At 44.2% G+C, this 137,469-nt stretch overlaps 16 protein-coding genes and 2 pseudogenes across 30 annotated transcripts in view; 9 read left to right on the top strand and 9 right to left on the bottom strand.

Annotated features, from left to right (window-relative positions):
- LOC133920185 (uncharacterized) overlaps positions 1–580 on the top strand; it is a 4,542-nt gene extending 3,962 nt beyond the window's left edge. The window contains exons 6-7 of the mRNA XM_062364894.1: positions 1–9; positions 121–580. The exon at positions 1–9 is cut by the window's left edge and continues 84 nt beyond it. Of these exons, the coding sequence (XP_062220878.1) occupies positions 1–9; positions 121–285 (174 nt within the window). The 3' untranslated portion in view covers positions 286–580. The remainder of the gene's footprint in view (positions 10–120) is intronic.
- Positions 581–8,175: 7,595 nt separating this feature from the next.
- Positions 8,176–9,832, top strand: LOC133920184 (protein ELC-like). Its single transcript, XM_062364893.1, has one exon. The coding sequence runs from the start codon at positions 8,360–8,362 to the stop codon at positions 9,566–9,568; it is 1,209 nt and encodes a 402-aa protein (XP_062220877.1). The 5' UTR covers positions 8,176–8,359; the 3' UTR covers positions 9,569–9,832.
- A 944-nt stretch (positions 9,833–10,776) lies between these two features.
- On the bottom strand, positions 10,777–12,387 carry LOC133920183 (probable serine/threonine-protein kinase PBL21; annotated as a pseudogene).
- Positions 12,388–14,989: 2,602 nt separating this feature from the next.
- Positions 14,990–20,572, top strand: LOC133920182 (U-box domain-containing protein 24-like). 2 transcript variants are annotated; one of them, XM_062364892.1, is made up of 4 exons: positions 14,990–15,330; positions 15,989–16,527; positions 16,615–16,939; positions 18,733–20,572. In XM_062364892.1, exons 2-4 carry the CDS (start codon positions 15,994–15,996, stop codon positions 20,376–20,378), a joined length of 2,505 nt encoding a protein of 834 aa, XP_062220876.1. In that variant the 5' UTR covers positions 14,990–15,330; positions 15,989–15,993; the 3' UTR covers positions 20,379–20,572. The 2 variants fall into 2 exon arrangements, with proteins under 2 accessions (XP_062220876.1, XP_062220874.1); XM_062364890.1 differs by having other exon boundaries at positions 14,990–15,335.
- An 8,524-nt stretch (positions 20,573–29,096) lies between these two features.
- Positions 29,097–32,198, bottom strand: LOC133920181 (metal tolerance protein C2-like). Of its 2 annotated transcripts, XM_062364888.1 has the most exons (10): positions 31,561–32,195; positions 31,328–31,436; positions 31,192–31,231; positions 30,658–30,734; positions 30,258–30,346; positions 30,071–30,140; positions 29,919–29,957; positions 29,673–29,823; positions 29,504–29,593; positions 29,097–29,425 (listed from the first exon to the last, which is right to left on the bottom strand). In XM_062364888.1, exons 1-10 carry the CDS (start codon positions 31,886–31,888, stop codon positions 29,324–29,326), a joined length of 1,095 nt encoding a protein of 364 aa, XP_062220872.1. In that variant the 5' UTR covers positions 31,889–32,195; the 3' UTR covers positions 29,097–29,323. The 2 variants fall into 2 exon arrangements, with proteins under 2 accessions (XP_062220872.1, XP_062220873.1); XM_062364889.1 differs by lacking the exon at positions 31,328–31,436 and having other exon boundaries at positions 30,658–30,738; positions 31,561–32,198.
- Positions 32,199–32,630: 432 nt separating this feature from the next.
- Positions 32,631–34,527, bottom strand: LOC133920178 (uncharacterized). The gene is made up of 2 exons (XM_062364887.1): positions 34,391–34,527; positions 32,631–34,215 (listed from the first exon to the last, which is right to left on the bottom strand). The coding sequence occupies exon 2, from the start codon at positions 34,156–34,158 to the stop codon at positions 32,986–32,988; it is 1,173 nt and encodes a 390-aa protein (XP_062220871.1). The 5' UTR covers positions 34,159–34,215; positions 34,391–34,527; the 3' UTR covers positions 32,631–32,985.
- A 744-nt stretch (positions 34,528–35,271) lies between these two features.
- Positions 35,272–51,860, bottom strand: LOC133920177 (callose synthase 3-like). Its single transcript, XM_062364886.1, has 42 exons — positions 51,678–51,860; positions 51,368–51,603; positions 51,041–51,266; positions 50,865–50,958; positions 50,545–50,655; positions 50,319–50,435; positions 50,107–50,199; positions 49,914–50,005; positions 49,694–49,820; positions 48,531–48,668; positions 48,374–48,450; positions 48,188–48,281; positions 47,503–47,625; positions 47,295–47,409; positions 46,252–46,586; positions 46,120–46,172; positions 45,985–46,045; positions 45,156–45,237; positions 45,032–45,081; positions 44,864–44,950; positions 43,480–43,608; positions 43,254–43,357; positions 43,071–43,155; positions 42,811–42,971; positions 42,576–42,699; positions 42,405–42,502; positions 41,800–41,929; positions 41,535–41,686; positions 40,679–40,788; positions 40,469–40,594; positions 40,280–40,348; positions 40,019–40,193; positions 39,103–39,247; positions 38,488–38,607; positions 38,296–38,414; positions 38,121–38,204; positions 37,715–37,827; positions 37,395–37,624; positions 36,518–37,315; positions 36,358–36,408; positions 35,885–36,070; positions 35,272–35,801 (listed from the first exon to the last, which is right to left on the bottom strand). Exons 2-42 carry the CDS (start codon positions 51,579–51,581, stop codon positions 35,553–35,555), a joined length of 5,847 nt encoding a protein of 1,948 aa, XP_062220870.1. The 5' UTR covers positions 51,582–51,603; positions 51,678–51,860; the 3' UTR covers positions 35,272–35,552.
- A 2,300-nt stretch (positions 51,861–54,160) lies between these two features.
- On the top strand, positions 54,161–54,613 carry LOC133918150 (probable E3 ubiquitin-protein ligase ATL44). The gene has a single exon (XM_062361884.1). The coding sequence runs from the start codon at positions 54,176–54,178 to the stop codon at positions 54,611–54,613; it is 438 nt and encodes a 145-aa protein (XP_062217868.1). The 5' UTR covers positions 54,161–54,175.
- A 14,744-nt stretch (positions 54,614–69,357) lies between these two features.
- LOC133918149 (calcium-dependent protein kinase 6-like) lies at positions 69,358–73,813 on the bottom strand (annotated as a pseudogene).
- Positions 73,814–74,725: 912 nt separating this feature from the next.
- LOC133920173 (protein PIN-LIKES 7-like) lies at positions 74,726–77,427 on the top strand. Of its 2 annotated transcripts, none has more exons than XM_062364881.1 (9): positions 74,726–74,940; positions 75,024–75,148; positions 75,266–75,369; positions 75,450–75,716; positions 75,808–75,930; positions 76,081–76,181; positions 76,262–76,314; positions 76,439–76,624; positions 76,795–77,427. In XM_062364881.1, exons 1-9 carry the CDS (start codon positions 74,726–74,728, stop codon positions 76,926–76,928), a joined length of 1,308 nt encoding a protein of 435 aa, XP_062220865.1. In that variant the 3' UTR covers positions 76,929–77,427. The 2 variants fall into 2 exon arrangements, with proteins under 2 accessions (XP_062220865.1, XP_062220864.1); XM_062364880.1 differs by having other exon boundaries at positions 75,239–75,369.
- LOC133920174 (homoserine kinase-like) lies at positions 76,796–79,617 on the bottom strand. Of its 2 annotated transcripts, none has more exons than XM_062364883.1 (2): positions 78,434–79,617; positions 76,796–76,913 (listed from the first exon to the last, which is right to left on the bottom strand). In XM_062364883.1, the coding sequence occupies exon 1, from the start codon at positions 79,563–79,565 to the stop codon at positions 78,438–78,440; it is 1,128 nt and encodes a 375-aa protein (XP_062220867.1). In that variant the 5' UTR covers positions 79,566–79,617; the 3' UTR covers positions 76,796–76,913; positions 78,434–78,437. The 2 variants fall into 2 exon arrangements, with proteins under 2 accessions (XP_062220867.1, XP_062220866.1); XM_062364882.1 differs by lacking the exon at positions 76,796–76,913 and adding an exon at positions 77,182–77,536.
- A 31-nt stretch (positions 79,618–79,648) lies between these two features.
- On the top strand, positions 79,649–81,428 carry LOC133920176 (probable phospholipase A2 homolog 1). The gene is made up of 3 exons (XM_062364885.1): positions 79,649–79,931; positions 80,047–80,166; positions 81,005–81,428. The coding sequence occupies exons 1-3, from the start codon at positions 79,709–79,711 to the stop codon at positions 81,181–81,183; spliced, it is 522 nt and encodes a 173-aa protein (XP_062220869.1). The 5' UTR covers positions 79,649–79,708; the 3' UTR covers positions 81,184–81,428.
- A 2,710-nt stretch (positions 81,429–84,138) lies between these two features.
- Positions 84,139–92,500, top strand: LOC133920170 (protein argonaute 1C-like). 2 transcript variants are annotated; one of them, XM_062364871.1, is made up of 23 exons: positions 84,139–84,298; positions 85,358–86,004; positions 86,091–86,299; positions 86,401–86,550; positions 86,638–86,771; positions 86,878–86,987; positions 87,734–87,840; positions 87,931–88,069; positions 88,258–88,374; positions 88,476–88,583; positions 88,766–88,837; positions 89,819–89,941; positions 90,039–90,204; positions 90,322–90,443; positions 90,528–90,665; positions 90,791–90,933; positions 91,068–91,130; positions 91,207–91,270; positions 91,354–91,489; positions 91,603–91,676; positions 91,754–91,848; positions 91,915–91,946; positions 92,036–92,500. In XM_062364871.1, the coding sequence occupies exons 2-23, from the start codon at positions 85,366–85,368 to the stop codon at positions 92,242–92,244; spliced, it is 3,150 nt and encodes a 1,049-aa protein (XP_062220855.1). In that variant the 5' UTR covers positions 84,139–84,298; positions 85,358–85,365; the 3' UTR covers positions 92,245–92,500. The 2 variants fall into 2 exon arrangements, with proteins under 2 accessions (XP_062220855.1, XP_062220856.1); XM_062364872.1 differs by lacking the exon at positions 84,139–84,298 and adding an exon at positions 84,560–84,724.
- Positions 92,501–92,726: 226 nt separating this feature from the next.
- On the bottom strand, positions 92,727–97,003 carry LOC133920171 (sucrose synthase 7-like). Of its 5 annotated transcripts, none has more exons than XM_062364876.1 (17): positions 96,867–97,003; positions 96,661–96,793; positions 96,371–96,525; positions 96,083–96,275; positions 95,878–95,996; positions 95,576–95,792; positions 95,388–95,483; positions 95,134–95,310; positions 94,925–95,041; positions 94,663–94,829; positions 94,349–94,573; positions 93,941–94,262; positions 93,609–93,853; positions 93,269–93,407; positions 93,081–93,160; positions 92,973–92,999; positions 92,728–92,899 (listed from the first exon to the last, which is right to left on the bottom strand). In XM_062364876.1, the coding sequence occupies exons 1-17, from the start codon at positions 96,965–96,967 to the stop codon at positions 92,851–92,853; spliced, it is 2,562 nt and encodes an 853-aa protein (XP_062220860.1). In that variant the 5' UTR covers positions 96,968–97,003; the 3' UTR covers positions 92,728–92,850. The 5 variants fall into 5 exon arrangements, with proteins under 5 accessions (XP_062220857.1, XP_062220860.1, XP_062220861.1 ...); XM_062364877.1 differs by having other exon boundaries at positions 92,973–92,996; XM_062364873.1 differs by having other exon boundaries at positions 92,727–92,899; positions 93,609–94,262.
- Positions 97,004–97,190: 187 nt separating this feature from the next.
- LOC133920175 (uncharacterized) lies at positions 97,191–100,059 on the top strand. Its single transcript, XM_062364884.1, has 6 exons — positions 97,191–97,329; positions 97,518–98,011; positions 98,082–98,285; positions 98,535–98,618; positions 98,716–98,838; positions 98,964–100,059. The coding sequence occupies exons 2-6, from the start codon at positions 97,781–97,783 to the stop codon at positions 99,102–99,104; spliced, it is 783 nt and encodes a 260-aa protein (XP_062220868.1). The 5' UTR covers positions 97,191–97,329; positions 97,518–97,780; the 3' UTR covers positions 99,105–100,059.
- A 173-nt stretch (positions 100,060–100,232) lies between these two features.
- LOC133920172 (uncharacterized) lies at positions 100,233–103,762 on the top strand. The gene is made up of 8 exons (XM_062364878.1): positions 100,233–101,366; positions 101,559–101,643; positions 102,470–102,566; positions 102,658–102,721; positions 102,804–102,860; positions 102,978–103,015; positions 103,135–103,216; positions 103,480–103,762. Exons 1-8 carry the CDS (start codon positions 100,335–100,337, stop codon positions 103,567–103,569), a joined length of 1,545 nt encoding a protein of 514 aa, XP_062220862.1. The 5' UTR covers positions 100,233–100,334; the 3' UTR covers positions 103,570–103,762.
- Positions 103,763–108,847: 5,085 nt separating this feature from the next.
- LOC133920169 (zinc finger CCCH domain-containing protein 19-like) lies at positions 108,848–113,147 on the bottom strand. 2 transcript variants are annotated; one of them, XM_062364868.1, is made up of 4 exons: positions 112,702–113,147; positions 112,407–112,565; positions 111,144–111,254; positions 108,848–110,993 (listed from the first exon to the last, which is right to left on the bottom strand). In XM_062364868.1, the coding sequence occupies exons 1-4, from the start codon at positions 112,795–112,797 to the stop codon at positions 109,242–109,244; spliced, it is 2,118 nt and encodes a 705-aa protein (XP_062220852.1). In that variant the 5' UTR covers positions 112,798–113,147; the 3' UTR covers positions 108,848–109,241. The 2 variants fall into 2 exon arrangements, with proteins under 2 accessions (XP_062220852.1, XP_062220853.1); XM_062364869.1 differs by lacking the exon at positions 112,407–112,565 and having other exon boundaries at positions 112,702–113,144.
- A 4,018-nt stretch (positions 113,148–117,165) lies between these two features.
- Positions 117,166–137,212, bottom strand: LOC133920168 (uncharacterized). 5 transcript variants are annotated; one of them, XM_062364863.1, is made up of 18 exons: positions 137,074–137,205; positions 136,322–136,421; positions 136,011–136,129; positions 135,796–135,841; positions 135,594–135,666; positions 135,452–135,509; positions 135,045–135,140; positions 134,800–134,917; positions 133,914–134,180; positions 133,064–133,165; positions 132,534–132,891; positions 132,330–132,443; positions 131,530–132,161; positions 130,792–130,985; positions 123,621–123,843; positions 123,245–123,364; positions 121,224–121,994; positions 117,166–120,777 (listed from the first exon to the last, which is right to left on the bottom strand). In XM_062364863.1, the coding sequence occupies exons 3-18, from the start codon at positions 136,067–136,069 to the stop codon at positions 117,700–117,702; spliced, it is 6,309 nt and encodes a 2,102-aa protein (XP_062220847.1). In that variant the 5' UTR covers positions 136,070–136,129; positions 136,322–136,421; positions 137,074–137,205; the 3' UTR covers positions 117,166–117,699. The 5 variants fall into 5 exon arrangements, with proteins under 5 accessions (XP_062220847.1, XP_062220848.1, XP_062220850.1 ...); XM_062364864.1 differs by having other exon boundaries at positions 121,224–121,991; XM_062364866.1 differs by lacking the exon at positions 135,796–135,841.
- Between the last annotated feature and the right edge of the window lie 257 nt (positions 137,213–137,469).

The raw sequence follows: 137,469 nt of genomic DNA, 5'->3' as shown, positions 1-137,469 counted from the left end.
CAGATGAAGGTTAGGAAATTTTATTGGCTTTTTTATGGCAATATAGTTCAGTTGAGTCCTGCAACTGGTTGAAGAGTGCTTGTGACTCACTGCGGGTGTGTTTTAAACTTGTGGGTGCAGACAACAGTCTCGGAGACAAGCGCGAATCAGCTAGCCAACTTGCTGTTCTGGTTGATGATCGTTGGGTACAGCATCCGCAATATTGAGGTGCGGTTCGACATGGAGAGGGTGCTGGGTGCTCCTCCCCCAAAGGTAGCGGAGCTACCACCTGGAGAGAACATATAGGCTCTGAAGAGAAGAGAAGAGAAGAGAAGAGAGGATTGTTAATTGTAGATGGAGAAGCACGCCACGGCAATTTCCTTTCCTTTGAAAAGTTGAGGAGCATGATTAGTGAGTGTATGGACGATCGGTGGTGGTTCATTGTTTTTTATTGATGGCAGGCATCGATTAGAACTTGTAGCATCTGTAATTTTGTATTGTATACACCCCCAAATTAAGACACAAGTTGGTTGGGGGCAAAGCATACACAGATAGATGATCTGTAACCTCTTTGGTCACAAATACTTGACGTTTTGGTAGCCTTCCAAGATTGCATTGGGTTATTGTTGATGAAGAATGCATGGTTGGCTCAGCAGCTTCTTTTTTTTTTTTTTTTTTTTTTTGGACGGAACTGGAGGGGTGGGAGCCCCTACAGATTATAGATTAAAAAAAAAGACAAAAGAAAGGTTCAGGTACAACAAGTTAAGGAGGAAAAACCAAAAGTACAACCAACTAAGACTGGTCATGGTCAGTAGATGCAAAACTAACTGTTCTGACTTAACCATGTTTTGATGTGTGGAAATTATTTTGCTTTCCCTATGTGGATAACCCTGGCGAATTCATGTATGAAGTCCTCTTTGCAACCATCAACAGTTGGATCAATTTGATTAAAAAACCAGTCATTTCCCGTCTTCCAAATGCACCAGGACATGAGAATATATAATAATCTCCATATAGAAAGGGACTCTCAATTTGTTCTTGAAATAATTGAAAGCACGTGCTGGCTGTAGGTGACTTGGTAAATGCAAACCAATAGAGGCCCAACATGCTCTGCACCAGAGAAACAAGTTTTGTAACATCTCTTCTCTTTGTAAAATGCAAAGCTCACAAATGTAAGAATCTAAGACTATTTTCTTTCCTCCTGAGAAGACCCCTGGTATTCAATCTATCTTTAAGAAGTAACCAGAAAAAAAAACCCTTATGCTTTGGCTGATAGGAAGACTTCCATGTCTAGTTAAAAGTTGGATGAACAACTTGATGCCCAGTAAGGACCTCATAGGCTCTAAATGGTGTATATTGCATGGTACCCCAAATATATGACCAAGCATCATCTGTGTCATTTAACTCAATATTATTTATGAGGACATGAAGTTGAACAAATTGATCATAGGCTTGGATGCATAGAGGCAAATGAAACTGATTATGAAGATGTCCCACATGGACCATAGCTGAAACTATCGTATCCTCATTTTTAGCAAAAGAATAAAGCTCTGGAAACTGATCCTTGAGAACAACATTATCCTACATATCCTTCCAAAAGAAAATTGAGGATCCATTTCCCAAGTTGGGAATAGCAATCCCTTTATAGGCATCAATTAATTTGATAATATCTCCCCCAAAAAAAGAGCCTCTTTTCATCATATCAGGGAGTTGACCATTTTAATAATAATTTTCTCATAGCAGTTTCACTCAAGGAAGATTGGCTTTTGAGAAGAATTTATGCAAATTTTTCAAGAGCACAGCATTATTTTGGGCTCTCAATCTGACTACTCCCAGGCCACCTTCCTTTTTTGGTTTACAAACCATCTTCCAAGCTGCTAAGGGAGGCTTTTTATTAGTAATATCAAATCCCGTCCAAAGATAGTGGCTTCTATATTTGTCAATTTGCTTGATAATGGTAGCTGGAATCTTCAAAGTGCACATATAAAATGTGGGTAGTGAAGACAGAACATAGTTGACCATTTTCAATTTTCCTGCCTGAGTCAGATAGATGGAAGAGGAGACTAATCTTCTCTCCACTCTTTGTGCCATGGGGCGGAAGTCCTCGACTCTTGATTTTGTTAATCCAAGAGGCAAGCCAAGGTAAGTAAAAGAAAAGCTACCGACCTGACAACCAAAAGTTCTAGCAAAGTGTTGCATCCTGTCGTTGCCTACATTGATGGGAAGCATAAAAGACTTTTCATAATTAACTTTTAAGCCTATGGAGCCAGCAAAAGTATTAAGGAGTGATTTTAACATATAAAGTTGTCTTGGACAAGCTTCCATGAAGAGCAGAGTGTCATCTGCATATTGAACTATAGGAAAATCAGAACCAGCACCCAAGAGAATAGGAAGGTTAAGAAGAACTGCAGCTAATACAAAAAGAAAAGAAGAGAGGGGATCGCCCTGCCTCACTCCTCTCCTACCATGAAAAGTTCTCCCTGGAACACCATTCAAAAGAACTAAAGAAGTTACTGAACTTAAGATTTTAGAGATCCAAAACGTCCAATTAGGTCCAAAACCCTTATGTTGCAAGATATCCAAGATGACTTGATGCTCAACTTTATCAAAAGCTTTCTCAAAGTCTAGCTTTAGAATAATCATTTTTTTCTCTAGCCTACCCCAACTTGTTTGGGACTGAAAGGCTTTGTTGTTGTTGTTGTTGTATGGTATCAGTAGAGATATTCAAAAGCCCAAGCCAAACAGTCATGAATTGCCCTTGATTTCAAGAAGCCATACTGATTCAGATGTATAACATTTGAAATGATCAGTTTAGAACCTATCTGCCATTAACTTAGTAATCAACTTGATAGTGGAGCTGAGGAGTGAAATTGGTCCGAAGTCACTTAGTGTCATGGGATTATCCTTCTTTGGAACTAGGGTGATGAAGGATCCATTTATACTTTGAATTCAAACATCATCACCATTGAAGAAGGCATCACAGAGATTATAGAAGTCTTGACGAATTATTGGCCAACATTTTTTCAGAAAATCGCCATTAAAAGCATCGGATCCAGGAGATTTATCAGAATGTAGATTAGCAATGACTCTATCAATTTCTTCATGTGTAAAGGGCATGTCTATCCATTCAAGTTTTTCATTCAGCTGGATGAGTGTAGTAAGATCAAAGTGCATAGTATGACATTCAGAAGAACATAGCCTGCCTTTGTAGGATGTCCACAAAATGGTTGCTTTTTCTTTGTGGGAAGAGAAAGTATTACCCTCGTGATCTTTCAAAAAAAATAACAGTATTTTTCCTATGCTTAATAGTGGCATTAGCATGGAAAAATTTGGTGCAGGAATCTCCATCTTTTACCTAATTAATAGTTCCTCTTTACTTCTAATAATTTTTTTATTGCAACAGTATGGAATCAAGATGTTGTTTCAAGATATTCCTAAAGTTACATTCTTCTAGTGTCAGGTCTCTCACTTCTTCAAGGATGTCAAGAAAAATAATAAGGTTTTTTACGTTTTCAATGTTAGTAGCTACTCCTTCCAGTTCATATAACCCTTCTCAAATTTTTAAACTTTGCTATAATAATTTTAGCTCTGTCTGTTTGTGGAATAGGCACATTCCAATCATACTGAACAATTGGCATAAAATTTGGGTGCCCCATCAGATAATTTTTAAATCTAAAATTCTTGAGCTTTTGGAATGTTTGTTGTGATAGGGATAACAAAGGCACATGATCGAAACCTTTCCTTGAAAAAGTAAAAGCTGAGGTTCCTAGATAAGAGACCGTCTAAGAAACAGAGAAGAAAAACCAATTGAGTCTCTCAAGGAGAAGGTTTTGTCGCATATTGGATCAAATAAAAGATTGTCATTTTAGAAGAATTTCCACTAAACCTTACTGATAACCTCATTGAATGCGAACATATCATTAACATTTACACCTGATCAGTTTCTATCATTGGGGATCTAATTAGATTAAAATCATCCACAATAAACCAGATTTCTTCCCCTGGCATATCAATGTTAGCTCAGCAGCTTGAGTAGTGGTGGCAATTATAATTTAATTTGGCAATGCAATTCCTATTCATATTCCTGGGAGGCCAAAGCTTTCTTTGTAGAGAAATTTGTTTACAGGGCACTAAAAGAGTGTTGTTTGGTCTCTAACACACCACATTCGTTGATTTTACCTGTCAGACACTACAAAAATATGGTTTGGTCTACAAGACACCACAGTGAATAAAATACTCATAAGGTGAGTGAAAAATCATTGTTGCATTTCTCCTCATTGTCATCCGCGCCGTCCTGCTCGGCCACGCTTCTCATGCGCGCCAACCCACCCGGTGCCGAGCCGAACCTGCCATGGCGCTAGGCTGCCGCTCGCACGGGCCACTCCCGCGCACAACTACCACTGTGTCGCTGCTTCGCCTACGCTGCCGCTTGCGTGCACGCTGCTGCAGAGTGTGCTGCATGCGCCGCGCCGCGCTGCTGGCCCACGCCGCCTGGGCGCACATCGTCCCGACCATGCTCGCACGTCCTTCCGCCTGTCGCTCACTGTCGGACCCCTCCTTTGGGGTCACCTCGTGTAGCTCATACCAGTCCCTGGATCAGTAGCTGGTACGCACGAACTCCCAACAGAAGTAGACATCATAGTCATACATCGGATAAATACGATAATAAGGCACAATACAGAGTTCATTACAAAAGAAGCCCGAAGGCATAATCTTACAAACTCTCAGAACACAGCGGAAATACACAAAAGCGACCCAAGCCCTACAGGCAGCTTGAGTGCGGACGAAACCGGCTTCTCTAGTCTTCAGCTCCTTCGGCGAAGTCGGGCTCGGGATCATCTGGATCCACAATTAGCAAGTATGAGTACATAAGGTACTCAGCAAATCCTACCTCAAGGGGAGAAATTAGATGCTTAAGGGGTAGTTCAAGGATAAGGCTGTAGAGTCTTTTAGTTTGCGGAAAGCTAGTTTTATTGATGCAGGGTTCATTTTGCAAAGACTAACTTTTAATAAAAACACTTTCAAGAGAAATACCTAAGTTGAGCTTATGGGGGTTGACGGCCCTGGGGGAGGTACACCCGTCCCGCCAGTTCCCACAAGACTTTGCCAGCGGACACACAGTCCAGGAGGCTTAGGGCACAAAGCCCAAAACCATTCTTTTAGAAAACACGGGCACACAGCCCACTCACACGCCAAGGAGTTACTCACGCCAAAAAGCTAATCATTGTGACCAAACCATAGCATGTCCTTGACCGAGGACACGGCTATCCGGATAGGTTTAACACTCTGCAGAGGTTGTACACTTTACCCACAAGATATGCACGGGCTCCCACCTTAGCAACTGGTGAAGCCGTCATAACGAGACGTAACGACCTCACAACGAAGCCACAATATCCACCCATGGGGCACTAAGATACCAGGGGCTTTAGAAGAATTACGGGAAAGATCACTTAGCAATCCCAAGGCTTGACTTAGCCTCAACAATATCACCAGCCGGACCTTGGGCTACACACTACCCAAGTCTTCTCCTGGTCCCCATTGCCACTACCGGCCTCCGGGTGGGTACCGCACTAAGTTAGAGGGGTTAGGTCAAGTCCTGCCCATACAGGCCATGTGGTTGTACGAGAGGATACTAGGTGAGATGTCACAGCGAACCGGTCCTTATATGACCGAGGAAAGAGTCTCCCAGCAAGAACATCACAAAGGCGAACCTTGCTCCAAGGTGGCTCCCACCTTTGTGGGGCACCTTACTCACCCTCGTCAACACTACTCTAAAGTTTTCCCAAGAACACAAGTTTTACACGCACCAAGCACCAAGCACACACCATTCATTTTGTAAAGCATGATTATTACATGTAAATAATCTAGTTCTTTCTTTTGAGCAAAGCAATCCTAAGCATACTAGTAAACAAGCGATCTTCCAAACAATCATTATAGTTGATGTTGGGAATCTTCTAGGGTTTCAACGAAATATTGGTAACAATGACAAGGCATGGGATAAACAAGCTGGGTTATAACTATTCTAGCATTTCTTTAAGAATCATAGCTATTAATCTAAACATGCATACTCCTATTATTTGAACAATGGCTCTACGGGTTGTGTTTAAAAAAACATAGGAGCAACATGGTCAACGGTTGTAGGACTTGCCTTCGTTGAAGTCCTCGCCTGCTCCTTCAAATTCCGGGTCCTCGGGGTCGTCCTCGAATGCTCCTTCCTCTAATAGCCGCAACAACGACAAAGGCACAAACAAACAATTCAATTAAAACAATGACCAAACAACTTACAAAAATTATGAAATTGACATGATTGGATAGATCTCGAATTTAGATGAATATCGGTGGAAGAATCGACGAAAACGGAGTTAGGACGGAGGAGAAACGGGCTTCGGAAGGTTTGCCGGGAGAAAAATTCAGAAAAAGAAAAGGGGAGAATATTCTCGGAATATTCGGCTGAGTCGGCTCGGACTGGACTCGGCTCAGGCTCGGCTCGGCTGCTGTCGGTGGGCTCGGTTTCTCGGCTCGCGGCTTGGCTCGGGTTTTCGGCTCGGCTCGGGCTCGGCTCGGCTCTAACTGGACCCACAAGCCAGCCACACGGGGGAAAAGGGTATAAGAGAGAGAGAGAGAGAGAGAGAGAGAGAGAGAGCAGAGAGAGGGAGGCTCGGGCACACCGAGAGATCGGGAGGGAGAGAGGGGCGGCTCGGGTGGCGGCGGCGCTGGCGCGGTGGCGGGGGCCAGCGACGGGGCGCCGACCGGAGGGCGGCGGCAGCCGGAGGGAGGCGGCAGGCCTCGCCGGCGGGGGCTGGCTGACGGGCGGCCGGCGGCCCGGCGGCTCGGGGACGGGCAGCGGAGCGGCGACCGGGAAACGGCGACGACCGGCGTCAAGGACCAGGTACGCTTCGGGGAAGGGAAGAGAGAGAGAGAGGAAGGGAGGGGAGCTCACCGGCGGCGGGGCTCTCGGAGCGAGGGCGGCGGCGGCACGGGGAGCTCGGGAGAGAGAGAGAGAGATGGCGTGAGAGAGTGAGCAAGAGATGGGGAAGAAGACACTGTTCACCGCTATATATAGCGGCCGGCGGGGCGGGAGCAGCGCGCAGGACGAGGAGAGGCGCGCGGGACGAGGAGGCTCGGGGCTCGGAGCAGCGCGGGGCGCGAGGCACGGCGCGGGGCGCGAGGCTCGGGCACGGGGCGCGAGGACTGCCGGCTCGGCGACGGGACGGCGAGCGGCGCTGCGCGCGGCGATGGGACGGCGGGTCACGGGGAGAGAGAGAAGAGAGAAGGAGAGAGAGAGAGAGAGGAGGGAGAAAAGGGGGAAGAAATTAGGGATTTGACACTCACGAATCAAGCCACCATCGGAGATCCCTCCACCCCGACCGGCTTTCCCCCTCCTCGCTTCATGCGCGCCGGTTGTGAGATCTTCGTGGCGCAAGCTCGCTGGGGTAGGCACACGAGAAGAGGGCGACGACGTTGACATCAGTGGGTCACCGTGGAGCTCGGGAAAGCGGTGAATCTGATGGAGCGGCGTCAAGGCGGCCAGGCAGCGGTGGACCCGAACGGCTATATGCAAGGGAAATCGGTCGAAGACACCGCAGATTGACGGGACAACGGAGAGGGCCGGCAGTGTTGCATGCGCATCGGCGTCGGACAAGATGCCTGGTGTCCTGTTGCAATCGAGTGGGGGCAAAAGGCGGGTGAGGCAGTGGAGATGCTCATGGCGGAAAGAGAGGGGAAATAACTTCACCGGATGCAAGAACGACCGATTACTGCGGCGGTGTTTTCCGCCGGGGACGAAAACGACGGTAATGGTGCGGCGAGGACTAGCGGCAACCTGTGATGGACACGTCGCGTAGGGCAGGGCCACCGCTCGACCCTCTCTCCACCGCGCCGCTTGACTCTGAGCCACCGCCGAGAGCCTCCCCTCCGGCTTCGCCCCTGCTACGACATCAACGAACTGAGGAGAGAGATGAGATGCTGACGAGAGAGATAAGGGCATTTGTGTCATTTTCAAGCTGTTCTCTCTCCTCATTAGCTAAAATTGAATATTTTATTCGCTGCGGTGTCCTGTAGATCAAACCACATTTTCATAGTATCTAACAGGTAAAATCAATAAGCATAATATATTAGAGACCAAATAACACTCTTTTAATACCCTATGGATAAGTGTTCCTTCTTTGAAACTCGGATGAGAGGTGAATTTGCAAGGAATTTCCCATCACAATAATATCGCGCCAATCGTCGCTGCTATCACATTTTACTGTGCGCCCAGCGGATTGGGATCCGCTTCCACCCACCCGAGCAATTCCGAGCAACCAATTCCACCAAGCCGCCACCCCCAATCCCGATCGAAAAGAAACCCTAGGCAGGCGGCTGGCCAATTGGAGATCCGATGGCTCCTTCTCCGCCTCCTCCGCCGGCGGCGAGCGGCGCGCAGTACGCACACCAGTTCCTCAACACGGCGCTCTCCCAGCGGGGCCCCTCCGCGCTGCCCTACGCCGAGGACGTCAAGTGGCTGATCCGTAACCACCTGGTGGCGCTGGCCGAGGCCTTCCCGTCCCTCCACCCCAAGGCCGCCCTCTTCACGCACAACGACGGCCGCGCCGCCCACCTCCTCCAGGCCGACGGCACCATCCCCATCCACCACACCGGCGCCTCCTACAACCTCCCCGCCGTCATCTGGCTCCCCGAGCCATACCCGCGCTCCCCGCCGCTCGTCTTCCTCTCCCCCACCCGCGACATGGTCATCAAGCCCCACCACCCACTCGTCGACCGCTCCGGCCTCGTCGCCAACGCCCCTTACCTCCGCTCATGGGTCTTCCCCTCCTCCAACCTCGTCGACCTCGTCCGATCCCTCTCCCACCTCTTCGGCCTCGACCCGCCCCTATTCACCAGGAGTCCCCTTCCCCCCGCCGCCGCGCCACCTCCTAATCCCCCTCCGCCACGGGTAGTCCCCACCCCCACCCAATCCTCTTCCTCCTCCCCCTCCCCCTCCCCCTACAGGGTTGGTGGGTTCCCCGCCTCGCCCCAGCTCGCCACGCGCCGGCCTCCCGCCGAGGACCCCGCCGAGGTCTTCAAGCGCAACGCCATCGCCAAGCTCGTCGACATGGCCTACGCAGACGCCGCCGCCCTGCGCCCCGCCCGTGAGGCCGAGGTCGACGCCCTCTTCGCCGTCCAGGCAGAGCTGCGCCACAGGGGCGACCTCGTCGCCGATGGAGTGCGCAGGATGGGGGAGGAGAAGGAGGCGCTGGAGCGCCGCCTGCAGGACGTCATGATGGCCACCGACGTGATAGAGGCCTGGGTCGTGGAGAACAGGAGAGGGGGCACCCAAACCACGGATGACGCCATCGAGCCTGCCGATGTGCTGTCCAGGCAGATGATCGAGTGCACGGCGGCCGATTTGGCACTGGAGGACACCATCTACGCCCTCGACAAGGCTGTTCAGGAAGGCTCCGTGCCGTTTGATGGCTACCTCAGGAGTGTGCGCGCTGTGGCACGCGATCAGTTTTTCCATCGTGCCCTATCGGCCAAGGTGCACGGCGCACAGCAGCAAGCTAAGATTGCTAGTATGGCGGTGCGGGCACCACGGTATGCATCATAGGGATGACGGTCAGTATACTTGCCTTCTCTACAACTGATTTTGCCCATCTCAATTGTTAAGTGTCTGTGTAAAGTCTGTACTCTGTGCGCTTACTGCGTGGAGGAGATAATACAATGTTTGCCTGTCACGATTGCTCTATAGGAGTGGATGGATAGGAAAGGATCGTGTCAATAAGAACTTTAGTTGGAATTGCATCACAGGATGTCATGTATGGTTTTTGACCTTCCAATTGCAATACATACTCCATTTCTGTTCTTTACATTATTTGATAGTCCCATCTTCATAAATCTTTATGAACATCTTCTTCCTTGGAGATGAACCCACTTATGAAATTTCAGAGGCCTGATTGTTCCTCATTTGTTGATTACAGTACGACCACGATGAAATTCAGGCATTAGCTGATTGTGATATATATGGATTCATATTTACTTTTGGAATGTTAGATTTTCATTCCTTCGTTTCTAATGGCGCCTGTGTGAAATCAGGGAATTGTTAACTTACTCGATCAGTTCTGATTTCTGACTTGTTCAAAGGTGTAGTAATGGGATACAAAAAACCGTATTATCTCTGTTAGAATTGAAGGTTGGTTGGTTTGGTTTGATCCTTTTTTCCCCTTGATAGTTGAGAGAGAGAGCTTTGGTTTGATCTATTTATCTCAAGTTTGTATAGAAACTGACTGGCCGTTCTATAAACTTCGATATCTATAGCTGAGCATAGTTCTAGTTTTGGATATGTGGGTTCCTGAAAGCAAAGGCTGCTGTTAATTTGTACTAAGTAGTAGTATATGTTACTAAATGCCCTGTGGCTTATAGGATATGTCATGCTTTATATCATTGATGAAGTATGTTTTCCTAATTCTAGACTAGTTCGGGTCTTCAATGGTATTTCCTCTTCTCTTTCACCTATACAAACAAGGATCAGGCATGGTTATTTTTGTAAACAAGTTTGAAGATTTTCAATGGAGTGTTAGCTTTCAATTTCTGTCATAGCCAAGGATTGTTTACTGAGTTATCTGTGATTTCAAATGTTGTGATACCGGAATGGAAACAAGCTTCTCTTCTTTGTTCAGTTTGTATAGAAACTGACTGGCCGTTCCGCCAGTTTCCGATTTCGTGTTGGCTTAGTTTTAAGTTATCAAGCATTGCAAGAATTGCTGCATAAGCTAGCAAGCATATCAGAGCAACCGTATCACAACAGTAGAACCGCCAGATGACAGAGACAGATACATAATCCACAGTCCACTTCAAACAGCTTCACCCCACAGGACAGGAGGGAGGAGCAGCGGCCATTTCCAGCGCGACGACGACATGATCGTCTTCGTCATTCGTGCGCGGGCAACGCAGGCATGTCTCCACAAACTAACCACTAGCAGTCTGACGACGAGGGCATCGCGCAGGTGCCAGCAGAGCCTCCTCCTTGTCGTCGTCTTCTTCTCCCCGGACGTCCCGGATCCTGATGCCTGCTGCTGCCGTCGTCCTCCCCGACCCATGGCTGTGAGGCCACGTGCTCCAGTGCCTGGGTGACGTCGCCCATGGTGGGCCGGAGGTTGGGCTTGTCGTGGAGGCACAGCGACGCGATGACGCCCACCTGGTGCATGTGGCTGCCGCCGCGCCCTTGCACCTGCAGCAGGAAGGGCCGCGCCCACACCAGGAGCCGCGTCGAAGGCCCTGCGGCCCGTGATGAGCTCCAGGAGCAGCACGTCCGACTTGACGCTCAGCCTCCCCGTCACGGCGTAGTCCGGCGGGCAGTAGCCGTAGGTGCCCATCACGCGCGTCGACACGTGGGTGTCGTCGCCCACGGGGCCCAGCTTGGGGCTCAGGTCCTCGGCCAGGAGGATGTTGGAGGACTTGAGGTCCCGGTAGATCACCGTCTTGTGCAGGTAGCGTAGCGGAGGCCCCGGGCAGTGCCAACCGCGATCTTCACGCGAGCGTTCCACTCGAGTTTGCAATCCTTGTGCTTGTCGGCGCCAGCAGCAGGGAAGAGGTGCGCGTCGAGGCTGCCGCGCGGGAGGAACTCGTAGACGAGGAGGCGCTCCTGGGCGTCGGCGCAGTAGCCGACGAGGGACACCAGGTTGGGGTGGTGCAGCATCATCAGCGTCATGCTGATGCCATCGTCGTCCTCCAAGAGGCGGAGGCGCCCTTTGTAGACCCTGCCGAAGCCGCCCTCGCCGAGCAGGTTGGACTCCCGGAAGCCGTCCGTGGCGGCCGACAGCTGCGCGAGCGTCAACTTGTGGGTGGTGCCGCCCACGACGCGGCTGGTCGAATTGGAGTTGGAGGAGTCATGACGGCGTATGCCGAGGGAGCTCTGGGCGGCGTAGCTGGAGGGGGAGGGGTCGCGGCGCCGGCGGGGGCGGGGGCTCCACGAGAAGCAGTTCATGGCGCCGTGGATCATCCACAGCACAAGGGACTGGAGGTCGCCGATAGGGCAAGAGAGGGGAGGGGAGGGGAGGCTGCCCGCACGTCCCGCTGTCCGTCTCGGTCCCGCGTTGGCGCTGGAACTGCTGCTGCTAAGAATGGGAGGGAGGAGGCTTCTGCGGTCGCCAACAAATCGGCTGGGCATAAGAATGCGTTGAAAACACAAATCACGGGTAGTAAAAACTAAATCAAAGCTTCTTCTTTTCTTTTTTTGCCTCCGTATCCGTAGCATAGTTCGATCCTCGCCAGGGGGGCTTCTTTGTTTCCTTCTTGGGTCGAGCCGGCCCATCAAGATTAAATGCTCCTCAAGCTTCCACGAGACCCCATGCATGGCAACGCCGCCACCTGCCCGATCTCCTCCTACCCTTGATCACGCCAGCCGCCGCCTTTTTCCCCTTCTGTTTCTCTAATGTTGGCCGAATGCCAAAATCCACAGGTGAGACATCTGGTACTTAAACCTCGTCAGTTGCCATCTGCGTATCGGGTCCAAAATTGTATTTTTTTACTTAACTGCCTACAGTTGTTCCTTCGATGTATATTCTACACCCCTGTGTCATTTCTAACCCTTTCGTTACATTTCTTTTGGATGCAGAAAGGAGTGTGCACAACTTACCAAACAAGATTATGGTTTCTAGTGTGCCACCAATGTTGCCAACTTTTTTCTGCTGTACAGGATTCATCTAATCTCTTTCTGCAATGCAGGTTCCTGTTGCTGCTCTTGTCATAATGATGGCTTGCGATCGACCAGACAATTTGCAGGCAACAGTTGAACCAATCCTCAAGTATGGTTCACGTCTTAATCATTCGTTTTCAAAACATTATAAGTGGGCCTTGGATGAGCTATTCATTAAACATAACTTAATTTGCTCGTGGATGAGCTGGCATTTATATACTTTCTTTGCAGGGATCAAGCATGGGACAATTATTTAAATAGTACTTTTTTTTTCTCAAACGTATATGAGAACTACGTATCATTATATTAAAAAAACTCATAAAACAAGTTCGATTACCAAGCCGACCAATGGCCGGGTTAGTTTTTAAGTGAAAGGTCGCGCTACAGACTTAAACAACGACCACGGTATAAAAGTTCGGCTCAACAAATAACACAACTGAACAACACCTCCCAAGCACCAAAGTCGGGCCTCCACGCTAATCTCCCTTAGAAGACGAGCGCTGTCAAAAATGCATCGATTGCGAAGCTTCCAAATGAATCAAGCCACCAGGATTACTAAGGAGTTCAAACCCTTGCGAACCTCCTTGGAAGCATCACACTGAGCACGCTGCCACCAGGTTTGGAAGACAGTATCAAGAGCCGTTGATGCCAACCTCTGCAAGCTTACTTGTTGAAGCACTTTGAAACAAATTTCCTTTGCGAAGACACGGTCTGTCAATAAATGTTTCACCGTTTCATATGTTTGATCGCAGAGTGGGCAACTCTATAGGTGTTGCAGCCCTCGTCGCACAAGTATGTCCGCTATCCAGCATCTGTTGAGTGTTGCCAGCCAAATAAAGAACTTGGCTCGCAATGGCGCCCACGTCTTCCAAATTCTCTTGTATGGTTCAAAGCCAATAGCACCTGTGAAGAAGCGACGATACGCTGAGCGTGTCGAGAACGTGCCAGAGGTCGCAAGAGTCCACAAGTGCTTATCCGGGCACCCAGCACGCAACTCCGTGCCTTCAAATGCATCCCAGACTTGCAAAAACTCAAGTATCGTTGGCCTGGTGAGGCTGCCGCCGATGTCCCGAATCTATGCCCGGGTTTGCAAGGCATCGTACACTATACGTTTAGCCACCGCCCTCTTCGCCACAAAAGGAAGCAAGGCTGGCGCAAAAACCTTCAATGAGCGACCGAAAAGCCATCTGTCCGACTAAAAGAGAGTTAAGTGTCTATCCCTAACCTTAGTTGTCATAGATGCCGCGAACATCACCTGCACATTGGCATGAACAGCCATGCTAAAATTCCCCCAAAACCAATCTGGTTACGTTCTCTGCAACCAAAGACATCTCATCCGGAGTGACCAGTCCAGGATCTCAAGGTTGTAGATACCGATCCCTCCAAGCTCCATCGGCCGGCACACACGTTGGCAGGCCACAGCACAAACGGCCACCCATCAAGTTAAATGATGTTCATGCACGCAAAACTTTCCACAATATTCATTTTGTATTACTGATACAAGTTTGCTGTTGCTGAAAGTTTACTTGTTCCGTATTTGTGGCCACAGATTGACTGGAAGTAATTTGGATTTCACGAGGCTGTTATTCACATAACAAGTTCCGAATCATTTTTGCGATAATGTTAGAATAAGTTTTAAATCCAATTTGGAAAAGAGGTGGCTAGTGCTACGTCTCTCCATCAGGAAGACTTTGGAAAGATAGCTCGTCAATTCTTAACCCCAAATCTCGATATTTTTCTCAGTTATGTTAATTAACAGTTTATGCCATACTTTGTTGCAGAGGTGGTTCTTTTCTCTGTTAGCAATTGTCGATTTGGATTTGAAATGCATAGAGCTTGACCTTAGTATTGAGATTCGGATTTGAAATGTCATAGAGTGATTCGTGATTATTTTTTCATCCTTTTTATAAAAAATTCCAGGACGGCATCCCAATAACAGCTTACAAAGGGGTGGTAGTCGTCGAAGGCGAATATTTGTCGCGGGCACATACTCAACTTGGGGTCGCAGCGTTGGTATGGTAAATTTTAATGATGGGTCTCGTTTTATGAAATCAAAGTTTGAAATGGCACAGACTGGTTTCCAAATTGATTTCAGTGAGCATGGAGCAACAGCAATCGGGATGCATGTAGCTAATTGGAGTCATAGGATTGGACGACTGGGCCGTCAATTATTCAATGCTGTCTGTTTTTTTTTTTTTTTTTTTAGGAATAAGGAATGGTATGCTTGTTTTTGAGGAATAAGGATATGGATGGATTCGAGTTGACCTGGCTGAGATGAGATGAGATGTCTGATACTGATGGGGGATGCTTGAATAAAACAAGAGCAAATTTTCTCTCTTGTCTGTCTCAAAAGGAGAGGAGAGGAGAGGAGAGCAAGGGGACGACCACGACTCCATAGACATCCACGGCAACCAATGCCGCCTCCACCTACCGCAACAAGTGGGAGAGACGACCGATCGAGGACCTCCTCTTCTTCTTCTTCCTCCTCCTCCTCCTCCTCCTCCTCCACGGAGACGGGGCGATCCACTCATTCAACGCCTCTTCTCTTGTCTTCTCTCCCACGCACCCGCACGCAGCCAGGCCTAGACTCTTTCTTGGCTTGCCTCCGTCCCTCGCCTTCCTCCTCTCCGTCCTCCCGCTGCCGCCGCCGCCCCCGCCCCCGCGCTTGCTTTGAGGTGAGGTGAGGTCTTGTACTTGCTTCCTTTACTTTCCCCCTCCTCTCTCGCTTGAGCTCACCTAGGATCGAACTGCAATCCTTTCTTCTCCTTCTACCTATCTATGTAGATGTAGATAGCTTGCTTGCTTCTTCTACTCTAGTACGCAGAGCAACTGATTTTGATTCATCGCTTTACTGCATGCAAATGCAATCAGTACCGCAACACATGGATTAATTGTTTCGTTATTTGCCTTGCTCCTACTCTGCTCTCGTCTTCTTAATTTGCTACAACTGCAAGCTAGTTTGTTAGATTCCGCTTGACTTAAAATGTTCCTTTAATCCCTTGGCAAATACAGTTCATCTATACCATACAATTCCTCATTTGTGTATTCATTCAACAAATACACCATTAATCCATTGACTCATGAACATCAACCTACTAGATGCACAGCAACAGCTAGCTCCATGCTCAAACACTGAATTTTATTTTATTTCTTCTGTGTTTTGCTGCCTCCTTTTCACTTCCATCTCAAGGAGATAACAAGGTTGCTGTAGGCTGTAGCCAAAATTCTTTCTCTCTACAGCCAAATAATCTAGTCTAGGCATTCGTACACACCCTCAGATTGTCGGTCCAAAATATCATCTAACGCGATACTCATTGTTGCAATGTTTTGCAGAACACATGGCGCACGATTTTGGTGGAGATAGCGAGTTTGAGGACCAATCCAATGAGGGCTACCAAGAGCCTGCGTTCGAGGCATTTATGTGCCCCCTCACTAGGCAGGTCATGCACGATCCTGTTACCATCGAGACAGGTCAGACCTTCGAGCGAGAGGCCATTCTCAAGTGGTTTAAGGAATGCAGGGACAGTGGGAGGAAGCCAACGTGCCCGCTGACACAAACGGAACTACGCAGCACCGACATCAGCCCCAGCATAGCTTTGCGCAATGTCATCGATGAATGGAGGGCAAGGAATGAGGAAAAGGAGCTTGAGAAAGCCTGCAATTCTCTCAATCTACAGTCTGAAGATGACACCCTGCATGCTCTGGTGTATATCTCACAGATGTGCCAAAAGAGCAGTGCAAAGAAGAACCTTGTGCGCAAAGAAGGTATCATACCAACAATCGCTGACATGTTGAAGAGCAACAGCAGAAGGGTTCGCCTCAAGTCTCTTGAAGTCCTACGCGTGGTTGTTGAGGACAACAATGAAAATAAGGTTAGGTTCTCATGGATTTTCAGATTCTGCTTTGCTTGGTAGAACGAAGGAATACATGCAGTCTAGCGTGATTTTTTCTTTTTGTAGGAAGAGCTGGGGGAAGGTGACACCATACGCACAATTATAAAGTTCTTGTCCAATGAGCATTTCCAGGAGAGGGAACTTGCAGTCTCACTGTTATATGAACTTTCAAAGTACGAGCCTATATGCGAAAGGATTGGTGCAGTCTATGGGGCTATACTTCTACTGGTTGGGATGGGAAGTAGTAAATCAGAGAACGTCATATCTGTGGAGAAAGCAGCTGTGGAGAAAGCGGAGAACACGCTGAAGAATCTGGAGAAGTATGAAACAAACGTCAAGCAGATGGCTGAAAACGGCAGGCTTCAGCCTCTACTTACCAAACTCCTTGAAGGTGTGCTCCGCATTCTCTTCAAGACATACAGTGTATCTTCCTTTTCCAAAGTCTATTCCGAAACATTTAGCTAGGAAATCATCTGGACCCTGCAGGGAGATTCATACAAACATTTCTAATATTTGATCACCTTCCCAACTAATTATGGGACATTTTTGGCAATCTGGTGCTTGGCAACTACAACTTTGCAATTTGCAAAATTACATACATTAGCTGCTAAGACATCTGTTAGTTTAGCTGTAGCTTACTGAGGTGTTGCTTTAGTTTGCAGTCCTAGATTTTAGACTCGGAGCCAAGGTTCACGTTACCGACCGGAGCTCGGTTACCGAGCTCCGGCGGTAACCGAAATCTCGCGGTAACCGCGGTTACCGGTCAAAAATTCAAAAAAAATCGGAGAAAATTCATTCGGCAAAATTTGATTTTTTGCGAAAAAATCGTGTTTTTACCCTCTCGGTAACCGCTCGGTTTTGATCGGTTATCGAGCGGTTTGGGTCAGTTACCGAGCGATTTTCTCGCATTTTTGATTTGGTCGGTTACCGAGCGGTTTGGGTCGGTAACCGCTCGGTTTTCTCGATTTATCGAGCGGTTTTATCGAATTTCAGCGTAGTTCAACAAAAAACCTAAAAAAGGGCTCAATCTTGTAAAATCAATAACTAATTCTTCAGAGCTTCAAATCAAGTGAAACAAATTTTGTTCGCTTCTTTGTAACATTATCTACATGATAAAAGTATTTATACTCATAAAAAAGTTCAAAATTTTTTGTGAGAAATTTTATTTGTTAAACCAAGTTAAATGCATAGTTTACTCTTTGCTAATCCAAAAATCATGAAACTAATTTTGTTAGTCTTCTTACATGATCCTATATCTTTTAAAAATACATGAACTCATGAATTAGTTATTGTAACATGCATGATTGTGTAAATGTGTTGCAACTAGATTAATTCATAACTGACCCATCACACCTCAAAAATTAGTGAAACCACTTTCATTAGCTTATTTATACTATGATTTACATAGAAAAAATAATAGTAGACATGAAAAAGTTAATTACAGTGTTGTTTCTTAACATATTCACTTTATGCTCGTGAACTTTGTAAAAATCATAGAGAATTTAATAAAACTCTAAATAAAGTGAAATCAATTTTAAAGATTCTCTTAAAATACGTTTTATACAAGAAAAATATGTTTTTGCATGTTACACTTTTCCTTAACGTTAGTTAATAACTGAGCCGCACGCTTCAATTTTTTTTATTTTTTTCAAACTTTCTCCCTATAGAATATGATGCAAACGACATCATTTTTGAAAAAAAAAATTCACAGAAGGTCTTAGAATTGTGTCTAGTTTTTTTAAAGATTTTTTTGAATTTTTTTATTTTTTCGAATTTTTTGAATTTAAATTTCGGTTACCGTTCGGTTTCTGAAACCGGACCGGACCGAGAAGGTCGGTAACCGCGATTTTTGGGCGGTTACCGACGGTTTTTTAACCCTGCTCGGAGCTAATATTTTATTTTAAGAGTCATCAAGAGGAATACTGTTACAATTCTTTTTGTATACAGGTACTTAACAGTTAGCTACCTTTTTATCTCTTAGAAAACTGGCTGCGAATCAGCAAGTCGACTCTTTCAATGCATTTGCATAGCAACACTATGATCAGATATTAGAGATACCGATACAGATGCAGTGTAATGTGAAGATTTATCAGTTTCTTGTTATGTCCTCTTTTGTTTTGTGGGGTAATGGTAAAGAAGATGCCATTTATTTTCTTACCTGATGAGATGTCTGAGTAAATGCAGGCACACCTGAAGTGCAGGTTGCCATGGCTGAATACCTTGGTGAGCTTGCTTTGGCGAACGACATGAAGGTTGTGGTAGCGGAGCAGGTCGGGGCGTTGCTGGTGAGCACCATGAAGACCGGCACCCTGCCGGCAAGAGAGGCGACGCTCAAAGCGCTGAGGGAGATTTCATCAAACGAGTGCAGCGCCAAGATCCTGCTTGAGGCGGGCATCCTGCCGCCGCTGGTGAAGGACCTCTTCTCCGTTGGTGCCGGTCACCTGCCCATGAGGCTCAAGGAGGTGTCCGCTGCGATCCTGGCCAACCTGGTGGCCTCGGGCGCCAACTTCCGGTCCATCCCGCTAGACGAGAGCGGGCAGACGCTGCTGTCGGAGGATGTTGTGCACAGCCTGCTCCATCTGATCAGCAACACCGGCCCGGCCATCGAATGCAAGCTCCTCAACGTCCTCGTCGGGCTCACCGGCTCCCCGACGACCGTCACTGACGTGGTGTCCGCCATCCGGAGCTCCGGCGCGACCATCAGCCTGATCCAGTACGTGGAGGCTGCGCACCGGGAGATCCGCGTGGAGTCCCTGAAGCTGCTGCGCAACGTGTCGCCGTACATGGGCGCGGAGCTGGCGGACGCCCTCGGCGGGAGCTCCGGCCACCTCAGCAGCCTGCTGAGAGTGGTCTCCGACGACAGGAGCGGCGTGTGGGAGGAGCAGGCGGCGGCCGTGGGGCTGCTTGGCGACCTCCCGGAGAGGGACTGGAACCTGACGCGGCAGCTGTTGGACCTGGGCGCGTTCCGGACGCTGGCGTCGAAGCTGGTGGAGCTCCGGCGGGGCACGATCCGCGGCAACCGGCACGTGGCGCCGTTCACGGAGGGCGCCGTGAAGGTGCTGTACAGGGTGACGTGCGCGCTGCAGGAGGAGGCGGAGTACGTGGAGTTGGCGCGGGAGGTGGGCCTGGCGCCGCTGTTCGTGGAGCTGCTGCAGCAGATGAGCAGCGGCCTGGACGCGGTGCAGGTCTACTCGGCGATGGCGCTGGAGAACCTGTCCATGCGGTCGAGTAGCCTGACGACCGTGCCAGACGCGCCGCCGCCGCCTCCAGGCTTCATGTGTGCATGCTTCGGGGGCGGAGGGAAGGCCAACAATCCGAAGCCTGGGGCTCTGGGGACGTGCCGCGTGCACGGCGGATTCTGCTCGCTGCGGGAGACGTTCTGTCTGGTGGAGACCGGGTGCAAGGCGGTGGAGCGTCTGGTGGCGTGCCTTGAGCACGCGGACGCTCGGGTGGTGGAGGCGGCGCTGGCGGCGCTGTCCACGCTGGTGGGGGACGACGTGGCGAACGTGACGGAGGGGGTGGTGGTGATGGGGGAGGCGGAGGGGCTGCGCCCCGTGGTGGAGGTGCTGGTGGAGAACCGGACGGAGGCGCTGCAACGGCGGGCAGTGTGGGCGGTGGAGCGGATCCTACGCGTGGAGGACATCGCGCAGGAGGTGGCGGTGGACCAGAGCGTGGCGTCGGCTCTGGTGGAGGCGTACCGGAACGGCGACGCCCGCACACGGCAGACGGCGGAGCGCGCGCTCCGCCACCTGGACAGGATCCCAAACTTCTCCAGCGCCTTCCACCACGCCGCCGCCAAGCCCCCGGCGACCACGGCCAAAAACAGATGATCAGTCAGTCCAGTCCCTGTCATCGCCATCCATCTGAATTGCATTCGCCTTTGTTTCATTTGTTTCATACATGATGTGATGGCCATCCTTTGTACATCTCATAAGAGTACCCAGGCAGGCCAGTGTGCTCCTTACATACATTACATGATGATGATTGTAATATATATTCTGTTGATTTGTTTGCTACACCTTCAGTGAAAGAATTTTTTTAATAATAGTATTTTATTGGAAAATTGTAAAAATAATATGCGATTTCGCAAAATTACATAAATAGCATACTATCGTCACGCCAGTTGACGACTAGGAATATATCGACAGATACTAATCGCCAACTGACGTGGTAATATATTTTGGGTCACAACAATTGTGATAGGTTCCTTATCGTCATAACATATGGTGACATGATGTTTTTAAAGCCTCAGACGCGAGGCCACGCGCGGCACCGCACCGCCCTCGCCCAATGCTGCACGTGGCCCTGTGGCTTGCCTCATCAATGGTCCGCATAGCCGTGCGTAGGCGCTACGCCGTCGTCGATCGAGAAGCAAGAAGGAGCTGGAGGAGAGAAGGAGTAGGAAGAGGAAAAAAGAAGAAGGAAGGAGAGGTTTTTTTTTTTTACTTATATTTGTAGAAATTTTAGAAACTAGTTAGAAATAGGCTAAGAAATTTAGAGTATATTAGAAATTAGTTTAGAACAGTTTATAAAATTGAGAGTAGATTAGACGTTTTAGAAATTAGTATAGTTGTAGTTAATGTAGCATGATTTATGAAATATTTTAGATATTTATGTGTTAGTTTTGAATGAGCGTGATAAATTTTAGCAAATTAGTATCAATAAATATTTGAATTGAAGCGTGATGTAGGTAAAGTATTGCGTAATTTAGGAATAATTTTCTAAGAAATATTAGCAATAATTTTTGGAATGTCAACATGATGTTGGTAGAAGTGTAGCGTGATTTTGAAGTAATTAAATGTTAGCAATTATTAAATATTGATTTATGAATAATTTTAACAATATCAGTAGCAATAAAGTTTAGAATGTCAAGGAACTAATAGACAATAATACGATTTTGCATCAGTATATCGGGAGGAGTGGTTTTTAGTGTGTATTATGGTAAAGGGTATATTCAACAATGCGACAGTGGGGTAGATTTAAGTTATTTTCAGGGTTTAACTATTGTTCTAAATAACCCGAGTGAAATGCGACGTAGTCAAGTGACAAGGATGTTGCATGATTTGTTGGGAATTAGCACGTCGGAGGAGCATCTATCGTTCAAGTTTATGTTGCCTAAGTTATTTGAGACTGGGTGGAAGTGGACTTTACGGGAATGTGAAAATACACCTCAGTGGAGGCAATTGTGGGGTTAGGATTGCAACGGGGTTTTGTCCATATCATGCTTGCAGAAGCGACAACTTTAGATTATAAAGCAGGCCCGTCACATGCTGTTGGTGAAAATGTTATCAATGGGGAGGTGCAAGAGAGTGTGGTTCCAGAGGTTTCCCCGCCAACTAGTGCAGTGGTTGAGGTATAGATGGCAAGACAATCAGATCATGATGCATGCTGATAAGGGAGAGTAGGTGATGAGGACATCACTCATTTAGATACACACGCTACAAGTGATCCTCCGGTGATTGATCCATTACAAGGACCGATTACACGGGCTCGTGCATGTCGTTTAACTCATGAGGTGAATTCGTTACTCGATGTCCATACTACTAATTATAAGGATAGGATACTACTCAATTTTTGTGAATTTTTTATGATTAGGAATATGAGAGAAGCACATATGGAACAGCCAAGTCGGACGGGGCTCAAGCCAACTTCAAGTCGAAGTCGGAACTCGGTTCGGATTCAGCATTCAGCGCCACACTAAAACGGCCATAACTTCTTCATATGGAGTCCAAATACGGTGTTCTTTGATGCGTTGGAAAGCTAAGGACAATAGCTTTGTTTTGGTACTGGTCCCAACTCTAGATTCATGGTGGATTATTTTGTGTCATCAAAACAATGTGATGTGTCACAATTTTAGGCCATATCGGGCCTTCTAAACGTGTTCGGGTCTAAGCCCAATTTGTGGACGCCCCCCTGGTCGCCCAAAACCCTAGTACACCCCTCTTCATATATCTAGTAGCCGTTGTCATAGAATTTTTGAGTTTTGCTTAGATTAATCTGTCATTGAACAGTTTCGTCGTCGTTTGGTTTGTGAAACCCCAACTCATGAGCTTAATCATATTTACAATTTCAGATTGTGTTCTTCCATGTTCTTGCTTGTGTTCTCGATTCGCTTGCAAGAATTAGCCTTCTTGGCGAGGTCAATCGTGCCGCGCGCGGTTGATAACCAACGGAGCAGTGGTGTAGCGATTGCAAGGGTTGCGTTCTATCCTGATCGAAAGCCTTGGATCGTCAACGTCGAATCTCCACCAATCGACTTACCATTACCTAATGGAAGATCGGGCCTAATCCTCTCATCAGTAGGATGAGTCACTTGTGGACTAGATGGAGGTAGATGACGACGAGTTCCACAACTTTGTTGACTCAGGTGCAGGAATTTCGGAGGAATGGTCGAATTTTGCATTAGAGAAGTTGACGGTAGACGATGGACACAAGTCGTCATAGGCATATGATTCGATCGTGGTGACCAAAGGCCAGATATTTCATGATAAAGTCCATTTGCAGAATGCAGTGAAAAGATGGTGTTTCTCGGAGAAGAGGGAGTTCAAGGTGGTAATTTTCAATCCGCGAACATACAACATGAAATGTTTAGCTGAAGATTGCACATGGTGAGTTCATGGATTCTTGCCGAGGTATGACATTGTATGGTTAGCATCTATTGTTGAGCCGCATACTTGAAACTTGAGTCGACCTCTATACGCACACAGGAACATGACCGCTGATTATGTTGCAAATATGATGTACCCAGAGACTGTGAAGAAGACTAGTATGTCCCTGTTTGGAGTTATGCATGCTATCAATACAAGATTTGGGTACGAGATTTTGTATGACATGACATGGAGAGTGAAACAGAAGATCTTAGAAAAGAGGTTTGACACATATAATGACTCGTACCACAACCTACTGTCATTGCTAGAGGTTATTCAGGGTAGGAACCCGAGCACCTGTATTGCTACTCATGATTTTGTCAATCAAGATAGAGATCGAGTTCTTCAGCGAGCGTTCTGGTCGTTCGGCTGTATGATTGAGGCATTTCAATATTGCCGGCCGTTGATGTGCGTGGACGGGACATTCCTCACAGGCAAATACAGGGGGCAGATACTCACAGCTATCGGGATAGATGGTGAGAGCCAGGTTGTGCCTTTGGCTTTTGCATTCGTCAAACGCGAGTCTACGGATAGTTGGATGTGATTCTTGCAGTGGGTTAAGAGAGGTGTTGTTGATAACAAGTCTAACGTGTGTGTGCTCCACGATTGTCATACAGGCTTGTTGAACGCTGTTAACACATTGTAGAGTGGTACATGTGGGGTATTGATGTGGCCAGATTTGCATAGTCGTTGGTGCATATAGCATCTTGGAGCAAACTTCTACAAATAATTCAAGAGCAAGAGGTTGATGGATCTTTTTAAGAAGTTGTGCAAACAGAACTAAAGGAGGAAGTTTGATGTTTTGTGGGAAGAGCTGGATAAACTAACTGGTAGGCACATGGATGAAGTTTTGAAGAAGCCAGTTTTACCAAGGGAGGAGGAGTCCGAAGGTCTAGAGCCTTACCACTTGAGCCACAGAGTGTGACCAGGAGAAGGAAGGGTGGAAGGAGGGTTAAGTGTTTCTCTGACTAGATCAGACATGAATCATTGGAGAAATGGGCACTTATTGCGGACACCGATGGCTCACATTATGGAATTATAACAACTAACCTCACTGAGGTTTATAATTGGGTAATGGACGGGAATAGTTCACTACCATTGGTAGCAATTGTGAAGGAGATCACTAGTGGAATGCTACGATATCTCCGAGAGTATTACAGCAAGGCCGCGCTCCATATGGGCAACCCGCGAAGGGTGTACACGGAGAAGATAACGTCTTGCATGTAAGAGAAGAGCAAGAAAGGCCAATCCCATAGGGTTCATATTGTTGGTAACCGCCAACACGTGTTCGAGGTGATGTTGCGTGAGAAAAGGCGGACTCGGTATCGGAAGGCATGAAATTACAATTGAATGCAGGTTATGACTAGTGAACAGCAAGTGTGAGTGCACATGCAACAAGCCATCACTGATGCATTTGCCTTGCTCTCATGTGCTAGCTTGTTGCGTGAAGGACATCATAGAGTTGGAGTATTTTGTGTCCCCATACTATCGCAAGGAAGCCATAGAAAGTACTTAGGACAGCGAATTACTTGGGTGGCGGGTGGTAATGGACTTCACAAATCCGCTTGAATAAAGTATGTCTTGGATTCCTGATCTAAACAGCAAGGTTGACACAAAGGGGCGACGCAAGACTCGACATATCAGGAATGATATGGACTTAGCTGAGGGAGATCGAGGCCGCAAGGAGTGCCTAGTATGCGGAGGTCCGCATTCGAGGGGGTAGTGCGACAAGTATCCAGTTGACACTCTGGCGTCGGGCGAGCAGGTTAGGCGTGTCTCGGTACGCAAGCCGAAGAAGAAGAAAAACCCTTCGAATGAGACTCGTATTTGAAGCACAGCGTGCATGTTTTCATGTTGTATTATTAATTATATGGTGCCCTAAGTTTGTAATATTCATCAGACTATGTGTTCAACTCTTGTAGTATTGCCACATTGTTGTATTATGTAATATTCAGACAACCTGAGTATGTGTTGTAATATTTAGATCATGTTGTAATATTTGGAGCAAGTATTATTCGGACTACCGGATAACTTGACTTTTATACAATATGTTAGACTATGAATTCATTTAAACTTGTATTGTTGTATTTGGACATATCTCATGTTATTATTCTATTAAACTGTTACTGCAGGTATGGCAGAGCTTATGCTGATTGATCTAGTAATCGATGGTAAACAACGATCACATTTGAGAGACGGTGTCTTGCAATCCATTCTTCGCCTTCGTACACCAAAGCGCTACTGGCCCATAGACCCACGCTAGGTACCCTGGTAATTTAAAGTTACATAGGTTCCATACAAACAAAGATTGAAGTTTTACTACTTTCTAAATTGTTTGAACTACAATTTGACTGCAGCTGGTTTGCTACCTTTCACGAGACTAGTGTTGCCTGGTACGGATGGTTCTCCCTAGTTCCTAATCGACACGTCACTGATCACTGTGTGGGTTGACCGGTGGATGCCGGAGACAAACACGTTTCACCTTGTAGTTGGTGAGATGGCACCGATGCTGCAGGACGTCTTCATGCTTCTTGGGTTGCCCTTATCTAGGCCATCGGTTGGCCTAGTCGTGGTGGAGGCAAAATGGAAGGTGGAGATGCTCGAGCGGTTCGACGGTTTCTTGCAGGCGGACCCAACGCAGCTGGCCTTTACTGGGAAGCATGATCCCAATAAGGCTTGGCTTGAACAGTTCCAAACCACGCGCTTGGCCCTAAGCGCAGAGGACTAGAAAGTGGGCAATGCTCACCAGTTCCCACATTGACTCGGTCGATAAGCACATGATCCACTACGCGAGGGAGATCACGGACAATCCTTTGGAGGTGGTCCTGCAGTACAGCTAGGGTTCTGTAGTCCTAGCAGTGACTTACCACGGTCTCTGTGACGTGTGTGTATGGACCACGAAAGGGGATATCATGACTGGGTTCCCACTCCTACTGATGATGTGGTCGTTCGAGCGGTTTAACATCGGTCGACCCCACATTTCGTCATTCACGCCTTACGGATCAGAGTTCTACCAATTTGCGGAGTATGGCATGCCTGACCTAGAGGACGGACATACGATGGGCTCGCTTTGGTGCATGCGTGGTGTAAGTATTTCAAATAGTGGTTTAGTTGCATATATGTTTTGGTATTATTTATGTATTTACGCTGACGCATTGTTTGTGTGCAGTCGAGGTGGATTTCTGGTACGACACACAACGTCTACCTGTTCTTCATCATGTGCATTAACCAGCTGATAGACAATCGCATGCGGTGGACACCATACGCAGTCGCTGACATTGTCGCACGTGCACTTGTCGGGCTAACCTCACTATGCAGTAGAGACATGGCCTTCTGGTTGACGAGGAGGACCCTCGTGTTTGACATCCACATCGAGCCCTACAGCTCGGATCGGGTTTTTCAACAGTTTAGGAGGGCGCAAGAGTTTCCTCTGCTGAGGGTGGAGCGTGTGCCACAGTCAATTCATAAGATATCTTTTGTACTATACTTCGATTAGTCTTTATTTACTTAATTAAGATATCTTTTGTAATATACTTTGGTTAGTCTTTATGTACTTAACTATGATTGTACAATATTACTGTTTTCATGCTATCGAGGAAAGGGTTTGGGTTGACCCATGATGGCACATTCGTCACAAAGCTGGAGGAGTGGGTGGAGGGTTGGCTTGAGGCTGCCACTAATGTGTACCCTCATCCCGGGGATTACAACCCCTTGACGTACCCGGCGTACATATGATGGTTTCGTAGGGTGACTCGTTGGAGGTGCATCCCGGAGCAAAAGGCTGGTCCCCAACCGGCGAGTGTCAACGACACGTTCGCCATGCAGCCTCCTACCGCATACAACGAACTGGTTAGTATTCAGAGCATATATTTGTAAATTGCAAAGTGCGTTCCATAACTTTGAATTTTAAATGTGCCTCAGACGTACATCTACGAGGAGGTGCAAGCCGACCTTGTTGCCTTCGCAGACAAGCTTGATGCGCATCCACCGAGAGTGGACCAAGGCGACCTGAACAGCGGTCTACGTCGACTTGCACAACTCTATCAAGATATATTACGTCATTTTTCGTGCAGGGGAGGATGTGATGACGTGCTTGAGCCATCTAGGAGGAGGTCCCCACCACCAGTTACTGCGCTTCTCCTACATGCCGAGGGGTTGTCGTCTCAGGTGCCACAGCCTGACCTCAATTTCATCTCCACACCAGGGCAGATGGGAGGCTTACCTAGTAAGTTTTAGCGTTCCTACAAAATTTGTTTTGTTTTCACGTTTTTGTCTCTTACAAGTATTGTTTGTACTGACAGGTGCTCATTGGGACAACACGGGTGCGTATGAATCATCTATCTCATTCGATGGATGACTGGGGGTATCAACAGGCTTTTGGTGGGAGTCCGAACGACTAGTTTGCAGAGCCTCCCGTCACTGAGGGCTTGTTTTAGTGGGTTGATGCCCTGACACCTACGCAGCCTACTCAGGAGGAGGCGACCACCTCAGAGGATGCGACACGCCCTAGACATCCACCGAACCACTTGACGTATTCATCGCAGCAAATATGTCGCCAAGTTAGGGGAGGGCCCAACAAACAAGTCAGAGGACGTGCTTAGACTTGTACTCCATGCTACTGTTGTACTTGTACTCCGTGCTATTATTTATTTTATTTGGTTGTCATATCACATTAGATGTTTATGTCGATTCTTTATTATCAGTCATGTTTTTATTACCTATCATAATATCTTTCCTATACCTTTTTTTATTTTGTGATTCTATTCAGACTATTGACTCGTACAACGAACATTCCGTAAAAATCATAATAAACATGTCAACCAAACGTACAATGGCATATACGATACTCCTAGTGGTGTACCAGCGCTTCACGTAACATACCTTAGAGAATGAAAAACAGTACATGTTAAATACGAAATCAAATCCTCTCCCTACCCTTATAGGTTTCACGAGTTCCAGGACATATCCTACACCTATAGCCTATACTTCTTCATATATAGCAACTACCAGTACAACAAGCCTCAACATAGACAGTACGAGTACCAACCAGTAAAGCGACATAGATCACTCATGTGACATTTTTCATATAATTTTATGCACTATCTTACTAATCTCCTATCTTGTTCCATTTGTCCAGTCTCCGCCTATCTGTGATTTCATGGGCTGACTGGATATAGAACAAAATAAGCACCAGAAGCAATGGGTCAATATAGAGATGCAATGGAGGAAAAAAGCTTACGAACACCACGAGTATGAGCAACATCATGAGGAACTACGGATGAGATGGCAAGAGGAGAAGCGCATCAGGAATGCCGCAAAGAAGCGTGTCACGCTAAAGCACGAGAAGCAATGAGGAAAATGAAGCAAGAGATGACCTGTCGCAAAAAAATGGAGGGCCCTGATACACTGAGAAAGAGCAAATATCATAAGTACACTCAGTAAAGGGCATGTACTGTAACCCAATATATTTTCATTCCCTAAATCATATTAGGATTATTAGCGATACGCTATTAGATTAGTTTTTAGGTACCGTACATACTAATATTTATTATCGTCATCTATTTATGATTAGAATCTATTTGTGTAGCAACGATAAACCCAATATCCTAGATAATGTTTGTCATCATATATAACCTGTCTATTGGGTTACTATTATTCGAAAATTTAGATATTTTTTACAATTTTCCTATAAAATAATATTATTACAAACAAAAAAATAAATTAAAATGAAAAATGACCTATCATCAATCCATATGACCTATCTTAGTACATATCGTCATATGATATAGTGATATATCTCTAGTCGCCAACTGACAACATGTTATTCTTGCAATTTTGCGAAATCACCTACTATTTTTGCAATTTTCTAATAAAATACTATTATTAAAAAAATTCTTCAGCGAAATGCAAACTGCCGCGGCTTGTTATTACACTAGGACGCCACAGGCAGCTCAGCTCAGCTCTATCAGACTATCATGCATGGGCAATGGGCTCACTGGGCGACAACACTAGCACTGCAACTGCAATCTTGACAAACTCTTTTCTCTTTTCCTGCAGCAGCTGCAATTGAGTAATGCAGTGACAGTTTCAGGAATTCTAGCCCTCCTTTCCACCATACAAATTCCCAACTACGAATCATCGGTTTGGACGGTCAGATCTTGTATGCCCAAATCTTGATATAGACCATGGACGTATTCAAGGACTGACTGATCATCAGCGCCACTCTTCACCTATGCAAAACAACCAATGCTCAACTTCAGCCATAATTTCAATACACGTGCACAACAGGCTTGGTGTCAAGGTTTTACCCGAATGGAGAGAGAACCAACACCATGACCAGGCGCAAGCTCCCAGAATCGACCTTGGCATACTTCGGAAACATCCTCACAGGCAGTAATCTAGACAATATTTATCGCCAGGTTACCATGTGTCATGAGTGCAGTTTTGAAGTGAATGACTAAGTGAACTATTGTTTACCTGTCTGCAGCACTTCAGAAAGGCTGAAGGTGGCACGTTGCCAGGTGCAATCTGCAGTAGTATGTTACCAGTAGCTTTAAACAGTGGTAAAACAAGCATGAACACCGCAACTGAAACGATCCCCAGGCACAAAACTTCTGCATTCTCAACCCTACGAGTAGTAGAAAGTAAAAACAAAAACAATTATATAGCCCAAAGACATCAAGATAAGTTTGAAGCACAGGAAATCTCTCAAAATAGATTTACCCCAATGAAAGAAACCATGAAGCTAGTATCAAGCCTGCACTGCGAGAGAATTAACAAATGTCAATTGAAATAAATGTGTGGTAAAGAAAAGATACAAATTTTTTAATAATATTCGAGGGAAGAGGCCTAAAGATGGTTGTGTATGCCTGTACCTCCGTATTGAATCTGCCAGAACATGCAAACAGACAGAGTGGTAATTCATATCCTCTGCATTCCTATATACTGGCATTGCCAAAAGAAAATGTGTTAATTGATCGGTCTGTTATATTCAACTGCTTATATGAACAAGCACACATTGGCATTTGCACCAGAAGCAGCAAGATAAAATTACTTACATACCTATGTTAACACGAGCATAGCTCCGAAAAAACCAAACACCGAGTAAATTGACAAAAAGGTTGGTGACAGCAGAGACAACGAGATAATGCCTGAAAGATAGTTTTTTAGAACATAAGAAAGTAGTTCCTCAGAAGAAAAGAAAAAAGATAAGAAAGTATTCGCACGAACCCACAGAAAGACATGGCATTTTTCATCAGGAAGCTTACACAGGAAAACTGCTCATGCTAATAAACTGTACCAGATAAACCCATATCATACTAGTACAATACACGGTTTGCAGGAACAGCAAGATGACCAGTTTACACTAGATTATTGGTTTTCAGAAGGAAACACATTTAAAAATGGACAGAAACATGGAAAGCAGTGAGATAGAGACAACAATCGAATAAATGGCACTTACTTGTGCTCTGATTCATCTTGCATAAATGCGTGCAATGCTTCAACAGCCAAAGAGAAAGACAGGAACAACAGAAACAGCTGTCTACACAAAGAACCATACGGAGGTGGTCAAAATGTTAGCACGAAAAAGGAGGCCAGAACCGGCACAACCAAGTTAAAAGCAAGTAGAATTGGACTCGAAACAGGCTCATCATATGTGAGTCCGTGAGCAGACTGTTCTATTTTTCCTTTTGGTGAATGGGAGAGGCAGTGTGCCAGTGTGCGCCTACCCGATGTCTTACACATAATAAGTAAGAGAAGATGGAAACAATCGATGCATTTCGGCCTTTGTCACAAAATGAATGTTTAACTATACTAGCATGTCTCATTCTCTTCTTTGTATTTGGTGTATGTACGCTACAGGGAAGACAGTGGACGTTAACACAAAAGGTTCAGATAAGAGAACAACTGTGGACAAAACTTAAAGTTGGACTTGATATTATGAGGACGAATTTTGTATGCGCATATTTGTAAGATGTCAGGTTGGGAAGCTTACAGCATTTGTAAAGGCAGCCAGGACCTCCAATCTCTTGTACCTGAAAGAAGGCGGGTTAAAACAAGTCATTGAGTTAGTGCACAGATGAATTAAAGAGGAGCATATGGAGGCATTAGGCATGAGGAGATTGACCCACCCGTAGGTGTATAGATTATCAGGCTTGGTTCGAGAGGCAGCCATAGCAAACAATGAGAAAGTTAACAAGCCACATCCAAACGTCAAATGGAAAGCATCCGAAACTAAGCCTGCAAACGTAGGACTTGATTTAATCTGACACCGTAATCGAGGGCGGGTCGATTGGTTGGTTATGTTGGAAGGAAGGATAGATGGATAGATCACAGGCAGATAAATAAATAAGTAAGCCCGTACCTACGCGTCCGGTGAAAAGTCCGATGGCAAGCTCGGTGGCGGAGTAGGCGACGTTGAGGGCGAGGAGGAGGGCCAGGCGGCGCATGGGGCGGCTGGCAAGGTAGAGGAGCTTCTTGGGCTTGGGCGGTGGGGCGCCGAGTCCGAGTCCGAGTACGAGTTGGGGCGGCATGGAGATGGAGGAGTCGGAGCGGGCGAGGTGAGGCGTGGTGGCGTTGGAGTTGGAGGAGACGAGAGAGAGCTGGCGGGAGAAGGCCAGGCGGCGGTCTCTGCTGCCGACGACGCCGTAGTTGGCGTTCCACGCTGCCTCCTTGGCTTTGGGGGTGTCCATGTCCGTGGCCTTGCCGACGCCGCCGCTGCGCGCGAGGAAGAGACGGACGGCAAACGAGATCTGAATCGGTGGACTGCTTCCCCTTCCTCCCTCCCGCTGATTCGGAGCAAAGAACGAAACAAAGAGCTGGCTGTGGCCGTCCGATCCTAAATCTACAGCTCAGGAGGACCCCTCCCCTCTCTCTCTCGCTTCCGCTTTTGGGTCATCTTCATCTTTCCAAGCCAACCCATCATGCAGCAATTCAACAACTGAATATTACACCAACTTCCACAAGCAAAATCAACCAACTTCGTCTATTTGTTTCTAACTGCTTTTAATGTCTCAGTTTCTGTTTCTATTAAAAGTTTTGTTAAAAATTATTTTCTGAAGAAATTAAAATTCTGTTTTTGAGAAAATAAACTAAAAGCTAAAAAGGTTGCTGAGAATAGTTTTTCTGATGAGTTATATACCTTGAAACTAAAAATTTATTGTAAAAACTAACAGTTTATTTTAAAAACAACTTTTCAGAAAAAAACCAAAAACACATCTTTTAAAAAAGCCAAAAACAGAAACTCAGACCCTAATGAAATAAAAGAATTCTTTGCAGTTCCCAACTGATAAATTCCCACCCATGCAAAAATGCTGCTCACCAGCTGTGAATATGGCATCAACTAAGAAAAGAGGTACACAACAAAAACAGCTTGTCGACTACCATTCCCCGTTTGGAACAATGAAGAACAACGCCTGCCATCAACACTCAACAGGTCAACCAGCACGGCATCAGAAAACAATCACCAGAACACCATCGGATACAGTCACGACAACAACAGTTATGATAACAAATTCATCATCACAGTTCTTCCTCCATATCTACCACTTCCAGCAGCGGCTAGGTTCCACATTATCATTATAAAAGATATAGAAGGAACAAGAAAATAAACTCAAAATGGCACAGGCTGTTTCCCGTGTCCAGGAACAACACAAAGATTCACTGTTACGCAACATGTCAGTCTCCAAAACAAGTCCAGTCCATGTCGCATGGCTTCAACCCGTCATTGACAAGTATGTACAGTACCAACAATCACTGCTGAATTCCGTTGTCCATCTTCCATCAGTCCTCACTGCAAAGAAGCATCAAGCCTCATCACTTCACCATCGTCCTCACCGATGATCTTCTCTGACACTGAATCAACCATCCCTGCATTGTGTTCGCCACTCTTCTCCGAACCCACAGCACCCTTCTCTGCATTGTGTTTCTTCTCTGAATCCACAGCACCCTTGTCTGCATTGTTTTCTCCAATGTTCTCTAAGTCCACTACACCCTTGTCTGCATTTTTTTCTCCACTTTTCTCTGATCCCACATCAACCCGCTCCGCATTGTCCTCGCTGCTATTCTCCCTGTTTGCATCATTCTGAGGAGGAGCTTCTTCAACTGCGTTCTCACCACCGCCGCCGCCAACACCATCATTTAGTGAAAACCGCGCCTCAAGCGCCTCCAGACGGCGCCTCATGTCACCCACCTCCTGCTCCATGAGGAAAAGCCTCTCCTTTAGCGTCAGGTTCTCCTCCTCCAGGCGAGCCACATGTGCATCCTGGTCATACTCGTCGTCCTCCTCAAACACGTAGCCCCCAGGATCCTCCCCTCTTGCTGGGTACACCATCTCAAAGCGGCTGAGGTCATGGTCAAGCCGGCGCTCCACCTCCACGTGCTCCTCGACGTCACTGCCGCTGGAGTTTCCCTCATCATCGTCATCAGACGAGTTGGGGTCGGCGGGCTGGGGGGAGCTGCGGAGGCGGATGAGGCCCTTCATTGAGCCGTACCCGTCGACGCCCCACTGTGCCTGAGCCATGTCAGCGAGGCCTTCGCGGGAGGGGGAGAGGCGCGGGGTGGGGAGCACGGCGGGCGTGACAGGGCAGGGAGACACGAGGGACGCGATGCCACCAGCGCGCTTGGCACGGATGATGAAGGAGGTGGTGTTGCGAGGCGCGGCGGCCTTGTTCTTGGGGAAGAAGTACTTACGGTTGTTGTGGTGGTGGTTTGGGTTGTTCTGGCTGGGGTTGTGATTCTTGAACCAGCGGCGAGCCTTTGCGCGGTTCTGCACCTGGAGGTCGCCGAGGGCCGGAGGCTGGTAGCCGGCGGCGGAGCTGGGGTTCTTGCGCTTCCAGCCGCGGTTGGGGGCGAGCTGGGCGTTGGGCGGAGGGAGGAAGGGCGCGGAGGGGTCCTCGGAGGGGGGAGGCACTGCGGCGGGAGGAGGGGCCCACATGGGGAACATCATCTGGCTCGGATCCATGGCTTGCTGCTGTATCCTCCTTGCTCCTCCTCTTCCTCTTCCTCTCCTTCTTGTCGGCTGTAGGACAGATTGTTAGGGTTAGAGATCGGGATCTTTCGGATGCAGGAATTTGTTTACGACCGGAAATTTGATCGAATCGAAATTATGGGAATGGGTTAACGCTGGATTGGATTGGATTGGATCAGTTTCCGCTCGCAAACCCTAACCCTAGCTGGAGAAGGGAGGAACAAACCAAGGCGAGCCCGAGCGGTGGTTGGAATTGGATTGGATTGGATCCCTTCCCTTGCCTTGCCTTGCCTTGTAAAAGAGAGGGAAGAGGCGCCGCGTTATTTTACCGTGGTTGAATGTCTTCTTTCTCTCTCTCTCTCATATATATACACATATAGGGAAATAAAAAAAAAACGAGAAGAGAAATCTCGAGAAGAAAACCCTACCTAGAGCAGCACAGAAATCAGGAGGGAGATGGCAGGATGGACGGTCCAGATTAACAAGTGATGGACGGTCACCGCCTTGGCAGCTGCATCTTCTACTCTTGTCCAACTACAGTATATATTACTTCACATTTTGATCCTTTTTTCTTTCCGAGTTGCCATCATCATCATATATGATTATTATGAGGGTTCAGGCAAAAAGGGCTGCCTTATTGTTTACATATCTCGCTTTCTTTCTTCTGCGAATCCCTTCATCATCATATGTGATTGTGTGGCACGTTTAGAGTACTAGGGAAATCAAAAACAAAATCTTACAGCATCTTATCTCACAGCGGTAGACTCACCTTCTTAGTTTTCAGTAGACTCATCTTCTTGTATATATATATGATATCTCTTTTTCATATTCCACGAGGGTACTTACAATAATAGATTACTTCTGTTCAGCAAAACAATAGTAACGCTCTTATTTGATAGAACTCCAACTCTAAAAGTTCTCATTACTTAGATATTAATAGCTCTAAATATTTTAAATTAAAAACAAATATTTAAATCACTTTATATTAATCTACAATTTCAAATTTTGATGTGAGATTAGAAGTTTAAGCTCTACCAAACAAAAAGGCCTAATAAAAGAAGTATCGCCTAAAAAAATAGTGTCCTGTGCCACAAGGTGGTCTCGGGATACAAGACGAAGGCCTCGATATTCATCCCTTGTGTAACATGTGTTGAGTACAAGGGAGACCAAAAACAAAATCTCACAACATATTATCTGACGTGCTAGCTTAATTCATCCAGGAAACGCCACATCAATAGAGGTAACAGTAATCACCTCCCCATCCTATCCTGTAGAGAACAATCCGCGCCCAGAGCACCCCGGCCCGGCCTCTCATACAACTACAACAAACTTGGATTACCTCCAAAAGGGAAAGCAAGGAAGGAGATAATCTTCTACTACTACTACTACTACTCCTTGTTCCGTGCTGCCCGGTCTTTCTTGTGCCCGCCAAGGATACGTGAGATCTGCAGACCTCTACTGAACGCCTGGTTGAAGAGCATCCTCGTCTGGAACTCGGAAACAAATGGGAACCAAGCAAGGAATGCGATCGGGGTGAACAACAGTAGGCCCATGATGATCTCGTAGCCTCGGGCTAGTGCCTTGACCGACCCCCACAGCCCAATCCTACCAATGGCTGGCTTAATAGCTTGTGCAATCTGAAAATGTAACAACAGGGAGCTCAGCTTCTTTCCCCTTTAACCCTGCAACATGTACCAAAAATAAAACACTTTGGACTTACCAAAAGCAAGCCCCATCCAGTTGGCATGAAGGCAAGGATGCAAACAAACATATCCTGAACTGTCATATGGGGGATTGCTATCAAGATTATAATGATGGAGATAAATGTTATAAATATGAGACCCTTGATCAACCGGAACACAAGCTGGAACTCCGCACTGAAATGCCGCCTCCCAACTGAGACAGTCTGTAAAGGCGGGCAAGAACAGTCAGCACAATCTGCCATCAAGTTTCTAGCATATGCAATTCATTCTAAGCAGGAGGAAATATACTAAAATTGGCTCCCAAATCCATGCCATTTGTTGGTCTGTGAGACACCGCAAAATCACTATTTACTTCAGGAAACACCATTGCAGTATCCTTGCACAAATCTCTACTAGTTCTAACATAGTGCATGTGTTCTACATGTGCAAGTGGTTTTGCGCTTTTCTGATTAGTAAACAGACTGAAGTGTAAAGGGCACGGACAGGTTACCTTTATCACAAGCAAAATTAAAAAGATGACGACCCATGACAGGCAATAAACCTGGAAAGAGCATTAAACAATGCTTGAGTATATTAACAGCCTGGACAGCACAAGGATACACATAAATCAGAAATATATCTAGTAATACAAAATGAGATGAGCAAATTACCAGCACACTCTTTGTGTGTGTGGTGATGTTCAAATGATAGACAAGACCATATTGGTAGATAAAGAAGCGCAATGCGAGCACTATTTCAAGAACAATGCCACGCTTTCCGGAATGTCTAAGAGGCTCCTGCTCCTTTTCCCACCACGACTCCCAACTCTTCTCTGGTGGTACACCAATACCCCCTCGGTTACTAATCCACTTGTTCCAGTCAGTCCAGTCATCCACAATTTTCTGCCACTCGAACCCAGAAGGATTAAATAGGAATGGTGCAAAGATCCAGGTGACAACCATAAACCACATGGAAAATGTGATGAAAATGTACGCGATAGCTCCTCGGTATGACTGCCCAAATATTTCGTACACAATAAGCAAAATCATCAGCTCGATACCCTTGACAAAATGACTGCGCGAGTACAATCGATAGTTCTCAGCAAATTTGGCATGGAACACCACAAATCCACGCCCAGTAGCTCTATATTCAGAGCCTCCATGGAGTAGTGTGGTTCCGTAATAGTGAGTTTTGGTACCAAGAGAGAATGTGAAGAAAACAGATGCTAACTGCAGCTGCATAAGTACAAAGTCACTCAGTGCAGTTCTGAATCCTCGCTCCAAACCAATTTCCATCATCATTGGCAGCGCCATCAAGAACCCAAGCTGCACAAAAGACTGTGATGCAAGAGCAACCTGGAGAGGCTCATTGTGTATGAACCTCTTTCCAGTGGCTAGCGCTGCATCAAGGCCACTGAGGACAAGATAGAGGCGCCCATAGAGGAATACATACACGGTCCAAACTGTAATCTGAGAAGGGACAGGAAAAGCCAAAGTTAGGATTAATCAATGGTTCTCAAAGTAGAGAAGTCTAGGGAAAAGATAGTACCATTGTGCTGAAGTAAAAACCAATAGTAGTATAGTAGCAGGACAACATTCTGAAGAAGTCAAAACGATGTCCAAGTCGGTAGACATCGCGGCTCAGTGTCTGTTCCCCATTACCATTTGCTATTTTTGCTTCAAATAGTGAAATCTGATTGAGACCAACATCTCTTCCCTTGCCAACTTGCATGTATTCATGATGTGTAACATTTCCTTCACGCAATGTTGAATTAAATCCTGTCATCAACAGATATATATATTAGCAAAGTATTTTCACATATCCCGGATCAAGCAATAATGAAGGGGGAAACAATGACAATGATGTACCAGCAAATATATCCTCGCTAAGATTGATAATCTTCGATGCTTTGCTTACACCTCCCCTTGTGAGGTGGAAAAGCCGATCAAAGATGTCAGGATGCCCATAATGAAATCGAACTCTGTACATAAAAATGTTCAGGTTGGTGGGTGGGGGAATACAGGGGGGGGAAAAAAGGTATCAAGTAATGATTAATAGTACTCTTGAAGGAAGCAAAAAAACTAAGCATGGCAACTTGACTGAATAAATATAAATAAGCATTAAGATGAAATCCCAATGACCGTAAAATAAGGAATCAGCATATGAATTATCAGAAGAAACATGCTAAAAACGAAAGTAAACCCACAAAACATGAAATTATGTGGATTATATTGTGTTGTGATATAGTCAAATGTCCATAATAGGATGAATCACCTCAAAGGATTGGCAAGTACACGTTGTCCAATGGTCACAAAACTCGTTTCTTGGTTTGACATGAACCATGCAAGAGAAGAAACACTGTAAAAGAAATCATGAGATCATCAAAAGATTGTCCAACTAAATAGCACTGATACACAAACTCACAAATTATACACAAATTTAGGTGTACCTGCCAGTGAAGATATGTTCTCTTACACCCAGTATTGATGGATACCTCACACCATCATGTTTCTTCAGAAATTCTTGCAGCAAATTCCTCATTTTCAATGTTTCCTCCATATAATGTTCCTGTCATGATAAAATAATATAATCAAACTGTGACAGAAACTGTTGCAGAACAAAAAGAACCGATTATGCATACCTGATTCATGTCGATTGTCTGGAGACCTTCACCTCGAGTGAAAATTATGGCATGGTTCTGATTTTCTGGTTTTCCTTCACCTAGCATTGCATTCCCTGGAAGCTTTATCCTATATATGTCCTACGCAGCAAGAAAAAGATTAAAAGATGCATGTAAACAGGTTTATCTCATTTGGCACCAAGAGATCAGGAAATACAATCATTCCAAATAGGTACCGTTGGTGCATTCTAGACAACTTGAACAGTTGTAATGAAATATCATAGACCAATTCAAACATTAAATATGACATGTACCATTCCCTTTACATTCTCCTCGCCATACCTCAAAAGCGCCTAACAAATCTAGACTACATACAATGCAAACTAGAGTGAATGTATAGCCATGAAATCTGGCTCTAGGATACAAAAGTAAAAATAATTTGGATACAATTTTGGAAAAAGCATATGGGCGTTACAGATAAACAGACTACTAACTACGGACATGCCTAACAAAGAAAAAAGAAGATCTAGTACGCAGAGGTGCAGCAGCAAGAACTAGAAGTAAATAGAAACACAACAATATAATTTTAACATATCCAGCATAAGCAGCATTGAATTAAAAACCATTTTGCAGTACCTGATCAAGTTTCTGGCCAGGGTCATCAGGCTTGGTTACGGCCGCCTTCACCAATGCAGAGTAGTAAACCTTCTCTATCTTCTTGTTCCTATCTTTGCTGGGCTCTTCAACTTCATCAATATATGCAACCCGAAGTGATGGGTAACTGCCAAAGATAAACTTTTCCTTTCAATCATTGATGAGGTTCATCACTCAAATACAAGCAACATAAGAGAATGTATTGCAATGGTCAAAGCAAACAAAACTAAGAATGCAAAAAAAAAAAATGAAAAATGAAATGTCACGGAGAACTGGTGGCATTGTGTCAAGGCAACATTAAAACTCAATGCCCTCTCGGAACCGTCTCTAACCTTTGAAGACCCTCAGATTCTTGCCCTATACAACAATCTAGTGTTAAAGAATAACTAGCCTCTAATCCTCTAGTGTCCTTCCTAATTGATTCTACTTGCTTTGGATGAGACTGTCTTGGTTTGACTTGCTATGGCCTCGCACCCTTAGCCCTTAGGTTATGTTGCCCTCCAAAGTTAAGTAGAAATCCTACTCCTAGTAGGGTTGGCATAGATACTTGTAGCATACATCTCCAAGTTCTAATAGGGATAAGGTATGAATCACGTTTTCCAACATATATACACTCTTGAAATACAGGCAAAATCTCAGAACTGCCAAAAATATCTGTAATACTTGTATCCTGGGACAATAGTGCCCTAACACAATTTTGCACTGTTTTACTGCAAATCTTAATCCATTCTCTTGTGGATACTCGGCAAAAAGATCGTAATCCAGTTGTGATACAAGCGGGAAATGCCAATTATCTCAATGAGACAAAGAAAACACACAACTAACATATCCAGGATATAAATAAGGAGGTACAGCTGTATAGAAGGATGCTGCAGAGTATTTGATCATCATCACTTACGTTGTCATCAATTTCAGAATATCTTGCGCACGTTGATCACCAGACCGTTTCTGGATACCGTATTGCTGGCATGATACAACATATGTGAACTTCATGTCAGCTATAGCTTTGCATTGAGTCAATAGTGGCGATTCATCAGATAACAGGTCATCTGCTCTGAAGCCTCCCATAAGATCTGAGGAAAGCAAGTAAAATCAATGAATTAGTACTACAGTGTTCAGAATATGGAAATAGTATCAGCCATCAGTATTAAGAAAATACCGTCATCTCTAGCCATATCTAGAAAAGCCTGAAGGACCAAAGCTTGTCTGTAGTACATCATCCCTCTTACTGTAAGAAAGTGCAAGAATTGTTAAAGCAATCAAACTATCGAACATGTACAATGTACAAGATGTTTGTGGAGAGAAGAAAATATGGTAGCAGCTGTGACAGAAAACGAAAACAACATACCAGTTCTCGTCAAAGTTTGTCCCCTGTATGATGCCCAAAGGCGGAGCTCCTCTTCCAATTGTTCAGTCTCACGGAGTTCCTCTTCATTCTTGCAATGCACCCTTTCAAGAAAATTGTTCCATTCATCTGCAAGGAGGTTGAATAAAAACACATTATTCATGGCAATATTGAGACGTGTTGATTCACAAATTATGGCATCTATGAAAGAACCTGGGTAGATTTTTTGCAAGTAGAAAAGGATAGAAACTCCATCCTCATTCTGTTGCTCTAGTGCTTCTGAAGAGAAAAGAACGTCTTCTTTGTAGTAAGGAGTTAAGACACTGCAGGAGTCAAGTTATCCCAGTGAAAAGGCAACAAGACAAGGGTTAGTTAGAACATGAATCGTTACTCTAATTAATGGAAGTTTGGAAAAGGAAGCAATATGATGAGGGATGATATTGAAATGTATCACATTTTTTTTCCAAAAATGTAAGCTTTATTGACTCTCATCATTACATTAAGACAGTACAACCACATAAGAGTTCACTTCACTTCCGATCTCTGCATAACAAGGATGCACACAGCCAAACCAGAACCGGAAGGTAACAAAACCACAACAAAAGTATCACATATAAGTGGATAAAGTGTATAACTAATTTGACCTTGTGGCCCATATGGTGTTGGGTTGGCCTATGTGGCTCGTTTTAACTCTATTGTATTCCATGACTTAATGGAATAAAGTGTACAGTTTCCTCAAAAGGGGAAAAAAGATAAAAGTGATATTTTCATCTCTCTTCTAGTTAAGCTACAATATCCTTATTCAGCTGAATGCTAAATCTTAGACATTTTTTTTTTCTGGAGTAATTAACTGTTTTCTTGGTGTCACCAAGTGAAGAAGAGCATCCTAACTCCAAATGGACAAAAGAGAATCAACAGATTTATTCATGAACCTAAAAACAATATTAAATATCTGAAGGCAACCAAACACAACTCCATGGACAACATATGAAAGTCTTTTACCAGTAAAATACACAAGCTAGCTATGAATAATACAGTACATCATAGATTTTAGAGGGTAAAAACTTACGAGAAGGGCAACATCTGCCGCACTTTTGGAGCACTTGGCATAACCATAAAAAGAGAATTAGCAAAGAAAGAAATCCGCCTTCTAGCATCCAGGTTTGTAGGGACATCCATAGCTGATTCCTTCACTGTGAGCAGAAGGTGAAGCCTTTTTATCTGAAACCAATAAATAGGCATAATCACAAAGCAAGAAGTTAGCTTTATTATCAAACATACAGCTATTTTTAACATAAATAAATAAATAGATAAAACCAGACATGAAATAGAACCTTTTCAGTCCATGCTTGCGATTCCTTTACAGGAAAATCAATAGCTTTTGTGAACAACTGATCTTGTTGATCAAGTGGTGTAATTCCTTCGTGTCTTCTATTATTTCCACCATGTACTGATTCCAGTAGGCTACCCAAGAGATAATAATAGAGATATCAAAAGACAATACATGCAACAAACACCAAGAACCTAGCATGTGATCACCAAACATTTTTATGAAAAAAACCTGGCGTATGGCATGCAAGTAATAGTAAGTTGTGCACTATGAACAAAATTTATGTTTCATCTATCAAGAACAGTGTGCTGTCTTTGTATAAAAAGAACATGCCACATTATGACATGATGTTATTGGAGGCACCAGGAAAATTCTAAAGGACTACAAATTCTCACCAAATAACCTATTCTTTAATAGCCATTTGATACATAGAATATAACCATCAGATCTTCCCAACTATTGGGTGAATTGTGCATGACAAACAAACAACCCGTAGGTTAGAAAGGAAACATGTAGTATAGGAAACAAAAGTAACGTATAGGAAACAAAAGTAACAGTTAAGGCTGCTCTGCAAGTTTGTACAGTAAAATTGATAATTAGGTTCCGCACCCGCTAAGCTGCTCGTCCATTATATCCCTCGTGACCACTTCAAGCATATCCTGGAACAATATAATGACCTGACCCTGGTCTTCTTTGTTATTCTTTTGCTGCATTGAAGGAGTGAGAATTATATGATATCCACATTGAACATCGCCAGAACCATGGTAACTGATTTTATACCAGTAAGTCAAGAAGCTCAATAAACTTCTTGCTGAGGGTCGGAAGGCTACTCATGTTCAGCTCCTTTATCAGAGTGTCTTCTGCGATATGGTCATCCACCACTTTGAAAATCTTTTGTATGAAACTGAAACATACGTGTCATAATTATTAAGTTTATCGACTATGTTCAGAATAAAACCTAAGCATTAAAAGATAATCGTGCAGTAAAATAAAAGAGTAAGAATGCCAAACGTACTCTATCTCCTGTGGACCAATCACTAGAGCATATATGATGTTTTTGAATGATGCATAGCATTCCTTGATAGCATAAGTAAAATAAGGATCCGATTTCACCCTCTTCTTTAGATCACGATCTTTTCCTCCACTATCTGCTGCCATATCCAATGCTATCGGAATCTGAATACAATCGATAAAATAAATGAAACATAAACGCCTCATTTTAGCAAAATAGCTAGCGGAGAAATAGGAGTCAGATGAGATTACGAGAATATATACCTTGCTAGCAAGAAGGAATGGTGGCCATTGGATTATTTCCATTTGGCGGTCTTTGCAGTATGGAACAAGTAACAAGTCCTTCTCCCTGCCATTTTTTTTTAAAAAAAAACATAAACAACAGCTTGGCAAGAAGGCAAAAAAAGGAAGTCCATATATGCATGGGTAAAATATTAGATGCCGCACCTGTTGTCTATCAGATCTTCCTCACGGAAGCTTGTGATAATTAGATTCCACATCTGAGCAAACCTTGCTGCTATTTTTTCCTCTTCTTTAGTGTCCTCAGGTGTCTAAAGCAATTCAAGTGTACCAGATGATGGAACAAAAGGAAAATGTGTAATAAACACTTTTCATGACAAGAATCTATATTAAATGTGATGTTAAGTAAAAGCTGTAAAACAAGAATCCACACCTTAGAAGGTCTACTGGAAAAAGCAGCCCGGAATCCTCTCCTCTTGTTTGTGTCAGATGGAATCAAGCATTGATTGAAAGCCTTAGGCAGAGATTCAAACCGAGATCTCAACATACCTAATGTGCGTATCTGATTTCATGAAATCAACAACAGTGACTAGGGTAAGTTATTTTGTTCACTTATTGACAATATTTAATGCAGAACCATCGAAGAGCACAATACAATCCAAAAGCTCTGTACACATGAAACAAGCTAGGTATTCACACACACACAAAGATGCTTCAGCAGGTTAAAAGCTACTAAGTATCAATCAAACAGAGAAATGCATCGGGTTAAGTGCTATCCATAACACATCAGAGATCCTTAAACTTGCAAGAAAGTGACACTTAAATCCAGAGAACGTATCCAGTGCACAACACCTTCATGTGCAACCATGCTACCGATCCTCAAAAAGTGGTGCAAACAGTCATTAAAAAATCGATGAAATCAATCTATCATGCTACAAAATTTCAATCCTAAACTTGATGTACACTGAGAAATTCTACTGAAAAGGATATACAAAAGTAAAAAAGGAAAAGGAGAAAAATGTAAATGCTAATTCGCTAACATTTTCCCCTTTTTTTTGTTTCTCCTGATATACATCATATTTGAAGTTGAATTTTTTGCAGGATACTTTAGCACATCATCCACTATCTAACATATTTTTATTCAGAATTTTCATGGCTAGTTGCGCCACTTTTTGTGGACTGGTAGTGGTAGCACATGCAGAGGCGGCAGAGCCGGATATGCTCCCATCTTAAATCCCTACTTGTTACAACCATAAACTTGCAAACTGTGTCACTAATGTTCCTAACAACTTCCAAATACGTCATTTAGGTTTAATGTTCTAAAAACAGGTCTACTGGATCATATACAAGAAACTGGTGCCCTCCCAGTTACCATACAATCGCCCGGAGCCATGTAATCAGCAATTGTGTCGTATAATCATTACTAAGTGGCTGGCAAATACCACGAATACATGCATATGGGTACATAATATTACACAAATTACTATTAATAATATAAAAAACAATATATTAACTCTGACATAGGCGAGTGTCAAAAAAAAATGTGTTGCATAAAGAAGAGCATTTCAGACTGTAAAATTCAGCAAGACCCAATCTGAATACATGCGTCTAAAGCATAGGTTTCTCCAAAACAAGTTTGAAACCATCAATGTTATTTCAATGTTTCTACAAGGTAAAAAAACTGCATTATCAAAATGATTTTTTAATTTACTGCTGAATACAGTGCAGGAGATTAGACAAGAAAATAATGCCACACACTGACACAGCCCTTGGAGCCTACTGAACAATGAAGTAGGTTATTGGTCAGCTTCACTAACCTCACCAAGACGACGACAGGCCCCATAGATACCACCAATTAATGTCGAGAAAATTGCATACCATATCTGTGTATCCATGAAATAGACCTGAAGCATTCAACTAAGGCAAGTCAAAATAGGAGCAACAGCACCTACTGTTCAAGACAACAAAATGGGCGGGAAGCATACAAGAATGATAGGAGCCCAAAGTGCAATGACAACACCGACGTTGTTATTTGCTGCAGATTACAAAACAAAAGGTAAGGAAATGCTCGAATTATGCATAAAAGATCATCACTATTTCGAGACCTACCATGGGGGAAAAACTCGTGCCACTGAAATGTCCGTATTGGCTCCTTCATTATATCTTTTGTTGGCTGCACAAGTGGTTTGATCTGCAGGACAGGTATAGGACAGGATGAGTAACCAAATATTGACTTATTAGAAACAAAGGAGTGATGGCAATGAATGGTACAGTTTTCTATTCTAAGCTTCCCAGATCTTTGATGAGACAAAACTTCTCTCGAAATGGCTAGCAGTCATAGAGAATATGGTAACATGCACAGTGGATCCTAAAACTCACATGGAACTCGAATTTAGGTGCCAAAACTTGCACGAATGCCTCAGATCTGTCCATACAAGTTTCAGAACAGTAATGCATAAGGCCCGTCTGGATATAAATGGTAATTCACTTATTTAGGTCTATATTGCATAAGGCCTCAGATCTGTCCATATAGTTGATTCGCTAATGAAAATCTGGATATAGATGGTAATTCACTTATTTAGGTCTATATTGCATAAGGCCTGTCGACTTGCACAAGTTTAAGGACCGGCTACCATACAATTTACGCTTTCGATTATCCTTATGTCGCATGTCAGTCTTAATATCTTATAGTACTATTATATGATTCTGTACAACTGTCTCCGCTACAGTGCCAGCCCTACATCCAAAGGACTGCCAAAGCATCTCGCTCTAGTACATTTCAACCTCCTGTTTGAATGAGGGGGGTTGCTACAGGAATTTTGAACTAAATCCAAAGGACTTGGATCCAGATTCCCCTATCCAAACAGGCCTGAGAATGCATGAATATACTCAGGTGTTATGGATAATAAAAAAAGATTATATCAGTTGTCAATAATACCTCCACGTAAAAGCTCACAATCAATTTTGTGGCTAAAAGCAAGACCCAGAACATCGTATACCTACAAGGACAACAATTCTCAGGAAAGGAATTCAATGGTAAACAACAACAACAATGTCAGATGGGAAAACATACTTGAAAAGGGAGAATGCGCCTTCATGCATTCCTCTTCCAACAAATAAGCGAGGCTGTTGAAGTTTCACATATTATCACTACCTAAAGGGTAACAAGAGCTAAATTGGGCTAAAAAAGCCAAAAAAAAAATACCTGTGACCACCACATCATGAATGTTACGACTTTAAGATTTGATCTCTCAAGGGCTCTCCTAATGACAGGGAAAAGAAATAGCATAGCCGACAGCATGTTTGGTGCCAAGTATATCACAACTGCCAAAATGTATAATGATGGTTGATTCTGGCCATCACCGAGCCAACTTTTAATTGTTCTTGCAAGACCAGTTGGATTCTCCCAGGTGTATGCATAAGTCACAGGTAAAACCACAACCCATGCAGCAGCTGCTAGTAACTTCAAGATGTAACGCAGCTTAGCAGCAAGAGACATGTTTCTTCTTGCTTTCCAGCTCAAGATAATGTCCAGGATTGCTGCATAATAAATACTTATTAAATGACAAAAACAATTGCTTTCATAAGCACAATGCTCCTCCAGATTCATGCTAAGCAAATTATGCTGAGGAACATCAAATATATCGAGTAAAAAAATGGGTTTGTTGACAGCAACTACCAAGACTTAATTGACCTAAAAGGAAGTTCCAAACCACTGCGGTCCTTTTTTCTTATTTTAATGAAGAGTGGACTTGAGATTACTCAACCGCCATAAGAATGCTCTATGCTGTTGCCAGCACTGCAGCCATCCACTAAAATTCACAGATGAAATCGTAAGAAAAAAAGTGTGATAGTTAAGGGGTACTAACTACTAAGTTGGCTCACATATCACACAGTTATCCTAACAAAAGGAATGTCCATGAAACACAATAATCCTAGTGCATCCATTATGTCACTTTCATCTGCTAACTGAAGCCACTAAAATAGGATAAAAAGTTAGCCACTAAAATAGGATAAAAAAATCTACAGCTCATCTGGCCATATGGTAAGCAAAGCAGGCCACTGTAATCTGTTGCCAGCAAATCACAAGTAAAGAGAACAAAAGTAACCAAATTAGCACCCAGGCAACTTCTAACTAACCTGACGTGCAACTACGAGCCTCGTCAATAACAGCACCAATTATATGTACACATCAGTCTTTTTTATAAAATAACAGAGCCACCTAGTGTTGCAGGGAGGGGGGTATACCTTGACCAAGTTTCAGTATCGCCGCAGTTATAAATATGCTCAAAACCTGTTTAAATACTCCTGCATCAAAGATATCACTTGGTGTGCCACCATCCCAAGCAATTATAATCATGGCCTGTGTAAAAGATAAAAATAGCAGAAAGATAAGGAAATAGAAAGCATCTAAAAACAGTGACCAAAAGAACTCACGAGACAAAAAATTGCAAACCTGTAAAGATAAAATTAAGAAGCTCCACATCCTATCAAAGCTACGGAAGATGTGCCAAAAAGACCGTATTTCAACAAAACTGACTTTTCCCATCCAATTGCCGTTACCAGCTGGTCTGTCCTCCTGGACCACAATAAGAAACGTCAGTACCAACTATCAAGAGGACCCAATGAAGACATAGATTACAAAAGGTATTTAAATTTGTAGTATAGATAGTGTATACACCTGTTTAACCAACTGTGGTGTATTCTCTAGGCTAAGCTAAATGCTAGAAACACATAATCCAACTAAATCATTCCTTTTCTGCTGCTACAAAAATATCTCCCTCTACACTTGACTTAAATTTGTTTGCATTAGAACTGAAGTTTAGCAAAGACTCAAGCCCTTAATAACTAAACGAGTAACAAAAAAGGCAGTTTACATACTGTTTCATACCCTCATTGCAGCATAGTAAACCGCCTTTTTACCTTCTCTCAAAAAATGTACTAAGTAGTATCAGATGAATCTTGTTTGACTTCTGCACAATCTAGCACATCTTACATTCCCATTCTCAGATGAGATTTCTTTCTCAGAAATAGTTAAAACAAATGCATATTTGCCAGATGCTTCTAGTGTAAGGTGTATGCAAAGATATAAAGGTGCTTGATTTTTATCAATTCTCTTATTCATATCACAAGGGACGTACTCCATTAGCAAGGTGGTGAGAAACATCATTCGGAGTCTTGAAAAAATCTGCATCAGATCTCATAGGCCATCCTAATCGGAAGCAATCTCTTGACCTGGGCAGTGATGCAGAAATATTTGCATGACGTTCCTCAAAATAACAGCCCACGCAATTATAAGGAAAATAACAAATTAGGTCAGCACTTACCAAAAGTACTCATTTAGATCATCATAATTTCTCCAATGTGAATGCTTTGATTTTATGGTCTTGCTTCTCTCGGCTTCCTAATTAAAAATCGCAAAGGATATAACTGTGCTTCAAATTAAAACATAACAATAGAAAATGGAAATTTAAGAAACTTTACTTTCTCTATAACTTTGTAAATTGGAGTCACAACTTTCTTCAAGAAGGCTTCTTCATCGCCACCATATGCAGGCTTAACATTTTCACCAGTCGTTGGGCTCACATTTCCAGCCAACATACCATATAATTCAAAAGCCATCTGTTATGAAACAACATAACACTGTCAACACTCACCAATAACAATCTTACCACAAGAATTATGATTTACAAATACTTTAACGTCCCAGAGCCAATCAATCATGACCAACAGGAAGCCTTGATAATCCAGCACCTTTGCATGCATATTCATTAATAGAACTTCAAGATAGCCAAAAAGAAATATGAAAGGAAAGCAAGTTTAGAGATGCTATGTGGATAACTTTTCAGGCACAAAAATATTACGCATTAATCTCAACATTTCACCCATTTACAATGGTCTAAAATACTCATAGCACACTAGATACAGTGAACCACAAGTCCGCAGAAGAAAATGACGAAGAAAAATGTGAGTGTCTTTTTATAACATTCTCCCTTAGTGTTTACCAGATCACCTTGACAGGCACCAGTCTCTTCATAAACAACAGTGCAAACAACACAGTTTGATGCCATGCATCATGCAGTTAAATTAGGGATGGGCATGGAGCGATCCGTGGATCCACTCTTGTTCAACTTAATCAACTAACTAGTCATTTTGACTAGGCCAAATTGACTAACTAGTCATTTGTATAACTTTTTAAGCTGTCTATCTATATATATATGTACTCTTTGCTGCAATACAAATTATTTGTCAAAGTTGCATTTTTGGGAATGTCACGTTGTCCACGGGACATTTTGTCATAACTATAAGGAGAAATTGCTAATGCTGTACTGAGGCACTATGCACATTAAGGGATAGATGGTTGACTTTGTTTGACTCTTTTGCATGTTTGTCCTCGTACCAAAGCAAAATTGCATCCAACATATATTCTCTCATCCTGTGGACGTGACAGAATGCAATTATTCATAAGATGCCAACAGCTTTGTGCAAGTGGAGGTCAGATAAGATAAACATCATAGTATTGCTGCATCAATTTTGTAGCAACCAGACAATTAAATTAGAAGCATTAACTCTTGTAAGATTCAGTTCACTAGTTCAGTAAATACAACACCATATACTTAGTTTGAGGAACTAGGAATTGGCCATACATGATGATAGATGTAGCAAAGACACTCCGGCATGAATCTCAGGTTAGCCGCCTCACCCCATATGAGCAGATAAAGACCCATATAGAGGAGCTTGCGCTGTTGTACTTCCTGTTGGATAGTCGGCAACCTAGAAAGTAAATGATCAACTAATATGTCAAGCGATATTGAGGAGAGCATAAAACTGCAGCTCTTCATGGAATCATGAGCGAGCACATCATACCATAAGCTGCTTTTGCGGCCAAGGTACTTGCACCATCTCTTGTAGTTCTTAAATAGCTTCTTCATTACTGCATCCAGCGCTCGGTCATCCAACTGAAAACATTAGCCAGAAAGAAGTGGGTAAATGACACCACCATGATAGAAGAATCCACGGGCACACGCCTTAAGCGTTTATATGGTGTTGAAGGGGGCACCTTTGGTTGTTGGTCAGGTTTGGGAATCTGTCTTATGTGAACGTTGGCAAGCAAGAGTATGAGGTGCTCCCTTTGGTTGGAGACATTGTCTTTCTGTAGAGTGATCAGTGGAGTTAGAGGGCGTGCATTCAGAAACCACAAACAAATCATGGACATGAATATCTGATATGAAACCAAAAGAAGAGGGTGAATAGTCACGCCAGTGTGATAACCTGGAATCCAAACATCGCTTGAAGCCAGCCAAGAAGATCTGCATCAGGTTTCTTGTCGTGTTCCTTGGGCCATGGCAGACCTCTGGTGTTACGAAGAGCATGGAAAGCAGCTTGAATCTACATACAAAATGACGAAAGCCGACATGAGCCATAGCGTAATCATCTCATGAGAATATGATAGCAGGTTCGTATGAAATTCGGCATGGAGTTTTGGATAGGTTGCAACCTCGGGATATCGCATGATAGCCTGATTAGCGCTATCAGGATCGAGCGGGAGGATATTGTAAGGAAGATATAGCTTCTTCTTTTCCTCAACCTGGTTGTGTGTCTCCAGAATCTGCAAGGGTTGGTTACAGTGGGAGGTGAGAGTAGCAATTGCAGCGTGACAAGGAATTAAGGAAAGGAAACAGCAAGGATGATGGAACAAGCAAGCTAGAACTGAAATAATTACAACAGGAAGGAACTATAGAGAGAGAGAGAGAGAGAGAGAGAGAGAGAGAGAGAGAGGAGTAAGTGAGCAACACGGCAGTGAAGCTGGGCATTTACCGATTTATCAACTTCAATTTTCTGCGAGACATTGACGGCTTTTAGGACCTCAAACAGGACAGCAGCAGTTTGGTACGCTTTAGTGAGTTGAGCCCTGAGCAATTGCAGAAGAAAAACGGTGTGTTAGGAGGAGGAGGCCTGAGGATTTTTGCAGAGGAGGGAAGGCGGTGAGTTACCGGTCCGCTTTATCTGCAACATTTTGCAGTGCCTGGATGTACTTCTTGTAGTAGTGCTGGTAGAAACTCTGCATTTCTCTGGCGTCACTCTGTTTGACCCTTCCCTTGAGCGTGGGGTCGTTTTCCCTCTCGAGCCTCTGCAAGAGCGCGGTTTTGAACTGACGAACACCTCGACCGCTGGAGGTCGGGTCGAGGCGATGGGCCTTCTCGAAGGCATAGAAGCGGCCTGATGATGAGAGGAGGAGGAGGAGGAAATACAGGTGAAGGGAGTATGCATGCGATGGGAAGGAAGGAAGGAAGGAAGAAATTGGCGAGGGCTTAGCTTACAGAGGTAGGCGACGCGTGGGTTGCTGGCCTCCACCTCGTTGGCAACACGCAGGATGGGGGCGATCTCGACGAGCGAGGAGGGGACAACCTCACTGTCGAAGATGGCCTCGCCCAGGTTGCCGGCGGTCTGGGTGCGGAGGATCCTCCTGGCGCCGGCGGACGCGGGGGAGTCCCCCCCGGAGGCCATCCTGCGGCCCCCCGAGGACGACGCCATGGCTTGTGAAAGACGATTTCTTCTGGATGAAAAACAAAATGAGTAGGGGAAAATGGGCAAAGGGGAATGAATTGAGGGAGGAGTGAGTTAGTTTACCTGAGGGGAGGGGAGGGGATCGAGGCGGATCGGATCGGAGGAGGAAGACGGCGGGCGGGAGTGAAGCAGAGAAGCCCTAGGGTGGGCTGCAGCTGCTGCCCTGGCCTCCGCTGGTGGTGATGAGAAGCGGCTAAATGGGAGGAAAGCAGCAGCACTTGCTTTTGCAGTTGCTTTTGCGAGGTGGGGGGGGGGGGGGAGAGGACAGAGGAGGAGGAGGGGAGTGGAGGGTCTTTTTCTTTTGCAAAAGAATTCCAGCCAGGTCGTGTCTTTCTCGACCGCTGCGGTGACTCTGAGCTTGTTTTCCTACCCATTTTACAGTAGCTTGTTTTTGTAACAACTTTGCATCTTCAACCAAAGGAACAACAACAAGAAGAAAGAAAAGAATATCCACTAGACGGAGAATGGAATGAATAATATTGCATGATATAAGATGCAAAGCAAAAAGGATATAACACGGCAAAGGCATGGAGGAAGCAAATTTGGAGTAGCTTGTGAGCAACGCCACTCATTCATCCGTCCGTCCAACGGAACGGAAGTACGGAACGGGACGGATAGGTGGGCTCCGGCTGAGTCATCATCGATACCAAACCAACCAACTTCACTTGGGCCGCCGCCTCCTCTCCAGTTCCGTAAAACCACATCACAACCAGCAGCCCAGCCCAGCCCAGCCCAAGATGATATCAGATTATTATCCATCTTCTTCCTAGATTCTGTTAGGCACAGCTAAAACTTATAAAAAAAAAATTCTAAAAAAGCTGTTTTTACTGAAAGCTACTTATGACTTATGTCAAAAACTGTTAGCTTTTATAAGAATTTTTAGGTTATCAGCACACCAGTTTTTCAGAAACGTTACTCTTAGCCAACTTATCAGTTTTTAGTTCATTTTATCAGAAGTCAGCTTTTCATAAACCAGCAATAAACCAACCTATTTATTTCAGCTTATAGCTTTTGAGAAATAGAAACCAGTAATAAACTGTGCCAAATAATATCTTATGCACGGAAAAGCAGACGCCACAGCCGAATTACGCAAGATGAGGCTACAATGAACACCACCAAGCGCCTCAACGTCTAAGCGACGCCTTAACAACTATGGTGATCACTTGTTTCTCAGCAGTCAATTACCATATATTCATGGACCTGATTACAAATTCGGCAGAGCTCTAACTCCGATATTCATATAGGATTTGTAGCTTGTAGGATAAAATAAAATAGTTTAAAAATCTATTTTCAATCTAAAATAAAAATAAAATGTCCTATGATAAAGACCACCGATCTTTACACGGCTCCGGCTCCAATAATTTCTGTGCCAGGAATAACTTGCTTAAAAAAGCTCAGCCAAACAAACTCAAACTTATGTTGCCTTTTAAACCTGCTGGAGTTTGATATTCACAGCCTCGTAGTCTTTTGATGCATCGCCCATACCGTTTTAGCAGTGGCCATCTATTTTGTTGATCTAGTTGGAAGTTCTATACTCTGAGGAGCAATTTTTTTTCGCATGCTTGGTACCACATTATTTTAATGATACATTTGGTGCAAACTAATAGCTTCCAATTCGCTGTTCGGCCAAAAAAAACTATATTAAATTGTGATTTTTTCTAAAAACATTTCACTTCAGGTGCCTTATTTCCAGCTTAGAGAAAACAATTGGACACTCAACGCTTACATGGACGGAAAATGGTATGTTAGATTCGACATGTGATGAGAAAGGCACTTCTCTGGTGATCATTTAGGCCCTTAGTTGTATTGTTTGATTTCAGGTCATCAATTCTGGTTCGTTGTACTCGACTGGAAAAGGCTAGGAAGCTTCATTTTTGCAAAATCAGAAGCAATTCAGTTGCTTTGATATGTAGAACTAGAAACTGAAATAACTAAAGTCCTGGTGATTGACGGGGGTGGAATCTGGATTGAATTAGTGTGACGCCTGTTCTCTCCACACCAACTGCCTCCACGACCCCACGCCCACGATACTGAGCCACACCGAAAACCACCGCCACGATTCCCTCATCTCCGCAACCGTCCACCCCTCCCGCAGTTATAAAATCAAAATCAAACCTCCGACCGAGCTTCCTCTCGCTTCACCGTGCCAAGGTAATGGTTACAGAGAGGAATTACAACAACAATATTAGAGATTGAAATGTTTGGCTTGGAAAACCTCCCAAGTTTTCCAGAAAATCACATGTGATGATGCAAGCTCCGAGGCCACAAGGATGTGCTGCTGCAAGCCAAGGCGAAGGCGAAGGCGAGCCGACACTTGAGTGATGTGATCATGTGACCCTGTAGTGCCTCTGTCTGTCTATAGATCATACGCCTCTCCCCCTCCCCCGGGCCCTGACCAAAGAAACCATTCCATCATGCGCGCTCTCCTCGCCTCCCCCTCCTCCCCTTCTTCTTTGCTCTCTCCTCCTGATCATGGTCATGGTCACGGTCACGATACCCAATCCCAATCAGATGCTGCTGCTGCAGGAGACCAGCAGCAGGCCATCTCCGTCAACTCCTACATGGTGGTCATCCTTGCCTCCCTCCTATGCGCCCTTGTCTGCCTCGCTGGCCTCGCCCTCATCACGCGATGCGCCTGCTGCCGCAGCCGCACCTCTACCGCGAGCAATAGCAATCCTAATAGTAACTCCAGCTCACTGACGGCACCCAAAGGATTGAGGAAGAAGGCCATCGAGGTGCTACCCACCGTCTCCTTCGGCGACCAAGGAGGAGGAGGCAGAAGGCCATCGGAGTCGGAGTGCACCATATGCCTGGTAGAGTTCGCAGAGGGGGAGCAGCTGCGGGTGCTGCCGCACTGCACCCACGGCTTCCACGTCGCCTGCATCGACGCCTGGCTGGGCGCCCACGCCAGCTGCCCCTCCTGCCGGACCACCATCTCATCATCACCAAGGAGGCGGTGCGGGAGGTGCGGGGCGACCTGCGTGTTGGGGAATGGGTAGGCTACGCTAGCACAAAATAAATTTTCTCTACCGCATTCAACCAGGAAGCCATGCGAGTAGGGGATCATGAATCGTTACCACTTGACGAGCAGTGCAGCGAAAGAAGAGTTGGAGCAGACCAATCCAACGTCGTGCACGTCAAGTAGTCGATCGTCAACCTCGTCCCGAGCACGTCCCGAGCACCTTCCGAGTATTCGCGAGTACATCCCGAGTACTCCCGAGCACAACCCGAGTACCTCCAAGCACGTCCCGAGTACCCCCGAGCACGACCTGAGCACCCCCGAGCACGTCCCGAGTACCCCGAGCATGTCCCGAGTACCCCCGAGCACGTCCCGAGTACTCCCGAGCACGTCCCGAGTACCCCCGAGCAGATCAGCACCGCAATAGTAGCAGCGCCTCTACGGTATCCACACGTACAAGGATGGAATCGCCGTGCGCCGGTGTGCTAGCACCGCGCGCCCGGTTAGGGTTTCGAAGGGAGTTCGGGAATAGGAGGCGGCCAGGGTTTTTGGTGGCAAGATCTGTTTTTCTGAAAAAACTCAATGCGTCTTGGCCCTTGTCTATTCTTATATAGAGCACGCTAATGGGCCTTTAATCAACATTAAAGCCCATTATGACTCTAAACCCTAATGGTCATTTAATCAACATTAAAGCCAATTAGCAGATCCAATCCGCAAACTCGATCGCCTCTAGGGCATATCACCAACAATCTCCCACTTGCACTAGAGTCAGTACAAGTTTTATATTCCATCCCCTTAAGTGTGTAACCTGTTAGGTTCATGCGTAAACGGCCGCTATCCGGAAACCCTTTTCCGAATTGCAAGTCAATAGCGGTACCTAGCAGGACATATTGACTCCCGAATGCACACAAAGATCATATCAGCTGAACCTTGATATACTCATGCACCAATCCCTTTACCACACGATACCAGTCAAGCTCAAGGCAAGATTCGTGCCACCCTTGTGATAGCTCGACCATTCACTCGATCAAGTAGTGGATTCACCATGATTAACTCTTTAATCACATTGGCATGGCCATGCACTTTCCAATCCAACTACCTCGAGGGGCCCAGAGATATCTATCCCGTTATTTAGAAGGGGTAAATTTCATCTTGATCACTCACATCCCACGACATGTTTCATAACATACCCGAAAGCAACCTTTATAACTACCCAGTTACGGAATAGCGTTTGGAAGCCCCTAAGTGTGTTACTACACATTCTGGAATCAATGATGATCTCAGGTCAAAGGATTCTGTAGGTACACCATTTGAGATAACAACTGATGGCACATTAAAAATAACAATCCCAGCAGTATCTCAGGGTGGGTCTATCCAACATCATGTTCTCTAACATGTGTCCACATTACTGATTTGATATCTCTATATCTATGATCTGTGAAATATGATCATCATTCAGTCAAATGTGTTACTCTATAAATCATTATTGTCCCACACAATGATATGAGATTAGGGACTATTTAGAATAACATCATAAAAACAAAGAGTTTCACAAACAAGTCACATACTTGCTGATCAATGTAAATGATAATTATTCATGGAACCAGATAACAATTATCCAAAAGTACATTAGCATAGACAGAACACATTCTCTCACATGCACTAGAGTCTATCCCACAAGTATCTAATACCCATAGAGCTCAAGTGTGCCTCATGCTTGGGCTGTGAGAGAGGCTTCGTCAACGGATCAGCAATATTAGAATCCGTGTGCACCTTGCATATTTTTACATCACCTCTATCAATAATCTATCGAATGAGGTGATAGCGCCGAAGTATGTGCTTGGACTTCTGGTGCGACCTAGGCTCCTTGGCTTGTGCAATGGCACCACTATTGTCACAATAGAGGTCCATTGGACTGGACGCACTAGGGATCACACCCAACTCAGAAATAAATTTTCTGATCCAAACAGCCTCTTTTGCAGCTTCTGAAGCTACGATATACTCGGCCTCCGTCGTGGAATCAGCAACCGTTTCTTGCTTGGAACTCTTCCAACTCAATACACCTCCATTAAGGCAAAACACAAAACCAAACTGCGATCTCGAGTCGTCCTTGTCGGTTTGGAAGCTAGTATCGGTGTAACCATTTACAACGAGCTCCTCCTCACCTCCATAGACTAGGAACATATCCTTAGTTCTTCTCATGTACTTGAGGATACTCTTTACTATAGCCCAGTGACATTCACCTGGGTTCGATTGATATCTGCTCGTAACACTTAGAACATAGGAGATATCTGGGCGTGTACAAAACATAGCATACATGATGGACCCGATAGCAGAAGCATACGGGATCGCACTCATCCTCTCGAGCTCATCAGATGTCAAAGGACATTGATTCTTGCTGAGAGTGATGCCATGTGACATTGGCAAGAAACCTTTCTTAGAATCCTGCATATTGAACCGATTCAATACCTTGTCAATGTACGTGCTCTGGCTTAATCCGATTAGCCTTCTCGACCTATCTCTATAGATCTTTATGCCCAATATGTATGCTGCCTCTTCTAAATCTTTCATTGAAAAACTCTTTTGCAATGAAGATTTGACAGCATCGAGCATTGGAATATTATTTTCGATCAATAATATGTCATCCACATATAAGACCAGAAACACAAGTGCGCTCCCACTAGTCCTTTTGTAAACACAAGGCTCTTCTTCATTCTTGATGAAAACCAAACCCTTTGATCACTTCATCAAAACGAAGATTCCAACTCCGAGAAACTTGCTTTAGTCCATAGATGGACTTTTGCAGCTTGCAAATCTTCCCAGCATTTTTCGGATTGACAAAACCTTCAAGCTGTGTCATGTACACATCCTCACTTAGGTTTCCATTAAGGAAAGCCGTTTTGACATCCATTTGCCATATCTCATAGTCGAAATATGCAACAATTGCTAGGAGAATCCAAATAAACTTTAGCATTGCGACGGGAGAAAACGTATCATCATAATCAACACCTTGAATTTGCCTGAAACCTTCTGCCACCAATCGTGCCTTATAGATGTGAACATTTCCATCAATGTCTATCTTTTTCTTAAAAACCCATTTACACTCGATAGTTTTCACACCATCAGGTGGATCGATCAAGTTCCAAACTTGGTTTTCTCGCATGGATTCTAACTCGGATCACATGGCTCCAAGCCATTTTTTAGAGTCTGGTCCCACCATTGCTTCCGAGTAAGTCTTAGGTTCATCATTGTCCAACAATAATATATCGCGCTGCTCCGTGATTAGAAACATAAACCGCTCGGGTGCACGACTAAACCTTTCCGACTGACGTGGGGCTGGTGTCTCGATAACAGGTTCTGCAACATCTTGCATACCGAGTTGTGGTTCAATAGGAGCTGAAACACTTTCAAGTGGTTCCCGAATTTCTTCGAGTTGCACCGTGCTCCCACTAACTCTCTTCGCGAGAAACTCTTTCTCAAGAAAGACACCATTCCGGGCGACAAACACTTTGCCTTCTTCCCGGTTATAGAAATAATATCCTTTGGTTTCCCTAGGATACCCCACAAGGAAGCATTTATCAGATTTGGGAGTGAGCTTATCAGACGACAAACGTTTTACATAAGCCTCACAACCCCATATCTTAAGGAAAGACAATCCGGGACGCTTCCCGGTCCATATCTCATATGGTGTCCTCTCTACAGCCTTAGATGGAACCCTGTTTAACGTGAAAGCAGCAGTTTCTAGAGCGTATCCCCAGAAGGACAATGGAAGATCAGATTGGCTCATCATCGACCGGACCATGTCTAACAAAGTTCGGTTCCTCCGCTCGGACACCCCATTCCATTGTGGCGTACCTGGTGGAGTCAATTGTGGAACGATTCCACATTGCCTTAGATGATCACCAAATTCATGGCTCAAATATTCACCTCCACGATCTGATCGCAGAAATTTAATTGTCTTGCCTCTATGATTTTGTACTTTATTCTGGAACTCCTTGAACTTTTCAAAGGATTCAGACTTGTGCCTCATTAGGTAGATGTAACCATATCTACTAAAGTCATCGGTGAAAGTAATGAAATACTGAAAATCACCTCTAGCTGTAGAACTCATCAGTCCGCATACATCTGTATGTACTAGGGCCAATAATTCATTTGTCCTCTCACTTCGACCAGTGAAAGGCGTCTTAGTCATCTTGCCAAGTAAACAAGACTTGCATGTATCAAATGATTCGAAATCAAATGAATGTAGAAAACCATCTTTATGGAGCTTCTGCATACGCTTCTCATTTATATGACCTAATCGACAATGCCAAACAAAAGTGGGATTCAAATCATCAAGCCGAGGCTTCTTTGTATCAATGTTATAAATAGTTATATCCTCAAGATCCAATATATATAATCCATTTACTAATGGACAATTACCATAGAGCATACCATTCAAAATTATCGAACAACACTTGTTCTTTATTATGAATTCATAACCATCTTCTTCCAAACATGAAGAAGAGATAATGTTTTTGCCCAAGGCAGGAATATAATAACAATTATTTAATTCCAAAACTAATCCCGAGGGTAGCGATAAGGAGTAAACGCCAATGGCCAACGCAGCAACTTTTGCACCATTGCCGACGCGAGCATCCAATTCGCCTCTTGCACACTTCCTAGTCCTTTTCAGTCCCTGCAACGATTTGCAAGTATGAATCATTGATCTGGTATCAAATACCCATGAATCATCAGGACGAGTAGCAAGATTAATTTCAATAACATTTATACCTGAAGAGGAAGTCTTACTTCCCTTCTTCTTTTTGAGTTCTTCCAAGTACAATTTGCAGTTCCTCCGTCAATGACCAGTCTTATGGCAGTGGTGGCAAGTGTCAGAAGCGGCAGGGCTAGCCTTGGGCTTTCCAACAGGTTTAGGCTTAGAACTCGAGATCTCAACCGAAGTTTTAGCCTTGCCCTTGCGCTTTCTCTTCTTGCTATCCTTTTGAACCATCATCACATGACTAGAGCTCTTCTTAATGCTTTCCTCAGCAGTTTTTAGCATCCCATGCAATTCAGCCATGCTTTTCTCCATGATGTTCATATGAAAGTTCAAAATGAACGGCTCGAAGCTCACAGTGAGCGACTGGAGAATTACATCCATAGCCAACTCAGGGCTAAGGGGAAAAACCAAGTTTTTCCAGGCTCTCAATGTAACCAATCATTTTGATCACATGAGGACTGACTGGACTGCCTTCTGTTAACCTGCACGCAAACAAGGACTTTGAGGTGTTGTACCTCTCGGCCCGAGCTTGGTTCTCAAACATGCCTCGGAGTCCCACAATCATATCATGGGCATCCCTGTTCTCATATTGCTTTTGAAGCTCAGAGGACATACAGGCAAGCATGAGGCAGCTAACATCCAGTGAATCGTTGGTGTGCTTCTTATAAGCCCTCCGATCCGCGGCAGGAGCATTATCAGCTGGTTCATCAGGATAGGGGACCTCTAGAACATATTCCTTTTTCTTTGAGAACAATTCTCAGATTTCTATACCAATCAATAAAGTTTGTTCCAGAAAGCTTCTCTTTTTCAAGAATCGATCGCAAATTAAAACTGGAAGTGTTATTAGCGGCCGATGCCATAATCTACAACAGAGAATGCAAGTTCAGCACTATGCCTATGTGAATCTTCTATTAAACAATTTAACAAAAGATACTCCACTATATGTGTTTTCCCTCTAACAATCATATAGAGGATCAAGATCCATATTCAACTAAGTTCTAGTGAGCTTTGGCATCACTGCTAGAAACTTAGTGATATAGGAAAGCAACGCTTTGCTAATCACATCCCTATGTGACTCTTGTTTGTTGGGTGGCATCGAATGCCCCGGCGCCCAACACCATGCCCCAAAGCCCAAAACCGTTTTGATAGCTTTATCAAGTAAACCAATACTATGCGTGTGGATGTCCGACATCCACTCTAACTGGTTAAGATAAATGATGGCACCCTGCTTTGGCAGACCTACCACACAATGATCAAAACCTTTGTAGGTGCAGCTATTGAAAGGGCATCAATTACTCTTGATTTTTCTGACGGAAACTACTCTATCATGAAAATCATATCCACCACATATAAAACATGAAAGAATAGTATGACAGGAACATAAAAACATCACAGGCAATCATATTAATTGTGATATAGTATGGCCCCTTCACATGGTGATCTCCATCGCCACGGTTCCTGTCCTCCGGGTCATCATGCTTCAAATCTCCATAATCTTGTTCTAGTCTATTACACCTAATTGCACTAGATAAATTACATGAGAAGAAGCATCACAAGTCGACACGTAGGCCGTTATACAATACCATGACAGCCTTGGACTGCAATTAACCATGACACGCAGGCCATGAAAAATTACACACATGCATCACATATCACAAAGGCCATATCAGTCACAACATTCTCTGCAAAAACGAGTTAAGCGTAGAATCGAATTCTAATATCGCGATGGGATCATGTTATTACAACAATCTATGCGTGTACGCGATGGCGGTCCTAATGCCTCAATTTCCATTAGATCAATCCCATTGATCATCGCGTGAGGTTTTTTTCCAGAAACGATGACAGCACACACGACCTCGATCTGCTGTTCTCCCGACCATGTCGCGATGCATGCAGTTAGCTCCGATGGTGATTCCAGTCGGTAGGGGCAAGTCGCACGCAAAACCAGGTGGGAGATCAAGCTAATCTTTTTGGCTATGTGGTTTCATCGACTGGCATCTCATCCGATCTCTAATTCACCTAACCAACCATGCATTGATCAATCCATCATATGAACTGATAAAAAACAATAGATCTAATCTATTTCTATCACATATCTTCTATATGTGACTGATCCAGATCGAAAACTACGCAGAATGGCTCTGATACCACTGTTGGGGAACAGGTAGGCTACGCTAGCACAAAATAAATTTTCTCTACCGCATTCAACCAGGAAGCTATGCGAGTAGGGGATCATGAATCGTTACCACTTGACGAGCAATGCAGCGGAAGAAGAGTTGGAGCAGACTAATCTAACGTCGTGCACGTCAAGTAGTCGATCGTCAACCTCGTCCCGAGCACGTCCCGAGCACCTTCCGAGTATTCGCGAGTACGTCCCGAGTACTCCCGAGCACAATTCGAGTACCTCCAAGCACGTCCCGAGTACCCCCGAGCACGACCCGAGCACCCCCGAGCACGTCCCGAGTACCTCGAGTACCCCCGAGCACATCCCGAGTACCCCCGAGCACGTCCCGAGTACCCCCGAGCAGATCAGCATCGCAATAGTAGCAGCGCCTCTACAGTATCCACACGTACAAGGATGGAATCGCCGTGCGCCGGTGTGCTAGCACCGCGCGCCCGGCTAGGGTTTCGAAGGGAGTTCGGGAATAGGAGGCGGCCAGGATTTTTGGTGGCAAGATCTATTTTTCTGAAAAAAAACTCAATGCGCCTTGGCCCCTGCCTATTCTTATATAGAGCATGCTAATGGGCCTTTAATCAACATTAAAGCCCATTATGACTCTAAACCCTAATGGTCCTTTAATCAACATTAAAGCCCATTAGCAGATCCAATCCGCAAACTCGATCGCCTCTAGGGCATATCACCAACACTGCGTAGCCGACATGGCCGGTGCTGCCGCTGCGTCTGCTGGGGACGAGAGGTTGCTGCCGTCAGCGTGAGCTATTCTACTTTAATTTTGCATGCATGTTGAATTGGTACTCTTTCTTGTCCGAGGAGTGAAACTCTGTCAGTATATGAGTATATGTATATATATGGAGTAGCTACATACGTATGTGTACGTAGTTATAGAGTAGTATTCTGTAAACACATGGACGTACTTTGATGTACGGTACTGTATGCCACTACGTAAAAGGCTACGGCTATGTATATATGTATATGTACACAGGACATAATTAATTATTGCATGCAGGGAGGGTTTAGGGTTCGATGATGATTTGTGTCTTTACCTCCTGGCCGATGCTTTTCTTTTCTTTTCTTTTCTACGTACTCCTATGATGATGATGCTGGGTTTGACCTAGCAAAGCAAAACAAAACAAAGCAAAGCAGGCAGTTTTGAGCCGTTGCAAGTGCCATCTCCAAATTCATATATATATATAGTATGAATATATATATATATACATATATATATATATATATGAATCAAAATCGGCCGACAAGCTATCTAACTCAAATTAGACTCGAAATTTCTTTTTTTTATTATTTTTTGAAGGGGCTGGAAGTCCAGTTATATTAAGTGAAAAAGTAGTTTACATCCCCAATCTTATGAAGAAGACATTGAAAGAAAAGCATAATACAATTAAAATTGCCATGTCTTCCTCTCCGTTCATCTATTTCATTTCTGATCTCTCGCACGCACGGCGAACCACCATGGCGCTGCCTGGCAGAAGAGAACTGCGAGGAAGGGAAGCATTGGACCTGCATTCACCGACTGAAGTAACCTCAAAGCTCGGAAACACCACAACACATGGATTCTTTGAAGGTACATCGGTCTTCCACCGCATCGGCCCTCCAAGAAAATGAATTGGCATCACCAGCGATGCATAAATCAAATCTGGCATCACCAGTGAAGCCAGCAACCTATAACTCAAATCTAGCACCGCCGAGAAACTCAACGACACGGGATAAACAAAACCCTAGCCAGGGTATTAGATCACAACCAGCTCAATTGCTAGTAGGGGAAAGTAGCATACCTCCCAAACACCTCATGATGAGGACATTACTCATTTAGATACACGCGCTACAAGTGATCCTCCGGTGATTGATCAATTACAATGACCGATTACACGAGTTCGTGCACGTCGTTTAACTCATGAGGTGACTTCGTTACTCGTTGTCCATACTACTAATTATAAGGATGGGATGCTATTCAATTTTTGTGAATTTTTTATGCTTAGAAATATGGGAAAAGCACATATGGAACAACCAAGTCGGACGGGGCTCAAGTCAACTTCAAGTCGGAGTCAGAACTTGGTTCGAATTCAGCAGACAGCGTCACACTAAAATAGCCATAACTTCTTCATATGGACCCCAAATAAGGTGTTCTTTGATGCGTTGGAAAGCTAAGGATGATAGCTTTGTTTTGGTACTGGTCCTGGCTCTAGATTCACGGTGGATTATTTTGTATCGTCAAAATAATGTGTTGTGTCATAATTTTGGACCATATCGGACCTTGTAAATGTGTTCGGGTCTAAGCCCAAGTTGTGGATGTCCCCCTGGTCGCCCAAAACCCTAGCACGACCCTCTTCATATATCTAGCATCTATCGCCATAGACTTTTTGGGTTTTGCTTAGATTAATCTGTCATTGAACAATTTCGCCGTTGTTCTGTTTGTGGAACCTCAATTCGTGAGCTTAATCATATTTGCAATTTCAGATTGTGTTCTTCCGTATTCTTGCTTGTGTTCTCGATTCGCCTGCAGGAATTAGCCTTCTTGGCGAGGTCAATCGTGCCGCGCGCGATTGATAACAAACGGAGCAGTGGTGTAGCGATTGCAAGGGTTGCGTTCTGTCCTAATCGGAAGCCTTGGATCGTCAACGTTGAGTCTTCACCAATCAATTTACCATTACCTAATGGAAGATCGGGCCTAATCCTCTCATCACCTCACCTGAGGCCACATGTAAGGAACCATCCAAATTGAATTCTAATTAATCATTAAGTCGATCATTTATATAATCATGACTACAATAATTAATCAGAATGTAATCTTGATAGTTTGTCATGTGTTTTATACCCAAGATCAGAACACACGTCTTTCCAACATATGCCATCACAACAAAACTTAATAAAGAGCGAGTAATGAAATTATATTACCACTCTTAAGTGATTACAATTTACAACGTTTTACCAAACACGAACTCTAGGAGAATGAAAGAACAGACTCACCTCCTAGCCATACAGAGATACTACACAGCGAAAAACTAAAGTTTGCTATAAACAAATATGGATGGAGCCATTGCCCTAAGGCACCACCCAAACAACGTCGCACGAGTATATAGCACTACTCTTGCCCGTCGTCAGCATTGGCGGGTATGAAGTCGCTAGAAACTAACTTTTTCTCACTGAAAACCTATAAAAAGCAGCCTGAGTACAAATGTACTCATAAGATTTAATCCATAGTGGGTACATATAATAATCCGACTTCAAGGATTATGCATTCGGTTGAATTAGTAGGGAATTGGTCACAAGATTAAGTGAATTCATATGCAAAAGCAGTTTCAACTAGTATGTGAGTATCTACAACTTAACTAATTGTACATTCCTATCCTGCGATCAACATCATGAACATATCTGTAAAAGAACCATCTCATCTCATCATAACCGTCAACCACTTCCCAACATACCAAACCTCCAACATCAAAACTCTACTACTGTTGCAAATAGACAGAAGTATGCTCGATAACTAAGAGTGCGGCAATTCGAATTGATATTTCACCCTGCAGAGGGTACTCCTGTACTCATACGACAAGAGACCACCACCCACATAACCCGTCAGTTACGAGTGATGATTCACGTATCAGTCATTCATGTACCCACTCTGAACCTTTGTTCCTATACCGAGCCATGTGGAGGCTACCTAGATCCCGAGCGTACTACGACTTACAGGCACAATCTCAGGAACCTCTAATAGCATTCTCACTCACATCTCAGCGCATGAGTCAAATGAACGTGTCGGCTTACGGTACTTGATTTACCCGTCCCATATCCTAGTATGTGGTAAGTACGTAAAGTGTTAGAGCCAACTACAACAACGGTCTATACTTAAACGATATAAACGGTCTATGGCATCCGGATTCCTCTTTCGACCTACCCCTAGAACCGCCCACATATTGCCTCATTCTCACAACTCATACTTTCCAATATCATAATTATATTTGTGAACAATAAAATAAGTCATAAACTCGCAAACAATGGTTGAACCACTGCTCGATTTCTACCGAGGATCTATACGTTGCTAAGTATTTTGGTAAACCTTTTCAGATAGACATCAACAATATTCTACCCATGCTAAAAGATACGGATCATTAACAATTCAAGGTAGAGGTAATATGTCAATATAGATTCTACCCATATAACTCGACACAGAGGTCACCAGTGAAAGCTCCGGCGTTGTCTTACGCCTCTGATGGTTAGACCGGCAATGGTGTGATTGGACCATTATAGGAGGGTCTTTTCTGAATTTCTTTATAAAGGTCTAGGGTCATTCTAACCATCTACAAACTATTTCTACTAAAAAATAAACAGTGAAAACGTGCATAGACTAAGACTCATATTTTTGAAACATTTTTAAATACTTAAAACATGATTTTAAAACATCATGATAATTATACATGACTAATTACATAATTAACATCTTAAAATACGACATCATGCCAGAGTAAATACTAGATCTTATGCCATCGTAGAGAAACGCTAGAGGGAAGCCAAAGCCCCAATCACACCGTCACATTAATGTAGCCGCCGAGAGAAACCTTAACCTAACTAGAGATCTAGTCAGCATGTATACATGCCGCCAATCGAGATATGAGCCTCCCCCTCCTCATCACTAGAGAGGACGCCTATGGTTTTGGCTGTCTCAACTGTAGAGGGGAAGGGAACTCATTGGTGGAAGGGTATTGTCGCGATGGTGTGAGGCTCGCATGCGTGTGCTAATTAGCAGCATCCACTCAAACTGACAGTGTGGTACTGTCTACACGTGGCTTTGGTTGTTTGGGGAGTAGCAGGAGAAGTGATTTTGGCAGAAATGCCAAGTGGGAGGCGATATTTTATTTGGCGTAGGAATAGTAGATGCCTGAGAACTGCTGCAGGATCTGATCTGCACGCCCGGCTCAAGAAGCTCGCGCCACCTCGCCCCGCCGACCTTCTTCTCCTCCGACACGAACGCCGGCCCGTTCATGGGCCCCTGCTTCGATGGAACGTACAGCGCCGCCCGCCCCCGTGTCGCCGCTGCTCTTCACGCCGCTCTGCGGCCCGTCCGTGTACTTCCGCGCCAGCTGCCACCTGCCACCAATGCCCATCGTGCTCGTCCGTGTAAAGCACGGCGCCTACAAGCCGTCGAGGACTGATTGAGGTAGCCATGGCAATGCAACGCGACCAATTCAACGAACAAGGTGGGTGATCCAACCCATGCATACAAATGCATACCTGCAATGGCCGCCGCATTGTCCCATCCCTGAAACTCGTGTCATCAGGTTGTGTATATATATCTTTGAATGTAGCAATACGGGTGTACTAGTATATAGAATATATGAAAGATGAGAGAATGTAATAATCGGAAACATGTAAACTTTATTCATTCATATCAAAATCATAAAATATGGTTTCTCTCATTATACATAGTACTTCACAAAACACACACTATCTGACTATCTTATATTATCTAGCAATTGCTTTGTCTTGTTTCATGTGGTCTCGTGAGGCTCTCCATTAATTACGTCCGTCTTCGAGCTACCTCGAATTAAGCTGCGCTGGCGGTCGTCATATTGAGGTCGTCTCCGAGTCTGCAAGGTTGTAGTCATGCAACAAAGACCAAGCAAAGTAAGCGTTAGAAATAAAAGCAGTAAAAAAATGAGATAACAATCTAGCATGAGCTTTTTAGACTATTTTATCCTGGGTCATCATCAGCCTTGTATAGCCTTAGAATTGTGTATGTAGAAAGAGGTGGGTTAGGAGTGTGGTACGGCGTGTAGTTTCTACCGAAAGCGACAACAAGGCCACAACCAGAAACTCCGACATCATACTTGACTCTCTCTTCGGACCTCGGACTTATCCTCATCGGCCGTCTCTGAAGACAACATGTGATGCGTCACAAAGGCAAAAGCCACAAATGCGAGGGTGATCATTGTGGACCACGCAGGCTCCTGCCGCAATAACACATATATTTTATGCAATTAGTGTTATCCGATAGCCACTCATGAACAATGCCACATAAGCAAAGCCAAAAAGGCGTGGTGATAACATAGGTCTCCATAGTAATAGAAGGTCACATAGTAGCAAAGCCACATTCATCCAACATAAGTAACCAGTCTGATAGCAAACAGGGCAGGACCAACAATATCATCAGGTTCTCTTATTTTCCATCAATAGCCATGATCCGAGGTAACAATACTACAAGGGCCCTACTAACATCATTGACTGAATGGCATTACCATCACTGCTTCTTAGTTAACAAAGCAATACTATCATCACAATAAACCAAGCACCCATAATACATCAGGTGGCAGGACAATCATATCATCATCAACAAAACCACTGGCAGAAAGAGCAACAATGGTATCACTGCTTGGTTAAAATCAAGCAAAACAGCCCTGTGTCAACACAAAGCTGTAAAAATGATAGAAATTTAACATCTGTCATTGATTCCCGACCACAACCAACAGCAGTTTGCAGGCACCAAGGGGGTAAACCAATTAGCCATGGCACATTAGGCCAATCATATTTATCAAGGAGATAACCATAAGCATAATTCAACAATTGAATCAACTGGCCACTAGATCAGGCAACAGAGAGGCATATACACACAGTCGAGCATGAATAAGCACGACAACAGCGTGAACAACATAAACCTAGTGAAAACCATAGCAGCCGGGACATAAGCAAGGCACCGTGACGCGTACAAACAGAGATAATGGGAACACACGGCTAGAGCCAGAATTATAGCGGCCAGGCCAGACATGGCCCACAAATAAATTATGGTGCCCGGGCTCAAGTGAGCACGACGACGCACAAATCCGAACCATGATCATAGCGGCACGATGGCCGGACAAGTACATGAGCATGACAGATGATAGAGAGAGAGAGAGAGAGAGAGAGAGAGAGAGAGAAAAGAACCGGTAGTCGCATATCGTGTTGGGCTGCCGCCCCCAATTTGGCTGCCACGGATCGGGTTTGGGCTAGTGGCGACGCGACATACACACGTCACAATGGTCGACCATCACAGAGAATAGAAGGAAGGATGGGATGAATGCTCATCGGCATACGCACGTCACGCGGCATACGCAGCAAGACTGGGGTGGCAAGAAGCTGCACACGTACCCACGACTTGTGTCAGGTAGGTAGCCTTCTCTTGCTCTTTTCTATAGTTGTCCCCAAGTGAACTTGTGTTGGGGTGGAAGAGTATAGGATTGACGAACAACTGGTCATTTCGGAGGCAGAATGAGTCAGTTTCGACACCCAAGCGTAGATAGAGTAACATGTGCCTTCGGTACAGTGTGTTCATTATCACAGCTTAAACTGCCGCAATATTTCATGCATCTTTGAAGATGAGTCCTGCAAGTAGCCACACCCTCAAATCACAACTCGGTGACGGGTAGAAAGGCCATGATTATTGTTAGGTGGATCGGCACCCTTTATTTATGAAAATTTTACAATGAGCCTCTGAGTTCTCCTATTTCAATATTGATCTAAGTGGAACAGAGGACGGCTTTAAGCAAAATATTTTTTGAGAAAATGATCATTAATAGGGTCATTTGAATACTTTTTCCTAAGATGTATGTATTTCTTTATAAGTGAAATATTTTTTTTTCTGAGAGGTATATATATTACTTTTTAATATGTATATACTCATTTCTAAACATCTAATAAAGGGGAAGTATGTACACCAAAAGTACAGAAAAGACTTTGTAGGTATGTGCCATCGCGCGAGATGATGGAAGTTGTATATAGAGTGTTAATTTGACAAAAAGAAAAAGAAAAATTCTCCTCGTAATGTATTCCCCAAAATGAAATTAAATTAAATGTGTATTAGCTAGTCTGAAGAAGGTGAAGAAGTTGATGGGTCATGGTGAACGGTGCCGTCCCTCATGGTGAACCTGCCGTTCCCTATGATGCCCTTCTTCATCATCGCGACGAACTCGCCATAGTCGATGTGACCATCCTGCATGCATGCAGATCCATCTCGATCGATCACTACCAGCTGTTTCTTCTGCATCTGCATATATATTATACCAGCTAGCTTGTCGACAGAATCAGCTCACATACGTTGTCCTGGTCCACCTCTCTGATGATGTTGTCGATGCCGACGTCCGCCATGTTGTGCTCCCTGCACGCCTGCTCCAGCTCGTCCACGGTGATGTACCCGCTGCCGTCCTTGTCCAAGTAGGCGAAGGCCGCCAGCAGGTGCTCCTCGCGCTCCAGCTTGCTCATGTGCACCGTCGCCGCGATGAACTCGTCGTAGTCGATCGTGCCACTCTTGTCCATGTCGGCGGCATCCATGAGTTGCCATATCTCGGCCTCATTGAGGTTGGACGACCCGTATCTCGGAGTCCTGAGCCCCTCCTTGAGCTCGTCGAAGGTGATGGCGCCGCTGCCGTTGGTGTCCATGGCCTTGAACATCTCCTTGAGCCCCGCCAGCTCCTCCTCCGACAGGCTCTGCGCGATCACCCGCAGTGCCATCTTCTTGAGCTTGTTCATGGCCGAGAACTGCTTCAACCGCGATAGCACCGCCGGGTCCAGCGCCCGGTCCAGGGCCACGCCGTTCTTGCAGATCCACGGGTGGCACAGCACCTGGTGCGCCGTGAGCCGCTCCGCTGGCGGCGACCGGAGCATCCGGCGGATGAGGTCCTTGGCGTTGTCGGAGATTCTGGACCACGGCTCCGAGTCGAAGTCGATGGCGCCCTTGAGCATGGCGTCGAAGATGCCCTCCTGCGTCTCCGCCCAGAATGGCAGCACCCCGCTGAGGAGGATGTAGATGATCACCCCCACCGTCCACACGTCCGCCTCGAGCCCGTAGTGCTTGCACAGCACCTCCGGCGCCACGTAGTAGGGTGAGCCCACGATGTCGGTGAACACCTGGCCGGGCTTGAAGAAGACGGAGAGGCCGAAGTCGATGGCCTTGAGCGATGCGTCGTGGTCCCTGTCTTTGAGCAGAAAGTTCCCGGGCTTGAGGTCCCGGTGAATGACGCCCAGCCAGTGGCACGCAGACGATGACGCGCGCGATCTGGGCCGCCTTGCGCTCGGAGAAGTAGCCGCGCTCGACGATACGATCGAAGAGCTCGCCGCCCTCGCAGAGCTCCATGACGATGTGCACGTAGAGCGGGTCCTCGTAGGCGCCCATGATTGTGATGACGCTGGCGTGGCCGGCGAGGCGGTGCATGATCTGGATCTCGTGGCGGACGTCGTCCACGTCCTCAGGGGTGAGCAGCTTGCGCTTGGCAATGGACTTGCAGGCCAGGGCGGCCCCCGTGGCCAGGTCCCAAACTGGCCCTGGCCAAGCTAGCGGCCCAATGCGTAGAGGTCGCGCAGCGGCGGGTGACGTAGCCCAGTGTGACGTCCGTTCAAATTTTCCACGCAACCCAGCTCAATTCGTTGGTTTCGGCCCAGTTTGCGCAGTGCAGCCTAGCCCAACCCCCGCGCTTTCTCATTGACACCCGAGCCCCACCTGTCAGCGCTTTCTTCTCCAGTCCGCTGCTCTCGCGCCTGCGCTCGATCCCACAACCGCCGCGCGCGTCGTCCGATTTCGCCGGCACGCCCTGCCCCACGCGCCCACGTCCGCGCAACGGATGTGCATGCCCTCGCCTATAAAGCCCTGCAGCGCTGCCATCCCTTCTGCCTCACCTCGTCGAAAACCAGAACACCACCGCCGCCGAGCTCGCCAAGCAATCCGCCTCACCCGAGCCGTCCCCGTCGCGTCTGAGAGCACCGCCAGCGTCGCGGAGCGTGTGGAGTCCATTTCACCGCTCGCTGAAGCCCCTCCGCCGCCAGAATCGTGCTCGCGCCGAACGCCGGTAAGCTCCGCCGCCCCCTCGCCGTGGTCAATTTACTCCGAAGCTCCCCACGGTCAATTGACGCCTCCTCTATCTCCACATGCTCCTCAGGAAGCTGTTCCGACCTTCAATTGAGCCGTCCTGTCGTCGCAGCTGTGTTTTCTCCGAGCTCTGACCGCCGCCGTCCGCCATTCCCGTCGCTGACCACCGCCAAGACCTCCCCGGCCGTCAACAAGCTCTCGGTGAGACTCCCCGTGCCCTCCTCGTTCGTTTGAGCCATTTCCCATAGCGTATGGTAGGCCATAGCGCGTTCTAGAGTGTCTCCGGCGAGATTCCGACGAAGCCCGAGGCAGCGTCGCCGTTCTCCGATCGCCGTCGGCCCTGTTTCCCCCCCCCCTCGATCAGCCTCGGGCGTCTGATCTGAGATGAGTGCCCAAGATCAGAATGCCCCGTACCCCTTCGCTAGCCAGTTAGAAGCCGCCACGTGTCCGCTTTAATCCAGTCAGCAAGCCGAGCCACGTCAGCGCGCCACGTGGGCGTTCCTGTCCTACGTGCCAAGCCACGTCAGCCCTGGAGCCCAGTTAGCCGCCTTGTTAGCCAGTGACGTCAGCATTGCGTAATAAATAAGGTTATCGGTATAAAAATAAATCAAGTTATTCTCTGAAATTAGGTAACTTACAGATAGACCCTTAGACTCTGCTGTTTTCACAAAAATGCCCTTAAATAGTGCTATTTTATGCATTTAGGCCCCTGAACTTCAGGATAATTGCATTTAGGCCCCTGAACTACTTTGCACATAAGCCCCTAGAACCTTCTTTATTCACAACTTAGTCCCTGCAACCTTTCAGAAAAGCCCCTGTAGAGTAAAACTAACGTAACTTTTTCATACGAGCTCTGATTTAGGTGATTTTCGCACTCCCGAGATCGTAGCAGCGTGTACTTTCCTTTAATAGCATTTTTAGAGTTATTTGCCCCTATTTGGTGTGCTGTACTTAGCTGTTTGTTTGTTGCTTTACGGTGTGCGCTTTGGCTTTAGGAGACGAGTAGAGTGTCAGTGTTCAGGACCAAGCTTTTGAAGACTTCGAGCAGCCTGCTTTTGAAGGCAAGTGTTCTTGACCACTTTGATATCATTATAGGACAATATAGTTTTATTTTTCTTAGCTGCATGCTTGTTTAAATATGAATTCCCATAAATAGGATTTTTAATAGAATTTGTGTGACCATTCCTTGTAGCCTCTTTTGGGTTTTGGGACATGAAAAGGGTAGTCATGCTAGTGCAGTCAGGGATTGGAATAATTATGAATTTTGACTATGGCTATAAAACAAGTATTTGGGGAATGGTAATCTTGTAGTAACTTGAACTAGAGATCCCAACTAGATGGCTAGTATGAGGTGGAGCTACACAGCAGAGATTGTGTACGTTCTTGTGTGGGATCCTAAGGACCGGTTTTTGAAACCTGTAACCTGACATAACAGCACAATCATGAGGCCTATATGGGTACGGCCTGGCCAAGTAATTAGTGCCCTTCATATTCTGTACGCACCAATGGTCGGTTAAGTGGCACAAGAGGGGCCCTCTGCAGTGGATGGAATCCCTGTTAGCGGTGAAACCTTAGTGGGTGCTTATAGATGTGGAGGTACTTTAGAAGGCCTTGTAGTGAGACCCCGGCTCTACACACCGGAAGTGTAAAGCAAAACGGGAATCACAACTCATGGGTAAAGTGTGCAAACTCTGCAGAGTAATAAAACTGATCGATCAGCCGTGCTCACGGTCAAGAGCGGCTTGGACTTCTTCATGATTAGATGGGAATACTAAGGGTTGGTTTGGGTAGTCAGGTGGTGGAACTCCCGATGAGTCGGTAGCCGGATATGGGATATCTGGTGAGTCTGGTAGTCGGATGGAATCCGATAAACTATGTTCTTTATTTGTTGGAGTTTAATCTAGTAAATAGGTTGCTAAGTTATTTGAGTCTTGTTTAGTTGGGCATAGTCGCCGTAATCCCCAAGTCAAACTTTTCCTTGTCAATAGCCTAAAGTCAAACTTTTCCTTGTCAATAGCCTGCATGTCATACTTTTCTCCGACTTGCTGAGTACTCTGTGTACTCACGCTTGCCTTCTCCCAAACTTCCGGATGCTGCTCAGAAGGTGAAGCTTTCGAGGATTTTCTGGACGATGATGCTGAATTCTAGAAGGAAGAAGGCGTCGTTTGAAGGCCATATCCTAGGCTGGTGTTTGCCCCGGACAACGTCTGTGGATTGATGGGAGTTCTGCTGCCGTTTGAAGATTTTCTAGTATTTTCTTTCAGACCTTCGGGTCCTTTTGTAAGGAATGTTATCGTTGTTAAGACACAGTTTATGTTATCACTAATGATGTCGCTACATGTATGAAAAACTTGATCCTAGCATACATGTGGAATACATCTGGTTTATCTCATTTAAAACCGGGTGTGACACCCAGCACGGCGGTGGGTGAGGAGAGGTGCTGCTGGTGGCCGCGCATGGTGTGGTGCGGGTGGGGGGCCGCTGATGATTGGCGCCACCGCTGCAGCTAGACAAGGTTGAGGAGGAGTTAGAAGCGAGGCGGCCTGAGGCGGAGAAGGAGCCTTGGTTGTGGTAATGGTAGCAGTAGTCGGAGGCTGCAGCAGCGTAGGTGCGCGTGGAGGAGCCGCGGTGGGAGTTGCCCATGCATCATCATCGTCGATCAAAGGCTGGTCGGACAATCAAAGGTCATCATCACCACCATCAGCCGCGCGCGAGCGCCTCCTCCTCCTCCTCCTCCTCCTTGGATGGATGGATGGACCGTGGACGGCGGATAATTATTTTGGTAGCTAGCTAATTTGTGTGTCGTGGAGGGGGGGGGGGCTCGAGAGATAATTAATCGTGCGCGCGGTGAGGAGAGAAGGTCGGGAGGAGGACGAATTTCAGGGCAGGAAAGTCTCCGTGGCATGCATGAATAATGAATGAATTTTGGCATTCAGAGTGACTTGGCTTGGAATCTGCCTGCATGTTTGTTGTTGCTTCCTTTGGACCTTCCATTCATTCTTTTTCTTTCCTTTGCTTGCTTTCCAGAAGGACCAGAACTAACAACTGGGCTTCGTGCGTGCAAGTAAGGCTGGATGGATCGGCCTTTTTCAGCCCATCGTCACGATTGATTCTGTTAAATATGCTAGAGAAAGGCCCAACACCAACAGAGATCTTCTCCAACCCAAAAACTATCAAATAATTGCACTGCATGTGCGCCCTCCTGTCACAGTACCTTGAAACAAATAATTGTGTCGGTCATGTTCTGTGGCAGCTACTGAGCTCTACTCCAGCAAGGAAGCTAGTTAGCTAGCTTTACTGCTGCATGTGGTGGTGAATTATGAATGCCTAGCCTAGTTACTGCTGTCTCCGATCCTTGGATGCTTGGACGATGAGGTTCTTGTCGTTGCTGGCGCTGGCGTCGATGCCCGTGGCGGAGGTGCTGCTCGTCGCCCTAGCCGGCGCCTACCTCGCCAGCGCCTGCTGCAACATCCTCACGCCCACCGCCCGCGCCGACATCAACCGCCTCGTCTACGCCGTCTTCACGCCCGCGCTCATCCTGGCCAGCCTCGCCACCACCGTCACGCTCCAAGACGCCATCTCCTGGTATGGTACGCTACCTTCTTCTCCTCCTTCCATATATATGGTGATCCTTCCTTCCTTCCTTCATATGGTGATTCTTCATGCAGGTGGTTCATGCTGGTGAACATCGGCATCATCTTCCTCGTGGGAGGGGTTCTTGGGTGGCTGGCGGTGCTCGTCCTCAGGCCACCGCACCACCTCAGGGGATTGGTCATTGCATCCTGCTCTGCCGGTATGTCTGTCTCTCTGTCTGCTCTGCTGGTGATGATTCTGTTAAATTCATTCATATAGGAATGAATGAATCATCTCCATATTATTGAAGCGAACTTGGGCAACCTGCTGCTGATAGTGATCCCGGCCGTGTGCGAGGAGCATGATGGCAATCCCGGTCCCTTCGGCAACAAGACCATCTGCACTCGCCGCGGCCTCTCCTACGCCTCCTTCTCCATGGCGGTATGTAAATCTAACTAACTGATCCACTGATCAGCTCCATTTGCTGGCTCACCAGTAAGTAAGGAACTCCGCGTGTGCAGCTCGGTGGATTCTACATCTGGACGCACACGCACAGCGTGATGAAGAGGTCCGGCCAAATATACCGCAGGATGAAACGGGCAAACTTCGCTGCTGATGCGACTTGCTTGGTTGATCCTCCCAAGGACGACCACTCAGCTGCTTCCTTGTCAGAGGAGGAGGTTGCCCAAGACCAAGTGCCCAGCTGCTGGAACAAGAACGATGAGGACGACGTCATCTCGCCATCGCCCGAATCTGTCCAGGACAAAATTATAATGCAACACCAAATTGTGAGTTCTGATGTCCTTCTCCCTCAAATCCACAGTCGGTGCTTGATGGCTTATTTACCTGCAAATTTACCTGCAATGCGAGGCGATGCAGTTACTTCCATTGCTGTCGAGCTATCGCCTGAGTGGTAAAAGCAACAATAACCTGTGGGAGAAGCTGAAAGAAGGCACGCTCCAGATACTCGAGGAGTTAACCGCGCCACCTACGATCGGTGCAGTAAGCTTACTTGCTTATCCATCCCTGCTATCCATCCATCTGCTGCAAAACCAGCAAGGAGATGCATGTTATTGCCAAAGTTACGGAGGAAGGACAGGCCACTAACTAATCAAGTCCGTTTCCTTTCTTTGTTTCCCTTCCCCCCGCCAGGTGATAGGCTTGGTCGTTGGTGCAGTGCCCTGGCTCAAGTCTGTATTTGTCGGCAGCAACGCCCCCCTACGAGCTGTGCACAACTCCCTCAAGCTATTAGGGTATGTTTGGCTGGAGTAGATGAAGTAATACGACCATTTTCTGCTGGGTTTCTATTCTAACCTTTGTTGTGAAATTGTAGAGATGGCACAATCCCTTGTGTTACTCTCATTCTAGGAGGAAACTTGACAAAAGGTAATTAATTGCGTGCCCAAGCTAGCTTACATATAAAGCACGTGGACCAGCTGAATCTATTATATACGAAATTCAGTGATCTTACTGATGCGCGAATGCTGAGCGATGATGATCTGACCTGCAGGTGTGCGCAAGACAGCGGTGCCACCGGCAGTGGTGGCGGCAATCATCGGTGTGCGGTATGTGATCCTGCCGGTGACCGGAATAGTGGTGGTGAAGGCTGCGCGTGAGATGGGGTTCCTGCCGCCTGATCCGCTGTACCAATACATGCTCATGATCCAGTTTACTCTCCCGCCTGCAATGAGCATCGGTAATATAAGTTCCATACCATATATCTCAGTCTGCTCTACTGTCAGCCTGCCAGGTTGCAACCAAAAAGAAGAAGCAGCTAGCTTTGCAGAATGCATTATTCAACTCCACTTGTTATGTACATATAGAACGTACTGTACTGATCTGACAGAGATGCCAATCATGTCGCAGGCACAATGGCTCAACTGTACGATGTCGGGCAAGAGGAGTGCTCGGTGATCTTCCTGTGGACGTACCTCGTCGCCGCCTTGGCACTCACTGTCTGGTCCACCATCTTCATGTCCATCCTCCTGCAACACCCTTAATCGGATCAGAGCTGTGTGTAATGTATCTCTGGCCAAGGTCGGTCGACGGGGATTTCCAGTCCTCCTGCAGGCAGTCACTGCAGCAGATTGATCGAATAATTGATTTTGGAGTCCACTAAAATCCCTCTGTAAAGCTAGCTGCAGTGGCTAAACATACATATCCTCGTAAATTAACAGTAAACCCACAATGCTAGGACCAAAATCCTATACAGTAGTGAATGGGGACATGAAAATCACTCATCTCAACTTCCAATAGTTCGGTAAAGACCGCAAATCGACTGCTTTTTATTCATTGCATGAGGAAATCAGCCCAAATTACAACGAGGTCGACACAGATTATTATGCCAAGAATCATGTCGAATGGTGTTTCCACATCTCCTAACGAGGCGATGTCGCAATCACTAACTTATTGCAATCAAGGGAGCACATGCCCGGCAGTTTGCTACCTCAGAACCCACAACCGACCAAAGTACTTAGCAAAGCCAGAAAATACAAAAACGGAGACAAAAGATACAAAAAGAAGCAGTCCCTGGGATCCCAGTAGTGTCCTTGGGACACCAAGCATCCCCAGATAGAATTACAAGTGCAATGTTGGAGACCTCCGAAATCTGCAGACAGAAATGGCGCAAATATGACTAAGTTTGCAACTCAGTAAAACCATTGGCAAACTCGACATGCTTCATAGAGAGCTAGCATGATCATGTAACAGTGGAAAGCAGAAAGGTAAACAAGTAAACACTGTGAACAGAAATAATCAAAATGCACGATATACCAGAAAACATACCCTTTTGTATCACACTAAATATTTCGATTTCACTACAAGCAAAGAAATTCAGAACTAGGATAAGTTTCACAATATCGTAACAAGAAACACCAAAAGTCAACTTGTGTGCACAACAGGTAATAACTTCCAAACGGCGCAGCTCATCACTAGAGTGACCTAATGTCATCAAGCTAAAAGCTTCACACATTTTAGATTTATAAACTTTGAGCTATCTATGGAACAAGAAAATTGAAAATGCAACCTTTCAATCACAGGAGATGATACATATTGCACATCAAGATAAATTGCATCATGCTAGTCTGATTCTGAAGTCCACGAGTTTGCGCCAGCAATCCAATTTCCAGAAATTTTTATTTAACATTTCACATGAAACAGAACTTGATCATACACTATCAAGATAAATTGCATCATGCTAGTCTGATTCTGAAGTCCACGAATTTGCGCCAGCAATCCAATTTCCAGAAATTTTTATTTAACATTTCACATGAAACAGAACTTGATCATACACCCAAAGGTTCCGGTTTTTTCTTTTTCATAGTTGAAACAAACCAGTAGAGAATCTAGTGAGCTTATTTAGGATATAAGGTGATATCAGGAAATAGGTACATGTTCTGTACATGTTATACATGTATCACATTGAATCATACAAACATATTCCTTGTCGTAATAACAGGTATACAAACACACAAAGAGAGGGGGGGGGGGGGGGTTGTGTAGGTACCTTGCTACTCAAAACTAGAGGTGGAGATAACCCTGGCACCAAGCCTATCAAGCTGAGCGACGGTGGCTGTTGCCTTCAATTTGCCTGCGCTCCAGAATGCCTCGACCATCCTCCGGCCAACCTCCTCCCCCTTGCCCTCCTCCTCAATGACAGCCACAGCTGTTGGCCCTGCTCCACTGATGGTGCAGCCCAGTGCTCCAGCTTCCAGAGCCGCCGCCTTGACCGCGGCCATGCCAGGTATGAGGGGTGCCCTCGTCGGCTCGACGATGCCGTCAGAGGACATTGCGGAGCCAATGACCCCGGCGTCCCCTTGCAACACGGCAGCCACAAGGCCCGCTGCCTGGCTGGAATTGCGCACGTGCTGCTGGATAGCGACCTGTTTGGGCAATGCGGCGCGCATCTTGCTGGTGGGCGCCTCGAAGTCGGGGGTGACGAGGACGAAGTGGAGGTGGAGGCCGGGCGGGGAGGAGAGCGGGATGAGGTGGAAGGGGTCGTAGCTGCGGACGAGGACGAAGCCGCCGAGGATAGCGGGCGCGATGTTGTCGGCGTGGAAGCCGCTGACCGCCTTCTCGGATTCGAGGCCGGCGAGGACGAGGTCGTCGCGGTGGAGGCGGGAGCCGAAGAGGGCGTCGACTGCCTTGGCGGCGGCGGCGGCGGAGGCCGCAGAGGAGCCGAGGCCCGAGCCGAGGGGCAGGCCCTTGGTGAGGTGGATGGAGACGGCGTGGGAGCGGACGCCGAGGGCGCGTAGGGCGGCGATGGCGGCGACACCGGCGCAGTTGCGGAGCGGGTCCTTAGAGAGGCGGTCGGCGAGGTGGGGGCGGGAGGGGGAGGTGACGGAGGCGATGGAGACGGTGGCCGGAGGAAGGGAGAGGTCGATGGTGGCGGTGACGGTGTCGCCGAGGGAGAGGGATGCGTCGGCTACGGCACAGCCGAGGAAGTCGAAGCCTGGGCCGAGATTAGCCACGGTGGCCGGCGCGAAGGCCGTGACGGACTTGAAGGCCGGAGCGGGGTCGGCGGCGGCGGCCTTAGCGGGATTGACAGTTCTGACGCGGAGGGAGACGAGGGAAGGGCGGGCCCTACGGGTGAAGAGGAAGGATGGTTGGGTCGCCGCCGCCGCCGCCGCCGCCGCCATTGTTTGGTGTGTGCGGGATGGGGAGGGTGATGTGAGGGGGGCCCACGCGTCAGCGACGTCAGGGGGGGGGAGGGGTTTCCCTTTTGGCGTTCGCGGGCGAGTGGGTTTAGTGGGGTTAGGTTGTGTTACTGACACTGACAGGTATGGCCCAAATGGCCAGCACCACTACCCCCACCAGCAATGAAACGAGACGGTCCGTCCAATCCGATCCGATCTCGTCCGTCCGCCATCAGCCGAACCGAGAGAGACGACCGATGTCGCCGCGATGGCCACTCCTCGTCCTTCTCCTCCTCGCCGTCCTCGCCTCCGCTGCCTCAGCGCCGCCGCCACCCTGCAGCCGCTCCTGCGCGGCCCTCAATTGCGACTGTGCGTCACCCCTCCCTCTCCTTTCTCGTCCTCATCTGATCCGATTCCGTTCCGTTCGATTCGATTCGATTGGGGTGGTCATCTGGTCTGATGCAGCTCCTGTTTGTTGCGGCAGCCGTGGGGATCCGCTACGGCAAGTACTGCGGCGTGGGCTGGAGCGGCTGCGACGGGGAGGAGCCCTGCGACGACCTCGATGCCTGCTGCCGCGACCACGACCACTGCGTCGACAAGAAAGGTTGCTTTGCCTCCCTTCGATTCAATCTCAATCCAATGCATTTTTTTTTTAACTTTCCACTGATTTCTTTCTGTGGATGCCTGGATGCGCCATCTGCTTCTTGTGCTCATTGGTTGCGTTAGAGCAGGCACTAGTTTCAGGAACGAATTTAGACCTACTTCGTTGATTGCCATCTAGATCCGGGAATTTAGATTCGCATTGTTGGGTCACTCATCACTAGTGAATGGTACACTGGTTAACATATTCTCCTGTCATTTCAATCTTTTTATTTAAAAAAGGCATACTCAGTGGTTTCCAGCTGCAATATGTACAAGAATTCCCATAAAAATATATACAAGAATGGCATCACAAGAAACTGCCCTTGCTAATCCATGGTTATGTGTTGCACATTCATATGCATGACAGGATTGATATGTCAGTATTTGGACAGGAGGTTGGTTATGGTTGTGGTTGTATGCCCATACCACCCAAGCTGGAGTCCTCTTTGGTGCGAATTTAGGTGTATATTTCTGCTTTATTAATTAAACATGCAGTTCCTCCTATATGTGTTTCATTTTTGTATTTGGACATGAGGGGTGATTAATCAATATCAATGGCCTCAAGCTCGTATATATATTTCGTCATTGTGAACCATAAAAATTCTTATCATGCAGAAAAGCCCCCCCCCCCCCACCCTTAACATCATATTTCTTCTCAGTGTAACGAAAATATAAATGAAAATAACAAAGGAAGGTGTCTCAGAAAAGATAAGTGCTGCTGAAGAGAGTTTTGTTCCCCAGTAAAGTAATCTCTGAGCAAAAACTATCTCATGTTATCCTTTTTTTCTTTTTGCTGATAGGTCTGATGAGCGTGAAATGCCATGAGAAGTTGAAAAACTGCATGAGGAAAGTGAAAAAGGGTGGCAAGATTGGGTTCTCTAAGGAATGCCCGTATGAAATGGCTATGACAACAATGACTCAAGGGATGGATATGGCGATCATGCTCAGCCAGTTGGGCAGCCAAAAGTTGGAACTGTAGCTTCACTTGAGGTTCAGGGTGGCCTTAACAGAAATGCATCCCTTGACTGGAGATTATTAGAATTTACACATAGTTTGATTGTTGTTGTTTTTTCTTCGGAGGACCGCATTGTTATGGGCTGCCAAAGAGGGGGGAAAAAGGAAAAGATTTTTTGCTGTCGCTTGAATGGCCTCCCAAGCATAGCATTTTTCAATAGATTTGGCATGTAAATGAATCAGAAATGTCAAAGGAGAGATTTTGGTCTTGCTCCAGTTTGTTGGGTTAGCATGCATGCCTCTGCACCGTTTGTAGCAAAAGAGAGAATTGGGTATGTACCTTTGACCATATATACCTAGCTAGTGTCGGGGGTAAACACGATGCTGCTGGCCTGTCCTAAACATCTACTATCAGAGCTGCAGTAGCCGTAGTATCATGGAGTGAGCGAGTGAGTGCAGTTTCTCATTATTCATGCACGAAAAAGGAAAAAAAATCTCAAAATTAAAGAGAGAAGGAGGAGATATGATTAAGAAGAAAGTGGGCGCATAACACAATACCAAGGATATCGAGGCAGCTGTAGCTGGGATACATATATAGTATATGGAGTAATAAGTTCTAGGAGTGTGTCAACCTATCCATCTGCACAACACGGATATGGAGTATACATGCATAGCGATGGTGCACAATCTCTTTAAGGCTATTTTCAACCGAATTTCTTCGCAGTTCTCGTTCATTTGTGAAGTAATTCTCGTTTCTTTCAACATTCTAATGTTTTTTCTATGTGTTTCCTGCCATGAAGAGATTCTTACCTTCATTTTTTTATTATAGGATTATCTCTTATTTTTCTTCACAAATCTCTCAAAAAGGAGCCGTTAGAAATAAAAAAAATAGAAATAAGAAAATAAAAAAATAAAGAGAATACCAGTGAGGATGGTCTTAAATAGAAAGAAATGAAATGGATGGAGAGTTAGATTATCCTTCTTCCCGCCTCTCCCGTCCGTCGTACAGGACCTAGCATGCATGAGACGACCAAGCCGCCAGGCTGTGGTGAACAGCGTGCCACGTACGGTACGGCCCCATGTCATGCCAGCAATGTGCGGGGCCCACCGTCCTCCTATGTCAGCAGTACGCTGGTACTCCTCCTGTCAAAAATATTGAGTGTTTTGAACCTTTGATCATTATTTTTTTTCATACGTTTTTATAAAGTCCAATAATTGTGCAATATTACGATAGTATTTTTCAAAACAAAATTGCATATATTATTTATATTTTTAAACTAAATATTAAAAAATGATAGCAGAAGTTTCAAACATATGTTATTGATTATGATAAGACTTTTGTACTGATGGTAAGATGAATTTTCTAAGAACTCTCTTATCCAGTGCAGTTAATTTGCATTGCGATATCCATCATAAGGATATAAAGAATGCCTTTATTTATGGTGACCTTCATGAGGAGGTATATATGCACATTCCACTAGGGTTTGAAACAAATCAAACTAATTGCAAGGTACTTGGTTTGCATTGTTCATTGTATGGATTAAAGCAATCATCACTAGCTTGGTTTGATCGGCTCACGCAAGCAATTCTCAAAAGGGGCTGTATCCAAAGTAATACATGACATGCACTATTCTACAAACATGCTATGTACAAGGTATCAATCTTCATAGTGTATGCAGATGATATTATGGTTACTGAGAATGATTCCAATGTGATTTCAGATTTAAAGAAATACCTTGCACAAGAATTTGAGGTAATTTTTTTGGGCAATTGGGATATTTCCTTGGAATAGAAATATCTGGAGTCCCAATGGCATTTTTCCTGTTAAAACGAAAGTGTGTCATAGATTTATTAAAATAAATCAGCATGCTCGGATGTCGCCCTACAACCACATCTTTTGAACAAAATCATCGCTTGAACAAAGATACAATAACTCTAGCGGATTGGCAGTGTTATCAAAGGTTAGTTGAAAGACTTCATACCTTTCTTATACTCGGTCTAACATTGCCTTTGCGGTAAGTGGTGCCAATTTATGCATGATTCTAAATCATCTCATATGGAAGTTGTGCAAGATCCTCTCTTGTCATCTCAAGAGCTATCCAGGAAAAGGTCTCTTGTATAGTTGTCAATGGAATTTGGAAGTTGAATGTTACACTGGTGTTTTGAACCAGTTCTCTATTGACAAACACTCTTCTGGATCTTGTAGCTTTGTTGGAGGTAATTTGGTTTCATGGTGATGTAAAAAAACAAAGTGTTGTTGCATTATCTACAGCAAAAAAGTTGAATTTGGATCCATGATCCATGGTCTCCACGAGTTGTTGTGGTTGCAAATCCTTCTAAATGAATTAATATTGTTGAAGAGCAAGCACTTAATGTTATATTGTGACAACAAGGTGGCTATTAATATAGCTCATAATTCAGGGCATTGTGATGGGACCAAATATATCGAGATTGATCACCACTTCATTAAAGAGAAGTTGGATAGAGGGATAATTTGTCTACCATATGTAACTTACAGCTAGTCATGTGACTAATGTTCTACCTAAAGGACTGCCAGAAGACATTTTCTGTATTTTGTTGCAAAATGGGTGGGTGTATATGATGTGTTGTTGGTCCCATCTTGAAAGGGGTTATATTGTTGGTGTGTGTTGTTTGTAATTATAAGCTAAGCTAGGGATTAAAGTGCAGAATGTAGCAAAGATAAGAAAGCAACACAGTGGAAGGATAGAGACGAAATATTGTTTGTTTGTGAGTAAAAGTGCACACGAGTGCTTGTGGGCCCAGCCCAACCACGGGTGCTGTACTACAGAGCTATACTGGTCTAGTGTAGACTGTGCGTCCACCAAGACAAACTGTTTTTTCAAAGTCAATTTTATAAGATTTTCTCCTCTATAACAATAGATACTTATTTTTAATTTAATTATTAAATTACGAAATAAATAAAATAGATAAAATTTTACTAGAATCTTAATTATATAGAATTTGCTTCCTGCTCTCCCTTTCTGTCTCCTCGCCTCTTCTTGCTCCGGTTCCAATAGCCTCATCCCCTTCCTTCCCATCGCGCGCACACCACTCCTCGCCGATTCGATTCCATTCCATTCGCTTCGCTTCGATCCCCCCCCCCCCGCTCGCCCAGCAAGGTAATCGATCGATTCTCTCTCGTTTTCTTTCTTGCCCTATGCAGATTTGCGAGTTTGCTCACCTTCTTTACCCTTTCCCTCTATTCAAGTCTTCTAGGGTTCTTCTTTTTCGTACCTACGCTGGACCCAATCCATGTGCGTCATTTCGACTTCTCCTAACCTTTTCCTTTTCTCCTATTTCATTCACCAAAACAGGATTCGATTTCTTCTTTTCCTTTTTTCATAAGAGAACATGATTTCTAGGTTTTCTTCGCTTGCCCATCAACCCTCGTCTCCTTTCTCTCTTTCCCCTCTTCTTGTGTGTGTATAGTCACATCGTTTGCTATGGATCCGATTCTGTCTTTCACTTTCGAGCAGCATCGCTTAGTTTGATCACAACACCAAGAGTCTATGAATTTAAGTGCATTTTAGCCCTTTTGAGCTCTTGTAAGTCTCACTCCTTAATCCTCTCCCATGTCATGTGCTTTCGCCTCCAAGATACCTGTCTGTGCTACTCAGAATCGTACACTTATGAGGTGTTTGGTTTGAGGGATCTTAGATGAGGGCTCCATCACGGTTTCATCCTATCCATTTTGGTGGGATGACACCATCCCTCATGTTTACACTAATCATGTGCTTGCGAGGAATGAGGTGGTGATGGATCAACCCATTCCATCCCTCAAACCAAACATGTGGGTTAGCAATGAGGTGGTGATGGATCACCTCAATCCTCAAACCAAACTCCTTATTAATCACTTTCGTAATAGTTGAAACCCTTTTGCACCAACACATCAAGTTATATGTCGCCTGCATTATGGCTGTCTATTGGCTTATAGTCACTGGTATACTGGAGTTGTGAGATAGTCACTAGTCTTCCGTTTTGCTTGATTATCATGTGTGAAAAGTTCCAAGAATTCTTCAGCCCATGATAGTTTACAGGTTCCACATGTTTCTGAATAAAGAGGTCATCAGTCCCCATGATAAACCTTCCCTGATATTGTGCTTAGTTCTGACCGTACGTTCTTAGCTTACTCAAGTCTGCTTCAGATGCTTTATACAACTCGTTCTCATCTTTTGCAGTCACTTGCATGGGGTCAAGGAGGCCAAGGCAGCATCCTGGTAGTGGTGAGGGCTCACAGGCTCCAGAGCCTGGTGGAAGAGGAGGCTCAGGGAGAGGTGGTCGTGCTCATGGCGCCCCATATGCTCAACAGGTACTGCAAGGAGGTCGTGGCGGGAACCAGGGGCGGAGTGGAGGGCGTCAATCTCGTGTTGATGAAGCCCAGCAGCAACAGCAAAGGGGTCGTCCTGGAGAGTATCCAGGGAGGGGACAGGTGCGTGGCGGAACACGGCCACAACAGTACCCCCGTGGTGGTAGAGGTGGGCATGGGGCTGGCCTGCCATCCACCGAGTCATCAAGCCCTTTAGCTCCCGAGCTGCGCCAAGCAATGGAACCTCCACATGAGCTTGCTCAAGCCTCACCAATGCGGGCAGGCCTGTCAGAATCACCACCAGAGGCTTTGCCTGTCGAGTCTAGAGAGCAGCATAAACAAGTGCCAGTGCAAGCTGAGGCTAGTGCAAGCCAGGAGATTGTGCCTGCAATTCCATCATCAAGCAAGTCAGTTAGGTTTCCTTTGCGCCCAGGAAAAGGTAGCATTGGCACCAGGTGTTTGGTTAAGGCCAACCATTTCTTTGCCGAGCTGCCAGACAAGGATCTTCATCAGTATGATGTGCGTTGGGATTTCTCTAACTTGCAGCCTACATTCTTGTAATATATTGTGGAATTTTATGTCACAATCTGATTTATTTTGGACAGGTCTCAATCACTCCGGAAGTTACATCACGGATTGTTAGTCGGGCCGTAATCAAGGAGCTGGTGAATCTTTACAAGGGATCTTATTTGGGTGGGCGGCTACCAGCTTATGATGGTAGGAAGAGCCTATACACAGCTGGCCCATTGCCGTTTACTTCACAGGAATTTCAGATCACTTTACTTGATGACGATAATGGCTCGGGTTCCGAGAGGTCTGCTGTTCAGACTTTCTCATCAATATGTTTTTCTCTGCTGTACAAACACACGATTATGTTTTCTTTGTTCCTGAACTATCTGCTTTATTTTGATTTAGGCGACGTAGGAATTTTAAAGTAGTTATTAAATTTGCTGCACGAGCCGACCTCCACCGCCTTGGGTTGTTTTTAGATGGGAGGCATGCAGAAGCTCCTCAAGAGGCATTGCAAGTTCTTGATATTGTGCTGCGGGAGCTACCTTCAGCAAGGTAGCAATGAAGTTCTAGTGTATTCTATAATTAGCAGCAGTGAATCAAGAAGTGAAGTTTGATATTTCTCAAATTGTTTCCCCACAGATATGCACCATTTGGCCGATCGTTCTTTTCACCTGACTTGGGCCGAAGGCAGCCCCTTGGTGATGGATTAGAAAGCTGGCGTGGATTTTATCAGAGCATTCGACCTACTCAGAATGGCTTGTCACTGAACATTGGTAGTATATGACAATGCATTTAAACACTCTTTAATTGATGATTCACTTTCCATATTGAGCACGTGTATCTCCTAAATTTCTATTTTGTTTTTTCATGTCTTTTCAGATATGTCAGCAACGGCTTTCATTGAGCCATTACCTGTAACTGAATTTGTCATGCAACTACTGAATTCTGACATTCACTCGAGGCCTCTCTCAGACGCCGAACGTGTGAAGGTATTCTCACTGAACTAACTTTTTCCTGATATAATCATCTCATAGGAAGAATCGGTGTTCAAATAAAATTTTGTGTATTGCTTTGAAGGAAAAAACATTGATGATTGAATCTAAACGGTTAGGATATACAAGAAACCAGTGTTCAAATGAAATCTGATATCTCTTTTTTGGTTCTATCGAATTTGGGATATGTTCCAATAAAATACGCGCTCTTTTTTGTTGTTTCTTGATGTTTTCATACAGTATCCTCTTTCAGATTGTTCGTCCTTAAGAATGTTAATAAAAAGGCATTTATGGTTTAGTTTGTATAACCAGAATTGGGGTTATGTTTCAAAAATAGTACTCCTTAAGGATGTTAATAGAACAAAGATTTGATGATTTTATAATATGCGAGCACCGTAGTCACATTCTACATCATCTTGCCTTTGCAGAAAAAAATATGGATGGAAAAACTTACAAAAATACTTATGACCTACATAGTTTGAATTACGCTGCAATAATCTATTTGATAATTGTAGATTTAAATTGCTAGATCATTATGTTGTGAAATGCATTTTATTTCACTCTTCCCCCAATTTCTTTCAAAGAAAAAAAGTATACGCCTGCAGTTTTCATGGATTAAGAAAAACTTTGACATGGGAGTCTCTGCCTTTTCTTCCTTTTCCTTGTTTAGCACAAGATTTTCCTTTGCATATGTACATACGTCCCACCACTATATGAATACTCCTGTTATGTTCACACCCTAGATCAAGAAGGCCTTGAGAGGAGTTAAGGTGGAAGTTACTCATCGTGGCAACATGCGGAGAAAGTATCGGATATCTGGTTTAACTACTCAGGCGACTCGAGAGCTAACGTATGCAAGTTTCGAAAGCATTTACCAAATAAGCCCTGTTATACTACTGTAAACTTTCTTATAAAAGATTCATTGTTCTTCGTGCCACAGTTTTCCTGTTGATGAAGGGGGCACAATGAAGTCAGTTGTACAATACTTCCAAGAGACTTATGGCTTTGCCATTCAACACACCTACCTTCCTTGCCTTCAAGTTGGCAATCAGCAGCGTCCAAATTACTTGCCTATGGAGGTAAGCCTAGTGGTTAACCAGTGGTATCCTTTATTTCTTGTAATGAATTTCTGCAACACTACTCCATTTCCAATTTTCCATGTTTAACTCTTTTGACCAAATCTGGCAAATAATGTTGTTTGGATTCCTGCCAAAAAAAAAAAAAAAATCGTTTGGACATGTGCTGATAATAGTTTGAGTAAATTCAGGTCTGCAAAATAGTTGAAGGACAGAGATACTCCAAGAGATTAAACCAGAATCAGATAAGAGCTCTTTTGGAGGAGACATGTCAGCATCCGCGTGATAGGGAGCGTGATATAATTCGGGCACGTCTCTTCTTATTTTCCATGGTTTCATATGGTTTTCACAGTTGCTTATGCAAGTTCAGATTTATCATTGCAACTCTTTATCTTTCTTGGGTGGACAGATGGTTAAACATAACGCTTATGATAAGGATGATTATGCACAAGAGTTTGGCATTAAGATTAGTGATCATCTGGCGTCAGTAGAGGCACGGATTTTACCAGCTCCACGGGTAGGTTGACCCCATTTCTGTCTATTTTGACCTTCTTTGTCTCACCCTTTGTCATGCTCTATCAGCAACACATCCTCTCTTGGACTGTACAGAGAGTACCATAAAATTGGATGCATTAAGATGCTCACCCTGTAAACATAGCTTTATTAACATGATTTATGCTGTATTTTCTCTTAATGCAGCTTAAGTACAATGAAAGTGGTCGAGAGAAGGATTGCTTACCTAGAGTTGGTCAGTGGAATATGATGAACAAGGTAACTGCATAAACATTATTTAGTTACAACAAAGTTTACTCATCTTCTTGTTATGAGTCCAATGCCAACTGTAGACTGGGAGGGGAAGTTGTGGAGGGGAGATAGGTGCTATCATTAATTTGATTCTTACCTGCCAAACTCTGGCCAGTTTCCCTTATTGTAACTAGATAGTTTTATAGTGCCGCATGACCGGTTTTACAGTAATCACACCCCCTTGAGCCCTGCACCACACATCGTCCGTGATATTGTCAGCCACTCAATGGAGTTTCACCACGAACCCAAGACGTTTTACGAAATATCTTGGAGGATGTAAATCTGTGTTGTTTGGTGGGTGCTAGGAGCCTTCGAGCCTTGTGACCAGTTTAGTGCCTTTGTTTTTGGTTGCGTTTTCTTCTTTCTGTGATGATCGTTAATCTAGATAGCTAAGAGTGTGTGGGAGTGTTTGCACCTCCTTTCAGGGGTGCACTTGTATTTGAGCACCTTTCTTTCTCTTCAATACAATGATACGCAGCTCTCCTGCGTGTTCGAGAAAAAAAAAAACTCTGACCTCAGTTGCTCCTATTAAAGGTGTACTTGTATCTTACATTTCCAAAACGTGTTTCATATTAGCTTTACGAAACATTCAAGTCAGAAAACCACCTCTAAATGAACTTGCGGACAACTATATGGACATCATCACTAGCACTATCTTGAAATCCATATATTAGCTTTATGAAACATCACCGCAAGTTCATGACAGAACCTGCGAACAAGACTGTCTCAGTGCACAGTATGTCACTCAGATAGACAATGAAAAATAGTGCTGCAGATGATTGACTGTTAATTGCATCTTGAAGTCCATATAGTTGTGTCCAGCAATCAGCATCCTCCAGTTGTATACTTATGTCAAACACTGACAAGTTTTATGAATCAAAGAGACATAGGCATTTATTTATTTATTCTGCCTGAATACTTAATGTCCATTTACTTTCCCTTATCCAGAAAATGGTAAATGGTGGTAAAGTCAAAAGCTGGATGTGCGTCAATTTCGCACGCAATGTGCAAGAAAGTGTTGTTCGCGGGTTCTGTCATGAACTTGCGGTGATGTGCCAAGCGTCAGGAATGGCAAGTATTCTTATATAAATGCATCAGCGTGAACTTTAGGATTTATACTTCATCCACTCATTCACAACAGTAACAATATCATGCGCGGTCATAATAGGACTTTGCTCGGGACCCTGTTCTTCCACCTCTAAATGCACGTCCTGATCAAGTGGAAAGAGCTCTGAATGCTAGGTACCATGATGCCATGAATGTTCTTGGACCCCAGCGCAAGGAACTTGATTTGCTTATTGGAATACTACCTGATAACAACGGCTCACTTTATGGTATGAGAACTGCAGTCCTTGTTCTACCTATTGATGCCTGTGTTACTGTTGGATTCTCACTATTATTGCTCACATGAGATCTCCGTCTAAATTATTTGACTCCCTGCCTGATGCTAGGTGATTTGAAGCGTGTCTGTGAAATAGATCTTGGAATAGTTTCGCAGTGCTGTTGTACAAAGCAGGTGTTCAAAATGAACAAACAAATTCTTGCAAACCTTGCTCTGAAGATAAATGTCAAGGTTAAAAACCCTTCAGCTCTGTGTTTTCTTTACAATTTGCATTTTTTCTGTGTTCCTCAAGTTGACATCATTTAATTTGGCAAGGTTGGGGGCAGGAACACTGTACTGGTGGATGCAGTCTCAAGGCGGATTCCTCTGGTAACTGACAGACCTACAATCATATTTGGTGCTGATGTCACTCACCCTCATCCTGGCGAGGACAGCAGTCCCTCAATTGCTGCTGTAAGTAGAATAATAATCCATTCTTTTAGCTATAGTGCCTAGTTACCTGTTCATGAGTCTTGTCCTTTGTTTTGGGGAAGGTTAATCTTTAATTTGTTAACCATCAACTTTATGTTGTTTTGCAGGTTGTGGCGTCCCAAGATTGGCCAGAAGTGACAAAGTATGCTGGTTTAGTCTCTGCTCAAGCTCACCGGCAAGAGTTGATAGAGGATTTATATAAGGTTTGGCAAGATCCACAGAGAGGAACAGTTAGTGGTGGAATGATAAGGTGCGCTGGTCATTGTTCCAATTGTTCTTTCCGTAAGAAAGTAATATGTAGTGGTGGAATGATAAGGTCTACTATGCATTTTTCAATTTTTCTTTCCTTAATAACACAATTAATTTGTTACATCGAAAATGCAGGGAGCTACTTATATCCTTTAAAAGATCAACTGGTGAGAAGCCCCAACGAATAATATTTTACAGGTTTGTACTTTCAAAGTAAACACTGGGACTTGTGTTGTCTCCTTTTCTACAGCTCAATCTTGTTTGCCCTTATCAGGGATGGTGTTAGTGAAGGACAATTTTATCAAGTTCTGTTGTATGAGCTCAATGCGATCCGAAAGGTACATATTTGACCAGATCAGAATTTGTTTTCTGTGTGCATATGCGGATGCTACTATTAAATACAATCTCATGTGTCACTCAGGCCTGTGCCTCCCTGGAAGCAAACTACCAACCAAAGGTGACTTTCGTTGTGGTTCAGAAACGCCACCATACCAGATTATTTGCTCACAACCACAATGATAAGAATTCAATTGACAGGAGTGGGAACATACTCCCTGGTAAATTTTGTAATTACCTTATGCCACATAGCATTAATATGTTTTCACTAATATTCTTTACTGCTGCTGATTAATCTAAAATAACGCTTCTGCCATGCTGTGCATTTTGAAAGGTACGGTTGTGGATTCGAAGATCTGCCATCCTACTGAATTTGACTTCTACTTGTGCAGCCATGCTGGCATCAAGGTAAATGCCTGGATTTACTTGCATGTGGTTTGCCACATAATGTCTAACAGACAAATTATGATGTACTCCATCTCTAGGGCACTAGCCGTCCAGCACATTATCATGTCTTATGGGATGAAAACAACTTTACTGCTGATGCATTGCAGACTCTTACCAACAATCTCTGTTACACGTAAGTGTGCCTTTCTCTTGTGAAATTTCCTTTTGGGTTAATTTCTAACCTCCATCACATGTGCAGTTATGCAAGGTGCACGCGCTCCGTATCGATTGGTAAGTTACCCTCTTCCAGGGATTGTTGTTCGCAGTGTGACTGGCTTGCTTCCTGTCTAAAATCCTTGTCTCACTCCTTGCATTTGCAGTTCCACCAGCGTATTATGCTCACCTGGCTGCCTTCCGTGCCCGTTTCTATATGGAGCCAGAGACCTCTGACAGTGGTTCCGTGGCAAGTGGCCCTGTAGGCCGTGGTTCGCAATCAGCATCCCGTGGTACTCGTGCCCCTGGTGGTGCAGTTGTTAGGCAGCTTCCCGCTCTGAAGGATAATTTAAAGAGGGTCATGTTCTACTGCTGAGGCTAGGGCCATGAAATGCCTCTTGTATTGGCCTCTTGCCGCTTATGCTTATGGGTTGTAAATACGGGGCGAGATAGTAATAATCTGCCAGCTGCTAGTTTGCGCGTTGTACAATGCTGCTTTGTTTCCTCGAGTACCATATGATAGCCTATGTAATGTACTCATGCTATTGCCTTCATGAATCACGTACGCTGTAATGCCCTGTGTCTGTAATGGTAATATGCATGCCATTTATGTATGAGTCTGGTTATGTGAAGTTCTAGTTGGTGCTTTTGAGTCCTGTGGCTGCCTTATGGTAATAAGCAAAAAGAAATTATCCTGTGGGCGAATCAATGGGCATTTTCTGCAACAGTCTGAAAAGACATCGGCAATCTACCGTTTCGCTTATGTCAGGTTGGTGGTCACTCATGTTAGGGCACTTCGCAACTTTTGTCTCCATTTTTCTTTTTCGTAACACCAAACAATCTTCATTCTTGTTGCTCTCACAATCATGATGGACAGCCGCGCTTTTATATTTTTATTAACATCTCTACAAATCAATGACAGACACGAGGAAAGAAGGAAATACATTTCTCAGTCCAGCAAGCAAGCACAGCAGACATTCCTTCAAGCTGCATCCGTCGGGAGTACTGGTTCAAGTAAGCTGCTCGCAATCCTGCACGGACGCAGTATACCTCGTGGATTAATCTATCCTGTTTTGCTGTGTTTGCAGCATGAGAGGAGCTCACCTCTGAATCCTTGTCTGCGTCCTTCTGCTGCGCTCAAACAACAAACCGGTCAGTTAGTTGCTCCCCCGCTCTTTTTTCAGTAAATTTCTTAGGAGTGGGCACACTTGCCTTTCTTTTGGCCTTGGTATAATCCTATCAGGGACTGTGAGTTGCGCTGGTTGTTCTCCCAATTTCGGTACAGTCTTTGCCTGAAAATATTGAGAGGAAGAACATGCAGTTTTATATTCTTGAATACTTTTCCTTCAAAATAGATACTCTAGGTAGTAGTATTGCTCTTGTACCGGCCCTGAACTCACCAGCTTCCTAAACTGAAGGTTGCAAAACATCTGTAGGTAGCTCTGTTTGGCCACTCTCTCTTCTTTGTTCAGAGTCCTCCAGAAGCCATACATTGACCCCATGTTAAGAACTTTGGTTGCATAGATCTGCCATGTGTAGCTACAATCAAATAAAACACATTACACATGATTTATTTCTCAATAAAAACATAGTGTGCCACTCAGTGCTTTTATTATGGGACGAGTGTAAATCTGCCGAGTTCAGTTGTATTAATGAGTGCCAAATTCAAAAGTACAGATGAGTGCAGTGTTGCGGTGCAATTTTCCCTATTTAGCAGATTGGAGACGTGAGCACATTTACCATTCATAGATGCGCTGCAGTCCAGCAGTGGAAATTTTGTTCCAGTACGTGGGATCTTCCTTGCATTTCTGAAAGAAGTCAGCAATCTTGTCGCTTGCCTCCTTGCCATCAAGTGGATTGATATGGAAACCTGAAACCGCATTGACGATGATCTCTGCAGGGCCTCCCTGATTTGTTGCAAAGGTTGGCAACCCACAGTTCATTGCCTCGATGACGGTTAGTCCGAACGCTTCATAGAGTGCAGGCTGAAAGACATAGCATTCAATGACACGGTTAGCTTTGAGTTTTATGCTTAAGCTGCCAAGAGTACTTGTCTTAAGTTGGTCATGTACCTGAACAAAGGCTCCCTTGGTATCTGCTATGCAACGGTACAGTTCCCCGTTGCGCACACGGTCCGTCTGTGCTTTTATCCAACGGATCTGCCCCTTTAGCTGGTACATGTTAATCAGACTGTGCATCGTGTTTATCTCCTCAATCTCCTCCCTGTCCTTCGACTGCGAGGGGTCCAGGAGGCCTCCGACGACTACAAGGTTGACAAGGTCCCTGAGCCTCTTGTTCTGACCATACCATCCAACCAGCCCAGTGATGTTTTTCACCTTGTCGAGCCTTGCCATTGAAAATATGATTGGCTTGCTCCTGTCTTCTAAGTACCCTCTGGTTCAATCAAATCACGGTTCAGATTTGCCAGCAACACTGCCGAAATCAAAGGAAGCATGTATAATCTGAAGGTATGTACTTACATGTGCTCATCATTGTCCTCCTTGCTGTAGACTAACTCCTCGATCTGCGGGTGTAAGTCTGTCAGACGCTTCTGCTTTTGTGTAAATGGAAAGTAAACAGATTGATCAGCACCAGGGGCAGCAATGTTGAACTTGGGGTCAAAGACATTGATGCCTGTAGCGAAGCGGCAGAGCCCTGGCATTGTGAATGCATAATGGCTCTCATACTGGCCAGGCTTCTCTTTGCTGCATTTTGTCGTTGAATTTGTTTGATCATTAGCGCAACATTGCTAAGCCGCTGGGTAAGAAGATTATATGTTACCAAGTAAACTGACCTTCCAGCTATTTCTTGGTAGGTGCTAGCGATGATGAAGTCACTAGTGTTCATGGCAATCATATCAGCAGTAAATTGGCAGGAGAAATGATACTTTTGGTCCATTTCTCTCCACTTGACATCCGAATCCTCATACTTTGTCTTCTCAAGAGCATGTGCAATCGTTCCCTGTTAATTGACAAGGTTTTTGTAATGTGGTGTCAAGTTCGGTTGGTTCCAAAAGAACATTTTACATGATTATATTTTAGTGGCTCATTCTTCACCTGAGTGACTCCTAGTTTCCTTGACACAAGGGATGCTACTAAATTGCCATCAGTGTAGTTGCCGATGACCAAGTCCGGTTTGCCCTGCAATATATCGAGGATCTTGACAGAAGAATCCTGAAATTGTCAAGGTAGAAGAGTTAACTCCCAAGTTGTCAATGTGTTATTGGTACCAAAGAAAAAAAAAAGGAAATCCATAGCTGACAAACCTTCGCATATCTCTCTAGGTAAGGATAAATGTCGAACCGGGAGACCCACTGGCGAAGATCTTTCCCATCGTCAGTCTTGAATGGCACACGGAGGATGCTCGAGTGCTTTGTGTTTTCAATGGCTTCAAGCTCTACATTGCATTTGGTGCCCTTTGCTTCTGGTATGAGCCTTGTTAGCTGCAACATGAGTGACTGTTAGATGCTTTCTGGTATATGTATCTCTAGGATTCTAGTTTCATGACGGCGAGGTTTACCACAAGAATCTTAGGTGTGACATTCAGGCCCTGCTGCTTGATTCTTTGCAGTAGTTCCTCTTCGAGAGCTCTAACTTGGTCCAGAATGTAAACAACCTGTCGAGAAAGGGAGATCAAACTTGTTGGGTTCCTTTTCAAGCATGAACAACTGTGACTTCTGAGCCGTGGACCATTTGAGAGCAGCATACCTGACCGCCGGTATCTGGCATACCTAGGACCTTCTCTTGGCCGAAGTAACCATGGATGGAGAAGATCACGATGTTGAATACTGATGGTAACCTACTAAAGAATTTCTCCATGTTGATAGGATCCGGTGCTTGGAGCATCTGAGAGAGGCAGTTGAGTGTTTCTCTGCATGCTTCAGCAGTGTCACCCCATCCTTTCTCCAGTCCCCAGTCCTGAAACCTGCATCAGGGAACAGCGTATCAGATAGGTCGTGTTGATCCTATGTTTGTAAAGTTTTTTTTGTATGTATCAATCTGTCATTTACTTTTGTTCAAACTTTTGGTATGGTGTGTTCTTGTGCAGGCCACTGACAAAAACTTCAGCGAGAAGCAGTGCTGTCTGAAGCTTGTTAACAGTGTCGAGGGTGTCATTGATCATGAGTTTCTGCATGTTGGCGAGGAGAATAGAGTTTATTCCAATTAGCTACACTGAAAGATTGTGAATGAAGGATCAGCTGAAAATCTGCGTACCTCGCCACGATAGTTCAGTGCGAGCAAGTAGTCAAGCAGTGTTTTCATGTTGTGTGGCTTGTCGCTCAGTTTTGAAGACATGAATCTGGAGATAAACCGCATCCCATTTCCTATGGATGAAGGCAACGTGAGATGAGGCGTCGAGAGATCCAGGGCACCAAAATCGACTTCGAGTGAGTTGTCATCTTGTGCCCTGAAACGCAACATGAACAAGCAGTTACTTTTGCTGATTGTGTTTCTTTCTGCAGTCACGTGGCAACATATAAAGAGAGTATGATATGGAGTTACCATTTTTCATCGTACAAGGTCTCTTTGCACTTGAGGTAATCGGAGGGCGTGATTTGGTCGACGGACAGATGAGCAGAATGGACTTTGATGTACTCCCAGATGCCAGGACTCATCCTGACAGCAAACGCGACATATGGAGGAAGTGCCACTGCCTCCTGTGCACAACATAAAGTTCAGAATTGAAGCTAGCCTTCCCTTCCTTCCTTCCTTGTCAAAATTGTTTGAGAATAGCTAGGGAAAAAGCTGCAGAAGGAAATGAAAGAGAAAGAAAATAAAGGGAATTGGATGACCTGCGTGGAAGAAATGATGTAGCCAAGATAGCCTTGGGCAAGCTTGTCCTTGTGGAGTTTGCCATCCGTTGATTCGTGCAGCTCATCCATGAGCTGCTGGTTCTTGATGAGCCTCCTGCCCTGGGACACATACCTTGATTTGAAGGCCAAATCAATATCCATGGATGGAGAGATGTTGATTTGCAGATGCTAGCAGAGTTAGTTACCTGTGGAAGCACCTCTTCATCTGGTATCGGCTTTGGCGCAGCGCCTCGGGCATGATGTCGGCGATGCTGTCTGACCTCTTGAAGCCGGTCCCGGAGGCCATGGCACGGTGGATCAGCAGCCTTGAGGTCAGGAGAGAAGAGGAGAAGAGGAGAAGAGGAGAGGTGAACAAGGCTGATTGAAATGGTAGCTACGACCAGGAGGCAATGCCGGGTGGGGTGGCAATTTATATAAGAAGAAGAAGAGGAGGAGGAGAGAGGAGGCACAGTACAAAACAATGCAGCATGGATGATGCTTGGGAGAAGAGGAAGGAAAAATAATACTAGAATCAAAGCACATTGGTGGATGAGGAGGACAAGTTATGCTGTCTTCGTTTTTCTCCTCTCCTCTCTTTTCTTCTTTTGTCTGAAGAAACATGGGAGGGAGGGAAGGAAGGCATTCACTATTATATCTCCTATCCTCCAAGTAAGATTCTGACGTCCCTCTCTCTCTCTCCCTCCTTATATATTTAGCTGCATGCAAATGATTGATAGTTCTGGAGAATGAGAATAATAAATAAAAGTTAGATTTCATGGGTCCAGCCCAAGCAAGGAAGTTTCCTTTTGTTTTCAAGTCCCCTGACCTGACCTGATCTGATCTATCGATGGGTGCAGCCCAAGCAAGGAAGCCCAACTGGAGGCCCAGCCCAAGCAAGCAAGCCCAACTGGAGGCCCAGCCCAGCGCAACGGCTACCTTCCCTTGCCCCCACCCCACGAGATTCAAATAGGGTACCATTCCTCCTCCTCCTCCTCCGCCTTGCCCCCACCCCACGAGATTTCCATTGGAATCCAAATCCAAATCTCCTCTACCACCTCCGCCTCTAGGGCAAAGCATTTGGATCGGATCGGATCGCCTCTAGGACCGAGCTGGGGCGGGGATGGGATCCATGGCCGCGCAGCAGCTGGATGCTAGGGTTACGACGCTCCCCGGCGGCGCCGAGGAGTACATGCGCGACTCTATTCAGACCTCCCTCGGACTCCCCGTCTCCGACCACTCCCTCCGCCTCAAGCTCCTCGCTTCCGAGGACCAGCGCCGCCGCCTCCAGGACCACGTCTTCTCCCTCGAGGAGGACCTCCGCGCCGCCCACCGCCGAATCCAACTCCTCAAGGTCCGTTGATCCATTCAGTCATTCACCCTGCTTGGTTGGATCCGGCTCACGGAACAAATAAAATCCTCAGGCCGAGGCCGCCATGAACGCCGCCGGCCTGCGCCGCTGCGTCGAGGACAAGGAGACCATGGCCGCCGCCTACAACGACCTCTCCACTAAATGCGCCAAGGAATGCGCCCTCTACGAGCGCGACCTCGAGCGCGCCATGGAGTCCTGCGACGAGCTCGCCAGGGAGAACGAGGAATTGCGCGCACGCCTCCACCAAAACGCCAACGTCAGTACCCCCTTCCTCCGCTCAATTTTCCAATGCCTGCTGTGTTGTATCCTGATCTGCCAGTCGCGCCAGTGGTTTAAATTGATTTTAACGCTGTATTCAAACTTCAATATCCTTGAACAATATCTTATCTATGAATGAGTAATGCAATCTGGCAACCTTGAGATTATTTGATTTCCACCAGTGTTTACACTTGAATAGGATGCAGTTTCTTCATGTCTCAACTCTTGAACAATCGTGAATATGCAGTTGGCAGCATTGACGGCTCAAGTGCAAGACCTACACAAGGATAAGGAGGCCCTGAGGATGAATCTTGACAAAGCAGAGGAGGAGGTGAGATATTAAAGCAAGCAAGCAAGCTGGGTTAAAATGTCCTTCGCCTGCTGCTTCGTATTGGTCAAAATCAATGTTTGTTTTTGTTTCATTCAAGGTGAATACGCTGTGTGAGGACAATAGAATTCTTGACGAAGAGAACAAAAGGCTGCTGGGTTTGTTGGAGAAAGAGCGACAGCGCCGATCTGAGAGAAAGCAATCTGCCAGTACCTCCTCCAAGGTGAAATGAAATGAGGATCTTTGAGCTTAATTTGAAGGATGGCAGTCTGCCCATCATACTAGCAGCTTCAGATAGATTTTGCTGGCTCTTGTTGAATATTCATCTGCCTCATGATTTCCTTGCAGAATAAGCGCAAGTCGTCAACTTTGAAGGATGGCAGTCCAGTTGGTGGTCGGGCTATCGACTTTAGCGGTGCAGATTCATCAAGGCATCCACTGTCACCCTTGCCCCACAACTCTCCGGACTGCAGGGCGCACAAGAAATGAAAGTCAGCTGACATTTCCTTCCTTGTCTGCAACTGCTGATCTGATCTGGTCCTACAAACTTGGCTTTCTTTGTGGGTACAAGTGAACCTGAAATCTTCTTGTTTCTGTATCTGTTAGTATCATTTGGTCAGAAAATTATCTTCCTTCCCTAGGTTAAAATGTGTCCAACCAACGTATTGTTTGGTGCCCTTGTGGTTGTTCTTCAAGGGTGCTGGTCCGTTCGTCTGAAATGAAAGCCTCGGGTAGATGGTTTTTCCAAAGCATCTTTGATGATCTCCTTTGAGGAGAATCATCGACCTTGCAGGGAACGAAACAAAAGACGAAGAAAACAAAGGTTGGCCATCATTGGTGGGACAGGGTCCAACATACTCAACTATTGCTTCAGGGAGCTTCAGGTGTGATTTACTCATATTTCTTCATGGATGAATGAAACAAAACGAGTTTCTGAGATGCCGTACGAATCTAGAGCGCTCCCAAAGGTTGTTAAAATCGTGATACTGAATTGAATCGGATCGGACACGTTCAGGTAGGATCGCATTTTAGGATTATCGTAGAATCTAAGATCCTAACCGATTGTACATCTTCCTATCTTTTACTCCGGATACATTTCGAGAGAGAGGGAGGGGCATGATTGTTTATTTCGTCATTTGGAACCAAAATTGATTAATCTCGACTATATAAATCATGAGTTGTTTGTGCATCATGTCTTCTCCTATCATCCTCTCATATAATAAAACCTCTAAAATTTTATTAATTTAACCATTTTTGCTATCCAACCTCGTCCTTTAGCCTCTTCGCCTCGTTATCGTTACAAATATGAGACTCATCTGACTAATAAAAACAAATGAAGATATTAGAAGGAAAAATAGTGGATAATCTCATCATACTTTTTTACATCTCATCTGAAATCAATCTACAACATCATTTCTGACATATTTGTTCCACCACACTTATATGACTCGTCTATATTTCTATATCTTAAATTTGTACTTCATATTACCACGTTCAATATTTATATTTTCGTTATAACATATAGACACTTTGTAAATATCTATCTTATTCTTAATAGAACAAAAATATGATTTGATTATTCTTAATAGAACCAAAAATGTGATTTGATTTGATTCCCTGTCAGTTGGACTACCCCACCCGGAAAGCCCATCCAAATGGACTCCTCCAACCTCACCTCCCCTCCCTCTTTCCCCAACTCCCGCCCTCAAACCCTAGGTCATGGACGCCGCCGCCCACAAGCGCAAGCGCATCCAAGACGACGACGGGGAGTTCGACCTCTCCGCCCTCGAGGCTTCCGCCGCCGCCGACGCCGTCGAGGTGCTCGACCTCCGGGCGGCCAAGCGCCTGCTGCTCGCCTTCGAGCGCCGCCTGCGCGACAACCTCGAGGCGCGCATGAAGTACCCCGACGACCCCGCCCGCTTCGCCGACTCTGAGATCGCCCTCCACGCTGAGGTCGAGCGCCTCCGCCTCCTCGCCGGCGCCCCCGAGCTCTTCCCCGACCTCGTCCCCATCGGCCTCGCCCCCTCCCTCTCCTCCCTCCTCACCCACGACAATGCCGACCTCGCGGCAGCTGCCGCCTCCCTCCTCGCGGACCTCACCGACTCCGACGACCCATCTGACCTCGCCGGCGTCCAGGCCCTCGCTGACGCCCTCGTCGAGGCCAACGCGCTCGATCTCCTCGTCCACAACCTCTCCCGCTTCTCCGAGGCCGACCCCGACGAGGCAGAGGCCGTCCACCACACCCTCGCCGTCCTCGAGAACCTCCTCGACCTCCGCCCCCACCTCGCGGATGCCGTCTGCGACAAAACCAAGGTCCTCCGCTGGCTCCTCGCGCGCCTCAAGGCCCGCGAGTTTGACGCCAACAAGCAGTACGCCTCAGAGATCCTCGCCATCCTCCTGCAGAATAGCCCCGCCAACCAGAAGCGACTGGGCCAGATCAACGGAGTCGACGGCCTGCTGCAGGCCGTTGCTATGTACAAATCCAGGGACCCAAAGACCTCCGACGAGGAGGAGATGCTCGAGAACCTCTTCGACTGTCTCTGCTGCATCCTCATGCCCATGGAGAACAAGGAGAGGTTTGTCAAGGCAGAAGGCGTCGAGCTCATGATCATCATAATGAAGCAGAAGAAGCTGGCCTACAGCTCCGCCATCCGGACACTGGATTTTGCCATGACCAGGTTCCCGCCTGCATGCGAGCGCTTTGTTGATGTGCTCGGGCTTAAGACTGTTTTCGCAGCCCTCATGGGTAAGGCAAGTAAACGCTGCTCTTTTCCTTTCTTCTCCCTTCAGATGTTGTAGTATATTCATTTTTTTTGTGAAGCTATATATATCATGTAATAACAGACAACTGTTCCCAGACAACCTATTAGTGGGGCTAGTCATGTATATTTGTAGGCTTATCAATTTCAGGTGTTCCTAACCCAAACTCGCATGCCTTTTCAGATTCCCGTTAACAAGAAAAACAAGAAAGAGAGTTATCAGGAGGAGCTAGAAGAACGTATCATTTCATTGATTGCTTCATTGTTTGGTAAGCAGGCAAGCCCATTCCAGTATCAGTTACATATTTTCTTCTCTATGGCTGAATGTGTTTCTCCTGGTAAGTCTGCTTCTTAATTTGTTTCCCGTATATGAACCTGCCATCGAGGATCAACAGAAATATACTTATTTTTTTAATCCATAAGTACTCCACACAGTTGTCAGTTAAACTAATTTTCCAGGGGCAACTGTGGATGCAGCCTGTATATTTTACTCCAATCTTTGCTAGGTAATTGGTTAGAAAGCCGCTTTAGCTGTATTACCTATTGCTCCTAAATTCTGCTCGTAAGAGTTTCACATTTAATTGTATATTTGGACTTCCGCAATTCTTCTACGGTTTTCATCTACCTGCATACATGCAACAGTACTTCTGGGAAGACTGTCATCACACTTGCAGATTCAGTGGTTTCTCAAACAATTGCTAGCATGTCACAATTATGTTTGCATGTTCAATGGTTTCTCAAACAATTGGTAGAATGTCACACATGTGTTTGCATCAGAACTGGATAACAGGATAAGACCAACCCAGCATCTATTCTGACCATACTGTATTTGGTCCCTGTCCATAATCACCTGCTTTCTTTCTGTGGTTCAGTTGTTATAATTCTATGGTTGACTTCTCCTTTCTAAATACATTAATATATGTTAGTGATGGCATCTTCTTACATGTTAAAGGTTTTTGTATCCCCCTATCCGTGATAATAAATGTAGTTAGGTTTGCTGATTCTGCAGATATTGTCAGTGTGCAAAATATGTTGCGCACCCAAATTCATGACACCATCTTACTCATATGTTTGGTTATTTTCCACTTCTCTTAGGTGGTATCACCAAAGGCTCAAGAAGGATCAGGCTACTAGGAAAATTTGTTGAGAATGAATGCGAAAAGATAGACCGTCTGATGGAGTTTTACACAAGGTATGTCTGATTTGGAGAAAACTAAGAGAATTGGCTTTATTATTTCTGGTTACTTAATTTCCTGATTGCATGTTCTACTTGTTCTGTACAGGTATTCAGACAGAGTGAAAGAAGAGACTGAAAGACTTGATAGTCTTGATTTGGAAGATTTAGAGGTGCCTTTGATACTTTGTTGCCTTCATCATCTCCATTTTGAACAAACAATGAATTACTAGAAACACATTCCTATTCTTTTAGATGGACGATGATGAGCGGTACAACCGAAAACTTGAAGCTGGGCTCTACACACTACAGGTAATACCATACTGACATAATAATGTTGTACTCCTTATCTGATAGTTTTTCAACCTGTCTCGCTTTGGTTCTTGTTTACTTTTCCATGCGTCTGAACTAAGGTTTTGTATGTTTCAGTTAATTGCACTTATTCTGGGACATATCTTGCACTCTGGGTAAGTAGAGCTTGCATTTTTTGTTTTTGTTTTCCCTGTTACTTGGATTGCTGTACAGAGTTAGGAGGTTAGAGCAGAAGGCATTGCTGATCATTTTTGTCTGTACCACTAATTTTCAGGAATTCCCAGATGAGGACAAGAATAGAGTTGCTTCTTAGACAGAACAAACTGACAAAGCAGGATGTGAAGGATATACTTGAGGTATGCCATCATGCATTTGCTGTTTGAATTTGCTGATGACTTAGTTTGATTTATGGTACCGCCTTATAGTCTGGAGTCTTGAAACCGGTGTCGTAGTTGATGATTTATGTGTCTTGGTGACCCTGAGTGAGAGGTGGGCATTTAGATCTAGGCATTCATATTGCACGACAGAGGGAATCATCAAGAGAGTTGTTCAATTGGTGATGTACTTCATGTTTTAATTTTGATGGAACAATCTAGTTATCTTTTGGTTTCTGTGGCAGGAATATCATGACAACATTGGGGATTTGGATGGGCCTGAAGAGAAGGAAAGAGCGCAAGCGCGAACAAAGGAAATCTTAGGTGCATTGTGATCTTGATGAAATCATAGCTGGGGCATATATATAGGCCTGGAGTTGGTTTTACTTAGAAGAATCATCGTGTAAGATTCTAGTAGTTTGAATTCCCCGTCAGTGTGAATTTAGCAGAGTATTCATTTGCAAACTGGATCCCTTGTTGTATTATTATCTATTTTGGAGGGGAAAAGGAAAAAGAAAGTTGTTGGCAGTTTGTATTGTATTGTCGGCTGCGCTGCTGATAGTGTATTGTCTGATGCATTCGCTGATGGGTGCAAACCAAAGCAGCCGCAGTAGTAGTAGAGTAGAGTAGGAATGGAAGCCCTTCCCTAGCTGGAGGGCTGGAGGCTGTGAGGAATCTGGGCTCAACTCAAGTCGAGGCAGCGACTGGAGGACTCGCTCGGCTTGACCCCACCTCATGATGGTGATGATGCCATCGTCTCCGCGGCCGGGGCCCTCCAATGCCGCTGCTCCCCGGTGCCATCCTTTCTCCACCTTCGCTCCGGCTGACGAATTCAAGGATGGGTCTCCTTAGGAGGGCGCGCTTGTCTAGCACCGCAATGCCGTCACCCACCACCTCGAGTACGCCACCACCCTCAACCGCCTCGGCCTCGGGGACCTCCTCCCTTGGCTCTTGCGGCGGCAGCCGCCATGGGTATCCTCCTCTCCTTCACCAAGGGTGGCCATGTGGATGAGGCGGGGACTCCTGTTCTCGACCACCAGGTGCCATGGCCGCTTGCACCTAGATAGCATAATATGCATCGTCATCACCCTTGACTGCTTCAGGTTTCTACTTTCTATCCTGCAGCTTCTTTCCCTTTTACAGATTCCGTTTCATGTTTTTTCCCCTTACTTCTTCTTTCCTTTTTGGTGGTGGCTGTGTGCGTACGAGTTACGCAGCGACCGATGATAAAACGATAAGAACCAATACAACTTCCTTTATCGAAAAAAACCCTGCAGCTTCTTGCCAGCTCACTGCTCACTCTTCTTTTCTACTACTACTCTGTTATCTGCTAGTATTAGCCGTCTTCAAAATAAATTAATCTCAAGACACAGAACGAAAATTAGCTGCTGCCACTACTGTGCTGTGTTTGAATTGTCTTCTTCAATGAAATTAATAAGAGGTCAGGGAATTGCACAAACCATCATGTTTTGGAGCCATATTCCTATCACTTTGCACCATGTTTAAGGATCTCTTGCACCACGTTTTAGCCAAAGGATTCTTACTTTGAACTGCTGATAGTTGGTATACATAATTAGATAATAGCATAATTCGTTTCACGTTTTGTAATGGAATTTAAGACCCTCATCATCTCGAATATTTGATGTGTTATAGTTTCTTAACTTTTTTGGTTGAATACTACCTCAGGCCTTGTCTAGTGATATGTAACAACCCAAAAATCCTAAAACCAAGAAAATATAAACTTTTCTAAGGAAATAAAAGAATTTGCAAAGTTAAATAATCCGAAGAGTATAATATATATATATATATTCTGCAGGTATGCTCACTGTAGTTCATGTCTGCGCACACTCTACAAATTGTAACTTACAGTGTTTCAGGTTGTAACTCACAGTGTTAGCTTCTCATGTTGCAATTATGTATTTATGAATGTGAAGTTATAACTGATCTACCTAACAAGTTGTAACTCACAGTGTTTTAAGTTGTAACTGGGGATGTGTGCAATGCGAATAACAAGTTATCATTCACGATGTTAACTTCTCGTGTTGCAATTATGTATTTCTAGACGTGACGTTGTAACTGGTCTACCTAATAAGTTGTAACTCATAGTGTTTCGAGTTGTAACTGGGGGATGTGCGCAGTGCGAATAACAAGTTGTAACTCACAGTGTTAGCTACTCGTGTTGCAATTATGCATTTCTGGATATGAAGTTGTAACCGGTCTACCTAACAAGTTGTAACTCACAGTGTTTCGGATTGTAACTAGGGGATGTACGCAGTGCGAATAGCAACTGCGTATAGGCGCAGAATAGCCTCGCCGTGTGTGTGTATATATATATATATATTTGATTGCTTATTTATTTGAGCCTATATATATATGATATATAAACTGTATAAATATAAAAATACATGTATATATATATAATGGAAAAAAGAAAAGCTTCTGAGCTGAATGGACCAAAGCTCAACTCTCTCCTCCTCTCTTCTCTCTGTTTAGCCCAACTCCAGCCAGCCCAGCTCATCTGCTGGCCCAGCCCGCCACCCCTCCTCTCTTCTCTTTCTCTGCTTTAGCTCGCAGCAGCACTAGCTGGCACCACCACGCTGTCGACGTCATGTCCAAGCCGGAGAGCAAGCACCAACTACCCAAACGGATTCGCTAGGGCATCTAGAAGCTTAAGCCCGCGTCGGAATGGCCAAAGCCTGAGCCAAGTCCAAGATGAACACGTAAAGGAGACCGACGACCGTATGAAGTCCCGATCAAATTTGCGAGTTAGAGATAGATGTGATGTATAGATCAAAAAGGGAAAGATTCCAGAGCCTATATGCGAGCTTTTGCCCAAGAGATAGAGTCCCGAGCACGTTGGAATCCTCGGATTCGAGTTTGAGCCGTCGCCACCTCTCGTTTCAAATCTGAGTCAATTTGGAGATATGGTAGCCTCCCGCATATATATATGTGACCCTAGAGCCTCCCCAGACCATCCCACATCTTTTGCCCAAGTCGCCAAGAAGAAATCGACACTGGAGCCCTTCACCATCGAGCTCCGAAACTCCATGCCACAGTGCACCGTCACCCGCCTCTCTGGAGCTTCTGCGACGCCGACACATACCCTAGGTGAGTTCCCCGTGCTCTCCGAACATTTTTCGCAGCTCATCGGAGTAGATAGGTCACCAGAGCGCCGCCTTCTGTATCACTAGAATCAAGAGCCAAAGCATATGTGCCGTCGGATCTAGATTCGACGATGTAGATTAGAAACCTTTTATACCCTTTCGGTAGCCAATTCGAGTGCGACACGTGTTCAACATAATCCCAGTCAGTCGGTGCCACGTCATCAGGCCTGGTCACCTGACCACATCAGCGCTTTTGCTTACATGTCACACCGCGTCAACGCTGGCAGCCGAATCAGCTTTTTTCTTTTCTTTTGTTTGTTTTAATTGTTTTACTGACATCATAATTAGTAAATATTATGTAATAAATAGTTTTTAATAGAAAAATAATTCTGATTTTTTAATAATTAGTAAATTAATTTCTAAAAATGTTAATAATGTTTTATAGGTTTATTTAATTCTATTTAATAGTTTTAAATAGTTCTATAATTCAAATAAATGCTAGAAAATCCAGAAGAATCCTAGAAAATTATAGATGGCTTTAGAAAATTCTAGAAAATTTCTAGCATCATAATTTCATCTATAGATAATCTTTCTAGTCATGTTTTAATCTTAGAAAATCATAACTTGTCAATCATAGCTCTGTTTTGACCCGTTATTTTGTTGGATTGTCTAGAATAGTGTAATCTTTTGAGTGATGATGTTTGTTGTATGTTGTGGTTCTTTTTGGATCTTGGTGTTTCTACGTTGTTGCTTTTTCGCGTATGTTCGAGTAGACGCCAACGTTCAGGAGGAGCTAGAAGGTTTGTGCAGGATCAGGATTTTGGAAACCCAACTAAGTTCACTGAAGGTAAGTTGTGCTCTTGATTATTTTTATCCCAATTTTATAAATATTTATTTTATAAATATGCATGTTAATAATTTATTAGGAATCCCAAGAGTTAGGCTTTACTTAGTTTTTCTCTTATCATTCTTGTTGCCATACTATAAGTTTAGGTTATGGATGGGTAGATGATGCTTAGCCTTGCTTTGAGATGATAATAATGATAATTGTACTACGAACTTGATAATGGTTCTATGCAACTATAATAAAATATGATAGAATAATTTTTGTAGTAATATAGTATAGGGATTTTAGTATGTGGTATGATGAGATGTATGGTTGAAAAAAAATATTAGTCTTGCTCAAATCTAAGGATCGGTTCATAAGGTGACCTTTCGATATTTACAGTATAACCATAAATCTGGTATGAGACGGACCTAGCTAAGTAATTTTCTTACTCTTAGCATAGTGTAGACCAGGTAGAAGAGTGATGAATTGACGATGTCTTAGGATTCGAAAGGCGTAAGAGGGGGCTTCCGTTGTTACGGTGGAATCACGTGATAGTGAAACCTTAGTGGGTAGACACGTGCTGAGAGGGGTATTGTAAAGGTTTTGTAGTGGATTCCTAGCACACACCTCGGTAGTGTGTAAGAGTTTTCCGTCGATCAACGAATGCTTGATAAAATGGGATGAAACGTCTTATGAATAAAGTACAACCTTTGTAAAGTTAACACTAAATATTCAGCCATGCTCACGGTTATGAGCGGCACTGAAACCTACTATGATTATAACTTGATATTTTATTTAATTGGGTCAACTATGATGGTGGGAATCATAGTTGAGGATGATCAATCGTAGTAGTAGGAACTATGATTGAGGGTTCAAACTTAGTGGATGAAACTTTGGGTTAAGGTGTTGATTAGTTGGTTGAGTCAAGATGGAAGGAATCTTTAGGTGTGTTGTTATTCACTTAATTATTATTGTTTTTTAAATATTTTTACTTAAATGCCGATTATGCAAGAGAGCCATATTAGCTTTATTCTTGTCAAGCCTTTATATGCATAATGTTTCCTTCACAACTTGTTAAGTACGATAAGTGTTCACTCTTGTTATCACCAAACACTCAGTTGGATAAGATATAGAGGAGTACGCTGAAGATGGATTGTTCTAAAATGCTTTCTTCTTTAATGATACCTATGAAAGAGTCGTAAAGAATTATAGTTTATTTAGTTCCGCTGCAGAGTTTAATTGATTTTTTATCCTCGAATGTCACTTTTGTAAGACGGTTTATTCGATCAAGTTTGAATATTATAATAATTATTTTTAATAAAATCATTATGTATTTAGATTAATTCTTGAGTTCAGCACATATATAAGATTAGTTTGTTTCTTGACCCGCTCTGGACATAGGTGGATCCGTACAACGTCCAGTATTGTATTGTTAGGCTATGGATAGATCCGTACAACGTCATATACCTCTGATTGAAGACATGAGTCGTTTTAGTTCAAGACTATATATGATATGAGACACCAGTTGGATCTTGGTTATGGGAAGACACCAGTTGGATTCGATCTAAGGATCTGGGACTTGTACAACAAGTAAACAACGATCTCGTATCAGCCGTACACTTGACCTGAAATATCAAAATCTAAAATATAGGAATGGAAGATAAAATCTGGAGGCAAGAGTCCTCCATAATGTATGCTCTACCAGCAAACTGTAGACCTGTTGTCACCTTCTAAAGAATAAGTAGAAGTACAGTATGTAATCTGTTAGGTCATCTCAATTCTCAACTAATAATACAACACAACATATGTAGGAGAGAGTACACGCAGATTTGAATACAGGTCACTCCTTGTGCTTGGTTGTTACAACTAGCTCTCCGATGAGCTCATTTTCGCTTCCATTCGACCAATGTTCTCCCAACTTTATTAGCCTGAGTCTTTTGCGCAGTGAACAAAAAGTATCTGGCGCTAAAAGAGATAAATACAGTTGAAGATCTTCGGAGAACCACAAACAACTCTTACTTCAGCCATACACTTGGGTGCGCCATAGTGATGGCGCACACCCTGCTCATTTGCTTCAGGAGATCATCACGCCCACTTTTCGCGCAAAGTCATCGTCATCCTCCGGATCATCATCATCTTCGTACTCCTGGTAGTCGTTATCCTCCTCGGCGTTGAGGTCAGCCGCCTCATAGTCACAGTCTTCTGCTGCCTCAACATCTTGATGCTCCTCCAGCTCTTTACCTGTATCTTCAGCGGCATTGTCGTCAACAGGTGAGAGGCTATCGTCGTACGCCACATCGTCTTCAGGATAGAAGGCGGCTTCTTCTTCTTCTTCATTGCCCTCCGTGTTCACATCAACCGTGTCGCTCTCAATGATTTGGAACTTATTCTGAGATTCTTCCACTCCTACAGTGTCTTCTTCCTGTATGCTGCCAGAATGGGCAGCATTTTCAGAAGTCGCCTCTCTTTTTCTCTTCAATATGACACCTAGCGGTTTTGGACCTTGAAATGGAACAGGCTCAGAGGAGGCCCTGCTGGCAACTATTTCTGAAGTCATACGAGCTGGTCCTGCAGAAGAGCCAGCACTCTTGATGGAATCTTCTCCTGAACTGGCAACAACCTTCTTTGCTTTCAACTCTGCAAGGCTCTTTGGACCAGCAAAGTTCAGTGATCCAGCATCTTCAACACCACTCACTTTTGCCACGGTACTTTTTGCGTTACCAGGGATATCCTCGTTTGATCTAGCCTTTAGCCTTTCATGAAGCTTCCCTCGAAGGTCTGTGTGTTTTGGTGGCGACAATCTGGCTCTTGGCCCTCTATCGCTCTCTTTCTCTGAGTGTGAGCCAAGTCTATCAAATGACGTCTCCCCAGGAAGTTTTATTCTACCATGCAATCGAGATCGTGAGACACCGTCATGGGCAGCCTGCTCTTCACCTCGCCAATGATGATGGTTGTGGCATTCATCCTCAAGATATGCATCATGCCTATCAGGTACCTGCGTTGATCTTGGTTCATTGAGCCTTCTTTGCTTCAGTAGCCTGTGGCGCAAATCCGAGCTGCCTGCATTTGCAGGCACAGGCTCGCTCTGAGAAATCCTTCTCTCTGACAACAAGCTATCAACTGAACTTCTGTATGACCTTTCTGATTCATAGCTACCATGTTTTTGCCTCATCATCCCAGTGTGATGCTCCCCATTACTATGATGGTAACCGTTATGGTTTCCCTTGAATGACTGTTCAGAGTCATCATCGACACAGCCAACAAGAACACCAGAACCAGCAGAACGCTCCCTCACAAATTCGCCAACCTCCATACCATTCTCAGGTAAGTCATCTTCGACTGAAGAGTGAGATTTGTGATGCTTTGCCGTACCAGACTGCACATAAGAATTATCGTGATTCTGGTAATTTCTTAATGACTGATCAACCCTGCTTGCAAGATTTTGCTTCTGAGCTGGTTTGCCATCATGAGCGCTGGAATTTGACTTATCAAATATTCCTAAAGGCGTATTCTGTTGGGTCGAAGAGTTTGGTTTTGTCCACGAGTTCTTTAACTGAGGATTAGGCTGCAAAGCAGGAGTAAAAACATTTGCCGTCAGCTGTGGAACAGGATTTCCAGCAGCCTGTGGCACATGCAAGAAGGCACACTTGTCCCCTTTTGCACACATGCCTTTCTGAAAGTAATAACATGGAACACCCTGCTTGGCTGTGCCTGTGCCACTGGCAGGAGTATATCCATGGGCTTGAGCTGGCACAGGAACTTGTGGTGCAGACTGTTGAGCTGCTGCCCGTGGAGTTGTTGGTGCTCCAAGGAGGCTGTCCAGTGGCTGAAAGATAAAGCAGGCTTATTAATTAACAAGAACAAGGCTGTTACACAAACTTCTATAGCTTCGTACAATGTTTGACTGCCACTGAGGCACTAACTGGTTAGAATTGCAGTAATTTCAATTCAAGACCAATAGAGGGGGAGGGAGTACCGGGTGCCTAAACGAACATTTGGGATTCACACAGTTGCCACTAAACCAATACCAACAGTCCCTTGGATTCATCCTGGCAGCATCACTATGACGGTACTCACATTCACTTCCCTGCATGCAGGAGAAACAACATGTTAGTATAATTCAGATAAGGGGATTGCATTTTGAAGAAACCAAGCATCCATCTATCATAAGAACCTGAAGAAAGGTCATTATGTCTCCATCAGATTTCCCACAATACCTTATTCAGCTCTGATTTTGCTACTACTGCACTACTACAGTATTTGTGGCCTACTTTGTTTAGCGGAGATGAGATGGTGCCCCTAGTGGCATGTGGGACAGGGATTTGAGGAATGCTGAAATGAAGATTGATTTAAATGCAGGCATGATGGATATTAGCCGGATAATAGGCACTACCATATTTACTAACTTAGAAGTATAGCTATCGAAGTTTTAGTGCCCTAAAGTGCCTCAATATTTGGTGTATCTAGTATTATGCTCTCTAAACCTAGAGATTCCACTGCCATGCAACTAGAAAACAAGCTGCTATCTTTGCAGTATTCCTGTAACAAAGCTGGAATGTTGAAACGATGTAGTGAGGAATGATTCTGTTTCCCTCAATGTACTGAAGACATCCTGCTATTATAAACTCCAGGAAAGCTCCATTGGGGCATGACAACACGCGAAAGATGCACAAGACGCCCAATTTGCAATCCAAAAGGGCAAAAAAGAGGCTTCCCGTAGCGAATCATCTAAATCATAGGAAAAATCATTCTATATTCATATGTTTAGCCTAAAGTACATAACTGGTGTTCTTCCCTAGTTCTTGCAAAGCCACCTAATCAAGCGTTTCTGTTTTTCTTTTCATTGCATCGAGCTATGCCGAGTAAGAGATCCCGGCACCAACCGGACCTAGGACGGTATCGTGATTCACAATTGAAAAACAAGCAAACATTTGACATTTTAAATGCTAACCTAATAATCATATATAAGCATTCTGGAGAGTGGAGAAGGCTAATATGATATCATGGCACCCATCTGGAGGAGGCTAAAAATCACAGTGACCAAACAGATCTAGCTAGATAAATCAGTATATACGCATCTATTTTTTGTTTACAAATACATGAAGCAACGCCTCCCTCCCTCCCTCCGCAGAAGTAGAAGTAAATTGAAATGAAGCCTCGCTCGAAGTTGCGCGCTCCCTAGAAGCTGGAGTGCCAGTAAAAAAAGAAGAAGCTGGAGGGAATCAGAACGATTAGTTACAGTACATTCCCGGACGAACAGAAGGGGAACCCGAGAAGATTGAAGCGATCCAGATCGTTGAGGCTTGGGCCACATGTATATATACCATGAACCGAAATTAAAATCGCATCGGGCGACAGACAGTGGACGAAACGTGAAATCGGAAGCAGATCGCCGCATCTGGGCGCGCAAGCATATCCAAGAAAGCAAGAAGAATCCAAGAAAGAAAACATCGCAGTAAGTCAGTAGATAGTGACTAGAAGAATGAGCAAAGCAGTCGCGGAGAAGGAGAAAAGGGGAGGAGGAGAGTAAGTACCTTCTTGCAGGTCAACGGGGAGGCGAGGAAGTAGATGCAGTCGGTGCTCCGGCGGCGGCGCGCCTCGTCCTCGTCCGGCCGCGCTGCGAGCTCCATAGCTGGGCGTAGGGCGTAGCAGAATCGAAGAGATAGCAGCGGTGGATGGAGATTGAGGTAGCAGCCGAAGCAGCAGCGAGGAGAGACTCGAAAGGGAACGGATGGCAGAGCAGAGGCTGGGATGATGGGTTAGCGAAATTTCATTAAGTATATTTTTGGCTGGGGTCTGTGGACTGTGAGTCTGAGCTGCTGCTGCTTCTCAGCTCTCAGCTCAAGTGGGACTGTGGGTGGGAGAGAGAGGCCGAGGAGGTGCTGGCATGGATTCCCGATTTGCCATACCACGTGAGAGCAAGCAGCAGCAGTAGATCTGCCTGCATCTCTGCAGTCTTCTCTGCATTCTGCACCCTCTCTCTCTCTCTCTCTCTCTCTCTCTCTCTCTCTCTCTCTACCTGCTGGCTAGCTAACGGTCTGGATGTACCCAGCCTCGGAGTGATTGAGGGCCACCCCACCAGATGCCATGCATGCCTCAAATTTTTTGATTTCGTTTCAGTTCCATGCAGCAAAAAATTGGGAGAAATTAGCAAGTAGACTCATCATTTGTGTTGTGCTCTTCATTTTGTTTCATATATCTATCATGCACACAAGACAAACACAGGGTTCATCAAATATTGCACATGCACACATAACACTCCCTGAGTGAGAGACCTCTAGGGGAGGGAGGCCTCGACCTAGCAAAGCAATCGGGATTGGGAGATAGAGAGACACAGCCTCAGTTTGGGAAGGAAGACAAGCCCCAGAGGAATAGGCTACAAGAAGAACAAGTGGGGTTTCTGATTCAATTCCTCCTACTCCTTGGGATTTTTTTTTAATTTTTTAAATCCAAAATTATAAATATATATGTTTGTTTTAAAATTTTACAACTCTATACTCATGTCGCATGTTGGAATGACGATATGACCTATCGCCCGTTAAAAGGGTGACATCCTAACGGGCCACATGTAGTTTAATTTATTTAATTTAAAATGGAAATAGGAATGATTATGAAATACAAATTTTTTATTTTTTTAATTATTGTGAATCCATTCCAGAGATATTTTTAAAAGTGGATTAATCCGACGAGGAGAGTAGAAGCCGGCAATTTGCTTTGCAAAGATAAACATCTATGATTAATATAAAATTTGCGATACATGGTTGTAAATATTGCAATGCCAAGAATAGAACATGGATTCTACTGCATGGGCCAGAGATACTTGCCCCTTCTATCACGTGCCGCTTCACGCTCCTCTTCTTCATGGCAACGCAGGAGAGCTTGACACCTCTGAAGTAGTTACTCACGCCTCTAAAATTTGGCCTCCACCTCCTTAAAATATCCTCCTGTAGGCGGTGTTCCTCCTCTCACCTTTAAAGGTCCTCAGCATGCTGCTTGTGTTCCTGTTCTTGCCGCTAACATTCTTGTTGCCACTCATGACGTGCCTCTTGCCTCTGTCGTGCTTTCACCATCCTGATCTCGTACTCCCGTTCGGTTTTGGCCTCTTCGATTCAACCCCATTGAACGATGGTCTCACAACGTCGATCCATTCTTTGAAACGACAAGGCTGTGGTTGATAAAGGATAAAGGTATTGTTATGAGTATAGTTCGCAATATGGACCCAAAGAACGTCTTAACAAATGACCCAGTCCTCCTCCTCAATTCTGGAGGATCCAGTGGGAGGCTACCTAGAGCAATAGGAATGTTCTCATGTTCCTTCACTAGCCTCTATGCACGCTCTTCTGTTTGCTTCGTGGTCAGCTCATCTAGCCTTTTCCATTAGAGGTTGAACTTACGTTGCTGATTCTGACTACACAATCTCTTAACATAGTTCATCAAGTTCTTGTTCTTGAACTACTTGAAGAAGTTAGCACCCAAATGTTGCATGCACCACTCGCTCTTCAAATCTTGCCAGATGGGTCCGACTTGGCATTCAAATGAACCATTCTGCAAGTCGAGGATTGCACTCAAAATCCTTGTATGTCGATCATGTATAAGGCAAACATTCGACTGATTCCCCACAACAAAACTCCGACGCGGTCCAAGAACCAATACCAGCTATCTGAGTTCTCACTCTCGACAAAGGCGAAGGCCCTTGATAATAATTGGTTGTTTCCATCAACTCTAATTGCAGTGAGTATCTAACCCATGTACTTGTTAGTAAGGAAGATCCCATCGATGCAAAGGATAGGACAACAATGCTGGAAAGATCGAATACATGCTTCGAAGGCAAAACATATGCACTGCAGGACCAACTTACCATGTTCCTTCACCAACCGATAGTGTGCGGTGTCAATGTAAGTTCCAAGGTTCCTCTGAGCAATGGTGCGAAGCAACCATGGGAGATTATTGTACGATGCTTCGTATATCTTGAACCTCATCTCAATTTCCTTTCTCTTCACCCTCCGCCTTGTCGTAGCTAATAGTGTACTGATTTACTCCTCAATTGCCCTGATTATGGATATGGGTTCAAAGTTCAGATTGTTCACAATATGAACATACATGATGTTGACAACGAAACTTGATGATAGGTACATGTGGTGCTTCTTCAGTTTGTCCAACTAACAAATGTGGTCCACAACTATCGAGACCTCACAATATTTAAAACATACTTTCCATTAAAGGTATGCACCCACCATAGGCAACCCTCATTCACACACTTCACATCATACTTTTTCCTGTTGGACTTCACAACAATGTACTACCTCTAAAGAGATATCGCCCATTGAACAACAACAACAACATCCTTGACAACCTGGATGCTAGGGTACCTAGCCCCCTGGCACACCTTTTTCTGATTGTACTCCCACGACATATGATAACCTTCATTCACCACTACGTTCGCAAAAGCAAGATTATTCCAGTCCGTAGGGACATAAACATCATCCTCATCATCCAAGGATGTCATCCTCAGGAGCTTCCTCGTCCTCCTAATTCTCTCGCTTCATCTGTTCAATTAGATCATGGATGAGTTCCCCCTTGTCTGTCTCACCTATTGGTTCTGTCAGATCGGCCAAGGATTGCCCAACATCCGGTTCTTCCATCTCGTGTACCACTATTTTGACATTATCCTCTACATTACCTACAGCCTGCAGCTCCCTCCATGTACCTCCATTGCACAAACAACATAGGTGACCAACTTCCCTCAGTTGCCCGCTCCAGGTACCTCCTCCAAACCGAGATATCAGTTATCTGAAAGACATACCAGTAAACACCTTCACTTCTACGGTCCACTATAACGCTAACGGTCGACTCTTATTGCTTAGGATCTATTCTGAAACTCTACATTAACCAGCCATACAATGCCATAAAAATATTTCAATTGGTCTAGCTATACCCTTATCCGAGTCAAACCTCCACAGATCCACCTCTTGCGGACCATAAACAATATCCCCTTCTCCATAAATTTTTTTGAAATACCACTTATCCGATATACCTGCTCAGGATCAATAAAAAAAATATTATTATTTTAGCTTACAACAACTATATGGGCTAGATCTACAATAACATAACATAGTAAAATAAACAACTTATGTTGCTAAAAAACCTAAATATAATAGTTGCTCTAAAAACCTAGATCTAATAATAGTTGAACTATCTTAAAAAAATCTAGGTCTAATGTCACTAAATCCTAGATCTAATGTCTAACATATGTACAAAACTAGATCTGATGGCTAATCTAATTGATTTGTAAAAAAGTACTAAAGTTATGCTATTTACCTCCAATACTCATGAATTCTAATAGGGCTTCGCCACTCTCCTCTCCCTCCCCTCCCATCCCCTTCCTTCTTTCTGCGCTAGTGGAAAACGAGTGAAAACGAGCACTATGCTTGGTGGGAGAACTGACACCCCTTAAATAGGAAAACATGTCACCCTTCAGACATGTCACACTTTCAATAGATGACATGTAGGTGGCATCCGATCGATATGGATAACATCGTAGCCTCATTGCCCAATCCAAGACCGCTGACACCACATGTCGCTTATTGAAAGGGCAACAATTCCAACAAACGACCGGAGTATATAATTACAAATTTTCAAAACAAACACATATATTTGCAATTTTGTATTTAAAAAATATATATATACATCGCTCCATGGATGCTTGCAGCTGGGCCAAGCCCAAGCCCATACACAACTGAGCCTGCTATGTATGTATAGTGTAGTTCTAAACAAGGTGCCATCACAATAGAATAGAATACGGTTGAGGCCTGACAAGATAATCTGGAAGGAACAAGGGTACACCATGGAAGAAAGAAAGCAGACTTTTCTCTTCCAACTATCTCTTTAGCCAGCATTTCCACACTGATAATGACACTTCCAAACCTTTTCCATCTGCCCCCACGGTTGTGGATTGATAAGATATGTTTGGCGTTTGCAAATCATCTGTGAAATTAATCACTACTTCAACGAACTCAACTTCAATTATCAATAATACATAGCTGCACAGGAAGGTAATAACAAATCAATAAAGTCCCTTCGGAATAGTACAACCAAACCAAAACAAAGATAATACTCCTCACATAATGCCATGTTCATTATTGATTTACACACTACTGCCCCAGCCAAAAAAAAAAAAAAAAAAAAAAAAATCTCATACTGTACACTCAACTAGAATCTACAGGTACAACACATAGATACCATAACCTTGCATCATACCATCATGTATATGTAACTGCAGCCAGGATTACACAACACATCCCCGGTCCTGGAAGGAGGCTCTAATATCCATGATGGCAACCCCAACGGATTCCATTTTCTTCTAGTCTCCAGCATTTGCATTTCTGTGATCAGTGCATGCTCATGTACACAAGAACGCACGCTAAATGATATGACCATCTCGGCTCCAAGCTGTACAAGCTGCATTAGTTAACATGTGACAACATAAATGGATATCCTTGCGTGTTTCTACACTCTAATGCTTGCGGTGGCTTCTACCCAATGTTTGCGACAAAGGGCACCAGGCGCTTGTGATCCCTCTTACGCCCAAGGGCACATGTATCAAGAACACGTCCGAGCAGCAGCCGAGTATTCTGCAGTGCCACATCTCGTGCAACCAATCCGCTATCCGCAGCGCTGCCACCACCTTGGGCCATCAAAGACCCAAATCCTGACCCAGTAGCATATTGAAGTGGTCCACTCCTAGCCTTAAATGACGACTGAGGAAGAAGCATGCTCTGAAGAACCTTCTCCCCCATCCCATGACCGTTCTCACCAAATCCAACTTCATCACTTTGCCCGCCAGTCACACCACTGCAGCTCCGCAGAAGTGCCTCCAATACATTCAATGCCTCTGAGCATAATGTGCTCTCCACTAGTTGTGACACAACATTATACACTTGGGGTATCTGGGATGGATCCACAGGGGTTTGCTGCAACAGTGATTTAAGCATCAACAGAACAACTCGCTGGTAATCCAGAGGGCCCCTCTCAAGGAGCCTCAACAGGTGGCCAAAGGCCAAAGATGAGTGCTTAGGGAACCACTCGGCACAAATTGGAGGTGAAGCTCGAGCAAAGAGATCTTCCAAGGAGATGATTTCCCCATAGGAATACGCTCTGAACACTTCAGCTAAATCATCCAAAGATTTGGCACGGCACCATACTGAAATATTGGATGCCACATAGTAAGCTTTCTGGTTCGGTTCTTGAAGTGGTGAAGCTGACCCGAGGGAAGGTACTTCCTTTGTGAGCTGCAAACCAAGCCATGGAAGAAGGCCTGTGATGTGCATCAATAACCTAGTCTCAGGGTTCCCAAATATAGAATCACATGTATGTATCGTAATCCTAGATAGCACCTCAATTGCAGATCCATGGCTAACAGTAGACATCAGCCCTTTCAGCACCAGTGGCTGCACCCCTTCGAAAGCAGGGACTTTTCCAGTCTCAGTTATAGATAGCAATCTCTCTGAAGTAGTTCTAGACTCCAGCCTGTGGAGGTCACTTGCATACCCATTGATGTCAAACTCATCACGTGGCATGCTGGAGAGCAACACATTTTCTGTTGTCCGGTCACGGAATGTCAAGCGATCAATTACCCTACAAAACAATTCAAGGACCTGGCAATAGATGTGTACAAAGTCGGTATGCATCAGCGCAACACAGCCCCAAAAGAGCTGTGGGTAAAGTATAACTTTCTCAGGCTCCATGTTCTCAACCATGACTTGTAATGTCAACAATATCTCCATTGCAAAACCTAGAACAGCTGGTACAGGATTACCCAAGCATCTGTGGACACATCTCAGAAGCAATACACAACTATCACTTTTTACACTGGGACGTAATGCACGATATATCTGGTGCGATCGACAAGCCAAGTGATGAGATGTGCACTCCATGGCCCACTTAAGAGCTTCAGCACCCCAAGTCTCACGAAGATCCCCCTGGAAGAAAATAGCACTAACCATGCTTTGCACAAGTGCTGATAAGAGTGAAGCACTAGGAAGTTCAGTCCTTACGAGGGTAGGATCCTCATTCTCCCACATCAGGCTGCCCCTTTTAGACTGAATGTATTTTATCAAGCTCACCACATGATGCTTGTTCTCTCTTTCACTGCTTTCAACCTCATACAGTTCAAGATGCCGGCCAGCAAGTGAATAGAGGAGATTCACAAGCAAGTCCTGGCAATGCTCAAGCACAATGTCTTCTGAGCTATCCATCGAAACACAAGTGACATGGAACAACAGAGGTAAATTTTCACGGAAGTCTTCATCATTTTCATAGGCAATTTCAGCTAGAAGAATCAAAGCTATATCAGCATGTGAAAGCAAGTGCTGGTGCCCCTGTAATGCTGACTGGAGCTCATTGGCGTTGATCCCATGAACTCCACTGCCCCCTTGATGCAAAATATCTTCTGTTGAGTTTGGAGTATCATAGTAGTAGTCACCACTATCTCTGGAAACATGACGGCTCCTCAGATTACCAGCAGAGCTTCGAGCACCCATCAACGGCCCCGACATGTTCATTAATGCTGGAAGTAGCTGGCCTGAGCGGCCGGTAGTGGGGTTCGGAATGCTTACCTCAGGAGCCAATGGGCTCAGTGGGCCGGATACACTTCGGCCAGTAACTGCTGATGTCCGCCAGCTCAGGTTTCCACTCACATTTCTGATTGCACCATCAAGGGAACCACGAACAAGAAGGGGGGACACATGAGGCTGGCTATCAATGACCATTGCAACCTGAGAGGCAGTAGGCCCTTGAGAAAACTCCAATACAACATTTGCAGAAACATCAACCTTCCCAGGCCTGACTGGTTCCTCATTGTCCTCAAGCATTCTCTGAGATAACTCACAGACCAAGTGATCGATGGTCTGTTGTGGGCAAATACGAGCAAGATATAGGCTAACACGCTTCGCAACTGAAAAGTAAGTAGCAAATGCACCACTGATCTCTGCTGATGGATTGGCATCGCAGTCCTCGATCCCTCTGGTGATCAAGAAGTTCAAAACTGGAATAATATTGCGAGTATTGCTTGCAACGGTGCTCCAAAGTTTCTCAATCTCATCAGGAAATTGATCACCGTGTTTCCATGTCACATAATAAAGACTTTTCAGTAACCTCTCACTCCAGCCAGATTCCTTTAGTCTCACAAAGTTGAGATTTTCTATCCAAGGAGCCATGCATGTAAGGACTTGATGCTGTGCGATAATGTCCACAGCGTCAAGCTGGCGCTGCATTATTTCCTCGCACAAGTGCTCACTGAGCTCAGGATGGTCCTTGGCAAGCTTCGAGGACAACTTATACTGGAATTGTTGGTAGGAATCCGGGAGGTTGCCGACAACAGAAGCCCGGTAATGCCCAACACCATCGGTATCATCTTCGGCCCATTCACGAAGAGAGAGCGTCTCCAACATCTGTAGGGCACTGTCACGAATCAGTTTTGTTTGATCAACCACCTTGTAGAGGATCAAGCTCACAAGTCTCTGGATTTCACATTTTGGAATTTCTTGACGCATGTAGACTTCAGCCAGAACACTGAAATACCCATCTGCTATTAGAGGATCCGGAGAGTAACACTGCAAATGATTTATAAAAGATCAGCACCATCAAATTTTAATAGCTGGTGGTAAAGCACATAAACAGAATGATGCCCAAGTAGTTGAGAACATAACTTTCAGTTCAAGAAAGTGAGAAACTGCAGAAGTGACATAAAGCTTCGAGAATGCATTGCCCGAAAGAAAAGAACTTCTTGAAGGAAATAACCGAGAATGACCCACGAAGGCCGGAAAAAAGAAAAAAAAACACTTGTAGTGTAATCTAACTTGCGCAGGATGCAGTAGTTAATAAGATAACCAATTAATTAATGCACTGGTTTGAGAAGAAAATTTTAGCATGAACAATTCTTACAGCAAATGTAAATAATCCATGAAATATATGATGTAAACCACATTGCAAATGTGCATTTAGTCTGTCTGATAAAACATTCAGAAAGTAGACATAAGAAAATAGAAGTAAAACTTACCTGATCTATGCAAGTAGGAAACAAGTCCAAATTTGACTGCAAAATATTCTTCAGTGCGGTTTTTGCTAAGAGAACTCGAAAGTGGCTAGTTTTCTGTTTGTCCCTCCCACCAAAACGTCCTCCATCAGTATGCTTTGAGTATGATGGCGTTCGGGGATCAACTGGTGAATGCCCAAAAGGTGCTCTTGGAGATGGTTCCATGAATAAACTATTGATCCATGATATTACTCGGCCAGTCATCTTTCTTGCATTATCATCAAAACAAGGCCCATAAAGCAATGAAGCAATGGCATTCATGGAAGCCCAATTGATAGCTTCCAACTGCTCAGCCATTTCCCTGTCAAATGCAAGTTTGTCAAGAGATTCCCTTGACCTAGTATGCTGACTAGCTTTATATCGCTCAATTTCACGGCGATAGTCACTGCTGCTTTCCTGTCCCCATGTACTTCCAGAATCATCGCTCCAGCTAAGGAGAAGATCAAAAAGCCTCTTACGTATTCTGTTGTCAAACCGCTCAGACTTCGCATCAACAAACTCTGGAGCTAGATATCTCAGGACAGATGCCAATGCATATCGCAGAGGCTGGAAGTCTTGAAAGCTATCAGCCGATGACATGTTGATTTGGCGGCATGTTTCTTCAATGAACTTTAAAAAATGTAGACGGAGAACAGGCTTCCGACTAAGCATCCCAGGCCAAACCTTTTCAGCTATCATTCGGTGTATATTCGCAACGTGAGTGCGCAGATCCTCACGGCGGGATTTAGGATACTGCTGAACCAAACACAGGAGGTAGCTGTCAGAAAGAGAGTATTCGAATAAATGTGCCCATAATACTCATATACATGATTTGAAGAGATAAGTGTAAGATTGTATCAATTTATTTCACAAGTGGCAATGCACCTTTTTTTCTAGCTGTAATTCGTAAAAATGTCAGAAATGTGAGTACCATGTTTTACAAGTTAAAATATACAGGTCAAACTGAGTATCAACTCACAAATTAGCACTCCCTCCGTTTTTTGTATTTGATGTTTAAGGAATGGAAAAGTGTTCTTTTATTTGATGTTATAGCCTCAAAGGATGCAGAAGAAAGTTAAACCTACATCTTCCTAAAGTGCCTCTACGTCATTTAGTTTGTGATACATATATAAGACTCGGTATATTTGTTCATTGGTCATTGGGCATGACGGTAGTTTAGGAGACAAGAATTTAATGAGGTAGCAAGAGACACATAACTAATAGGGGCATGTGATCACACTTTGCTTTTTATCAATAAGTATATACAAGTTTAAACATGAAATAATAAAAAAGAAAGGATAGAGTAGTAGACATAGAACATAGCTTCCATTTTACTTTAAACTGTATGATACAGTAAGAAATTATATTAGCATGATCAATTCATAAGAAAATTCACGCTTACTCCATACTCTGTTTCCAATTTTATGTCCCCTGAAAAAAATCAATCACTGCAATAATCTTTTTTTGAGGGAATCACTGCAATAATCTTGAGGACGATACAACTCCTTCTGTTTCACAATATGTCCAAGCCCACCATGGGCACAGACCAAGGAAGCAATAAATCTAGGCAAAAATTAATCAAGATTTACTACATGCCCCTATTAAATGACATGCTACCACCACTTAACCTCTCACAACATTAAAGTAGGGCTGGAGAGTGGAAATATTACAATAACTGCACTCTTGATTTTCTCACTGTACAAACATTTTGAAACAACACTTCCCAAGAATATGGACAAATTCTGTGAAACTAAGGGAGTGTTGAAAAATCTGGATGTAGCAAGCAAGTTAGATAGATAAGACTGATATCGTTATACAAAGTCTCCATTATTAAGGAATAGGTATGTCAGGTGAAGAGCAACAATTAACTTTTGAAGCAATATGGGCAGGTACATGAAATATATGAAGTCCCTTGAATGAAAATGGCCAAAGAGGCACTCACGCCTAATTAATTTAAGGAATTTCACTAATATACTGACTTTTGGAAGAAAGTTAAGCCAATGTACCTTCCATTTAGGTTTTGCTTCTGTTTCTAATGACACATCCTCAAGAAAAGATGCCAGCTCACCAAACATGATTTCGCATACTTCTAAATGTGAGTGACCAAGGGCAGATGTAGCGGCAAGCTGCAGCAACGGAAATTATCCAAAAGGAAAAGTCAGTTCTTGAGCTTCAGTGCAGTGATCATTAATCAACTAATCATGCAGTATGCTGAAAGCACATATTTAATGGGAATTTGCTACACAGTACAACAATATTTTGTGGCAGTTAAACCAAGTATATGGCCAGGAAGGACGAGAAAGAAATAACTGTAGTAATATGCAATTGTGTAATATGCAAGGCAGGCTAAACACTTGGAAAATTAATCATTGCATAACTTACTGCATATGCTTCTGAACCATGACGCAGTGATGGGAAAATCATATGGAAGATCTCTCTTGCAGCTTTGAGGGCAAATTCTTCTCTATTATCAGGTGGACAAGAGCATGCAAACATGGCATATATCAACCATTGATCAAGCTTAGTTTCAGCATCTTGTGATTGCTGAGCCTTTCCGCCAAGTTCGACAGGAGTAATCTGTTCAAGTCTCCTAACAACCTCTAATCTGTTGATTTTTACAGTAAAGTTAATAAGATACCCCATTATAGCTCATCATACAATCCAGTCATAATATGAATGCAGAAACAGTGTTTTTATGGAATGAGATAGCAATAGTCAATGGAAATTTTGATGAAATTACAAATCAGCATGTGCCAATCAGTTCTCAAAAAATATAAGTGAACAACTGAAAAGGAAAAGTGGTTTGTTTTGAAAGAAAGAGTGCAGCTGATTTCTCAAAAAGTATACTCTGAACTAAAAAATCACTAATAAACCAAGGTAAGGCTATGTATATCCGCTCTATTGAATATCTTAGGCTATCAGCTAGTCAACTCTCTATCAATACATCCACCAGGCACCAAATTGTGCTTGTCCCAAGATGTCACTACAAGTTCTTGAAATCCAACTTATAAAAATTTCCAGACTGCAGTGAAGCACCGCCTAATAGGACCCCAGAACATAAGGCCAAAGTAATAAAAGAATGAGCGGCTTTCTCCAACCTTGGTTAGGCTGGACCGGGTCTTTTGCTCAGTTGACTGGGAGTATATCTTCCCAGATTTGCTCCTCCAAAGTGCTGCTTCCTCTTGTTCGGATCATTGTCCATTACTGCTCAGTCTCAAGGCTAACATTCGGGGCAAGCGCTGCTTTCACTTTAAATGTTTTTGGTCCTCCCTGCAAGGTTTTCAGGAGGTGGTTAGCTCCAATTGGGCAGCTCTGGTTGCTGATCCTTGCCCTCTTGAACGTTTCCGTATCAAGCCGAAATGTTTAAGTAGGGGTCTTCAGAGTTGGAGTCAAAAGAAGGCCGGCCATATTAAATCACAGTTTGCTATGGCAATGGAAATTCTCCATCGCTTGGAAATTGCTTGGGACCATCGTCCTCTTTCTGTTGGAGAGGAATGGCTGAGGGTCAACCTGAAGAAACACTCCCTTGGTTTGGCTTCTCTTGACCGCACTATTACTAGGCAGCGCTCTCATGTTCTCTATCTTAAGGAGGGTGCTGCAAATACTTCTTTTTTTCATCAGCAATCCAGATACAGAAAAAGGAAGGATTTCATTGCTGATCTTCAAGTGGATGATCTCATTGTCTCTTCTCAAGCTGATAAGAATTCAGCTGTGTTTGATTTCTATTCCAAGTTGCTTGGTTCTCCGGAGCAGAGACCTTTCACTCTCAATTTGGATATGCTTCAGCAGCATCAGCTCTCTTTGGATTCTCCTGATGAATGGACAACAATCAAAGACCTTCCGCAAGATAAAGCTTCAGGTCCCGATGGTTTTACCGGTCGTTTTTATAGAGCTTGCTGGCCGATCATTCAAGAGGATATGATGAGTGCTCTGGTTGCAGTGCAGCAAGGTAGATGTGCCAATCTAAGGTATCTCAATTCTGCATTTCTCACTCTTTTGCCAAAAAAAGTGGATGCCATTTTTGTGAAGGATTTTTGTCCGATTAGTCTGATCCATAGCTTTGGGAAGTTGGTCGCTAAGATTTTGGCTAACCGGTTGGCACCAAATCCCTCTTCTATGGTCTCTACCAACCAAAGTGTTGTATTAAGGGGAGGTGCATTCATGATAACTTTCTATTGGTTCAGCAAGCTGCGAGATGTTTGCACAAGAGTAAGGAGCCTCATCTTCTTCTTAAATTGGATATCTCTAAAGCTTTTGACTCGGTTTCATGGCCATTTCTTCTGGAGGTCCTTGGTAGCTTGGGCTTCGGTCGGCAGTGGTGCAATCTTTTGTGCAGTTTGCTTTCTAGTTCCTCTACTCGGGTTCTGTTGAATGGTGAACCGGAGAGGTTATTAGACACCGTCATGGCCTAAGGCAAGGGGATCCGCTATCTCCCATGCTATTTCTTTTGGTTATGGACGTACTGAACTCTCATTTCACGTGTCTCTTATGATGGCCTTTTGAAGCCTTTGTCTGCCCGTGGTTTGGAGCATCGGGTCTCATTATATGTTGATGATGTTGTGCTTTTCCTTAAGCCGGTTGCTGAAGACTTGGAGTTGATCAAAGGAATTCTTCAGATTTTTGGGGACATCTCGAGTCTTAAGACTAATCTTCTTAAATGTTCTGTAACTCCTATTCATTGTACGGAGTTGGAGTTGGCTATTGTTCAGGACTTCTTGCCTTGTTAGGTTAAGGATTTCCCTTGTCCTTACTTGGGTCTTCCTCTGTCCGTCTGAAAGTTATCTAAACCGGAGCTTTATCCTCTTGTTGATAAAGTGGTTGGCTCTCCCTAGTTGGAAAGCCTCTTTGATGAACCGAGCCGGGCGCTTAACTATGGTTCGCTCTGTTTTGTCGGCTACCCCTATTTATCAGATGATCGCTATGGATTTTCCTAGATGGGTTCTTAAAGCAATTGATAAGTTGCAACAAGGTTTTCTTTGGCAAGGTCAAGATCATGCTAATGGTGGAAATTGTTTAGTTTCTTGGAGACGTGTTTGTCGGCCTCTTATGTATGGTGGCCTTGGCATTCAAGACCTTTCGACTTTTGGTTGGCCTCTTCGCATGTGTTGGCTCTGGCTTCAAAAAACGGAACCCTCTAGACCTTGGGCTGGACTAGATGTTTAGGTTCATCCAAATTCTAGATCTTTATTCTCTGTTGCCATGGTGACCTTAATTGGAGATGGCTCTAACACCTGTTTTTGGCTGGATCGTTGGCTTCATGGTTGGTCCCTTGCTGAGATTGCTCCACATCTTCTTGCTTTAATACCACGCATAATTGTCAAGCAACGAATTGTGGCTGAGGCCCTTGTCAGGCACACTTGGGTCTCGGATATCAAAGGCTTTCTCTCGGTCCAAGCTATTACGGAGTATCTCCAAATCTGGGACTTGTGGGATGGTGTTTTGTTGCCGCAAGATGTGCGAGATCAACATGTGTGGCGGTTTTCTAGTTTTGTAATTTATTTATTAAGTCGGTGTGACACCCCGAAGATTAATTTTGTTTTGGGTTCTTTGGTTCGCTTCCGTTCTATGTCGGGTCTTTGTTAAGCCGTTGTCGCGAATTAAAAGTAGAAAGTGAACACAATAATGTATTTGAGCCGACCTAGGCTTGGCCCAAAGGGCCCAAGCTGACCCCACACCCATCTAAACCCTAAGGAGGCCGTCCATCACGCCCCTGGTCGACCTCCCTGGTTGAGGCTCCCTGTAGTCCCTTGGCCGCCCCTTCCTGCCTCCTCCCTTGCTCCCTCTACTTCCTGGTGGCTTGGATCCCCTCCCCAACTCCCCTATGTGCTCCTCCCCTGCCCTGTGGTGCTGCTGCAGCAAGAAGAAGAAAAGAGGAGAAGGGAAGGAGAGAAGAAGAAAGGGGAATCAAGGGAAGAAGAAAGGGAAGAGCAGGAATCGGAGGAGAAGATCATTTCCTGGTGTTTTCCCTCGCGATTCCCCCTGATTTTCCCCAAGAACCATAGGTATGAAACCCCCCTGCTATTCTTCATGAATTTGGGGAAGATTTTGGTCTATAGTTCGTGGTTGGGGAGGAATTAGAGAAGGGTTTTGGCGGTAGATATCAAATCGAGTGTTCTGCGCGCAGGCAGTTTGAGCAGTTCGGATGTTCCTGATGTTTTGACAACCTAGATGCTTTTTCATGCAGAAGCTATCAACTAAAAAGTTGTAGATAATGTCTAGACCTAGTTTCTGACAAAATTTCAGAATTTTTACTCACACGGTTTAAGAGATATGACTGTCTGAAGTCAACAGTATGTTCAGTTTCAGTTCAGAAAATTCAGTTTGAGCAGTGCTGCTTTGGCAGTCAATTTGATGACCTTAGCTATGTTTCCTCAAAATTGGCATAGCTACAATGTTATAGGGCTTGGAACTATCTTTCTATTCATGTAGAGTTCTCTATCATAGCCTCTGTGGTTTGTGAGGTATGCCCTGTTGAAATTTGCTGCTGCAGTTCCAGCTTCTGTTAAAAAGTCCCTGTTCGAGGGATGATTCAAAGGTTTTTTAGACCTCTGAGTTGACCCACCAAAACGTAAGTTGTAGATCTTGGTGTCATATATTTGCTGCAAGATTTTCATGTCATTTGGAATTGTGGTTTGGCAGTGATACTTGTCTGAATGTTGTTGTCAGGACGCGGGAGACAGATTCAGTCATCTGTTTTCAATTGCGTGTTAGGCATAGATAATTTCATAATTTAAATATCATGTATTCGTGGAAGTTGTAGCTCTCGTTCTCTAGTTTTCATAATGTCATAGTTTTATATGTTTTGTGCAATAAAACAAAAAGATACAAAATTGTGAAACAGACTTGCTGCGGTATATTTGAATTTTCAGTTTGTCGGTTTCGTCGTGTCATTGGGTTTTCGGACGTAGGAGGCGAATGCGTGATTTGTGGGTGCTTTTGTGGTGTTGTTACATAATGAAAATGTATTTGCACATGTGCTGCTACTTCGGGACGCAATTAGTGCTATCATCTTCGTCGGTGAAGACAAGTGAGCATGGCGGTTATTGCTGCAACTTTAACTTATTATTTTTGCTACCTCCACTTATAATAATACAGCACACATGATTATACTTATTAATTTAGAAGATTATACCTACTTACTCTGGATCTGTGAATTTGGCTAAACCTTTTGGTTATAGTTGATTAGTCTTATGCAATAGTGATGACGTCTTGTCGGTTTAGTCATTTCTAGCATAACCTCATCTTATGTCTAATGGTTAGTTTACTTGAGGATAATGATATCGGTTATGTAGAAGCTTAAAGAAGAGGGCATACTTTGTCTGGTAGGTGAACATTTAATTCTTTTTAGAGGGCTATTTTATATGTCTATAACTAGTTGGAATATAACTTTTTGAAACCTTATGCATGTTAAATGATAAGGTAGCAGAAGCATAATTGGTATCTTTCCGTGCCCTACATAGAATTGAACTTGTAATATGTGGTTACAAAATGGGGTAGGCCTTTCTATTTCAAAGCAAGTTTATTGTTACTATATGTTTATGTTCATATCATCTGCACTTTAACATGAAGAAAAAATGGTGGATATATGTGGATGAAAGTGACTTATATTAATTATCTAGAAAATGCCTTTATGTTGATGTATGTTCACGGTTGTGAACTATACGGTTTATATTTTGACATTTGAAGTATATCATGTGCATTGCACTGCATTGCATTTCATATGCATTAGAAATTATGTCGTAAAGATCACGACCGTACCGATACGCATCATACGTTGCCCGAGGAGAGGTGCGATGTAAAAGAAGGTATGTCATTGCATTCATATGCATTATTGTATGGAATTGATTGTTGGATATATTAAAGTTGCATTGGAGGCCATTATAAGAAGCGACGCTTCTCCGTGGATATATTCATTGTGGTATGACTTGTGGATTTGTGAAGTTATTGAAGTCCTGCGTGGATTTGCATTGCATAGTATCCATATGCATCATATTGTGTTACAGTAATCTTCTATGTTCAATTTGGTTGTGATGAATGGTATGCAGATGTTTCAGTAACTTTACTAATTGTAGAAGGTATATGGTTGCGAGTGAGTTATTCTTAAAACAGTTATTTATTATTAATATGGCTTGAACTCTATTCATGATGTCTTGAATGATGATATTTTCTTACAAGTCATATTTAACTCTTAGAAGTTAAAGTTAATTATTGATGTTGATATCATGTCCTATGAGATAGATAGTCTTTTTTTTATCTTGCTTATGTTATAGTTATGTTTGTTATGGTCATGTATTTATTGATCTTCTTTTAGAAGCAACTATTTAACTTGCTTAAAAATAAACATGATGAATAATGTGATGTTTTTTTATATCTGTTTAAGTTTTAAATTGATGCTTTAAATACTATAGTTTAAATAGCTTGTTAAAGTAGTTCGTTTGCTGAGATCACCCAATCTCACTCTTGCAATATTCCTCCCCTAGGTTGTTCTACTTGAAGCTAGCATGGAGGGTAGGGATTAGAAGCACGTCTTGCACTTCATGTCTTCACTTAATATCATCGAGTTGTAATAATAAATTATGGTTAGTCGTTAGAGTCGTGTGTTTGATGTTTACAGTGTGGTTGTGATTTTGAACTTAATGGTTTACTCTTGGTCCTGATTAGGATGTTTTTTAATGCTAGTGTGTTATGCTTTATATCTTGCTTATCTATGTTATTTCTTCCGCATTACTTGGGATACAGGGGAGATATTGTTGTTTTTTTATGTAAGTTCAACTGTATGTCGGGTAGTTTAATGACATTCCAGGTTTTGTGGCCACTGGGGTGTTACAGTTGGCTTATAATGCCTTCTTCATGGGCTCTATAAGGTTTGCTCCCTGGAAGTTTGTGATCAAAGCGATGAGACTATCCTGCACCTCCTGATCTCTTATGTATTCTCTAGGCAAGTTTGGTTCGGTGTTCACTCTTAGGTTGTTTTGCCAGCTCTTGCTCCTCAACCAGGCTGGTCAACGTTTGCTAGCTGGTGGTGTTTCGCGCTGAGGCAGATCAATAAGCATCAATGGAAGGGTCTAAATCCCCTAATCATTTTTGTGGCTTGGGAAATTTGGAAGCTACGAAATGACTTTGTATTCAATGGGGCATCTCCAGCTATTGCTTTAGTGGAACAAGCAGTGGTTACGCAAGGGCCGCTCTGGTGCGCTACCGGTGCCAAGGAGCTCCAAGTTCTCTTGGTTGATTCTTAGGTTGTGTTTGGTGTGTTTTTTTGCTCTCTTTGAGCCCTTTTCTTTGTGTTTGTTATTTATTCTCTGGTTTCTATTTTGTCTCTATTCTCAGGGTGTGTTGCTCGCTTCTCTCTGTGTGTGTGTGTGTGTGTGTGTGTGTGTTTTGTGCGTTGTACTTTATCTTTTTCTTCTTCTATTAATGAAATGACACGTAGCTCTCCTACGCGTTCGAGAAAAAATAAATAAAAGAAGACCAAATAGCGTATTATTGTATTAACAAAATAATCATATAGAATTATGCATGCAAAATTTCAGGAAAAGATCAGAGTTCTTGCCTTGCATCCTGCACAGAGCTCGGGCAAAGTTCAGCTGCATATTTCACAGTTTCACTGAGGTAGCGGGCCCATCTGCTTTTATCTACACTCTCCAAAATGGATTGAAGAGTCACATCCAAAGGAATAGGATCCATTTCACGTCTTAGATCATAAGGTCGTCCTGGATCCCAATAACAGCTTTGAACAATGTCTTCCTGTGAATTAATAAAGATAGCTTTACTTTTGGGGTATCCTTTTTTTTTATGGGGAAAACAGTAGGGGAAGCCCCTACTGCAGAAAATATAGTAAAAAGAAAGACCTGTACAACAGAGAAAGAAACCAAAGAAAACAAAACCAGAGAGCTCAGGCCGGGGGAAAAAAGAAAAGAAAAGCCCCAAAACAGGGAAAGAAAAAAGAATCTACAGAGAGGAGGAGAAAACCCAGCCAAGAATTTCCTGTCTATCAACATCTTTAAATCTGTGAGCTTGGAGAAAGATGTCTTCCTTAAAATTCCTCTTCCAGATGGGAAAATTTGGTTGCTTGTGTTCGGAGATGAAGGCATTTCTCTGCTTCCAGATGTTCCAATAAAAATCTTAAGTCCACAGGAATATAGAAATTCCATGGGAGTTTTGGAGGAAAGAAGACAATACTCTCCGTAGATATTTACTTCCTAAGAAATTCCTACGCTCCAAATAAGTCTTGTAGCAGCTCAAAGAAACTAACATCCAGAAAGTGCAAATAGAAAATAAAAGAACTCACCCCATTTTCCTCTATGATGTCAATAATAAATATTGGCTCTGGTTCAAGTTTCAGTTTATTGTCACCCCATTCATTTGCCGAGTAATTTCTGAGATCATTTTTCAGCGCTCGAACACATCGTAATAACTCCAGGGCAGTGAGCCTTATTTGAACATCAGCAGAGCTGAGAAAGACAAGGCCAACTGCATCCATTTCTGAGGCACGAAATTCAGATACATCCCTGGACCTGTGAAAAGGAGACCTCTGTAGTGCATCACCTCCTATACTAGAACGCCTCACATTTTGCATGTCTTTTCCCAAAACTTCCTCAGATAGGCATACTCTCCACAACCGCATAAGTTCCACTAAACGTCCAAGTGAAGTTTGAATTAAAAGAGGAAATTCATCAGGAAGTTTTAGGATAAAATTGGCCATTCCTTTCAACACAGCAAACCTACGGTTAGGCAAGCATCGTACGATCCTGTTCAACACTTGTACTGCTTCTTCACGGACACCAGGGTCAATACTTATGCCATGCTGAGGTATAACCTCAGTCATTTTATCATTACGGCCCACCTCTTCTATCAAGTATGGAATACATTTCAGCACAGATCTGAAGAGTGATCCCTGAGATTTATCTTTCGTTACATTATCTGAAAACATAAATATTAGAAATGAGAAAGTAAATAGGAAAAGGACGAGCAACTAATAATGATTAATACAACGGTTTCCAAAGCATGGTCCGAATAAATTGTCAGTAATAATAGCACCTGCCGAACAATTTGAAAATTTTCTACACACAACGAGATGTCGCAGCATACCTATTGTAGCCTTTGATGATGTGAGAAGTGCTAGGCTATATACCTTGTTGCAAGACCTTAATATTGACTCAATTGCTGACTTGACCTTTGGAACATAGTGTCCAATACCAAACACTGAAATTTGAGAGTAAACATACCGCTTACCATTATTTCAAACAACATTTAAGTTTAAACAAAATAAAACTGCTACCGGTGCCAGGTTACCTTGGAAAACATCCAAGCCAATTTGTTGATTTGATGGAGAAACTACGATCTCAAGCAAAGCCCTAAGGCCAACAACCTTTGCTTCACTTAAACTATCTGGTTTCAATAGTTCAAGTATCATATGATTCATTGCAAAATCTAGGTTGCTCCGAGCTAAAGTCACACAGAACTCAACAAGTTTATCATGCTGGACATCTTGAGTCAGCAAGCCTTTCTTCAGAACAGTCAGTAATTGAGAGGTAACACTGTCTAAATAGTCCCACACATGATTTCGTGGCTGGTAATCCGCATAAACATTCAAATAGAATTTTACAAGTCGATGAAGACAATCTAATGCCATCGATCGATGATTCTTGTCCTGCATAATAATTAATTAATTAATCAGAATTATTCTTCACGCGTCACAAATGAAGAATATAAGTTTCAGAGATCAGAAACATTGAAAAGAATATTCAGTGATGAAACATTATGATATTATCAAATAAAAATTTCGTTCTCGTGATCATATCAAATGTGTGTAGACAAATCACCTTGAGATACTTATACAGGATCTCCATATGCTGGGAAAAGTTAGAGTTAAATGCACTGGCATCACCAAGACAAAGTAGAAGGGTAACAAGTGGAAATCCAACCTGGAATAAAAATTCAGCATTACATTTTAACATTGTTGCAAAAAAATAATGTGAGCTAAAGTGAGGATCCTGTTGCTTTGTTCACCCATAAACTACTAAAGCTTATATTCTGTTAACATGCTCAACTTTACAGATCATTGTTTGTGGCGTGTTGGCCTTTTTTTTATAAGGTGTGGGTGGTGTGTTGTTGTACTTTCTTTTTACTAATGACAAACAGCTCTCTTGCGCATTCGACAAAAAAAAAAGGCATGCTCTCCAACAAAGAAGAATGTAATAAATTCTAAGTGGCCATCCAAGTGGTCCTAATGTAAGCTGTCAAGTAACTACATATCATAGATAGCTTACATTATCCCATCAAATACTTGATAAGATGACTGACAAGTATGAAACATGACTGAAATATTGAGTCTCTACATATGAAATATATGTTTCAGAAAGAGCTTTGGACCATATATGTAATTTGATCATTTATCCAATTGAAAATACAAAGTTACAAACAATAAGGAAGAAGTTAGAAAACTTATGCAAAGAAGGGTCATAACGAAGACATAATCTGTCCTTCGTATTTCTTGAACCTTGTGCAAAATAGATTAGGAGAGAGGCCTAATTTAAGCAAACAATAAAGGACCATTTTTAGAGCCTTCCTAACAGAAGGACGACAATCAGATTAATAAACAAAGCCAATACATACTCTTTGTACAGATGCAAATACTAAGTATAGAACTAAAATTTTATTTCATCAACTTACAGCAATATGCTTGCTCTGCTTATCCATCCAATACATGAGATGGACTTTTATTCGAGCGACAGCGTCATACCAAAGTGACAACGCAGGTTCCACACCAAGTGGAGGCCAATGATTTTTGCCACCCTCAGCAAGTGGGGCAAGTATACTTGAGAGCATGTTGCACAAAGCATGTTGCAATTCACTCTTTCTTTTGTTGGGAGGACAATTTAGAGGATTTGTTTTTGCAATGAAGGATACTGAAGCATTCAGCCCACCCTCCGTCTTTACCTGAGAAAGTAAATGAATTAGGTGATATAAGCCATCAGGAATCAAATGATGTATATACCACCCTACAAAACAGAAATACCGTTCTTATACCTAACCATAACTTTGAAGTGCACAATTTGAGGCATTGCATATGGCCATTTTATCCAGCAAACATTAATTCACAACTGAGGGCGTGAGCAGGTAACCAATCTTGTTATTCTTTTTTTAGGAACTGAGTCTAGCTCAGTTTGTTGAGGGTGTGGATGTACGTCTAGACCACCCAAGTTTGAGTCCTCTTCGGCGTGAATTTAGATGCCTATTTCTTCTTAATAAAAAAACCGCCTAGTTCCTCCTAGGTTGGTCTAGTTTTTTATCTTGTTATTCTTTTTTAATAAGCAAATATGTTCTTATTATGATTGAAATTAAGATTGTGTAATTTCTGGATCCAGTGTACATAAGTCGAAGCGTAGGTAATTCAATGCATCAAAGTGAACCACAAGATGGGTCATGAAGGCAGTTCTCTGGTATTATCATTTTATTGAATCTTATAACAGTTTGGTCTTGATCCTTACTGGCTCCCTATCAACAGACACAAATATTGAAATTCTAAAGCACTGGAGCAGTTTTTGCATAATCATACCCCCAATTTAAGGTAGCGCATCCCATTAATTATGCTGAGTGTCTCACTTCTAGCAATAGGTGTATCAATACGCCGTGTGTTAAGCTCCATGAAAAACCTTTCCGTCACAGAACTAAACCTGTATGAATAAACATGATAGTTCTCAGTAATTTAGACATAATGCAACAGCTTTTATGTCATCTTTTCAGTCGCATAGACTTCTGCCTCCTCCTTATCCATGGAAGCCAAGAATGTAAGAAGCACACCTGATGCGTGATAAAGCTCCTAAGAGTTGAGCAACGAGATCTAAGAGTAGACCTCGCAAATCAACCAATGAAGGATAATCCACTTGGCTGACAACCCTGCAGAAAGTAAAGAAGGCAGAGTGCAAACTCAGCTTCCACAAGACCACAAGTATATAAACTCCTGTTGACAATTTTTTTTTAAAAACAAAAAACTAACATAATTACAGGATTCAAAGAATGGACAAATTTTGTTAAAATAAGACAGCAAACACTCATTATATAAATAACATTTGATTTTTTTATTTTGATAAAATGCCATGCCAAAGTTGGGCTCACTTATGACTGCACAAATCAGGTAATGTTTCATTAGTTGTGAACTATTTTTACCATATAGAGAAACCATGTTAGTAAAGGCAGTAAAACCTTACCTGTCTGCATTAATTAGCCAATCAAATACGAATTTTTCCAGATCAATCCAAAGTTTCTCTAGACAAAATAATGCAAGAAGTCAGCCAAGTAGTTCAAAAAGAAACTCTGCAAATAACTCAAAGAAACAAAAAAACTAACGACCTGTTATTCCCTCTTGCGGACAATACTCGGCAAATCGAATGCAGGCTGAACAGAATATGCACTCAACAGCAAGCTGGGTAAGGACAAAAAAAGACAGCAATGAAATTTTTTGACAAGACGATGCAATTTATGTCATGGAAAATTTGGAGAGTTTGAGGGATGAAAAGTACATCCAAAAGTACATGGTCAATTGATAGCAAACCTTCTTTTGGTATGTTGACGCATCATGAGCACCTTTCGGTGATTCACTGTGAAACAGTTGTGAATCACACTTCAGTAAAAAGTAAAAGGCAGCATAGTGCTTCCAGGGTTGGTATAACAGTTTTGAGAAAGGCTTAAACAATAAAGCTGAAAGCTTGACGTGAAATAACTGAAATATAATATTATGAAAATTTCAAGATAGGTCAATCGGCATACCTTTCTCTCCATCGAAGAAGAGCCTCCAAAAGAGGTAAAGGTGTGTGCCTAGCAACCATGGCGAGTGAATCCAATACTTGCTCATAGCTTGGATCAGATGGCCGGAGGTATTGCCCATCCTGTTATTTCCAAAATTATGGTTTACGTTTAACTTACAGTGTTGTACCTGATACTGATATCAGAGCAAATATAATTTGGCATCATGCTCGTATGGCTGATTGGCTGGTAAAAACATGCCTAGATGAAACAATGCTACAAAGCTAACTACATATGCTATTTATGAGAATGGAGGGAGTAGCTTGAGATTCTACCCGTGTTGCAATCTTGATCCCCTTCCTGCCATATGAAAAGGGTGTAATATCTCCCCGAATGAGTCAAGCATATCTGGCATTTGACTAGGATATCGTGCCCCTAAATGGATGTACATATCAAGATCAGAATATTACTAGGCTTTTCCAGCAGGAAACAACCTAACTAGCTCAACATAACCCAGCAGGTGGCAATTCATCAATTAAGGATTGTACCGCCGAGTTATCACTATGAGTCTATGACCAAATAAACATAAAGGGCGTGCTAACTAAATCTAAATAGATTAGGGCCTTTAATCGAACAACAATGGAGAAGAATATTGTTCTCGGTGAGGCTGCCAGTGGTATCTTAGGTGAGGAGTTTAGGTCAAATGAACAGGGGACAGTTAGGGAGGGGGGCATGAGGACCATGGCCCCTTGGTATTGAGTGGCTGAAAATTGAGAATTCAGCGTCTAGGGACGCGCTTAGAGTAAAACCTAAAGCTAAAGCTAAAATAACAGTGTTGTGAAGCAACGGTCGTGGCAAGGCGATCTCGAATCCAACCCAACCCTGGTTGGAAAGAAGAGGAGGCGGTAATGTAATTCCCAGGTGAGCCTCGCGGAACACTCTAATTGCAGCGCCCAGAGCAAAACGAAACGAAAGGGAAGCGTGAGTATTAAGTTACTTGGTCGAGCGCCCCATCCGGTGGGAATGCGATGGGGCCAAATCAAGGATGAAGAGAATAGATAGATGAGAGGATTGGGAGGGGGGTGACCTGGGCCTGCGCGGTTTCGATGCGGCGGCGGGCGAGCGGGAGGAAGCGGGCGAGGAGGGAGTCGACGACCTGCTTGGCGGCGGCGCTGGGCGGCGTGGGGGGCAGCGGCGGGGGGTAAGAGACCCCAGCGGCCGCAGCGGCGGAGAGATGGTGGGAGGAACGTGGGGTAGCCAGCTTGAGATCGCGGCAGGCAGCGAGCGATTCGATGATGCCTTCCTTCCTCCTCGCTTTCCCTGCCCCTGCCCTCTCACCTCTGCCACCAGCGATCGAGTTCGTCAGAGTGGAGGGGGGGCGCCTCTCCTCTCTCTCTCTCCCCTCTCCTCTTCTCTCTATGTTTGGTTACGCTAATTAGGCCGTCTGGTATTGAGAGGGCTATTATAGGAGGAAGCAAACTTT

The sequence above is a fragment of the Phragmites australis genome, chromosome 5 (assembly GCF_958298935.1).
Source record: "Phragmites australis chromosome 5, lpPhrAust1.1, whole genome shotgun sequence".
Lineage (NCBI taxonomy): Eukaryota > Viridiplantae > Streptophyta > Magnoliopsida > Poales > Poaceae > Phragmites > Phragmites australis.
This window is presented reverse-complemented; position numbering and strand designations above follow the sequence as displayed.

Bases quoted from the DNA above. Each gene is read 5' to 3' on its own strand.
- LOC133920184 (XM_062364893.1), top strand. From the start codon at position 8,360: ATGGCTCCTTCTCCGCCTCCTCCGCCGGCGGCGAGCGGCGCGCAGTAC.
- LOC133920182 (XM_062364892.1), top strand. From the start codon at position 15,994: ATGGCGCACGATTTTGGTGGAGATAGCGAGTTTGAGGACCAATCCAAT. The intron at 16,528-16,614 runs GTTAGGTTCTCA...TTCTTTTTGTAG, and splicing joins AGGACAACAATGAAAATAAG to GAAGAGCTGGGGGAAGGTGA. The intron at 16,940-18,732 runs GTGTGCTCCGCA...GAGTAAATGCAG, and splicing joins ACTTACCAAACTCCTTGAAG to GCACACCTGAAGTGCAGGTT.
- LOC133920181 (XM_062364888.1), bottom strand. From the start codon at position 31,888: ATGGACACCCCCAAAGCCAAGGAGGCAGCGTGGAACGCCAACTACGGC. The intron at 30,347-30,657 runs GTAAGTGCCATT...ACTATCTTTCAG, and splicing joins CAAGATGAATCAGAGCACAA to GCATTATCTCGTTGTCTCTG. The intron at 30,141-30,257 runs GTATGTAAGTAA...TGGCAATGCCAG, and splicing joins CTATGCTCGTGTTAACATAG to TATATAGGAATGCAGAGGAT.
- LOC133920178 (XM_062364887.1), bottom strand. From the start codon at position 34,158: ATGGATCCGAGCCAGATGATGTTCCCCATGTGGGCCCCTCCTCCCGCC.
- LOC133920177 (XM_062364886.1), bottom strand. From the start codon at position 51,581: ATGGCGTCGTCCTCGGGGGGCCGCAGGATGGCCTCCGGGGGGGACTCC. The intron at 49,821-49,913 runs GTATGATGTGCT...TTTACTTTCTAG, and splicing joins GGCCGCAAAAGCAGCTTATG to GTTGCCGACTATCCAACAGG. The intron at 45,238-45,984 runs GTATTATTGACA...CCTGTCCTGCAG, and splicing joins TTGTGAGCTTTTACGTGGAG to ATCAAACCACTTGTGCAGCC.
- LOC133918150 (XM_062361884.1), top strand. From the start codon at position 54,176: ATGGTGGTCATCCTTGCCTCCCTCCTATGCGCCCTTGTCTGCCTCGCT.
- LOC133920173 (XM_062364880.1), top strand. From the start codon at position 74,726: ATGAGGTTCTTGTCGTTGCTGGCGCTGGCGTCGATGCCCGTGGCGGAG. The intron at 75,370-75,449 runs GTATGTAAATCT...CCGCGTGTGCAG, and splicing joins ACGCCTCCTTCTCCATGGCG to CTCGGTGGATTCTACATCTG. The intron at 76,315-76,438 runs GTAATTAATTGC...TCTGACCTGCAG, and splicing joins AGGAGGAAACTTGACAAAAG to GTGTGCGCAAGACAGCGGTG.
- LOC133920174 (XM_062364883.1), bottom strand. From the start codon at position 79,565: ATGGCGGCGGCGGCGGCGGCGGCGGCGACCCAACCATCCTTCCTCTTC.
- LOC133920176 (XM_062364885.1), top strand. From the start codon at position 79,709: ATGGCCCAAATGGCCAGCACCACTACCCCCACCAGCAATGAAACGAGA. The intron at 79,932-80,046 runs GTGCGTCACCCC...TTGTTGCGGCAG, and splicing joins CGCGGCCCTCAATTGCGACT to CCGTGGGGATCCGCTACGGC. The intron at 80,167-81,004 runs GTTGCTTTGCCT...TTTTGCTGATAG, and splicing joins CCACTGCGTCGACAAGAAAG to GTCTGATGAGCGTGAAATGC.
- LOC133920170 (XM_062364871.1), top strand. From the start codon at position 85,366: ATGGGGTCAAGGAGGCCAAGGCAGCATCCTGGTAGTGGTGAGGGCTCA. The intron at 88,838-89,818 runs GTAACTGCATAA...TCCCTTATCCAG, and splicing joins AGTGGAATATGATGAACAAG to AAAATGGTAAATGGTGGTAA. The intron at 91,490-91,602 runs GTAAATTTTGTA...GCATTTTGAAAG, and splicing joins GAGTGGGAACATACTCCCTG to GTACGGTTGTGGATTCGAAG.
- LOC133920171 (XM_062364873.1), bottom strand. From the start codon at position 96,967: ATGGCCTCCGGGACCGGCTTCAAGAGGTCAGACAGCATCGCCGACATC. The intron at 96,794-96,866 runs GTAACTAACTCT...CTTCAAATCAAG, and splicing joins ATGAAGAGGTGCTTCCACAG to GTATGTGTCCCAGGGCAGGA. The intron at 92,900-92,972 runs GTGAGCTCCTCT...GCGTCCGTGCAG, and splicing joins ACGCAGACAAGGATTCAGAG to GATTGCGAGCAGCTTACTTG.
- LOC133920175 (XM_062364884.1), top strand. From the start codon at position 97,781: ATGGGATCCATGGCCGCGCAGCAGCTGGATGCTAGGGTTACGACGCTC. The intron at 98,286-98,534 runs GTCAGTACCCCC...GTGAATATGCAG, and splicing joins GCCTCCACCAAAACGCCAAC to TTGGCAGCATTGACGGCTCA. The intron at 98,839-98,963 runs GTGAAATGAAAT...ATTTCCTTGCAG, and splicing joins CTGCCAGTACCTCCTCCAAG to AATAAGCGCAAGTCGTCAAC.
- LOC133920172 (XM_062364878.1), top strand. From the start codon at position 100,335: ATGGACGCCGCCGCCCACAAGCGCAAGCGCATCCAAGACGACGACGGG. The intron at 102,722-102,803 runs GTGCCTTTGATA...CTATTCTTTTAG, and splicing joins TTGATTTGGAAGATTTAGAG to ATGGACGATGATGAGCGGTA. The intron at 103,217-103,479 runs GTATGCCATCAT...TTTCTGTGGCAG, and splicing joins ATGTGAAGGATATACTTGAG to GAATATCATGACAACATTGG.
- LOC133920169 (XM_062364868.1), bottom strand. From the start codon at position 112,797: ATGGAGCTCGCAGCGCGGCCGGACGAGGACGAGGCGCGCCGCCGCCGG. The intron at 111,255-112,406 runs GTAACTAATCGT...TCCTGCATGCAG, and splicing joins TGTTCGTCCGGGAATGTACT to GGAAGTGAATGTGAGTACCG. The intron at 110,994-111,143 runs GTACTCCCTCCC...TTTATCTTTCAG, and splicing joins AATGTTCGTTTAGGCACCCG to CCACTGGACAGCCTCCTTGG.
- LOC133920168 (XM_062364863.1), bottom strand. From the start codon at position 136,069: ATGGTTGCTAGGCACACACCTTTACCTCTTTTGGAGGCTCTTCTTCGA. The intron at 134,181-134,799 runs GTATGATTATGC...TTACTTTCTCAG, and splicing joins TGCGCTACCTTAAATTGGGG to GTAAAGACGGAGGGTGGGCT. The intron at 120,778-121,223 runs GTAAGTTTTACT...AATCATTTGCAG, and splicing joins TTCCTACTTGCATAGATCAG to TGTTACTCTCCGGATCCTCT.